Below are 144,179 nucleotides of genomic sequence, written 5' to 3'. Positions count from 1 at the left end.
GAGAATGATGGGATTCCCTATAGAAAGCTTCAATCGTATCTGCTTCAATCATCATTTCAGGAATTGCATTCCAGATTCTAACTACTCACTGCTTGAAAGAAAGTTGCTTCATCTCACCAATCCTCATTTTGGCAACTGTCTTAAATCTGTGACCTTTGACTTTTGATCATTCTGTGAGTGAGGGCAGTTTCTCCCTGGTTACTCTGTCCAGACCTCTCACAAATTGAATAACTCCGTAAAATCCCCTCTTAACCTTCGCTTCTCCAAGAAGAACAGCCGCAACCTCTCTAAGCATTCTACATAAGACGTTTCTCATCCCTGCAACCAATCTCATGGATGAAGTCGGTAACTAGAGAATGAAGTTTGGTGTCGTGACCAAAAACAATGGCTTCAGTCTTCCCAATCTCTAATTGGAGGAAACTTCCACTTATTCTGCGCTGGATATTAGATAAGCTGTCTATTAATTTAGCAATAGGCTTAGATTTATTGTCACGTGTACCGAGATGCAGTGAAAAGTATTGTTCTGCGTGCAATCCAGGCAGATCGTTCCATGCATGACAAAACATTGGATGTTCGATAAATGCACAATGTAAATACATAGATATAGCCATTGGGTGAAGTATATGGTACAGAGTGCTACTCAGTAGAGATACAGCAGTAGAGAACAATAGCGGAGTAGTCGAGAAAGGTGGTGGTATGGTAGAGCTGGATGGCACCTAAAAACTAACATGATACTTTAGGATGATGTCAGCTGGTACAGGAATTGAATTCACACTGTTGCTGTCACTCTGCATCACGAACCAGCCATCCAGCCAACTGAACTAACCGAACCCCTTGTAGGTCATCGACCAAGAATGATAATTAATGTTGTAATTTGAAAGATAAAGAACTCTATATGTATCCAATGGCATAAATTTGTATACCCCAGATTTGGATTCAGGCATCATCCACTTACTATGAAATGTTAAAGAATGCATAAAGTATTGTTTAATCCCATAACAGTGTCATGATATGCAACCAATGAACACTCAGAATAGGACACAACCAATGGGCAGTCAGGACACTCAGAGTTGGCATTACCACAAGGGGACATGACATAAACACTATAAAAGGGATGAGGCACTCACACCCTGCCTCTTTCCACAGACAGACATCTGGAGAGTCAGACAGGGTTGATCAGCAGCATCACACCCCAGCACGTGGCTAAGAGCAAGCTGGTACAGTTAGACTGAGTTACTACAGTTAGAATAGCAGAGAGTCGAACTCATTTGAGACCTGTGTTAATAGTTCAATAAACACGTTGAACTCATTTCAGGGTCTGGAGCAATCTTTAGTTAAGACTGCATCAAGTAGCAGCCTGTGTTATCCGAAGCAGCATAACACAACAAACAGCACATCCATTTTTGAGTATTGGGTTGGAGTAATTTAATGTTGAAATTTTAATTCCGAAGTTTGTGGTCTTCAATTTTCCAAAACCTACATTTTTATCATGAGATAGTTTAAAAAATCAGTCAAAGATCCAAAAACCCTAAAACCATTTTTACACAGAGTACAATTTATAATTTCATGGCTGTCTTTTGAAGATAACATTTTCAAAGTCCCTCTCCACCCAGAATCAAATTCTTTATGGAGTCAATACTTCATGTATTATCTGAATTGCATTAAATCTGTTTCCCCCTTTTAAATCTCTCATCTTTGATATCAGTAATGCCTCCACTGTAGGACAGTATTATTACATCAATCATCTTTGGTACTCTCACAGGAGATGGTAATTTAGCGCAGAATAGTTTTGTTTCATTCTGATGAAATTTTAAACAGTCTGCCCTCTCAGGTGAATGAAAAAGATGCTACAACACTATTTTGAAGACGGCCAGGAGAGTTATCTCTCGTATCCTGGCCAATATATATCCCTCAGCCACCATCACAAAAACAGATTATCCAGTTCAAGGGGGTGGGGAGGGGGCGGTGGGGGAGAGAGTAAAACTGCCATGATTTCCCCACTTTCTACTTACTTGTAATTAGGAAGGACTTTTTTTATTCTGATTTGGCAGCACGGTGGCACAGTGGTTAGCATAGCTGTCTCACAGTGCTGGGGATCCGGGTTCAATTCCAACCTTGGGTGACTGTCCATGTAAATTTGCGCATTCTCCCCCTGTCTTCGTAGGTTTCCTCTGGGTGCTCCAGTTTCCTCCCACAGCCCAAAAATGTGCAGGTTAGGTCGATTGGCCATGCTAAATTGCCCTTAATGTCCAGGGATGTACGGGTTAGGTGGATTGGTCATGCAAAATTGCCCATTAGTGTCCAGTGATGTGCAGGCTATGTTACGTGGATAGGGTGGGGTGGGCTAGGGAGTGGACCTAGGTAGAGTCCTCTTTTGGAGGGTCAGTGTGGACTCGGTGGGCCGAATGGTCTTCTTCTGCACTGTATAGATTCTATGAATTCTGTGATTCCCCCTTTATAAATTGGGGTGTATTTTCCCCAAACCTTACATTTGGAATGTCCCAATTCTCGATTAATAACTTAACATAAGTTGCACTAAAAAGGTTTGGTTTATTTTTACTCACACACACACACATGTATGAAACGGATTTCGCAACATCCATCCATTTTTCCATCAGGAAAAACAAACAGAATTCCGGGCACAACCACAATAAAATACAAGTTGAAATTTTACATGTGCCCAAAATCCAGAATCAGAAGTGAACTGGAACGTTCCTTCCAAGGGAAGGTTGTCGACTGATCGGTCTTTCCAGAACAAGACTTCAACGACAGAAGAAGGCACGTAGAGGGAGTTAACTTGGAGGCACGAGTCCCAAGGTTCCAGCCGATGGCTGGTTTGATGAGGTCCAGAGTTCTTTCTGCTGCCACCGGCTTGATGATAGACAACACAGGCTGTTGGCTGGAGTTCTGTTCACGTTGGAAGTCAAACAGTAACTACTTAAGTTCTGTTTTTCCGGACAATATCACAGTGCACCTTGGGGGTGCTTCTGTGACATACCTCCTCAATGTTGGACAAAGGATGGCTGGGATCTTGAAGTGTTTAATTGGAGTCAGGATTCCCATTGTTCTTCGAGACTCTGGTTTGGGTTAACTAAACAAAGACCTCTTGTTGAATCCATTGTTTTAGAGCAATTACTGCCGAGGCCATTAGCACCAATATGGGACATGAAGGCCTGCAAAGGTTTGTCTTTGAAGTAGGCCCATCGTCTGTTGGCATCATTGTATTGGCTGGGTTGGAACGTATAGAACATAGAACAGTACAGCACAGAACAGGCCCTTCGGCCCTCGAAGTTGTGCCAAGCATTGTCCGAAACCAAGATCAAGCTATCCCACTACCGATCATTCTGGTGTGCTCCATGTGCCTATCCAATAACCTCTTGAAAGTTCCTAAAGTGTCCGGCTCCACTATCACAGCAGGCAGTCCATTCCACACCCTAACCACTCTCTGAGTAAGGAACCTACCTCGGACATCCCTCTTATATCTCCCACTCTGAATCTTATAGTTATGCCCCCTTGTAACAGCTACACCACCCGAGGAAACAGTCTCTGAACGTCCACTCTATCTATCTAACCTCCTCATAATCTTATAAATCTCTATTAAGTCACCTCTCATCCTCCTCCACTCCAAAGAGAAAAGCCCTAGCTCCCTCAACCTTTCCTAATAAGACCTATCCTACAAACCAGGCAGCATCCTGGTAAATCTCCTTTGCACCCTTTCCAATGCTTCCACATCCTTCCTATAATGAGGTGACCAGAACTGCACACAATACTCCAAATGTGGTCTCACCAGGGTTATATATAGTTGCAGCATAACCCCGCAGCTCTTAAACTCAAGCCCCCTTTTAATAAACGCTAACACACCAAAAGCCTTCTTCACGGCTCTACCCACTTGAGTGGCAACTTTCAGAGATCTGTGGACATGAACCCCAAGATCTCTCTGTTCCTCCACATTCCTCAGAACCATGCTGTTGACCCTGTAATCCACATTCAAATTTTTTCTACCAAAATGAATCACCTCGCACTTATCAGGGTTAAACTCCATCTGCCATTTTCGGCCCAGCTCTGCATCCTATCAATGTCTCTTTGCAGCCGACAACAGCCCTCCACCTCATCCACTACTCCACCAATCTTGGTGTCATCAGCAAATTTACTAAATTTGCACAGGGCTAAATAGCTGGCTTTTAAAGCAGACCAAGGCAGGTCAGCAGCATGGGTTCAATTCCCGCACCAGCCTCCCCGAACAGACGCCAGAATGTGGCGACTAGCGGCTTTTCACAGTAACTTCATTGAAGCCTACTCGTAACAATAAGTGATTTTCATTTCAATTGGCCAAATTTCCCTCTATCCCACACCTCCTTACTTTCTTTATGAGCCAACCATGGAGAACCTTATCAAACGCCTTACTAAAATCCATGTATACAACATCAACTGCTCTACCTTCATCTACACACTTAGTTAACTCCTCAAAGAATTCAATCAAATTTGTGAGGCAAGACTTACCCTTCACGGATCCGTGTTGACTATCCCGGATTCAGCTGCATCTTTCCAAATGGTCATGAATCCTATCCTTCAGGACCTTTTCCATTAACTTACCGACCAACGAAGTAAGACTAACTGGCCTATAATTACCAGGGTCATGGTATATGCTAGGCCAGGAGTGTTACATTACCAACGTTTGAAGTTAAATTTGAAACTGTTGGATGCCAGCATGTGATCAGCTGGAGACTTCTTTTCAGCTCAGCAATTATCCATTTTGAAAAGCAGACAAAAAATACTTTATAAAGTTGTGCAGCTGACAAATAGATACAAATATTGTTTTCTTTCACATCTCGACCGTGACAACGGTCACCATCACATTTGTTTGTGAGTGCTTGCTGTGCACAATTGGCAGCCGCATTGCGACAATGACTATACTTTAGAAATATTTTTAAAATTGGCTGTAAAGCTTTGGGATAACTAGTGATCAGGAATGGTGCAAAATAAATTGGAAATTATTTTTCGATTGGCAAAGGATCTAACTTCTCTAACAAATGGGGGGGTTAAACTGGATAACTCTGGTACCGTCCTGATGTAGCAATGCTGAATTATGAGATGTTGGTCATGTTATCCTGTCTGTCTGGGTCCTGATGCATAGAAATTGAAAGCCATGGGATCTTGATGGGCAGTAGCAGCAAAGCCGCTGACCTGCTCTGCAGCTGCAGGGTCAGTTGGATGAAATGACACAGAGAAATGACCACCTTCTGCATGAATCAACTGCCTGAGACATGTCTCTTGTCTGAGATAGGGAACTCATCCATGAATACTTCAGGTGATGTGATGTATGTGGGACATTTTTATACAGATTGTATTACATATATCTGTCACTGTAATGATATTAAAAGCCTGTGTTAAGGTAGATATATATCTGTTGCGGTAATACATCTTTAAAAATCCTGGTTCAACATACAGCCAGCATGTGTTCCTGCAAAAGGTACAATTAAGATGTCGTAAGAGTGAGATAATTATTCACGCCAGTCATGTGCTTGTTTACAAAGAAATGCCTAACGGAGCTCTGTTATGATCGTTGGAAATTCCCTGGAGGGTAAATAATTTGAGATATTGCGTCTAGACTTCAGAAAGCAGGTCATAGCATCTACGTGGGGCAGAAATTATGTTATTAATGGGAGGAGCTAAGTCTATAGTTTTGGCAGTTTGATACAGGTATGGGAGTTCGAAAGGAGGTTTTAAGTTGGGCAACAGTTTTGTCAACATCTGTTGCTTGAACAGTAGTCCGGCAGAGACAGAAGGATTGTCAGGCTGTCGCTGAAAGGATCTCTCTCTCTTTCTCCAAACAGTCTTTCAAAAAATTTCTCGACAAATGTTTGCCAACGTTATTTATAACTGGCTTTTGTTCTGTCATGGGCTTTGCTTAATTGGAAATAAAGAAGGTATAATGTAATTGTTATGGGCTTCCCTGCTTTGTTTGGAACTGTTCAACTGTTAATTGTAGAGCTATTTCTCTGTGATGTTATAGACATCACAGAGATGTCTATGTGCGCATACGTGCATTCACGCCGGTCGAAGCGCGCATGGGGAGACTCACGGCACCCATTTGATGCTGGTATCGGCAGCTGGAGCAGCGTGGGTCGCTCCAGTGCCGTGCTGGCATCCTGTAGGGCAGAGGATCGGTACACTTAGTGGTCCGATGATGCTGTCGTTAAGCTCTCCAGTTTTTACAACGGCATCAGCACTCTGCTGTCAGAAAGGAGATTCCCGCCCAGTATGTATGCAGTCAATTGTATCCTGCAATATGGGGGCACCTACAGTCCAGGCAAAATCGCATGCTTCCTTCTCTTACTTGTCTCTGGCAAGGAGAAATTAAATTAATGCATTTCTCTTTGGATAGACAGCCTCAATGACCTCCATTATTCAGCAGTGCACTGCAAGATGTAACTTATATCTCCAGCAGCAGCCTGAAAGGAGCCAGATATGTAGAAATTATCACAATCACCTTGACAGCTGAAGGCAGTGTTGCCTTTGCCCTGCTGTAGCAGCAACAGTTGGAAGATCTCGCTCAGAATCTCTTTTGTGGAGTGAGGGTTTCTCAAGCATTGATTCTCATTGAAGTTGAGGAATTGCTCCCTGAAGAGCCTTGACAGATATGATCTCCTGCTGAGAGCTCTCCCCGTCCACCCCTCCCCTCCCCCAGTCCTATTCGAGCTGCGTGTCCCACTTTATGTGACTTTCCTTCATCGTTTCAGTCATATTCAATTCTCCGAGGAATCCCCATGTCTGGATATCTTTTCACAACTAACTTTCAAATGAACAGAAATGTATTTCAACAGCAGCCAGATTGTGAGCAGCAAAGTATTCAAACTTTAGCCAGCAACAGGGAATCTCCAAAGATGTACAATCACACACGTAGCCTCAGAAAATAAACCAGCAACCAACCTGGAAGTATCTCATGACCCCCTAAATAGCGTTGGTGGGGGTTCCTTCATTCTGTTGAATGTTGTGTTCCGCTGTGTGAAGTGAAGAAAGAGCATTTGCTAGTGTGTGGAGCTACAAAATAGTAATGGTGGCTTTGAATCAGCATAACACACCTAACACAGCATTTTAATCTCACCACTCTGCGTTCTGCAAGTGCCCACAAGGCACATTCGTGCAAATACCATCCTAAAATGGTGCCCTGCGCACCTCCCTTCAGGTATGTGAGCGCACATCTCATATTCCATTTTCAGTTCTGTTTTGGTCATGTATCATGTAAAAGACTGGTGCTACATGAGCTAATTTTGTTCCCATTATTTTTAACTATTTATGTTAATATATAATGTTATGATTATGCATTTTCTCATTTAAATCCATTGCTAATGCCGTGACGGCAATAATTGTTGTGCCCTATGTATATAAGTATTTAACTGTCATTAGTTCTAATTCTATTCTGCTACTAGTATTTTGACGTTCAACTAGTTGTTCCCGTTTTTGAGTCCATACTGAATTTTTAACTTTCTTATTTTCATATATTAAAGAAGATGAACTTTCACCACAGCTTTTCGACCAGTTTTTTGTGGTCAAGTTACCGCCCTTGTGTTCAAATGTGACTTCACTATTTTCTCAAATAAATTGCTTCCAGTCTTCCAATTAATTTCCAGAAGCTTATGCATTGTATTGCAAGATTTAATAAAGGGCGGAATTTACCAAGCAACGCGCTGCATGTTTTTAGGCGGTGGAGGTGCCCCACCAGGGGGTTTTCTGGTCCCGCTATTGTCAACAGGAGTTCCCTTTGACTGTGCCATTCGACGCCAGAAAGCCCATGTGCTGTCGGTGGGAGCGGACTCTCCCTCCGGGGTGAACAGCCGGTATATTCTCCCCAAAATATAGGAGGCACTAAATTGGAAATTCCTCCAGTCAATTTTTGGGGGATAAAGTTGATAGTAATTAAACTGTGTTTTGTACTTCTGGCATCTTTTATTTTTTAGCTTTACGAATGATCTCAGCAAAGATAAAATAAATTTGAATTGTTATTACAATTAGAAGTTATTGCTCATTTAAGACCATTTAAGGGCAGCACGGTAGCATTGTGGATAGCACAATCGCTTCACAGCTCCAGGGTCCCAGGTTCGATTCCGGCTTGGGTCACTGTCTGTGCGGAGTCTGCACATCCTCCCCGTGTGTGCGTGGGTTTCCTCCGGATGCTCCGGTTTCCTCCCACAGTCCAAAGATGTGCAGGTTAGGTGGATTGGCCATGCTAAATTGCCCTGAGTGTCCAAAATTGCCCTTAGTGTTGGGTGGGGTTACTGGGTTATGGGGGTAGGGTGGAGGTGTTGACCTTGGGCAGGATGCTCTTTCCAAGAGCCGGTGCAGACTCGATGGGCCGAATGGCCTCCTTCTGCACTGTAAATTCTATATCTGTAAATTCTATATCCATAAGGGGGGTTTTGCACTTCCACATTCAGGGATTGGGATTTGGAAATCCCGTGGGAGTCTCAAAACGTGGCTTACGCCAGCAAGATTTCCCGCTCTGATTGTTTCCACCCCCTGTCAATGATATAATAGGAATCCTGACGTTGCACATCAGGATTCCCAATTTTAATACATTTCATTATATTTAACAGGCCTTTACATCTGATAGTTCTCCCACCCCACCCCGCTGCAATTATATTGGCCATTTGTACATTCGCCAATGTAATTCATGACTGGGCCCCCATGACGTGCACATGGCGAACAGACCCGTTGGAGGTGTGCAGGGCAGTATATACCCCAGAGGGGAGAGAATCAGACCCAGGCAGTAACCTGGCACTGCCCTGTCACTTCCCTGGCATTGCCCCCTTCCACCTGGAGGAGGATGTCCATCGGAAGGATCCTTCAGACATGGAGCATTTTCCCATGATAACTCTGAGGCAATCGGCCTTCCAGCACCAGCCCGCTGGCCTGTCCACCAATAGCGAGATTGCATGCTACCTCCCCACTCCCCTCCCCACCCTGTCCCACCGGCATCCCTAAGCTCCCTTCCCCGGAGCCCCTGGCACTTAGCAGTACTGTCGTTCCCGGGACTTAGTCTCAGGCATGGCACTGCAGTACATCTTCCGGCCACTGCAGCGCTGTGCCTGTATGGGCTGGAGTGTTGCTGATCAATCTGATTAGCCGACATCTCTCCAAGACGAGACTTCCGTTCAAGTGAGAATGGAAGTCCCACTTGCTGCCAATCAATGCTCATTTGAGTGGCAATGGGAATGTCAGAGTCTGGTTGAACGCTCAGTACCCTGAAAATTCAGGCCACGATGCATGATGTCAATTATTCAAGGACGCTAACGCATTGTCTGTTGATAACAGAAAACTGTTTGTTTTCATCTGTTGAGGGATAGGATTGACTAAATATAATGTGCTGAAATGGATAAAATCTTCTTACAATGCTTTAAGTGTGTTATGAATTGTAACAATTTCATTTTTTTAAAAATGTTTCTTTATTCGGTTTTTGAACAAAGTATATTTGCCGTTATGTACACAGGTTATGATATATATAAGAAGAGAAGGGCACACACACCCAAATCACAAACGGAAAGAAAAAAAACGAAAAATAAGGGATCAACAACAGGGAAATACAAAATCAATTATTTACACACATAAGTAGGCATAAGTTTGTGTGGGGGGGGGCAGATATACATTTGGGTGCCGGAGAGACAATTACGGAGGGCAATTCTCAAATGGGTCTGGTGCTGGTGTTGTCCCTTGCTTCTCCTGGACGGATTTGGCTACCGTTGTCGTCTCGTGCTCACTTCCACTTCAGCTGGCCCTCCCGTCTTCCGCCTGTATTCTCCCTTCTCTCTGTTCCTGTGGGTGCCAAGTTTGTTAACGTTTCCCTGCCTACCCCCCACCTCCCTGGCTCTCCTCTATTGTTCCCTATCTCTTCCCTTCCCTCTTCCCCCCTCTCCCCACGTGGTTCGCCTTTCCTTCCTCTTAGGTTTAGCTGTCCCCCCTCCCCTCCTCTCCCGGTCTATCTCTCCCTCTCATGCTTTGGCTACTTTCCCCTGGCTACCTGGCTATTCTTCTGCTTGTTTGTTGGCCACAAACAGGTCCCAGAACAATTGGATGAATGGCTCCCACGTTCTGCGGAAGCCATCGTCTGACCCTCGAATGGCGAATTTGATTTTCTCCATTTGGAGAGATTCCGAGAGGTCGGACAGCCAGTCTGCAACTTTGGGTGGTGCTGCTGACCGCCAGCTGAACAGGATTCTGTGGCGGGCGATCAGGGAGGCAAAGGCAAGGGCGTCTGCCCTCCTCCCCAGGAATAGATCTGGCTGGTCTGAAACCCTGAAGACCGTCACTTTTGGGCATGGCTCCACCCTCACCCCCACCACTTTGGACATTGTCTCGAAGAAGGCTGTCCAGTACTCCACAAGTCTGGGGCAAGACCAGAACATGTGGGCGTGGTTAGCCGGGCCTCCTTGGCACCGTTCACATCTATCCTCCACCTCCGGAAAGAAGCTACTGATATGGGTTCTTGTTAAGTGGGCTCTATGTGCCACTTTTAGTTGCGTCAGGCTGAACCTTGCGCACGAGTTGACCCTATGCAGTGCTTCGCTCCAGAGTTCCCACCTTATTTCGATCCCCAGGTCCTCCTCCCATTTCATTCTTGTTGCGTCCAGTACGGTGTCGACCCCTTCTACCAGTCGGTCAAAACAATTTCATTTTAGTATTGAACCCCCATAAATGAAGTGAAATTATCATTTAATATGACCATTGTGGAGATCTCACTGTCTCCCACAAAACATGAATTATTGTCTAAAATTATACAAATTGCAGAATATGTGACCATAATAGATCATAAGGAAACATCTAAAGTTATGATTCACTGCAGTTAAAAACAAAACACAGCTATTATTCTTTCACTGAAGTTTTAACATCGCATTTAAAATGTTCTTGTAACCATGGGGAGTAGGCACCTTAAAGGGGATTTACACATTGGGGGAGGGATATGAGAGTGGTACTAACTGAGTACTTTATATTTGTCTTTACAAAACAAGATTCTGTCCAAGTTATCTTGAAAGAGGAGGTGTGGTTCCAGGGATCAGCACCTTCAGCGATGTAGATATACTGGAGAAGCTCTGGCTGTTTTTCTTGAAGAAGAGAAGGGCAAAGAGAGATTTAATCGAGGTATTCTAAATCATGAATCTGGACAGAGTAGATAGGGAGAAATTGTTCCCATTGGTGGAATGATTAAGGGTAAGAGGAGACCAATCTAAAGTGATTGGCAAAAGAAGCAATTGGAACATGAGGAAAAACTTACATTATGCAGTGAGTGATTAGTATCTGGAATACACTACTTGAGAGTGTATATGCTTATGCTTATCCATATGCTTATCCAATAAACTTTTAAATGCCCTCAATGTTGGCGGGTTCACTACTGTTGCAGGTAGGGCATTCCACGGCCTCACCACTCTTTGCGTAAAAAACCTACCTCTGACCTCTGTCCTAGATCTATTACCCCTCAATTTAAGGCTATGTCCCCTCGTGCTAGCCACCTCCATCCGCGGGAGAAGGCTCTCACTGTCCACCCTATCTAACCCTCTGATCATTTTGTATGCCTCTATTAAGTCACCTCTTAACCTTCTTCTCTCTAACGAAAACAACCTCAAGTCCATCAGCCTTTCCTCATAAGATTTTCCCTCCATACCAGGCAACATCCTGGTAAATCTCCTCTGCACCCGTTCCAAAGCTTCCACGTCCTTCCTATAATGAGGCGACCAGAACTGTACGCAATACTCCAAATGCGGCCGTACCAGAGTTTTGTACAGCTGCAACATGACCTCATGGCTCCGGAACTCAATCCCTCTACCAATAAAGGCCAACACACCATAGGCCTTCTTCACAACCCTATCAACCTGGGTGGCAACTTTCAGGGATCTATGTACATGGACACCGAGATCCCTCTGCTCATCCACACTGCCAAGAATTTTACCATTAGCCAAATATTCCGCATTCCTGTTATTCTTTCCAAAGTGAATCACCTCACACTTCTCCACATTAAACTCCATTTGCCACCTCTCAGCCCAGCTCTGCAGCTTATCTATGTCCATCTGTAACCTGCAACATCCTTCCACACTGTCTACAACTCCACTGACTTTAGTGTCGTCTGCAAAATTACTCACCCAACCTTCTGTGCCCTCCTCTAGGTCATTTATAAAAATGACAAACAGCAACGGCCCCAGAACAGATCCTTGTGGTATGCCACTCGTAACTGAACTCCATTTTGAACATTTGCCATCAACCACCACCCTCTGTCTTCTTTCAACTAGCCAATTTCTGATCCACATCTCTAAATCACCCTCAATCCCCAGCCTCCGTATTTTCTGCAATAGCCGACCGTGGGGAACCTTATCAAACGCTTTACTGAAATCCATGTACACCACATCAACTGCTCTACCCTCGTCTACCTGTTCAGTCACCTTCTCAAAGAACTCGATAAGGTTTGTGAGGCATGACCTACCCTTCACAAAACCATGCTGACTATCCCTAATCATATTATTCCTATCTAGATGATTATAAATCGTATCTCTTATAATCCTCTCCAAGACTTTACCCACAACAGATGTGAGGCTCACCGGCCTATAGTTACCAGGGTTATCTCTACTCCCCTTCTTGAACAAAGGGACCACATTTGCTATCCTCCAGTCCTCTGGCACTATTCCTGTAGCCAATGATGACATAAAAATCAAAGCCAAAGGCTCAGCAATCTCTTCCCTGGCTTCCCAGAGAATCCTAGGATAAATCCCATCAGGCCCCAGGGACTTATCTATTTTCACCTTGTCCAGAATTGCCAACACTTCTTCCCTACGCACCTCAATGCCATCTATTCTAATAGCCTGGGTCTCAGCATTCTCCTCCACAACATTATCTTTTTCCTGAGTGAATACTGACGAAAAGTATTCATTTAGTATCTCGCTTATCTCCTCAGCCTCCACACACAACTTCCCACCACTGTCCTTGACTGGCCCTACTCTTACCCTAGTCATTCTTTTATTCCTGACATACCTATAGAAAGCTTTTGGGTTTTCCTTGATCCTACCTGCCAAAGACTTCTCATTTCCCCTCCTTGCTCGTCTTAGCTCTCTCTTTAGATCCTTCCTCGCTTCCTTGTAACTATCAGGCGCCCCAACTGAAACTTCACGCCTCATCTTCACATAGGCCTCCTTCTTCCTCTTAACAAGAGATTCCACTTCTTTGGTAAACCACGGTTCCCTCGCTCGACCCCTTCCTCCCTGCCTGACTGGTACGTACTTATCAAGAACATGCAATAGCTGTTCCTTGAACAAGCTCCACATATCCAGTGTGCCCAACCCTTGCAGCCTACTTCTCCAACCTACACATCCTAAGTCATGTCTAATGGCATCATAATTGCCCTTCCCCCAGCTATAACTCTTGCCCTGTGGGGTATACTTATCCCTTTCCATCACTAACGTAAAGGTCACCGAATTGTGGTCACTGTTTCCAAAGTGCTCACCTTGGACCATGATCTAAAGAGGAAAATTTGCAGGACTACGGGTAAAAGGTAGAAGAAGCATACTGGATGAGCTGTTCATGCAGAGTGCCAGCACAGATATGGCAGGCTAAATGATCTCCTTCTGTATTATAACGCTCTATGATAGTATACAGTAAAGATCTGAGCACCAATGGATCTTATAATAGCAAATTATTAGGGCAACAACTGTGAATTATCTGAAAATCTCTCAATTACATTTTAACCAGAAACATATGTGTTGGTCCATGTCAGTTATTGGCATTATTTTCCTTATGAAATGCAGGACCCGGGCGGCACAGTGGTGCAGTGGTTAGCACTGTTGCCTCACTGCGCCAAGGACCCGGGTTCGATCCTTGCCCCTGGTCACTGTCTGTGTGGAGTTTGCACAGTCTCCCCGTGATTGTGTGGGTCTCACCCCTACAACCCAAAGATGTGCAGGGTAGGTGGATTGGCCACACTAAATTGCCCCTTAATTGGAAAAAAAAGTAATTGGGCACTTTAAATTTTTTTTTTTTTAAATGAAATACAGGATCCATGAAAAAAATTAAAAGAACATGTTAGGTGACTGCTTTCAGCAAGAGCAAGTGACAAAGCTAGGGAGTGGTTAACAGGTTGTTCAGAATAACTCCAACATTGCAGATTTCCATTTCCAGATGAGGGAGGCACGGGCCTGCCTCCTTGCCCTGCACCATAATAAAACCACAACATAAGCTGTGGTTTGGTAACTCTCAAAAAAATCAAGGATGCTACCTGAAGAAAAACTGACCAGGTGACACCAATGTTGGGTTTAAAACATCGATTGATTGTCAGCATATTGAGGGTGGTATCATGGTCCACGGTTTTGAGGTCATGGCATTCTGAGGCAATATATTTGTAACAGCACAACAGTCTCATTGTAATCTTGCTTGACACTCCATTGTAACATTTGAGAATTGTGATGCCAGAGTTGCAGTCATTTTCCCTACTTGACCGTTTAGAAGGATGCTTCAGATCCCATGACCGTATTTGAAGAAGTAAAGTGAGTTATTTTAATGTCCTGATCAACAGTCCTCTCTAAAATAAAATTTAACTATGATTTCTTGGCTTCTTTATTCACCAATACGCAGACATCTCAGTTCAGGTAATCAGTATCTATAATTCTCCTCAAGATGCTGAGAATGTAAAATGGCACTTTATAAATTCAAACATTTATTTTAAGAAAGAGATCCTCTCTATTCATATATAATTTTTCAGTCATGGTTCTGAATATAAACCTTAACGAGACTGCTTGGTGTACATAAACATGATAAATTTAAGATGTTTAAATCTCAGCTGAAAACAGTGAATGTGATTTGATTTCAAGCTTTATTATACATAGAACATAGAACACTACAGCACAGAACAGGCCCTTCGGCCCTCGATGTTGTGCCGAGCAATGATCACCCTACTTAAACCCACATACCCGTAACCCAACAATGCCCCCCATTAACCTTACTCTACGGGCAATTTAGCATGGCCAATCCACCTAACCCGCACATCTTTGGACTGTGGGAGGAAACCGGAGCACCCGGAGGAAACCCACGCACACACAGGGAGGACGTGCAGACTCCACACAGACAGTGACCCAGCCGGGAATCGAACCTGGGACCCTGGAGCTGTGAAGCATTGATGCTAACCACCATGCTACCGTGAGGCCAGACATATAATGGAAAGTTTTTAATCAACTTTAATCAACCTTCTCGTTCCACCCAAGAAAAACAGCTTTATCCAGACGACAATTCTTTTTCCTGAATGCTCACCAGGGATTTGGTATATTAAGAGTAATCAGTCAGAGATCCAAACAGAATTGAAGTGGAATAATATCAAACTGGCAACTACAAGAATAGAGTAACATGGAATATGACAGCCTCCAGGTATGGTGAATGAGTTTTTATTGTTTTGGGTTCATAAACATAGTACAGGCAGTTTCATATCACAAGTGGTGAATACCGCACCAACAGTTGTGGCACTTTGCAAATGTAATTTTTTAGAGGATTGAGGATTTGGTACAGTGCAACACGTCTGTTATTGATATAACCATAGAATCCTGATTGGGTAAAAGAAGGCCATTCGGCCCATCGAGTCTGCACCGGCTCTTGGAAAGAGCACCCTACTTTTTTTTATATAAACATTTTATTGAGGTATTTATGGTTTTATAACAGTAACAGAAGAAACAGTGTACATACAATTATAAACATAGTGCAAAAAGCCATCTTGCTCTCTCACAGGTCCCACGTTTTCTAACCCCCTACTCTAAACTAAACTAACCCCACCGCCCCCCCACCCCCCAACTTCTGCTGAGGGCTAATTTTTCCGAAAGAAGTCGACGAACGACTGCCACTTCCGGGCGAACCCTAACATTGACCTTCTCAAGGCGAACTTGATTTTCTCCAGACAGAAAAAGCTAGCCATATCAGTTAGCCAGGTCTCCGACTTTGGGGGCTTTGAGTCTCTCCAAGCTAATGATATCTGTCTCCGGGCTACCAGAAAGGCAAGGGCCAGAACGTCTGCCTCTTTCTCCTCCTGGATTCCCGGATCTTCCGACACCCCGAAAATCACCATCTCTGGCGCCACCCTTGTTTTCAACACCATGGACATGACATCTACAAAACCCAGTCAGAATCCTCTAAGCTTCGGGCATGCCCAGAACATATGAACATGGTTCGCTAGTCTTCCCACACACCTTGCGCACCTGTCTTCTACCCCAAAGAACCTGCTCATCCAGGCCACTGTCATGTGAGACCTGTGAATAATCTTAAACTGTATCAGGATGAGACTGGCACAATGCATCCGCCCAGAGACCATCCTCTATCTCTCCTCCTAACTCCTCTTCACATTTGGCTTCAGCTCCTCGATCTGCTTTTCCTCTGACCCCATAAGTTCGTTATAAATGTCCGAAACCCTCCCTTCTCCCACCCACACGCTCGAAAAAACCTTGTCCCGTATTCGCCTTGGTGGCAGGAGCGGGAAGGTTGAGACCTGCCTGCGTAGGAAGTCCTGTGCCTGCAGGTACCTAAATTCATTCCCTCCCGTTAGTTCAAATTTCTCCTCCAGTTCCCTCAAGCTGGGAAAGCTCCCCTCTATAAACATATCTCCCATCCTCTCAATCCCTGCTCTCTGCCATCTCCGGAACCTTCCATCTAACCTCCCCGGGGCAAACCGCTGATTACTCCAAATTGGAGACCAGACCGATGCTCCCTCTGCTCCCACATGTCTCCTCAACTGCCCCCAGACTCTCAGGGTCGCGACCACCACAGGGCTGGTGGAGTAGCATGCCGGCCTTTACTCAATACATCCTCTACTCCCTCCCACACCGTCCCCTCCCCACCATCCACTTCCTAATCATGGCAATATTCGCCGCCCAGTAATCATTACTAAAGTTCGGGAGTGCCGGCCTGTCCTCCCCCTGGCTGTGCTCCAACATCCCCTTTTTAACTCGTGGGGTCTTACCCGCCCATACAAAGCCAGAGATCACCTTGTTGACCCGTTTAAAAAAGGACAGAGGAATAAAGATGGGGAGGCACTGAAACACAAACAGGAAATCTCGGGAGAACCGTCATTTTCACTGTCTGTACCGTCCCAGCCAGTGACAGCAGCAGCACGTCCCACCTTCAGAAATCTTCCTTCATTTGGTCTACTAGTCGGGCCAGATTTAGCTTGTGCAGCCGTTCTCATTCCCGCACCACCTGGATGCCTAGGTACTGAAAGCTTCCCCCTACCACTCTAAATGGCAGCTTCCTCAATCGCCTCACCGCCCCCTTGCCTGGATTGCGAACATCTCACTTTTCCCCATGTCCTATTAGTAACCCGAAAACCGGCCACAATCCCTTGAATCCCCATAATTTCTTCCATCCCTTCCAATGGGTCTGACACATATAAGAGCAGATCGTCCGCGTATAGCGTGACTCTGTGTTCCACCCCCCCCCCCCCCCCCCCCACTCCCCACCCCGCCCGCCCCCGGACCAGCATCTTCAAGCCCCTTGAGGCTCCCAACGCAATCGCCAGTGGTTCTATGGCCAGCACAAGCAGCAGTGGGGAGAGGTGGCATTCCTGCCTCGTCCTCTGGTGCAGCCTAAAATAGCCCAATGATAACCTGTTCATCCGTACTTTCGCCATGGGTGCCTGATACAGCAGCCTGACCCAGTCAATGAAGCCCCGCCCAAACCCAAACCGCCCCAGCACCACCCACAGATGCCTTCCCTGTGTCCATTGCAACCACTACCTCTACGTCCCTACCCTCTGGGGGCACCATAATTAATTTAACAGCCTTCTTACATTAGCAGCCAACTGCCTCCCCTTAACAAATCCTGTCTGGTCCTCCCCAATCATGTCCGGAACGCAATCTTCAATCCTTGAGGACAAGATCGTAGCCAACAGTTTGGCCTCTACATTTAGTAGGGAGATCGGTCTGTAGGACCCGCATAGCTCCAGGTCCTTATCCCGCTTCAGGATCAATGAGATAATGGCCTGTGACATCGTCGGGGGCAGCTCCCCTCTCTCCCTTGCCTCACTAAATGTCCTCATCAGCAGTGACCCCAGTATTCCAAAGAAGTTTTTGTAAAACTCCACGGGGTACCCATCCAGTCCCAGGGCTTTATCCGACTGCATGGCCTTCATCCCTCTGCTATCTCTTCCAACCCGATCAGGGCCCCCAGCCCTTCTACCAAGTCTTCAGCAACTTTCGGGAACTTCAGCACTCCCTATGAATTGCTTCATCCCCTCCGGCCCTGCTGGGGGTTCCGACTCATACAGCCTGCTGTAGAATTCCTCAATTGCCCTATTGACCCCCGCTGCATCTCCGACCAGGTTCCAATCTCTGTCCCTTACTTTCCCAATCTTCCTGGCCACCTTCCGCTTCCTAAGCTGCTGCGTAAGCATTCTACTGGCCTTCTCCCCATATTCATAGATTGCCCCCCTCACCTTTCTTAGCTGCTCCACCGCCTTCCCTGTAATTAACAAGCCAAACTCCACTTGTATCCTCCGTCATTCCCTTAGAAGCCCTGCCTCTGGGCTCTCCGCATACCTTGTCGACTTGTAGTATTTATTTTATCAGTCGGGCTGTCTCTGCTCTGTCTGCCTTCTCCCTGTGGGCCCGTATCGAGATCAGCTCCCCTCTAATAACCGCCTTCAACGCCTCCCAGTCCACTGCAGCCAAAACCTCCCCCATGCTGTTGACTTCCAGATAGCTCTGGATACATTTTGTCAGCCGCCCACGCACCTTCTCATCAGCTAAAAGTCCTACGTCCAGCCTCCAGTGCGGGCGCTGGCTACCCTCCTTGCTCACCTGTAGGTCAACCCAGTGCAGGGCATGATCCAAGATTGTGATGGCTGAATACTCAGTGTCCACTACCCACGTCAGTAAAGCCCTATTCAGGATAAAAAAGTCAATCCGGGAGTACACTTTATGCATGTGCGAGTAGAAGGAAAATTCCTTCATTCTCGGCCGCCCAAATCTCCATGGTTCCACTCCCTCCATCTGCTCCATATACCCCTTTAGCTCCTTCGCCACTGCCGGCACCCTGTCTGCCCTTGAGTTGACCAGTCTAGCCCTGGGTTAATGACTGTGTTGAAGCTTGCCCCCCAACATGACCGGCTTGTGCGAATCCAGGTCCGGGAACTTCCTCAGCATCCTCCTTATGAACTCCACATCATCCCAATTTGGCGCGTACATATTCGCGAGTACCACCGGCAGCCCCTCCAGCTTCCCACTGACCATAATGTACCGACCCTCCACATGTGTAACTATTCTTCCCGCCTCAAATGACACTCGCTGGTTAATCAGGATCGTGACCCCTTTAGTCTTAGAGCCCATCCCCGAGTGGAAAACCTGTCCGACCCATCCCTTCCTTATTCTGATCTGGTCAGTTACTCTAAGGTAAGTCTCCTGCAACATTGCCTTCAGTCCCCTCAAATGTGCGAACACGCGTGCCCTCTTAACCGGCCCATTTAGCCCGCTTATGTCCCATGTGATCAGCCTGGGGGGGCCACTCCCCCCCCCCCCCCCCCCCCCTACCCCCCCCCCCCCCCCCCCCCCCCCCCCCCCCCCCGGAGATCAGCCATCACCTCTCTTGGGCCAGTCTCCTCCAAGCATCCGAAGACAAGCCCCCCGGCAGCCTCTGTCCCCGACCTCCCTATTGCCCCGCAGCAAAAGTCCCTCCCCCATCAGCAGAACATTCCCCCCCCCCGTCCTTCCCCAGTAACAACACTGAACACACAGCCCCCTTCAACAGGCATAACATCTGCTCACCCCCGACTGTGTTTCCGTGAGCTAGCCTGTCCAGCTATCTTTCTGGCCCCCGCCCATGACGTCAGACATTTTCCCATCTATTGTTCCCTCCCCCTTCCCCCTCGCTCGGACCCACACACCTGCAAACGCAAACAATTCCAACCCAATTGCCCAAAAGAAATACAAAGAAAATCAAAAAGATCCAACATCTACCATTCACACCTCCATCCCCCATCAGTGCAAATGCAAATTTTAACTCACACAGCTCCTCCGCAGACCCCAAATCAATACAGAAGGCATTACATAATGTCCAAAAAACAAAAACTTTAAAAAAAAACATGAACTCTGCAGCAAAATTCAGTGCAAACTCCTCAGTCCAGTAACAACCCTTTCCTTCTCGCAAAGTCCATCATTTCCTCGGGTGACTCGAAGTAGAAATTCTGCTCTTCATGACTGACCCAAAGACGGACCGGATACAGCAGTCCAAACTTTACCTTCTTAAAAAGGGTCTGTTTGAACCCTGTTCTTCTCCTGTCCACGTCCATGCTCAGCTCCTGATATATACGCAGGACGCTGTTCTTCCATTTCCAGTTCCGTGTCTGCCTGGCCCACCATAGAATGCACTCCTTGTCCATGTACCTGTGGAATCTCACCACCATTGCTCTCGGGGGGTCACCTACTCCATGTTGCTTCCCATTTCAACTCATCGTCCTTCTCTCACGTCACACGTCCACACTTGGCCTGCTGTAATGTTCCAGTGAAGCCCGGCGCAAACTGGAGGAACCGCACCTCATCTTCCGATTCGGCATATTACAGCCTTCTGGACTTAACATTGAGTTCAGCATCTTTGGCCTGTGAACTCTCTCCTCCACCTTCACCACATTTTTATTTCTATCAATTTATTTTAATTTCTTCCATTGATATGTTTTTACCTCACCATTGTCTCATCTCTCGCCTGTCATAATATGCACCCATGCACATCATGAGGTAAAAGCAGGCAGTGACAGACACCCAGGTGAGTCAATCAATATACAGAACAGAACACGACCAGTCAGAAGACAGGACACCAGGGGGACTGACACATATAAAACACATGAGGCATCAGCACTCGGCCTCTTTCCACTGGTGATAGCTATAGTGATAGTCAGGGTGCACAAATCATTCAACACCTCCAACAAAGCCTCTGACTTTGATCTTTATGTCATCATTGTCTACAGGAATAGTGCCAGAAGACTGGAGGTTAGCAAATGTTGTCCCCTTGTTCAAGAAGGGGAGGAGAGACAACCCTGGTAACTATAGACCAGTGAGCCTTACGTCTGTTGTGGGCAAAGTCTTGGAAAGGTTTATAAGAAATAGGGGGCGAGATTCTCCGGACTCACGACGGGTCGGAGAATAGCGGGCGTCGGAAATTTTTACGGCGACGCTGTTCCGACGCCCTCCCGCTATTCTCCGAACCCCGCAAATTGTCGGAGTCGCGTTTCCCGACAAACGCCTCCTTCCCGCCCCTGACACGACCAGAATCGCCACTGAGAGCCCCCCCGCTATTCACCGGCCCGGATGGGCCGAAGTCCCGACGTCATGGCGCCCTGTTTGGACGTCGTGAAACACACCTGCTTTTTAAATTCGTCAACCAGTCGGCCTGGCTGACGACTGCTTGGAGGAGGTCAGGGCACCACTCTGCGCACCGCTCAGCGCACCGTTCAGCGCACCGCTCGAGTCTGGCCACAACGGGGAAGGCATCCCTGGGAACGGGAGGGGGTCCAGAGCGGGGGCAGTGGGGGGGAGACGGGGGAGGCAGTGGGGGAGACGGAGGGGGCAGTGGGGGAGACGGAGGGGGCAGTGGGGGAGACGGAGGTGGCAGTGGGGGAGACGGAGGGGGCAGTGGGGGAGACGGAGGGGGCAGTGGGGGAGACGGAGGGGGCAGTGGGGGAGACGGAGGTGGCAGTGGGGGAGACGGAGGGGGCAGTGGGGGAGACGGTGGTGGCAGTGGGGGAGACGGAGGGGGCAGTGGGGGAGACGGAGGGGGCAGTGGGGGAGACGGAGGGGGCAGTGAGGGAAGACGGGGGAGGCAGTGGGGGAGACGGAGGGGGCAGTGGGGGAGACGGAGGGGGCAGTGGGGGGCGACGGAGGGGGGGGTTAGGTAGAGGGTGAGCCGTCCAACCCCGTAACAAAATGTCTGCCACCATGCCATGGTGTGCAGGTGACGAGGACACGGCCGCTGGTTCCCCTGTGGCTTCCGGCCACAGGCCACTGACGCACCCGTGAGGAGGCCATAGTTTACTGGCCGTTGGATGCAGAAAGTGACCAGGGGTTAGGCTGACCGCGTGTCAGCAGCGCGACCAGGCCACCGGGACACACTGGTATCCCATGGCTGGCGGCTGCCGAGGTAACGACTAACGTCCGTCTAACATGTCCCGTTTCTCTGCCCCCCACCACCCTTCTGTAGGTTAGCACGATGCATGGGAACAGAACGGCTATGTTCTGCGCAGTGGTTGGGGCAGCTCTACTGGATTTGGAGATGCAGCAGCATCCACACCCACAACCCGCAGTGGCTGCAGGGCCAGCTGCAGCAGCAGAGGGAAGGGCCGAAGAGTTGCCAGTCGTCGAGCAGCATGGGGGGGGGGGAGGAGGAGGAGGAGGAGGAGGAGGAGGAAGAGGAAGAGGAGAGAGTGAGGGTGCAGCCACGGCGTCAGAGGCGACGACCAAAGCCGAGGGTGTACCGTGTCCGGGTCTCTTTCCTAACAATGCCGGACATCACCTGCAGGAGAAGACTCCGGCTGAGTAGGCAGACGGTGATACATATCTGCGAACTCCTGTCGCACCTCGCCCCACGTGGAACGGGGGGAGGACACGCGATCCCTGTAGCCATCAAGGTGACGGTCGCTCTGAACTTCTATGCTACCGGTTCCTTCCAGTCTCCGAGCGGGGACGTCTCTGGGATCTCCCAGTCATCGGTGCACAGGTGCATCCGGGATGTGACCGACGCCCTCTATGCCATCGCCGATCGCTACATCACCTTTCCCGAGGACCGAGCAAGTCAAGACTCACGAGTCCGTGGATTTGCCAGTGTGGCCGGGATACCGAGGGTTCAGGGGTCAATCGACTGCGTTCACGTCCCCATGCGCCCGCCTGCTGTGGACAGGGACGTGTTCACAAACAGGAGGGGGACATACTCCATTAATGTCCAGGTGGTATGCGACCCCCACATGAGGTTCATGAACGTCTGTGCAAGGTTCCCAGGGAGTGTGCATGACTCCTACATACTAGCGCAGTCGTTCATCCCTGCGATGTTTGAGGGACGTCCCCCCCGGCTGAGGGGCTGGTTGCTAGGTGACAGGGGTTATCCGCTGAGGTCTTGGCTGATGACGCCTATACGGAGGCCTCAGACCAATGCGGAAACACGATACAACGAGGCCCATGCAGCAACCAGGGGTGTGGTGGAGCGCTGCCTTGGCCTCCTGAAGATGAGATTCAGGTGCCTGGACCGCTCCGGAGGGGCCCTGCAGTACCAGGCCGACAGGGTCGCTCGCATTGTAGTGGTCTGCTGTGCGCTGCACAACATCGCGATGCAGAGGGAAGATGACCTGTTGCAGGAGGCGGAGGGAGAAGCTAGTGGCAGTGGTGCCAGCACAGAGGAGGAGGAGGAGGAGGAGGAGGAGGAGGAGGAGGAGGAGGAGGACGCTGGCGGAGTGGCGGGCGCAGCACGCAGACACGACCCAGGTGCTGGTGATGTCCAGGAGGCGGCACGACGGCCCCGCAAGGACGGCGGGCACGCGACGTCATGGTGGCAGCACGGTTCACGCATCGCATGTGACGTCCCCAATGAACACCAAACCACCACCTGCATCGCTAGTTATGCAGAGGGTCACCACACAACTGCCACCACCACAACCCCCCCTCTCAGTGTACACTGCTCCACTTCGACATGACGCTTATCACTGGGTCCAGACCGAATGGCACAGCATTGATGGCTGTGTCAGCGGGTGTGATCAGTGCCATGTGGAATGATGACAGCCCGCTCTGCGAAGAGCTGTGAGCTCAGAGTCGTTAGAGAGAGTCTGACCCATGGCAATAGCTGAACCATCCACCTTGGTGGCCGCTGAGTTCGTCACTGACACTCCATCACGTGCCCGCGTGGGCTAGCTCTGGGTGGGGGGTAGGGGCAGGGACTGCACACCCGGCACCGAGGTTTCACCACCCGTCACCCCCAGCGACACTCGGTCACCATCACGATTCCTGTGGCTGTGGAACAATCACACGGTATTACAAGTAAGGTGGAACAGTGCGTTTAATATTAACAATTATTTACAGGTGCCCTAGCCCCTACAACTAAACTGTGCCCTTCACCCGTGCCAACTTACTCAGTGTCTATGTTAGTTGCCTTACGGGCCCTACCACTACGTCTAAGTGAATCCCCAGATGATATAGCAGGAGTGGAGGAGGATTGCTGCGAATCGCCCCCCTCAACTCGTTTCTCCTTGGCCAAGCGTTTCCTGGGGCGACCCGGCCTTGATGGGCCAGGCTGCTCTGCGGGCGTCTCGGGTGACATTGTGCCACCCTGCTCTGCCTGCTGCCCACCCGATGCACCAGGGATGGGACGGGGGGAGGCCGAGAATTCCGGGACGTCCCGTGATGGAGTTAATGGGACGGGCCCCGAAACCTCCTCCTCCCTCGGGGAGCCCGGTGGCCCCCGGGCCTCACTTTGGGACAGAGGTGCGAGCGGGGAGGTTCCCCGCCGCACCACCGACACCTGGCGCTGCCAGTCGTGGAGGCCTGCAACGGTATCCACCAGGATCCGAAGGTTTGCAGAGACGGAGTCCAGGGAGTTAGACATTCCCGCCAGGGACTGTGCGATCTCAACCTGAGTGTGCACGACGCCATCCAGCACATGTGTCAGGCGGTTGATGCTCTCGGCGACTGACTGCTGCGACTGGCCAATGACCTGCTGAGACTCGGCCATGGCCCGCAGGGCGCCGGCAATGTCGGTTTGGCTCTGGCACATTGCTGCCTGTGAGAGGGCAACCCTGTCCAGGGCCGAGGATGACGCGTGCACATTAACCCCAACGTCTTGCATAACCTGACCCATTGCCTCCACCGCGGATGCCACCCGTGCGGTGTCGGACTGGGTCTCTGCCATGAGCGGCACCACTCCCTGCTCTTGGACGCGGTTCGACTCCTCTAACAGCGTCTGCAGAGTCTGGAAGGAAGCCCTCATCCCGTCATTGTTTCCCTGGGTTTCCTGAGGCATCGGCTGTGCGGGTGGGTTGAGAAACTCCAGGAACTCCGAAAACGTCTGGGAGCCAGCTGCATCCTGGGCCTGGTCTGGCCTCCGCGAGTCCGGGCCCTCTGTTGCTCCGACCTCCACCTGCTGTACCTGCTCATCTGTGATGTGCCAACCAGACTGTGCCCCAGGAGACTCATCACTAAATAGGCCCGCCGGGGTGTGTATCTCTGGGATGATGGATGTGGTGGGAGAAAGCAGTACCGCAAGCCCGACGCTCTCAATGGTTAGGTCCTCGTCCATGGTGTGGGGCTGCTCAGCGACAGGAGGGTTGTCCCTGGCCATTTCTGGTGGTGGTGGTGGACTTCGAACCCTTTGTGCGTCCTGGTCCGCAGATTGGGTTGGGGCGGATGGGGCTGCCCGCTGATCGGGCACCCTCTGTTGTGAGGCCCCGGGTGAGGTGGCGGCAGATTCCTGTCTCCGTCTGCAGCCAGACGGCCCTAGTCGTTCGGCATCACGTCCTAGGGAAGAGAATGAGACGGGTTATTTCGATTTGCTTGGCAGGCCGCTGGACGGTCCCAGTGGGCAGGGTGTGTGAAGGGACAGAGGATGGGGAGGTGTCCCAGTGGGCAGGGTGTGTGAAGGGACAGAGGATGGGGAGGTGTCCCAGTGGGCAGGGTGTGTGAAGGGACAGAGGATGGGGAGGTGTCCCAGTGGGCAGGGTGTGTGAAGGGACAGAGGATGGGGAGGTGTCCCAGTGGGCAGGGTGTGTGAAGGGACAGAGGATGGGGAGGTGTCCCAGTGGGCAGGGTGTGTGAAGGGACAGAGGATGGGGAGGTGTCCCAGTGGGCAGGGTGTGTGAAGGGACAGAGGATGGGGGGGGGGGGTGTTTGTCAGGGAGGGTTGTCTCACTTGCTGCAGTTCCGCCAACCTCGCATTGCGCGATATCGCGGGTGGCAGACCCCCCAACAAGGTCCAGTGCCCTCTATTCAAAGGTGCTGAGGGGGTGCATGTTGGGCGAACCCCCTCCAGTCTTGTGCCGCTCACGGTGGTTATGACCGGCATTGGCCTGTTGGGGGAGGGAACATAGGTAGATCATTACAAAACGGTAGGTATCAGAAGTCCGTTCTGATACTGGCACAGTTTGGGGGGGGGCAAGTTGTCATCAGATGATTGCATCTCTCCTCGGGGCCAGAGCGCTGGGTCTGTGACAACTTTGTGAACCACCCTCAAATAACTCTGCCCCAATCCCTCTCCCCCCCCCCCCGGGCAGTTAAGGGGGAGGGATGGTTGTGACTAGGGGGCACCCTCATGGCACTTACCCTGGCAGACCTGGTGAGGTCGTGTAGCTTCTTTCGGCACTGCTCTGCTGAGCGAGGGGTGTGCCCCACAGCACTGACGGCAGCAGCCACGTCACGCCAGGCCTGGCGTACCGTGCTGGCAGGTTGGCGATGCCCTCTCCGCGGGCGGATGATGCCCCTCCTCTGCTCCACGGCATCGAGGAGCTCCTCGACGTCTGCATCAATAAAGCGAGGAGCAGCTCGCCTAGGCTCCGACATCCTGCCCGACAGATTCTGTGGTCGCCCGCGCCTTTTTACGGCGTCGGGCGGCGTCACATGGGCGGGTTCGTGTCGTCGTCGCGTTCCGTCGTCATCACGCACGTAATTGACGCGGCCGCGCTGCTAGCCCATTTCCAGGAAGTGAATCGTTCGGGAAATGAAGCCTTCGCGACCGTCGTAAAACGGTCCCGATTTTTACGACCGTTTGCCGACTTTCCGCGGGTGCGGAGAATTTCGCCCAGGATTTATAATCATCTAGAAAGGAATAATTTGATTAGGGATAGTCAACACGGTTTTGTGAAGGGTAGGTCATGCCTCACAAACCTTATTGAGTTCTTTGAGAAGGTGACCAAACAGGTGGACGAGGGTAAAGCAGTTGATGTGGTGTATATGGATTTCAGTAAAGCATTTGATAAGTTTCCCCACGGTAGGCTATTGCAGAAAATACGGAGGCATGGGATTCAGGGTGATTCCGCAGTTTGGATCAGAAATTAGCTCGCTGTAAGAAGACAGAGGGTGGTGGTTGATGGGAAATGTTCAGCCTGGAGTTCAGTTACTAGTGGTGTACCACAAGGATCTGTTTTGGGGCCACTGCTGTTTGTCATTTTTATAAATGACCTGGAGGAGGGCATAGAAGGATGGGTGAGTAAATTTGCAGATGACACTAAAGTTGGTGCAGTTGTGGACAGTGCAGAAGGATGTTGCAGGTTACAGAGGGACATAGATAAACTGAAGAGCTGGGCTGAGAGGTGGCAAATGGAGGTTAATGCAGAAAAGTGTGAAGTGATTCATTTTGGAAGGAGTAACAGGAAGACAGAGTACTGGGCTAATGGTAAGATTCTTGGTAGTGTGGATGAGCAGAGGGATCTCGGTGTCCATGTACATAGATCCCTGAAAGTTGCCACCCAGGTTGATAGGGTTGTTAAGAAGGTGTATGGTGTGTTCACTTTTATTGGTAGAGGAATTGAGTTTCGGAGCCATGAGGTCAAGTTGCAGCTGTACAAAACTCTGGTGCGGCCGCATTTGGAGTATTGCATGCAGTTCTGGTCGCCGCATTATAGGAAGGCTATGGAAGCATTGGAAAAGGTGCAGAGGAGATTTACCAGGATGTTGCCTGGTATGGAGGGAAGATCTTATGAGGAAAGCCTGAGGGACTTAAGGCTTTTTTCGTTAGAGAGAAGAAGGTTAAGAGGTGACTTAATTGAGGCATACAAGATGATCAGAGGATTAAATAGGGTGGACAGTGAGAGCCTTTTTCCTCGGATGGTGATGGCTAGCATGAGGGGACATAGCTTTAAATTGAGGGGAGATAGATATAGGACAGATGTCAGAGGTAGGTTCTTTGCTCAGAGAGTAGTAATGGCGTGGAATGCCCTGCCTGCAACAGTAGTGGACTCGCCAACATTAAGGGCATTTAAATGATCATTGGATAAACATATGGATAAGGGAATAGTGTAGATGGGCTTTAGAGTGGTTTCACAGGTCCGCGCAACATCGAGGGCCGAAGGGCCTGTACTGTGCTGTAATGTTCTATGTTCTAACACGTGGATCAGAGCTAGCCTGGGCTAGATAATTAGCTTTAGTTTACTTTGGGTAGTAGAGAGTCAACCCACAGGCAGCTGTGTGTTCCGTTGCCAGAGTTCAATAATCTTATATTGAACCAACGTCTTCGTTTGGTGTATACTTGATCAGTTGGTTGCATCGTGTGCAATCTGTGTTAGCCCAGGGTGAACAACACAACACACTCCACCCCACTTGGGCCATCTGTTCCCACGTGTGCAGGGAGCACCACATGTCCAGGGAGCCGCCACACACCCTGAAAACTCGGCCGCCCATCAGGTCGAGGAGGAAGCCAGATGGGGACAGCAGCGGCGACCCAATGTGTACAGCGTCGTTGGTCTTTTGAGGAGATGATGGACAGCATGCACCATAAGAGACTCTGTATCAACAAAAAGACAGTGTAGCACCAGTGTCATGCCCTCGTGGGCTAGGCACCCCATGGAGGAGGACAACGCTTGCTCTGGGTGGCCATGAAGGTCACCACAGCTATTAACCTTTTTTTAAATTTAGTGTACCCAGTTCATTGTTTCCAATGAAGGGGAAATTTAGTGTGACCAATCCACCTACCCTGCACATCATTCGGTTGTGGGGGCGAAACCCACGCAAACAGGGGGAGAATGTGCAAACTTCACAGAGCCAGGATCGAACCTGAGACCTCGCCGCTGTGTGGCAGCAGTGCTAGCCACTGTGCCACCGAGCTGGCCAGCTCAAAACATTTATGCAACCGGTTCATTCCAGGGCTCGAGTGGAGACTTGTGCGGCATTGCACAAGCCACAGCCCATATGTGCATCCGTGAGGCCACAGACATCAGACAATATCGACTTTGAGCTGGACCAAGCCCACCGAGATGACCGGCTGCAGGAGTCTATGTCTTCGCCGGGATGCCCCAGGGGGTAATTGATGGCATGCATGTCGCCTTGCATGTACTGGAGGATCAGAGAGTGCCTTTATTAACAGGAAGGGGTTCCACTCCCTAAATGTTCAACTCATGTGCGAGCACCACCTTAGAATCACGTGCGTGTATGCTTCCCAGGGTGCGTGCATGACAGCTACTTCAGAGCTCTCTGCATCATCTGGCCCTGTCAGTCTAGGCACCTCCCTGTTGTCTGCACCATGATGTTGGTGCCCTCAGCAATGCTCCTCATTGACTGCGCCATGCTCTGCAGTGCCCCGGTAATGTCCACCTGCATCTGGGCATGTCCCGCAGCAACTGGGACATGTTCTGATGTGCCCGGGCAATATCCACCTGCATATGAGATATGTCCCTCAGTGACTGGGACAGTATATCAAGGCCATGGTCATCACAGACTGAACCATACCTTGGACACCACCACTCAAGATACTGACCTCGTGCTGCAGGTTTTCCAGTGTGCATGCAACACCAGCAGTATTTGCCTCAGTGCCACGCATTGGGGCTACTGCAATCAGCTATGCCCTCATTGGACTGTAACTGACATCCCCTCCTGAATCTCATGGCCGTGTCCTAGCACCTGCATCAGCTGCAGGATAACCTTCCGCAGAGGCTCGGCATCTGACTGGGTCTCAGTTGAGTCCTGAGATCTAGCAGACTTCTGACTGCTGACTCCCTTGGATGTTCCAGCCTCTAACTAAGGTGCATCAGCGACTGTATGGTGTTCACCAGATTATGCCTCAGAAGCTTGTCCACCAATGTCGCCCAATTAGATGTGTGTCTCTGTGGCCGGTGGAAGGTGCGGTGATAGCTGTGATGCCTCGATGGTGGTTTCCTTGGATCTCTCCTCTGAGATGGTCCCTTGGGTGAAGGGAGGGGAAGATTCTGGATGACCCGGTTCTATCAGATGGAGATCCTGCAAGAGAATGGACATATGGTCAGCGAGAGGGAAGGATCATTTTGTCTGACATGAATAACTCACTTGAGATAGGTCATCAGGGCAGTGGATTATTACCTCTGTGGTGACTACTCTCTCCTTGGTCAACCCCGTCATCTGCAGGGCCCATTCCTCATAGGGATGAGGACTCAGATCTTTGGTACTCTGGATCCCATCTTTGCCCTTTCCCGCTTATTATTGGCTATCTTCTCATGGGGGGAAAGATAGAGGGCTTTGTGAGATGGATCGGAGCATCTGTAGCACTTAGCATGTGTGGGCATCCTGACTGGACATGAAAGTGTTTTACTGGTGGGTGCCAGGGGGTGCTGAGGAACAAGCACGAAGATCGGATGTGGAAGGGTGCAAAGTGTCAGCCAGTGTTTTGGTTGGTGGAAGGGGGGGGGGGGGGGGGGGGGGTTATGAGGGGCATTGGGAATTTGAGGGGTGGCAGGTAGAACTGATGCCAGAGTGAGGTGGTAACATACCCTTGAAGCTCGGTGGAGGTCAGTGGTCTCCTTCCAACATTGGACGCTGATCCTCCTGGCCTTGCTGCCACTGCCTCCCAGGTGACATTGGTGACCCTGCTGCTGGTCTTCCGACCCCTCGGGGGAACAGGATGTCCCATCACGTACCCATGGCATTTATAAGGCAGGCCAGGCTGACATCCCAAAAATGAGGAGCAGGTCTGCGCGCTGCCATGCTTGTGTGTTGACAGGGAGTGAGTGGTGAGGGAGCGTTTAAAAGCAGCTCCCCCTTGTTAGCGGCGAGACACTGAGGCGCGAGTCTGCCGAATCAGGCGGCGAGGCAGCCAGTAATGGTGAGACGCTTGTGGGGCTCATTTTTGGCACGAAGTGCCACAATCTCATTGTGGGGCAGTCGAGAAACACTCCGCCAATCGCACCCAAAATGAAACTTGGAAATTTTTCCATCAAATCGCACGCGTCCTGCTATATATTTTTTAAATTAACTGCTTTTTGTCACAAAGTTTCAATCTCCTCATTACTGCTCTCTGCTTACAGCAATTGTGACTCTAAAATTTATCTCAAAATAGAAATGTCCTTTTAATATTAAACAAAATAAGCAATTATAATCTTAAGCGATTTCATTTGCAAATGGAATAGATTTTCAACTTATCACTATTTTGTTGCCTGTTTTAGTAACCACCTGATTTTTACTCTCATTGGCCTCAAGAAAGTGAAAATGGAGCAGTTTCAATCAAAATAGTAGATCCACAATTCAAATTTTGCACTTGGGTGCCAAGTTGCAAATTTGCTTCAATATTGTATGCACTTTGATCAGATAATTTACCATCTTCATACCCTAAGCTATGCCAATATATTTGGCATAGGGAGGATTTTAACTCCCAGGATGGGCAGGGGAACGGTAGGGGGAGTTGAAATTTCAAAAATTGGAAAGCCAGCAATGACTCAACTCCAACTTCCAGTTTTAATGGAGAAATAGGGACCAAGGATTAGACTTACACATTGAGGAAGAAGGCATAATTGTGGTACTAAATGTGTATTTTGCATCGATATAGACCGAGGAAGACGGTACTGGACAGTCACCGCAAAAGGGGCAGTGGTTGAGATACTGGATGACTAAAAATTGATGAAGGAGAGGCATTAGAAAAGCTGGGTGTACCTAAAGTCACTGAACTTAGATACATCCAAAGATACTGAGGGAAGTAAGGGTTCGAATTTCAGAAGTACTGACAGCTATCTTTCAATCTTTACATCTGGGAGCAGTTGCAGAGAACTGACAAATTGCAAAAATAACACCCTCATTGAAAAAGTGTGTGAAGATAAGCCCAGGAGTGATAAGGTTGTCAGTTTTGCTGTGGTATGCCTTTAAAGGATAGCAGCATGACATCATGGAAAATAAGTGTTTCATATGATCCAGTCTTAGTTGCACTTTTACTCTTCAGCAGAGCAGACACACACAGTTCTGCTGCTGATGCCTTCAAATATTTTACCTTTGTATAAATGTCCTTGTGTGCCTTGCTTAAATGAATGAACCCATCATACATTTGCACAATTCCTCATCAGTGAGTGGTGACTATGTTATTCGAACAATACGACAAGTAAACTTAATTGGTGGGGAAGTTTTTAGAAATGATAATTTGGGACAAATTAGACAAATTCCATTCATTGAGGAAAGCAAGTATGGCTTTATAAAGGCAAATTATGTTTAATTAACTTCAAAATGAAATGAAAATGAAAAATGAAATTAAAATCGCTTATTGTCACAAGTAGGCTTCAAATGAAGTTACTGTGAAAAGCCCCTGGCCGCCACATTCCGGCGCCTGTTCGGGGAGGCTGGAATGGGAATTGAACCCATGCTGCTGGCCTGCCTTGGACTGCTTTGAAAGCCAGCTATTTAGCCCTGTGCTAAACCAATCCCTTACTTGTTTGGACATCTGAGATAATAGACAGTGTAAATAAGATACAGTCGATGCGCTGTACATGGACTTCCAAAAGGCATTTGAAGAAATGCTACCCAATAGACTTAGTGGCAAAGTTAGTGTTCATGGATTGAATGAGATACCAACAACATGGATACAAAATTAGCTGAGTGACATGAAACAGCGTGTCATGGAGACTGGTTGAGAAAGTGGTTAAAAAAGCATACCTGATTCTGGCTTCGTAAACTGAGGATAGAGTACAACAGCAAATAAACTATGATTAAGCTTTTGGATGAGTTTGGCCCGAACTGGAGTCGTTTGTGTCCACTTCTAGGCACCATATTTAAAGAAGGGTGTGGGTGCCTTCGAGAAATGCAGAAACTGTTTATTAGATTGTTTCTGGGGAAGAAGGACACCACTTATCTGGATACGTTGGAGAAGCTGTTCTTTTTAAGAGATGAGAAGTTGAGTGGAGATTTGAAAAAATTATCTTTAACATCAAGAAAGAGAGGACACAGATTAAAGGTGATTGACCAAAGATCCAAAGTTAACATAAGGATTTTTTTTAACACAGCAAGTGGTGAGGATCTGGAATGCAGTGCCTGAAAGACTGGTGGTAGCAGATTCAATTGGGGCTTTTGAAAGGAAATTCTTGAATTCCAATTGAGTTCTTGAAGGGGGAAGAAAACGGCAGGGCTATGGGGAAAGTTTTTTTTTATTTGTTCTTGGGTTGTGGACCTTGCTGACTGGGTCAGCATTTGTTGCCCATCCATAATTTCCTTTGAACTGAGTGGCTTGCGAGGCCATTTTAGTTGAGGGGCAGTTAATAGTCAACCGCATCACTGTGTGAGTCTGGAGTCGCATGAAGACCAGACCGGGTAAGGAGAACAAGTTTACTTCCCTGAAGGACATTAGTAAACCAGATGGGTTATTATGACAATCGGAAATGGTTTCATGATCACCATTAGACTTTTAATTCTAGGTTTGCATTGAATTCAAATTTCACTATCTGCCATGGTGAGATTACTCTGGGTTTCTGGATTACTAGTGACAATACTACTGCACCACAACCTCCCTAGAGCAGGACAACGGGACTGACTGGGCCACATGAACTCCATATGCCCAAAGATCTTCTTCCATACTGACCCAATTCTATTATTCTAATTCTAAAATACCTTTTCTAATTTTTAATTCTGCAAACATTTTTGATTTTTGTGCTTTTTTTAAATAACCTTATCGGACTGTGTTGCTACTTTTAGGGATTTTGTATCTCTACCCCCAAATTCCTTTGTTCCTCAAAGTCACTTATTTACTTCTTTTCCAAGAAGTGGCCTCCCTATTCTTCCAATAAATGGTAAACTATTGAATTTTCAAGAAAAGGGTCAGATGCCTTGACTGATCTAGAGTTATCCTGAAATATGCAGTCGAGAAAATCTTGTGATTTGCTGCATTCTCCACAGTGAAGCCAACTCTTTTCTGCCTTTTTGTATATACAGAAAAATAATTAATGTAATTAATCAGACCAGAGGTTTTAGCTCCCAATGTTTGCTTAGTTTATTATCTATCTCCCCGATGGGCAGCACAATGGCGCAGTGGTTAGCACTGCTGCCTCATGGCACCGAGGTCCCAGGTTCGATCCCTGGTCCTCATGGAGTTTGACCGTGTTGAGTTTGCACATTCTTCCCTTTCCTGCATGGGTCTCAACCCCACAACCCAAAGATGTGCGGGGTAGATGGGTTGGCCACACAAAATTGCCCCTTAATTAGAAAAATTGCTCCATTTCTGTTGTAAATGTATTTCTCTATTTTTTGATTTATTTTTTCAAAGTAACGTCCACCATGTTGGTGAATGTAATTACTTAATTGCAAAATAACGACTTCATATACCTGCCAGTATTTTCACTGTCGTAGCTTGTGAAGTTATTGTGTGCATTCTTTCATGGCCCTATCCCTCTTCTACCTTTTCTTTTGTTATTTGGATGTCTGTATAATGCTATTTGTTATATTCCTTGATAACTTAATTGTGTAATTTCTCTTTGCTTTTCTAATTGTTTCTTTTTAAACTTCTTTCCTCACCATTTTATACTTTCTTTTGTAATTTCCTCCTTTGGTGTCTATGTCCTGAGTGTGTGCCTTATCTTTTGATGTAAATTTTGCTCAATTTTTTCATCCATATTGTATCATTACACTGGTCCAAAGGATATATTTTTTTCCATCGCCATTGTATTCCATTGTCAGTATTTTTTGAAACATTTATTATCCCCCAGTTCCACCCCAAAAAATGATGTATTAACTAATTTATTACTTTGGCCCTTGTCATACCTATGTCCTTCCCAAGTTTTAGTTTAAAAATTAAAGGCTATAATTTCTAAGTTCCAGGGCAGATTATCTAGGGAGGGTACCCCCAGGTAAACCCTCCCCCTGGACTACCCGACCCACACCATGTCTCCATTACTGCCCTGCCCCTCCCCAAATCCTGCCCACTTTCCTTCTTTCTGGCTGCACTGGCTGGCCCATTAAACTTAAATGCTTTATGGCAGCTCATGCCTTAAAAAAGGGGACGAGGCCTACTTATCGTCAGCTGAGTTGCCCTCAACTTTAGGCCTCAGGAATCGGCCGAACCACCCAGACCTCACCAGGTCTGAGTATGAATGTTGGGCAAGATATGAGCGGCTGGATTTCAAGATAAGTAATTGTGAATGGAGTGGGAATCTGACTCAAATGCCTCTCCACCGGAAATTACAAACTGTAATGTTTGATAGCAAGGTGAGGTAGCAAAACACAGCAAGCAAAAATGGGGAGCAACGGTGAATGTCCACATTACCTAACAGCATGTCTTTCGGCATTTGTGGGAGGAAAACAGAGCACCCAGACGAAACCCACACAGACACGGGGACTCCGCACAGACTGTGACCCAAGCCGGGAATCAAACCTGCGACCCTGGCGCTGTGAAGCAACAGTGCCAACCACTGAGCTGCCATGCCGCCCACAGATATGAATTGTACCATCCTGCTTCATCTCAGGTACAAAAGGGTTGCCTAGTCACTAATAGTGACGGGTTTTAAGACTCCTGTTTCCACAATTCTCAGCAGTGCAGATTCTACTTTAGACATATAGTGGAGGGCATTGGTCATTGTGATGAATTTAGACATTGCAACAATATTGTATTTTAAGTATTTGGTGAAGTAGGGTTTAAAGCTTGAGTTAGAATGTGTTTAACTGTTGAAATCACGTTTAAAAGATTCTTTGATTGAAAGACAACAAAGCCTTTACGAGCTCGAGGTGCAATTAGACGTCGTAAAAAGCTTAGGAAAATGCAGTTTTGTTATGATTAAAGGTTTCCCTGGGGAGGTAATTTACTTTCAGCTTGGGGAGATGATGTCATTGCAGGGTGAGCTAAGGCATGAGCCTTTTTGAGAAAACATTTTCAGCCCAATTCTGTTCAGGATGAAGCTGGGACCGCAAGTCAGGATTTTGTTCTCTACAGTTCAGTTAAAAGAGATTAACAGTCTTTGAAGAGTTTCTGCATGGATCTGACAGAAGTCAGATCTTTCTGTCAAGCAGTGTCAAGTGATCTGTTTCTCAAAGAATAACTCTGTAAAACAAGAGGCTGGATTCTCCGAGCCTCCGCGCCAAAATCGTGATTGGAACGGGGGACAGGGAATGGGCATGAATGACAAAATCCGGTCTGGACGCCGCTCCCATGATTCTCCGGTCCCAGGAGAATTACCGCGAATCGCACATGCACGGTCTACGTGACACGGGTAGGGGGCCATTGACACAGACCCACCCCGCCCCCCCCCCCCCCCCCCCCCGCACGATTCTCCGAGAAAAAGTGCCCGAGTTCCTGACGGCGTGGTTCTAACCACGTTTTGCGTGTTGGAAACAGCCGGTGGGGGGCGGGGGGGAATTGTTCACATCGACGGCCAGGCAAGTGGTCGGGCGGCAGCGAACCGCGGGAGCGCGCAATTTCGTGGGGATCTACTTCTTACATCAGGGTCCGCGGTGTGAGTCCGCCATGTCGCACGGGCCGGAAGCCGCAGGCCGCCGCCGTGTGCATGCATGGACTCCCGACCGGAAGTGCAGGGCTCTGTATCGGCAGCCACAGCTGCAAGAAGCACTCTGGGACCCTGCTACCCCCTGCAGGTTGGAGAATCACTCTGAACTGAGACTATTTACATGTAATGGTAACTGGGAGCTATGGGGAACATATTCCATTTGTTGTGTTATGACTATAGAGTATGTGGGATTATACACAACACCCTATCACATGATGGATCATGATGGGTAGCGCTTTTAGATACATCCTTCAAGATAGATCACAACAGCGTCTTATTTTCTCAACTAAAGTTTTATGTTTAAAAATCAAAAATGATTAACATTATAATGAAAGAAAATGTATTTGTTTTTCAATATGCAATGACAAAAGTAATGAATTTATAAGCCTTGGAAGCATGCTGCCAGTTTCATTATACACACAGACTTGGTTACAGGGAACTTGGTTTGAGATCATTGCATGATCTCATAATGTTGGTTATTGTTGGGTTACTGCATTTTGATTGTGTCTTGGAACTGTGTTCAAGTAACAATAGTGTTACTAGGTGTTTCTGGCTGTTGTATTGGCATGATTTGACCTTTGTTTCGTTGCACTGCCATGCCACTTGGCTGACCAGGGTAAGTTGTTGTATTGACTCTCAACTGTAATGGATCCCAGGGACGGAATTTCTGAGCCATTGTGTGCAATACAATATGTGGTTGGGTGAATCATCACCCATATATTCCAGTGTATGAAGTGGAAGGGTGGTTGTACATGTACCAGTTATAATTTTTGTGTGGAATGTATGCCGTCCCTGCATCTCTAATCATATAACCTGGATGCTGACAAAGGCGTCCTATGGCACTGCTGTACAGTTTTGTTCTTTGTTGTTCGCAGTACAGAATTGTCTGCTCACTTTGTGTACTGATATTCTGATCGTCCTCATCATCTGACCATCAGGTCACAGACAAATTTGAAGGATATGACCTTTCCTTCTATTATGTGTTTGTCGCTCCCAGAAATGAAATGAAAAATGAAATGAAAATCGCTTATTGTCACGAGTAGGCTTCAATGAAGTTACTGTGAAAAGCCCCTAGTCTCCACATTCCGGCGCCTGTCTGGGGAGGCTGGTACGGGAATCGAACCGTGCTGCTGGCCTGCTTGGTCTGCTTTAAAAGCCAGCGATTTAGCCCAGTGAGCTAAACCTTTTAGACTCAAATTCTGGATCTTAATCAAATACATTTCTCAGATTATACCATGTGCTGCAGACTGATATAAGTTGAGAGGTACCCTGGCTATAGTACAGCAGGAATTATGTGGTGGTCTGTACGTATATGTATACCTGCGTACAACAAAATAGTTCTTCAATCATTTTGGAATAGTATGGCAATAGAACACCTTCATTGTTGAATCAAAATCCATGATTTCCCCATTGAACAATGTGGTGGGAGCACAATCAGAGCTGGAACTGCAGTGGTTTCGAGAGAAAGCCCACAACCACTCAACTGGGAATGGCAAATAATTGCCGTTTTTTGTAGAATTCTCCACACCCTCAAACAAATTTTACTGAATCATATTTCAATTTCAAGTTTGGATTATTAAATGGCATTTCTTTACAAAACGGAGATAGTGGTGAATGGAAGGCAACCATTCCAGTGTACCTTCAGATTAAAAACTGTTTGCAGTGATTTGTTTTTTCTTGACCCAGGTAGGACATTAAAGCATCTCAAAGTCTGAGGATTAACACAACTGTCATTACTTCATTTATCTTGCATTCAAATGTACAAGGTAATGATTTGCACAAGGAAAAAATACCCCTCCCCATAAATGACTCTAAAATTACATATTATCCAAAAATGTATAGGGAACCTAATGGTAATCAGGAGTCACTCATCATCTGGGCAAAAATGTAGGCCACTGCATTATGCATGTTAGCTTGTTTTCATCAGCTACCATATCTGAAATTTCCCCAGACACCTTGGGAAAAGACTTCATAGTGATGTTCTTTCTTCTGGTAGATCAGGTATTCTAAATTCTGCTGTCATCCACCGGTGGTAATTTACATTTAAATTCTTATCTACACGTTGCAGCCTTTTTTTCCCCAATCACAGATATACTTCTTTGTTATTAAAAATATATTAAAATGAAGGTGAAGACTTATGAAGTGCCCTCGTACTGCATAATATGAAAATGGAAACTGACCTCAGTTTGGAAATTTAGTAGTCAGTCTGAAGTGGTTTTAATCCATCAAATTTCGAACAAAACTGAACTATGATCTTTTCTTATTATTAAGAACAGAAAATGAAGGGGACATTCAGCAGGTCAGGCAGAAACTGGGGGAGAATCAGATTGAATGTTTCAAGTCAATGACCTTTCATCAGAAGGCGGTGACTACAGACATTGTTCAATGTGGCTTGCAGCAAGGGCTGCAAGTGCACATGCCTTCAGAGACCATTTCTCACCTGCAAAATGGGGACTGGGCGATTAAGGTTCCAGGATTCCCAATTCTCGTGAAAATGTTAAAAATCAAATGAAAAGGAACCAATGTAAAATGAACAGTAAAACAGTGTAATTAAGAGGGCATTAAAAAAAATTGGTTTATTTTTAAAAGAGAAAAGCACTTTCAGCGGCCAGCCTCGTGGCTCTGGGCTGCAAAGTTCGATAAGGTCCCTGAAAAAGTGCCTGGGAGTCATGATGCTTGATTAACATGCAGCAGTTCATTCTAACATAGGCAGGAAACAAATTTTGTGCTGCTGCTCATTTAAATGATCGTAGTGTGTAGTCAGCACTGATTGTATTGGAGAATGGCTGCACACTTTGAGCAGGGGTACAAAATCCTGATAGCTTGAGCCCATGACTATCTGCTCTAATTGGGCGGCATGGTGGCACAGTGGTTCGCACTGCTGCCCCACAGCGCCAGGGACCTGGGTTCAATTCCGGCCTCGGGTGACTGTGCGAAGTCTACGTTCTCCACGTGTCTGTGTGGGTTTTCGCCTGGTGTTCGGGTTTCCTCCCACAGTCGAAAAATGTGCAGATTAGGTGGATTGGCCAAGCTAAATTGCCGTTTGGTGTCCTACAAATTGGGTGGGGTTGTGGGGGAGTGGACTGAGGTAGGGTGCTCTTTCGGAGGGTCGATGCAGACTTGATGGATAAATGGCTTCTTTCTGCACTGTAGGAATTCTAATTAAAACCAAGAAACGTCTTTGGGGGGGGCGGGGGGGGGTGCAATGTGCAAATTGTGTGAGTGCGTTCCCTCACTCCCCTCACTATAATCCTGCCCTTATGGGTTTCTTTTCCAGATACCCAGGAACTATGGCCTGACTGGGCAGTGGTGTATGAGAAAAAGGAGACTGAAGAAAATAAGTATTGTCACTTGCTGTTACACGCACAGCTAACAACTCATATATTTACACTGTAGCTTTGAGGGGAGCTTTGAGTTGAGATCTACAGGTGGTGAGGCACTAGGCATGAGCCATCTGCAGCCAGGGAAGGAGGTAATTATGCTAGCTTTCCAGAGGGCAAGATCAGATGTGAGTTCTGCTTCAGAGGACATACCCAGGTCGACCCGCAATAAGTGGAAGATTTCAGCGAGCACATCCTTGATGTGTTATAGATGTTGGATTAACATAAGAACATAAGAACTAGGAGCAGGAGTAGGCCATCTGGCCCCTCGAGCCTGCTCCGCCATTCAATTAGATCATGGCTGATCTTTTGTGGACTCAGCTCCACTTTCCGATCCGAACACCATAACCCTTAATCCCTTTATTCTTCAAAAAACTATCTATCTTTACCTTAAAAACATGTAATGAAGGAGCCTCAACTGCTTCACTGGGCAAGGAATTCCATAGATTCACAACCCTTTGGGTGAAGAAGTTCCTCCTAAACTCAGTCCTAAATCTACTTCCCCTTATTTTGAGGCTATGTCCCCTAGTTCTGCTGTCACCCGCCAGTGGAAACAACCTGCCCGCATCTATCCTATCTATTCCCTTCATAATTTTTTATGTTTCTATAAGATCCCCCCTCATCCTTCTAAATTCCAACGAGTACAGTCCCAGTCTACTCAACCTCTCCTCATAATCCAACCCCTTCAGCTCTGGGATTAACCTAGTGAATCTCCTCTGCACCCCCTCCAGCGCCAGTACGTCCTTTCTCAAGTAAGGAGACCAAAACTGAACACAATACTCCAGGTGTGGCCGCACTAACACCTTATACAATTGCAACATAACCTCCCTAGTCTTAAACTCCATCCCTCTAGCAATGAAGGACAAAATTCCATTTGCCTTCTTAATCACCTGTTGCACTTGTAAACCAACCTTCTGTGACTCATGCACTAGCACACCCAAGTCTCTCTGAACAGTGGCATACTTTAATATTTTATCGACTGCAACATAGACATAGACTGCAACTCGATGCAGTATCACTTGAAAACAGGCTTCCAACGCTGTAGATGTTTCAACACTGCTTTATTGAACTTGCCGAGTAATGTACACAGTTCGCTGTGGGTCAACACTCTATTAGTCTAAGCTTGCTAACCATGGTCTGTCTTGCCCAGACTTGCTCTGTGCCATGTGTAGTAGGTGCTGACTGTACATTGCACCCCGACTTGCGACAGCTATCACCAGTACGAAGAGGCCGAGCTTTCCTGCCTTGTGTGTTTTATACTGGTAATGTACCCTGTCATGTCCTGCCTGGTGATTGGTTGTTCTGTATTCTGTGTGGTGATTGGTTCCTGTGTGTGTCCATCACTGCCTGTTTGTATCTCAATATGAACATGAGTGCATATTATGACAATCCTTAGTGAAAGAAAGACAGGAGGCACACTTCTTCATTGAGGTTGTGATAGGAAAACTGTTCGCTGAAGGTGTCGGCTGGATGCAGCTTCCTGCTGAGAATGCTTCTTCCTCTTCTCCTCCTCCCTCACACATTGTGGACACCATCTTGGACCTGAGACATGTACATATACTGAAAGTGTGGGCACTACGCAGTCATATGTTGTGGTCAGTGAGTTTTTTTAGTGAGCTTCTGAACAGGTTTCATGCTATTCTCCTGAGTCAGCTGAATGAAGGAAGGATACCTACCCATCAAAGTATTGCAGTCACCTCAACACCCATGGGTTGGGGAGTGGAAAATTATCCAGGGTTTCCATCCTGATTGTTCCGTTTCCATGTGTGGATATAAGGTAAAATGAAGACTGAAATTGGGCTCTGTTTCAGTGGAATATGTTGAGGTTTACACATACATGGGTTATTTGATTGTGTTACTCGAGAGGGATCCATTGCAATGGAATGGTACCTCAGCAAGGAATATACAACTTCAGAAGAAGAAAGGGAATGAAACTATTGAGAACAATAAATGATTTTAATGTTGTTCTTTCTTCTCCAATTTCAAGTATATTTGCAATTTAGGGTTTACTCTTGACATTTTCTTTAAGGATTCCTCTGAGTGGCCTTCTTTGTTCAGTAGGAGATTGGCAGACACCCTATTCACAAATCCATTTGGATTCCTACCAAAGCTGTACAGCTTTTAATATTTTCAGCTGAGGATCTGTTTACTACATTAAGACTTGCTTTGAGAAGCAAAATGCACTGAAATGGATGCTGAGATACTTTCAGTTCAATTCTCTTGTCACTACTCAAGTGACTTTATTAATTGGTAGACTGTATCATACTTAAAAGCATTAGTGCGGAATTAAAGCTAATTGTCTTGAACATAAGTCACATTAAACAAGTCCGCTATTTTGTAAAATCAAGGAATAGATAAGGCACTAAAACTGTATTGATTATACCAAAGAAGTATTCATTCTCTCATGAATTTCAATGGTCAGAACATGTGAGAAAATCATCAAAAATGTTATAGAATATAGAGACACAAAGCCACAAGGCTGGAATACAGGTCTTCAGGGCTTACAATGACGGATTCCAATGCACTAACAAGACTCCACAGACCATAAATTTCCATTAGAGTCAGTGGGAGGAACATGAAACAGGCTAATTATCAGTGTAAATGGGTTGAGTAATGAGGAAGGATGGAGAGACTGTGGTCCTATCGTCTAAAAATAGGACATAGAACATACAGTGCAGAAAGAGGCCATTCGGCCCATCGAGTCTGCACCGACCCATTTAAGCCCTCACTTCCACCCTATCCCCATAACCCAATAACCCCTCCTATCGTTTTTGGTCACAAAGGGCAATTTATCATGGCCAATCCACCTAACCTGCACGTCTTTGGACTATGGGAGGAAACCCACGCAGACATGGGAAGAACGTGCAGACTCCACACAGAGAGTGACCAAGTTGAAAATCGAACCTGGGACCCTGGAGCTGTGAAGCGACTGTGCTAACCACTGTACTACCGTGATGTCCTGATTTTTGAATCATTTTTCTCCGGGGCCGACACAGCACAAACAGTGACCCAGCGGGATATCAAACCTGGGACGCTGGCGCTGTGAAGCCACAGTGCTAGTCACTTGTGCTACCGTGCTGCCCTGTTTAGAGAGGCCGGTACAGGAATTGAACCCGCGCTGCTGGTCTTGTTCTACATTCCAAGCCGGCTTTTTAGCCCACTGTGCTGAATCAGCCCCTTCAATGACGCTAGTTATTGGGTGTTATTACAACGATAAAACAGCATAAACAATGTAAACCCAAAATATCCTTTTTTAAGTGAGCAGGAAGGATGACATGGATGGCTCATGCAAGGTCACAGAGTTGAAATGTTAATTCTGTTTTTCTCCCCACCAATTCTGCTGGAGCACTTCCAACATTTTCCATTTTAATTTCACATTTCCAAAATGTTGCATTTGTGTTACGATGAGATCAATTTAATTTGGGAAGTAGTGACGGAGACTCCTCCTCTCTTTGCAGGAACACTACCTTATTTATTTTAGGATAGTCTCATCAATGTGTCTCTGCTTCTAAATGCTGTACACAGTATTTTCCCTAATTTCATGTGTTGTTTTTTTTAAAAGTCAGCACAATATACCAAATGGTAAACCTTACTGGAATCAAACAAAATCGCAGCATGTCAGGCAGCATGTGTGGAGAAGGAGCATCAACCAATTTACACATTAGAATTGGAGGAGGTTAGAGAGATGTAACTGGTTTTAAGCACTTGCAGATGGAGGGAAAGGGGGAAGGAGAAAATCAGAAAGGAGAATCTGTGATGGGGTGGGAGGCAGGAGAGATTAAATGACAAATGGGGTCATGGCGCTTTTGCAGAATACCTCTGTTCAGTCTATAAACATTGAGCCTAAGCTTCCAGTCAGCTGTCTTTTTAATTCTGAGCCCCATTCCCACACTCTGACCTCTCTACTTTTGGCCACTACAGTGTGCTCATTGTGTCAATGGAAATTAAATATATACAGATGGAGGGTATTGACTGGACGGTTGCTTCAGCAAATGCAAAGAGACACTTACTGACATAAGACTTGAGTGGAGTCAGCAGACATACACCTGTAATGTTACACTTTGTGAATAAATCTAACCCAAGTAAAGACTGTCTTTGACTACCTCCAGGAGTAGAACAGAGTAGCAGAGGGCAGTTGCTTAAACATGAAGGTTTAAAACGAAGGGAAAAAATAGCTTTCAAACAGAATATTTAAATCATAGAATCCCTATAGTGCAGAAGGAGGCCATTCAGCCCATCGAGTCCCCACTGACCCTCCAAAAGAGCATCCTATCTTGGCCCACTCACTTACCCTATTCCCTTGGCCTCACTGAACCTACACATCTTTGCACTGTGAGAGGAACCGGGAGCACCCAGAGGAAACCCACACAGGTAATGTTCACAGGCACTAAGGCTCGAATGGCCCTGGTGTTGTGAGGCAGCAGTGCTAACCACTGTGCCACTGTGCTGCCCTCGTGACATTTTGTGAAAAATGACAGAAAGCATGTGTAAATTGTCAGGGTATAATTACTCTGTGCTGTTTTCAGAGTCTGCACCAAATGACCATTGAAGAATGAAGTGGATATGTGGACACGGGCTACATCCTTACAAAGGAAAGCATAAGGTAGTGCCTTGGCATTATTACTACCTAATAAATGTAAAGGCAGAAGCAAAGGATTTTGTCAGATAGAAACTAATGAATATTCAGATCTATTCCGGTTCATGGATTAAATTTACAAGATTGATGACTTCTTGGATGGCTACGAAGCAATGTCAGGCTTTGATAGATTTTGTAAGAAATAGGGTCATTTCATGGAAAACTATATCATAGACTTTATCAGACTGTGTAAAAGATTGAGAAAATGTATTGTTGAGATCCCTAGTTCAGTATTAGCGTTCAAATTGTTGGATTGTCCTAAGGTGTCACATATGGACAGGCTCCTGGTTCCAAATGGAGTTTGGTTCTTAGAGAGAGACAATCAAATGTATGCTGCCTCTGAAAAATCAGGGGGAGTCATTTCTGGCAGCCTTGGTGGAACAAATGGCACATTCGGTAGCGTGAAAAAGAATAGCGGACTAAATGGTAGCTGCATTTTGAGATAACCCAGATAAAGGACTGAATTTTCTGCTGTTGGGATTCTCCATTTTGCCAGCAGCCCGGGGGTTTCCCAACGGCGTGGGGCTGCCCCACAGTGGGAAACTCCATTGACTAGTCGGCGAAACAGAAAATCATGATGGCTTCTGGTGCGGCAGGAGGGAGAAACCCGCCCAAAGTGCCACAAAGAGTTACAATCAGCAAGAATGAGATGTTGCAGTGGGCAGCACGGTGGTGAGTGGTTAGCACTGCTGCCTCACAACACCGAGGGCCAGGTTCGGTCCCAGCTCTGGGTCACTGTCCGTGTGGAGTTTGCACATTCTCCCCGTGTTTGCATGGGTTTAGCCCTCACAACCCAAAGATGTGCGGGTTAGGTGGATTGGCCACGCTAAATTGCCTCTTGATTGGAAAAAATTAATTGGGTACTCTAAATTTTTTTTTAAAGAATGCGATGTTGCAGATAGAAATGTTTACAAGGTTATTATATTTTAGGACTTTCTATTTAATTTATGGTGAAAGGCATGAATGTAGGGGATCAAATCCCTAGAGTGAATAATACCTGGCAGAAAACCTAGGTGTTAAAGGTTGTTAAACGTTTCCAGCTTGTTATAAAACAAGGAAGGTGCAAGGTATTCACGCCTGCTGACAATGGCCAGAGCATCTGTGCTGACATCAGGTAGACTGTTTGTCCCCAAGTTTCACATGAAGGCATTCGGAATGTCATGCTTTATAAATGGTCATACTTTAAACTGTCAATGCAATTTTAAGATAGAATGGAGTTGGACATCTGAAAGATAGGTAATTAGCATTTATACATGGATATGAGGCTCATGTGGCTCACATTGCTATTGGGATGGGCTTTAGGAGCAAATTGTCCCAAGGAAGCCATTGTATGATAGGGTTGAAAGCTTTTGGAAGACATCCCTGAACCTCACAAATTTTCTGGCACTCTTGCACCAAACACATAAGTATATGGGCACTGCCCTCCCATTCCCCAGCATGCAAATATCTGGGCACTGTCCTCCCAACCCCTCCAACATGCAAGTATCAGGGCACTTCCCCACACCTCTCCTACCTTACAGGCATCAGGGCATGCACCCCCCACACTAAACACATAAAGGGAACCCCCCCATGGGGCTTCCCAGAGGCCCACCCCTGGAAGTGTCAGGTTGACGCTGCCAGGTTGGCAGTTCCTGGAGGCAGTGCTAAGGCTGTTCTCAGCCATATCCCTCTTCACCTTGTGTCTATACTTACCTGTGCACCCCGGCATGGTCATAACAACTGTTCATGTATGAAAACCGGTACTGATTCTCGCTGACAGGCTATAAAAATTGTGAGGGACAATATGGAGGAGGCAATAAAAGTGGCGTTAAGCCCTATAATTACATGCAAATGTATAGAACTATGCTCATGAGGCTTCCTGGACGTGAACCTGGTCGCATCATCTGAGGGGAGTGGGAAAGTTTACAAACCAAAATCTCTCCAGTGCAAATCCCATTTTGGGCCTCTCGCGCAATTTTGCAGCCATTACAGGATCTGCACCCTGGTGCACCATCAATTGGACATGAGAGGAAGATGTGATCCAAACAAAAGGCTTTAATGCACAAGATGTGTGCCAGGCAGCAGACGTACAGAAGAATGGCCGACTGCCGGGAAGCATGGGTTCTTATATCCCGCCTTGTAGGCGGAGCTACCTACCTCTCAATCGGCTGAGAGGCACATGACTTACCCGGGCCAATAGGCAGCGGGTCCTCTGCACCAATAGCAGCTCACTTCTAAGGTACCGTAATACCTCTAGTTATACTACCACACACCCCTGGCTAACGTGTCCAGTAGACCGCAGCCATATAGCATGGAGAAATAGAGAAAGACTGGACTTGGGACACCAGCTGAGCTCCTGACCAATAATGGTGGGGAATTTTCTCTTAACAAGTTTGGAGATATGTCTGAAAGCATAAATATCATGGTTATGAATGCTGTAGCTGAAAGTCCTTTAAGCAATGTTCTCTGAACGGAATCACAAGGTGACCAATGAATTGCTGCAAAACCTTAGCAGATCAATCAGACTGCATATTGACGACTGCATTGAAATGATTGGTTCATGTAACTAATTACCTTCCGATGATAGGAGAGTATATTCCCTATCAATTTGTTTATTGGAAAAATCCCACTATGTCTTCTGTATGGGGTGGTAGTCCCCCTATTCCAGGTTGCATTGTAATTAATTCCACTTTTTTCTTCATATTTGAATGCTCTACATGAACGAAGAAGTATCAAAAGAATTTGGGAAGCTCGAAGGCATTGTCAAGACCATGCTGCCACATGAAGTAGTTGAGGCCGAAACATTGTACATGTTCAAGAAGGAGTTAGATTTAGCTCTTGGGGCGAAAGGGATCGAAAGATATGGGGATGGAGGTGGGAACAGGCTATTGAATTTGATGATCAGGCATGATCTTAATGAATGGCAGGGCAGGATCGAAGGGGTGAATGGCCTACTCATGTTACTACTTTTTATGTTTCGATGTCTATGTTTCTGAACAAGGTAAAGTTCAACTCAGAAGATTTGGTTCATTAGAAATGGAGGGCTTAATGAATGAAAAGTTCATGATGGCATTCAGTGGTTCTCCAACATGGTGACCAAACTGTTAACACTAATTTTTCATAGTTAAGACGGATTAATTACAAAATCTCAGAATCTGAGAAGATAATAGAAGGAATCCTCTGTCTCACAAACTCATGTTTTGTTTTCACCAAAGTGCTGAGGAACAGAATACACTAGATAATCCACAAGCCATCTGCTTCAAGTAGGAACTGGAGTGACACAGATTGCAGAGGGGTCTAGAGAATGGAGGTGTGATAGAGTGGCTCCTTTGTGGGGCGATACTTTGCGGGCCTCGAGCCTATGGAGACACAGTGCGCAAACATAAGCTTACCAGGAGTTGATGAGTGATTTTGGTCATTGCAAGTAATGTAAAAATAGACACCAAGAGTTTCTTTAAATATATAAAAAGAAAGAGAAAAGCCAATGTCAACATAGACCCCTCAGAGATTGGGAACCAGGAAATAGTAAGGAGTTAAACAAATACTTTGTGTCAGCCTTTATCATGGAAGACACAAATAATATTCCAAAAATAATCAAGCGGCAGAAGGGGTGGGCGGGGGGGGGGGGGGGGGGGGGGGGGGGATAAAAACAATAACTATCACTAGGGACAATATACAAGGGAAGCTCGGGGCCAAAGGCCGATAAGCCCCCTGATTCTGATGGGTTTCATCCCAGGATAGAAAAGGAAATAGCTACAGAGATGGTGGATGCACTGGTAGTGATCAAGACCCAGAGGATTGGGAAACTGCCAATGTTACACTTTTATTCAAAAAAGGAGGTAGTCAAAAACAAGTTAGTACAGGGAAGTTAGCTTAACTTCTGTCATTGGGAATTATAGAACCCTACAGTGCAGAAGGAGGCCATTCGGCCCATTGAGTCTGCGCCCTTAATAACAGCACCCTCTACTTAAGCCCACGCCTCCAACCTATTTGTAAAACCCAGTAACCCTCCCTAACCTTTTGCATACTTTAGCATGGCCAAGCCACCTAACCTGCACATCTTTGGACTGTGAGAGGAAACTGGAGCACCAGGGGGAAATCCACGCAGACACGGGGAGAAAGTGAAAATTCTGCACAGTCACCTGAGGCTGGAATTGAGCTTAGGTCCCTGGAGCTGTGAGGCAGAAATGCGACTGTGCTTCCCGAAAATATTAGAGTTCATTATAAAAGATGTAATAGCAGAGCATTTAGAAATGCATAATATAATGAAGCAAAGTCAGTTTGATTTCATGAAGGGGAAATAAGATGGGAACGAGCAGGATAGATGACGGGAACCAGTAGATATAATATACTTGGATTTCCAAAAATAACCATTTGATAAGGGACCAGACAAATGGCTGCTTAATAAAGTAACAGTCCATGGTGTAAGGGCAGCATATTAGCATGGATAGAGGATTGCCTAACTGATAGAAAACAGAGAGCTGGGGTAAGCGGAGCATTTTCAGGATGGAGACCTGTAACTAGTGGAATGCCACAGGGATCAGTGCTGGGGCCACAATTATTCATAATGCATATTAATGATTTGGACGAGTGAATGAATGCACTGTTGCAAATTTTGCGGGTGACACAAAAATGGATGGGAAGGCAAGTGGTTAGGATGGTACAAAGAGTCTATAGAGGGATATAATGTAATGCATTTTTGAAGGTCTAATGCAGGTAGGGAATATACAGTGAATGGTAGAACCCTCAAGAGTATTGAAAGTCAGAGAGATCTAGATGTACAGGTCCACAGGTCACTGTAAGGAGCAACACAGGTGGAGAAGGTAGTCAAGAAGGCATACAGCATGCTTGCCTTCATTAGCCGGGGCATTGAGTATAAGAATTGGCAATTCATGTTGCAGCTGTATAGAACCTTATTTAGGCCACACTTGGAGTATAGTGTTCAATTCTGGTCGCCACACTACCAGAAGGATGTGAAGGCTTTAGACAGGGCGCAGAAGAGATTTACCAGGACGTTGCCTGGTATGGAGGGCATTAGCTATGAGGAGCGGTTAAATAAACTCGGTTTGTTCTTACTGGAACGATGGAGGTTGAGGGGCGACCTGATAGAGGTCCACAAACGTATGAGGGGCATAGACAGAGTAGATAGTCAGAGGCTTTTCCCCAGGGTAGAGGGGTCAATTACTAGGGGGCATAGGTTCAAGGTGCGAGGGGCAAGGTTTAGAGGAGATGTACAAGGCAAGTTCTTTACACAGAGGGTAGTGGGTGCCTGGAACTCACTGCTGGAGGAGGTGGTGGAAGTAGGGGCGATAGTGACATTTAAGGGGCATCTTGACAAATACATGAATAGGATGGGAATAGAGGAATACGGACCCAGGAAGTGTAGAAGATTTTAGTTTAGTCGGGCAGCATGGTTGGCACGGGCTTGGAGGGCCGAAGGGCCTGTTCCTGTGCTGTACTTTTCTTTGTTCTTTGTTCTTTCTTTGTATAAACAGATTAGGTGAGCAGCCAAATGGAGGAAAATGTGAAGTTATGCACTTTGGTAGGAATAATAATGGAGCTAAATATTATTTAAATGGAGAAAGACTGCAAAGAATTTTGAGGTCCTCGTGCATAAATCACACAAAGCTAGCATGCAAATTCAGCAGTTAATTGGGAAGGCAAATGGACTGTTGGCCTGTATTTCAAAGGGAATGGAATGTAAGAGTAGGGAAGTCCTGCTAAAAATGTACAAGGCATGAGTTAGACCACATCTGGATTACTGTGAACAGTTTTGGTCCCCTCATCTGAGGAATAATATACTGGCATCGGAGACAGTGCCAAGAATGTTCACTAGGTGGATCGTGGCTACGGTGGGATTTTCTTATGAGGAAAAGTTGTGCAGATTCAACCTGTACTCACAGGAGTTTAGAAGAATGAGATGTGAATTTATTGAGATGTGTAGAATTCTCAGGGGGCTTGGCAGGGCAGATGTTGTTTCTTTGAATTTGTTTCTTGTGGGAGAGCCTAGGACTAGAGGACATAATCAAAGAGTAAGGGGTTGACCATTTTAGACAGAGATATGGAGGAATTTCTTCTCTGAGCGGGTAGTGAATCTGAGGAATTATTTACCGCAGAGTGCTGTGGAGGATGGGTTGTTAAGTACGTTCAAGGGACGACTTCCGGGCGGCGAGCGAGGAGGTCGCAGGGAGAGGGGCTCCCGCAAGCGGCAGACAAGAAGAGCAACCCCCCCCCTACCCCCGACAGGCCGGACGGCGGAAGAGGAGCGCCGGCAGAGGAGCCGGAGCGGGAGCGGAGGAGCCGGAGCGGAGGAGCCGGAGCGGGAGCGAAGGAGCCGGAGCGGAGGAGCCGAGGAGCCGGAGCGGGAGCGGAGGAGCCGGAGCGGAGGAGCCGAGGAGCCGGAGCGGGAGCGGAGGAGCCGGAGCGGAGGAGCCGGAGCGGCAGCGGAGCGGCGACAGGGGGCCCAACAGCAGCAGGTCCATCCCCTCTCCCTCCCCCCCCCCCACACGGGCCAGGAGCGGTGCGGCGGCGGCGGCGGCCCCTCTTCTCTCCCCCCCCACGCGGGCCAGGAGCGGTGCGGCGGCGGCGGCCCCTCTTCTCTCCCCCCCCCCCCCAGCCAGCAGCGGGGACACCCACCCCCCCAGCCAGCAGCGGGGACACCCCCCCCCCCAGCCAGCAGCGGGGACACCCCCCCCCCCAGCCAGCAGCGGGGACACCCCCCCCCCAGCCAGCAGCGGGGACACCCCCCCCCCCCCAGCCAGCAGCGGGGACACCCCCCCCCCAGCCAGCAGCGGGGACACCCACCCCCCCCCCCCAGCCAGCAGCGGGGACACCCCCCCCCCCAGCCAGCAGCGGGGACACCCCCCCCCCCAGCCAGCAGCGGGGACACCCCCCCCCCAGCCAGCAGCGGGGACACCCCCCCCCCCAGCCAGCAGCGGGGACACCCCCCACCCCCCCCCCCCAGCCAGCAGCGGGGACCCCCACCCCCCCCAGCCAGCAGCGGGGACACCCCCCCCCCCCCAGCCAGCAGCGGGGACACCCCCCCCCCCAGCCAGCAGCGGGGACACCCCCCCCCCCCAGCCAGCAGCGGGGACCCCCCTCCCCCAGCCAGCAGCGGGGACACCCCCCCCAGCCAGCAGCGGGGACACCCCCCCCCCCCCCCCCAACCGGCAGCGACCACCGACCCACTCGCCCCCCCCCCCCCCCCCCCGCCCCTCCCCCCCCCCCCCCCCAACTGCTGTGACCACCACGTGGCAAAGACAAAGGGACTCTCTCTCCTGGTTGAGTGGGAAAGAAGACAAAAGAAAAAAGAGACTTGTATTTCTGTTCTTCCCAAAAGAAAACTGGTAAAGAGAAAAGGGGTAGGGGAAATAAATTTAAAAAAAAAATATATATATATATATATACATATATAGATATATAATAATAAATAAAATAAAAATAGGGTGCGGAAAAGGGGGAAAAAGAAGAACAAGGAGAGAAGAAAAGATGAAGGGGAAGGGGGAGAAAAAAGTGCCGGAAGGGAGCCAAGAGAAAGGGGGCACCGGAAGTAGACTGGGCAAAGGGAAAGCCAGCTCGGGCGAACGAGTCAACACGCGAAGCGGCGGGAAGGATGCTTCGCCGCATCCAGAAGAGCTGGACGGGCGGGCAACCTCTCCCCTGGGGTTAGAGGGGGGCGTGAATTGGAAGGAAGCCTTTGCCGAGGTGGTGAGGGAGCAGCTGCAGGCAATCAAGGCAGAGTTAAAAGCAGACGCAGAGGCCGCAGCACAGGCAGCAGTGACCAGGGCCATGTCAGGGGTGCAGCAGGTTCTGACCAGATTGGAGAAGAAAGTGGATGCCCAAGGGAAGATACTGGAAGCCCAAGGGAAGATACTGGAAGCCCAGGGGGCAACCATTAAAGAGCTGGAGAAGGCAGCGACTGACGCGAGCGACCGGGTCATATCCCTGGAGAGGGGAATGGTGAAACTGAGTGCAACACAGGGGAGCCTGAAGGGCAGGGTAGACGACCAGGAGATCAGCTCGAGAAGGCAAAATATTAAGATAGTGGGCCTGCCAGAAGGGATAGAGGGTAGAAATCCCACAACATTCGTGGCTGCGATGCTGGGCTCCTTAGTGGGGCGGGAAACTTTTCCCACCCCACCGGAAATGGACAGAGCTCATCGGTCACTGCGCCCGAAGCCCAAGGAAGGGGAAAAACCGAGAGCAGTTATAGCCAGACTGCACCGGTACCGGGATAGGGAGACAATCCTGCGCTGGGCCAAGGAGAATAGAGCCTGCAATTGGGACGGGCACGCCATCCGAATCTACGAGGATTTTGGAGCGGACATAGCTAAGAGACGGGCGGAGTTCAACAGAGCGAAAGCAGCTCTCTATAAGAACAAAGTACGTTTTGGTATGCTGTACCCAGCAAAACTCTGGGTCACATACCAACACAAGGAATATTTCTTTACAGCCCCTGCCGAGGCGAATAGATTCGTCGAGGAGCACGGGCTGGAAAAACGCCATGGGAAGTAGGGACGAGGGGCCCATGGCAAGGAGATACGTCATGCCGACGGGGGGTGGGGAGGGGCGAGGCAAAGCCAGCCCCCTCCCCCCTGGCAGGAACACCCAGAACGGAAAACAACCCAATGCCCAAGGGCCCGCTCCAGGTGGGAGGCCAGGCCCCGGCACGAGGGAACGGGAGTACTGGAGAGGGGAGAGGGGAAGCGGGACAGCAACCTCCGAGAGGGGAGCCACCGTGCTAGCAGGAAAGCTAGCGAAGGGGGCGCGCAACAGAGCAGGGCCGCAGCGCACCCCCAACAGGGGGGAAGGCGCCAGGCAGGGGAGGGGGGGGATCACCCATCAAAGGTGGGAGAGCAAATGGGGACAGGAATGGGGGAGAGAGGGGCAATGGAGGGGTACACAGGGGTATCCCCGAAAGGGATAGAGCGGGGGGGGGGGCACTCGGGGGGCGAGAGACCAGGAAGGGGAAACGCAGGGACGAAGGGACAAAAGAGGCCAGTAAGGGAATAGGGCCACAAAGTGCCACAGACAAGGGCTCGAAACAGGGAACTGCTGCAAGCACCCACCCAGTACGGTCTGTGGGTGAAGGGGCCCCCCGGAGTGCAGGGGACTACCCGCGTGGCGGACACAAAGTGGACGGCCATGGCGGGTGTCCCCGGGACAAGGGGGAACCCGGAGCGCAGGGACCCGACCGCATGGGGAGAGCAGTGATAGTGGACATCCTGGACGGCCCCCTAACAAAGGGAAACCCCAGAGGGCAGGGGCGCGTCCACCGGACAAATATGGTTAACCCCACAGGAGCAAGGGGGCAGAAGCCCCCCACCAGAATAGTCACCTGGAACGTAAGGGGACTTAACGGCCCAGTGAAGAGATCTAGAGTCCTCACCCACCTTAGAAACATGAGGGCCGACATAGTCTTCCTCCAAGAGACGCACTTGAGGGAGCAGGACCAACTGCGGGTAAGAAAGGGCTGGGTGGGACAAACCTATCATTCCTGTTATGGGGCAAGGGCCAGGGGGGTGGCGATCCTGATTGGCAAGAGGACAATGTTTAGGGCGACAAAGACGGTTACGGACCCAGGGGGACGGTATGTCATGGTCAGCGGGTCCATGGATGGGGTGCCGGTAGTTCTAGTTAACGTGTACGCGCCCAACTGGGACGACACGAGCTTCATCCAAAAGACCATGGCAGAAATCCCGGACATAGCGACGCACCGACTAATCATGGGGGGGGACTTCAACTGTGTACAGGACCCAACGACGGACAGATCAAACCCCAGAACGGGGAAAACCTCAAACATGGCAAGGGAACTCAGCCACTATATGGAGCAGATGGGAGCAGTAGACCCCTGGAGATTCGCCCACCCGGGGGAGAAAGAATTCTCTTTCTTCTCCCCAGTACACAACGTGTACACCAGAATTGACTTCTTTGTGGTGGGGAAAACGGTGCTTCCAGAGATAGACAAGGTGGAATACTCCGTAATTGTGATATCAGACCACGCTCCACACTACATGGATGTGCGGCTAGAGACGGGAAGGGCCCAGCGCCCCAAATGGAGGTTGGACGGTGCCTTACTAGCTGACAAGGCCTTCAGCGAAAGGATAGCGCAGGCCATAGCGGAGTACACTGAGATCAACCAAAACGGGGAGGTCTCACCCTCCACGTTCTGGGAAGCGCTTAAGGCCGTACTAAGAGGGGAAATCATAGCCTACAAAGCGCAAAGAGATAGGGAGGAAAGGGTGGCTAGGCAGAAGCTGGTCGACTCCATACTGGAGGTAGACCATAAATACTCCGAGGCCCCGACTGTAGAACTCCTGGCGGAGAGAAAAGAATTACAAAGGAACTTTGACCTGCTCTCCACCAGGAAAGCAGTACACCAACTCCGCCAGGCACGCGGGGCCCTATACGAACACGGAGACAAAGCCAGCCGCCTGTTGGCCCACCAGCTGAGAAAGCAGGCAGCCAGCAGAGAAATTGCGCAAATCAGAGATACCAGAGGCACGTTGGAAACAGAACCAGAGAGGATTAACAAAACCTTCAAGGCCTTCTACCAAGAGCTGTACACCTCAGAGCCCCCAACGGGGAAGGCTGGGATGAACCGGTTTCTTGACGGACTGAACATACCAGTTGTGGGAGAGGGCAGAAAACGGGATCTGGAAGCACCACTAGCATTGGGAGAGATCACGGAGAGCATTAGCTCCATGCAGGCGGGGAAGGCGCCGGGACCGGACGGATTCCCGGCGGACTTCTACAAAAAATTTGCGACAGCGCTGGCCCCGCACCTGCGGGAGATGTTCACAGACTCGCTAGCTAGGGGCACGTTGCCACCCACGTTAGCACAGGCCTCAATCTCGCTGATACCTAAGAAAGACAAAGACCCAACGGAATGTGGGTCATACAGACCCATATCTCTGCTGAATGCAGACGCCAAAATACTGGCCAAAATCCTAGCCAAAAGGCTAGAAGACTGTGTACCTGAGGTGGTCACAGAGGACCAGACGGGCTTTGTCAAAGGTAGACAGCTGACCGCGAACATCAGGCGCCTGCTGAACGTGATAATGACCCCCTCCGGGGAGAGAACACAAGAGGTGATCGTCTCCCTGGACGCAGAAAAGGCCTTCGACAGAGTCGAGTGGAAATACCTCATAGAGGTACTGGAGCGGTTCGGGCTTGGAACAGGGTTCACCGCTTGGGTAAAGCTCCTGTACAACGCTCCCATGGCGAGTGTACAGACCAACAATACCAACTCCCAATACTTCCAGCTGCACAGGGGCACCAGACAAGGATGCCCACTGTCCCCGCTGCTGTTCGCACTAGCAATTGAACCGCTAGCAATCGCGCTCAGGGCAGCAAAAAATTGGAGGGGGATCCGAAGGGGAGGTAGAGAGCACAGAGTCTCACTCTATGCGGATGATCTGCTCCTCTATATCTCGGACCCACAAAGCAGCATGGACGGAATCATCGCGCTCCTGAAAGAGTTTGGAGCCTTCTCGGGCTACAAACTCAACATGAGCAAAAGTGAGATCTTCCCATTACACCCGCAAGGGGGGGGGGGGGGGGGGGGGGGGGGGGGCAGCACTAAAGGGGCTGCCGTTTCAAACAAGCCCGACATAAATTCCGCTACCTGGGGATCCAAATAGCCCATGACTGGAAAGGGATCCACAAATGGAACCTCACCAGCCTGACGGAGGAAGTTAAAAAGGACCTGCAAAGATGGAACACACTCCCGCTCTCCCTCGCGGGGAGAGTTCAGACGATCAAAATGAACGTACTGCCCAGGTTCCTCTTCCTGTTTAGATCCATTCTGATCTACATCCCCAAGGCCTTTTTCAAAGCGCTGGACAAACTCATCATGGCGTTCGTATGGGGGGGTAAAAATGCTAGGATCCCAAAGAAGGTCTTACAAAAAACAAAAACCAGGGGAGGGTTAGCCCTCCCGAATCTACAATTCTACCACTGGGCAGCAACAGCCGAGCGAGTAAGGGGATGGATCCAGGAGCCAGAAGCTGAGTGGGTGCGTGCGGAGGAGGCCTCCTGCATGGGAACCTCCCTCCGGGCCCTCGCCACGGCAGCACTCCCATCCCCACCCAAAAAACACTCCAGCAGCCCAGTGGTGACAGCCACCCTCCAATCCTGGAACCAACTGCGGCAGCAACTTGGCCTGACCAAAATGTCGAACAGGGCTCCCATCTGCAACAACCATAGGTTCAAACCAGCACTGACCGACGCCACCTTCAAAAGGTGGAGGCAGGACGGGGGAACATTGACAGTCAGGGACCTATACACGGACGACAGGATCGCAACACTGGACGAACTGACAGAGAAATTTCAGCTAGCTGGGGGGAACGAGCTACGGTACCTGCAGCTCAAAAACTTCCTACGAAAGGAGACAAGGACGTACCCACAACCGCCACGACAGACACTACTGGAAGACCTACTGGACGCAAGTATCCTAGAGAAAAGGAACTGTAGTGACATGTATGACCGACTGGTAGATAGGGACGACACCGTACTGGACGCAACAAGGAGGAAATGGGAGGACGACCTGGGGATGGAGATAGGGTGGGGACTCTGGAGCGAAGCACTGCATAGGGTCAACTCCACCTCCACGTGCGCAAGGCTCAGCCTGACGCAACTAAAAGTGGTACATAGAGCCCACCTAACAAGAACCCGTATGAGTAGGTTCTTCCCGGAGGTGGAAGACAGATGTGAGCGGTGCCAAAGTGGCCCGGCCAACCACGCCCACATGTTCTGGTCTTGCCCCAGACTTGTGGAGTACTGGACAGCCTTCTTCGAGGCTATGTCCAAAGTGGTGGGGGTGAGGGTGGAGCCATGCCCGATAGTGGCGGTCTTCGGGGTTTCAGACCAGCCAGATCTATTCCTGGGGAGGAGGGCGGACGCCCTTGCCTTTGCCTCCCTGATCGCCCGCCGTAGAATCCTGTTTGGCTGGCGGTCAGCAGCACCGCCCAGAGCTGCGGACTGGCTGTCCGACCTCTCGGAATCTCTCCAAATGGAGAAAATCAAATTTGCCATCCGAGGGTCGGACGACGGCTTCCACAGAACGTGGGAGCCATTCATGCAACTGTTCCGGGACCTATTTGTGGCCAATGTACAAGAGGAAGAATAGTCGGGGGAAGGTAGCGGGAGGGGGGGGGGGGGGGGGCTACAGGTTCGGTACGGGGGTTCGATGGCTAGCTAAGGCCCAAAACCAAGCTAAATAAACATGTTGAGGGGGTGGGGGGGGGGGGGGGGGGCGCAGTTACTACTACGAAGATGCTTACCTGTAAATATGTATGTTAATTTTTGCGTGTTTGTTTTTGTTTGTTTTTTTTTTGTTTCTCTCTCCTAACAATTTGTAATTTGTTCAATATAAAATACGAAAACTGAATAAAAACATTTATATAAAAAAAAAGTACGTTCAAGGCTGAGATAGACAGAATTTTAATCAATAAGGGAATCAAGGGTTGAGGGATAAGGTGGGAAAGTGGAATTAATGATTATATCAGATCAGTCATGATCTCATTGAATGGCAGAGCAGACTTGATGGGCCAAGTTGCCATTTCTGCTCCTAGGTATTATGTTCTTGTGGTCCACCTTGGCCACCTATTTTGGAGCGGCACTGAACATATTGGGGATGACATTCATAACAATATCATAGCAGAATCAGTCAGCCAAGTTACCATTAATTGTTGTGGAGAGAAAGAGGCCAAGCCAAATGAAAAATGAAATGAAATGAAAATTGCTTATTGTCACGAGTAGGCTTCAATGAAGTTACTGTGAAAAGCCCCTAGTCGCCACATTCCGGCGCCTGTCCGGGGAGGCTGTCGGGAATCGAACCATGCTGCTGGCCTGCTTGGTCTGCTTTAAAAGCGAGCCATTTAGCCTAAACCAGCCCCCAAATGGGGCATGATTGGCTGAAGAAAGTCAAATTCAATTGGTTAGAAATATTCAGTGTCACTGATGGGGTTTTCCAGGAGCCTTTACAGAAATACCATGAGGTCTTCCACAGAAAGTTAGGATACTTCAAAGGTGTGAAGACAAAGATCTATTTGAGGCCAGAAGCAACACCAAAACGTTTTCGCACCAAACCAGTGCATTGTGTTCCACAGCAAAAAGTGGAGGTGGAGTTGAAACGTCTGAAGCTCCTGGGGATAATTACTCCAGTGTAATTTTCAAAATGGGCCATAGCCATCGTACTTGTACTGAAGCCAGACTGCACAGTCCGAATCTGTAATTATCAGATTATGGTGAACAAGGCAGCTATAGTTGATAAATATCCTATACCGAGGATCAAACGTTTTTATGCTAAATTGTCTGGAGGTCCTAAATACACCAAGTTAGATTTAACATAGAACATAGAACATATAGTGCAGAAGAAGACCATTCGACCCATCGGGTCTGCACCAACCCCCTTAAGCCCTCACTTCCGCCCTCACTTCCACCATATCCCCGTAACCCAATAACCCCAACTAACCTTTTTGGACACTAAGGGCGATTTAGCATGGCCAATCCACCTAACCTGCACATCTTTGGACAGTGGGAGGAAACCGGAGCACCCGGAGGAATCGCACGCAGACACGGGGACAACGTGCAGACTCCGCACAGACAGTGACCCAGCGGGGAATCAAACCTGGGACCCTGGCGGTGTGAAGCTGCAGTGCTAGCCACTGTGCTACCATGCTGCCCACCAGCTATGTGCTTAAGCTATGTATACCAGCAGCTTGAGAAGGAAGAAGAGTCAAGAATGTTTGTCTGTATTGTATTGCGCTGAAAGTAGAAATTGTTATGTGTTATATATTATATCTGGAGGGATGGAGTTTAAGACTAGGGAGGTTATGCTGCAACTGTATAAGGTGTTAGTGAGGCCACAGCTGGACTATTGTGTTCCATTTTGGTCGCCTTACCTGAGAAAGGACGTACTGACAGTGAAGGGTGTGCAGAGGAGATTCACCAGGTTAATCCCAGAGCTGAGGGGGTTGGATTATGAGGAGAGGTTGAGTAGACTGAGACTGTACTTGTTGGAATTTAGAAGGATGCGGGGGGGATCTCATAGAAACATTTAAAATTATGAAGGGACTAGATGCGGGGAGGTGAAACCAGAAGTATGGGGCATAGTCTCAAAATAAGGGGAAGTAGTTTTAGGACTGAGTTTAGGAGGAATGTCTTCACCCAAACGGTTATGAATCTACGGAATTCCTTGCTCAGTGAAGCAGTTGAGGCTCCTTCATTAAATATTTTCAAAATAAAAATAGAGGCAGGGATTCTCCAAAATCCGGCCAAGTGTTGACGCCAGCGTCAACACCGGAGTGTTTCACACAGCCGTCAACGAACCTCTTGGCCCAACGATTCAGGGGGCCAACACGGTGCCGGAGTGCTGCCCGCTGCTCCGGCGCCGATACTTGGCCCTGCACTGCCGGCGTGGGTCCACGCATGCGCGTGGTGGCCGTTTCTACTCCGGCGCCACACAACATGGCTTAGCGACACAGCGGGCCTGTGCGGAAGAATGTAGGCGCCTCCGCCTCGCCGGCAGCCCCTGATCGCAGGCCTGGCCATCGTGCAGGCCCCTCCAGAGTATGATCCCCCCGCCACCACACCAGCATGGCCACCGCGGCCGCGGATCCGAACTCCCGCCGGGTGGTACCAGGTTGGAACCATTGGAACCACGCCAGCAGAACACGGCGGGAATTCGGCTTGTCGACTGCGGAAAATCGCCGGGGGGCGCCATTTTCAACAGCTCCCAACCAGCGCCGTGTCGACCGCCCGCGCATGACAGGCGCTGATTCTCCAGCCACGGGAGAATTGTGTTCCGGCATTGGAGTGGGGCGGCGGGAATTTCCGGCGTCACCGCCAATTCTCCAACCCAGCGTGGGCTCGGAGAATCCTGGCCAGATAGTTTTTTGAAGAATAAAGGAATAAAGCAGCATGGTGTTCAGGCGGGAAAGTGAAGCTGAGTCCACAAAAGATCAACCATGATCTCATTGCTTGGCGGAGCAGGCTTGAAGGGCCAGATGGCCTACTCCTGCTCCTAGTTCTTATGTTCTTATGTTCATTCACTGGCCTCCCCAGCGAGTGCTCACGCTGGAACCGATTAGTACCCCTTTTGAAAAATGTGAACCTGGTGTAAGGGCTTCTGTGTGGAGCTGAGGAGGTGAGTAGCCATCGTTGCTCAGAGGCAAAGAGACTGGGAGTGTTGGGTTTGCCACCTCAGTGCTCGGCGGGGAGTGGGAGTCCCTCGGCTGGGAGTCGGGACTCTCCATGGGTTGGGGTACTCCCTGGTTTGGGGGGGGGGTGTGCATTGGTGTGGTGGGGGAGTGTCTACTCACTTGTGCTGTTCAGCGTAGGTAGAACATAGAACAGTACAGCACAGAACAGGCCCTTCGGCCCTCAATGTTGTGCCGAGCCATGATCACCCCACTCAAACCCACGTATCCACCCTATACCCGTAACCCAACAACCCCCCCCTTAACCTTACTTTTATTAGGACACTACGGGCAATTTAGCATGGCCAATCCACCTAACCCGCACATCTTTGGACTGTGGGAGGAAACCGGAGCACCCGGAGGAAACCCACGCACACAGGGGGAGGACGTGCAGACTCCACACAGACAGTGACCCAGCCGGGAATCGAACCTGGGACCCTGGAGCTGTGAAGCATTTATGCTAACCACCATGCTACCCTGCTGCCCCTAAGGTAAAAGAACAGAAAGTAAGAAAATGCAGTGTGAGTTCTAATAATGGATCTAAGCGTAGCTCCCGTATTAGAAAACATTCATGTACTGGAGAAAGAATCAGCAACCATACAAGAGTCAGGTCCTGCAGTAGTAATCCCAAAGGGTAACAACATGGAAGCAGAGACTGCAGCTTGATTGGATTACACAATAAGATGGGGCCTATAGAACAGCCTTGAGTTAGAACGAGAAACAAAAGCCCTCATGACTGTTAGGTTTTGATAGCTGGCAATAAACTTGGAGATAAATTAACGAGAGGAAAAATAAAAGGAAATAGATAGCTAAACGAAATTTGGAGTTTATTCTGAGGTATCAGATTCGAAACAACCAACCTTGTCACATAAACGGATTTGTACTGAAAAAGTCCTGACAGTTGGGGCTTAGAAGACTAAAACAAGGCTAATTGTTTGGGATTTTGAAGAGAGTCCGGGTGATACAGATGTTAAAGTGGTCTCTCTCACAGTGGGATCTGACAATCGTTTTGGATCTTTTGGCTATGCTTTCATGGGAGTGCAGATCAATAACATACAAGCCATACTTCTACAGGGTGTTAACTTTCAGAGAGAAGTGTTTCTCAAACTGTCTAAAGAGGAAAGCAATGCAGAAATTAAACTAAATAAATGCCTCTCAGGCCTGAAGATGAATGATGTTTTGAGGGGGCGTTGCTTTTCAGTGAGATATGTTTTGCTCAGAATAGGCTATGTTCAATGAAAAGCAGATTGTCATTTGGTAGTACAGATCTGTGTGAGTATTGTTGGAAAAGGAAACATTGTTAAAGCTGTATGCCTTGCGCACGTCAGGACAGATACGCAAGAATTATAATTTTAAAGAGAACAAAAATTATTACTATATGAAAAGAGGGTGTTGATTGGTGGCAATTGGACTCTGGAAGAGCTGTTATCATGGAGAATGCACCTGAAAACAGTTTGTTACCAATTTAAATTGAGAAAGGTTAACTCTGATTAGCCAAGCCATGGGAATGGTAGCCCCAAAGATTTTGTTTAGTTGTAAAAGGTGCAATGCGTGGACATGAAAAGGACAGGGGGGGTTTGAATCCAAACAAAAGCTTGGCAGTTAACTGTTCTCTGGTGCATTCTCTAAGTGAACACCTCTATCAACCAGAGTCCACTTGCCAACCAACTCTCTACTCATGCAGTATAAAATTGTAATTCCTTTTAAAATTTGTATTTTGTGTCCTGGAGAGTGCAAGACAAAAATCTTCACAAACCTACCTCTTGTTGCAGCATTAAGGGAAGGTTCCACAATGTTTTATCAGTATCATGCAGGGAAACATTTAAGTATCTTTATGGTGCATGTTGATGATTTCTTATGGGGCAGTACTGCGGAATATAAGAACTGTGTTATTAGTATGATTCAAGAGAAATTTCAGATTGAATGTTAGGCTTGTGGGTTATTTAATTTATTGATTTATTGATATTGAGTAGAGTAGGCCTTGAATAACTTTAAACCAGCAATACAATTTAAGAAAATATTATATTCCAATTAATCATGCTACATTATCATAGAAAGGCAGCAGTTATGGAGCTTGCTTATTCAGTTGAATTGGTTATGTACTCAAACAAGACCAGAGTTTTGATGTATTGGAATTAAGTGCTACCCTTAGGTCGAGAATGTTTTAAGGGCAAATAAAACTTTAAATTAAATATTGAGAAACGTGTAGTTAAATTTGCATCCTTCAGTGCCCCAAGGAAAATGAAATAGGTTATTTTTAATGATGCTTCACATGTTAATTTTCCATGATGGGTATTCAAATGCAATTAGTTTTATAATATTGTTGCTTGTTGAAAATGGGAAATTACCCTTTAGCTTGGGAAGATCAGCAATTCAAAGTATTTTTCTGTAGAAACACTTGCTCTTGTGGAAGTAGTGGATATGGAATTTGACCTGTAGGGGAAGTTCTATACATCAAGATTATGGGTTAACCTTAGTGGATTGAAACAAATGTTGGAGAGAAAGGAACTTTCCAGCAATGTATTGGGTTGATCCAATTAGCTAATTGCTTCATAAAAATAATTGCCTAGGCAAGGAAATTTTTGGGGTCAGAAAGTCATAAAGTCAAATATGTTTACAGCATGGGAACAGGCCCAGCTTGTCCATGCCGCCCAGTTTCTATCACTAAGCTAGTCCCACTTGCCTGCATTTGGCCCATATCCCTCTATAGCTACCCTTCCCATTTAACTTTCTAATGGCTTTTTAAAGTACAAAATTGTCCCCGCCGCTACCACTCTCTCTGGCAGCCCGTTCTAGATGCTCACCACCCTCTGTGAGCATGCTTTGTACAGAATATTTATTTCCTTGATTTGTTTTGAAATCTTTTTTGTGCACATTAACTGTGAACTGAGAAAGAAACTAACTTGTTAATTGTGCCAATTGAAATGTGGAGGGCAATGACTCGAAGGTTACTTGAGCACATTTAAAGTGACATTTATGAACACAAGAGTTGGGCAGAGTTAGGAGATACACACTTGTCATCTTTCACTCTGTGAATAAATCTATCTCATGTAAAGATTGACTTTGGATTCTTCCTTCATCTGGATGTCAGGAGTATAACATACTGTTCCAATGAAGCTCATCCTAAGCTCAAGGAACAGTACATATTTTTTCAATTGAGCACTTTACAACCTTCTAGCATCAAAACTGAGTTCAACAATATCAGCTCATAACAATTTGTCCCCATTGTTTGGACAGTCATTCATGCCAATGATTTTACTATTCCTATTTACACCTCCTCCACAAACATTTTTATTTCTTTCCCTTGAAATATCATCTATTTGTAATTCAATCTTCCCTGACTTCCATCCTATCATAGACCCATTCTAATGTTATTTTCCCCTCTCCTTTCTTTCCAGACTCCTGCATTACCAGTCCTGTACCACCACAGGACAAACTCACCAGAGGCAGCAGTACAGTATTGTACATTCAGGAGGGAGTTGCCCTGGGAGTCCTAGACACTGGCTGCATGACCCCATGAAGTCCTGTGACATCAGGTGAAACATGAGCAAGGAAACCTCCTATTGATTACCACTTCCCACCCTCCCTCAGTTGATGAAGCAGGACACTACAGTGCTAAACATCACTTGGAAGAAGGACTGAGGGTAGCAACAGCACAGGATATACTTTGGCTGGGAAACTCTAATGTCCTTCACCAATAATGGCTCATTGCACCATTACAGACCAAGCTGACCAAGTCCTGGAAGGTGTCTTTACTAGACTAACCCTGTATCAGGTAATGGGAGAACCAAAAAGAGGGAAAAAAAAATCTCGATTTCACCTTTACCAATCTACTTGTGCCGATGCATCTCCATGGCAATATCAGTGCTGGCCTGTGCATAGTCTTGTGGAGATGTTCCACTATTACAGTGAGTATGCCCTCTATAATATTGTGTGGAACTAGAAAAGGGATAGATTCAGAATTGGCAGCTCCGAATTGGGCACCACCAGGTAATTTAGATGATCATCAGGGACAATATGCAAGACAGATCAAGAGTTCTAAAGATTAAAGAGATCAAGGGATATGGGGACAGTGTGGGAAAATAGTGTTGAGGTAGAAAATCAACCATGATGTAGTCGAATGCTGAAACAAGTAAAAGAGCTGAATGGCCTACTCCTGTATCATATGTACCAATGTCATTCAGGTTTGGGTTGAGAAGTGGCAAAAAACATTCACACCATACAAGTGTCAGGCAATGGCCATCTCTGACAAGAGTCTAACTATCTCCCATTGATATTTAATAGCAATATCATCGCTGAATCCTTCTGCATCACAGGGATTCTATGTACCTTTGACAAGAACCTTATTTGGACCAGCTGTGCAAATGCTGTGATTACTACATTAGACAGAGCCTGTGAATTCTAAAGCTGCTAACTCACTTCCTGGCTTCCCAAAGCCTGTCTAACGTTTACAAGACACAAGTCAAACGTGTGATGGAATACTTGCCTGAAAGCGTACAGCTCCAGCAACTTTCAAGAGGCATGACCATCCAAGACTAAGTAGTTTCTTTGATTAGCAACCCATCCACCATGTTCAACATTCACCCCCTCCAGCAGTGAGGCATACTCAAAACAATGTGCACCATTTACAACATGTACTGCAGCCATTCACCAGTACTCCTTTGACAACATCTTCCAAACTTGTGACCTCTACCACTTAGAAGCACAAGGGCAGCAGGTGCATGGGAACGCAATCACCGACAAGTTCCCTTTGAAGCGACACTTGGAACTATTTTGCAATTCCCGCATTGTCGCTGGGTCAAAATCTTCAAACTTCCTGACAGCAAGGTGAGTATACCTACACTATAGGGGCTTCAGCGGTTTAAGAAGATGGCTCACCATCACTTTCTCAATAGAAATTCAGAACGTGTAATTAATACTGGCCGAGCCTGCGACGTCTACTTCCCGTAAATGTATAAATTAAGAAAAATCTACCAAAAGTCTCTGGATTCTGGTGAAGGCAAAATAAAAAACAACGCGTTGGATTCTCCGCCGGTGGGATATTCCATTTTGCCGGCAGCCATGGGGTTTCCCGACGACATGCGACTGCCCCACAATGGGAAACCCCATTGACCAGCAGGCGTAACAGAGCATCCTGCCGGCGGGGTGAAACAGAAATGTGGCTCGGCAGGGCGGAGAATCCAGCCCGACAACTTTTAAACAAACTACATCACCATTACTTCACTGTTGCTGAACAGGAGATGAATTGCAGCAGTTCAGAAAGGCAGCTCACAACAACCATCTCGAGCAATTTGTGACTAAAAAATAAAGTTCAGACTTTTCAGTAATGGATAAAGCAAAGCCAACAAGAAGACTTGGGAATTGGAGATAATAAACTTGTGGACTGAATTGAGACTGCAGTTTGCACACTGCCTCCTTCTATGTTCCTTCATTTTGACATATATCCACAAAGTGCACATAAGGATCTAAAGGTTAAATGTATAATGGCTCTTGTTGTAGTTAGTTGTCATGCAAGATAAAGGTGTGGCTTTGTTCAAAGTAAAATATTGCAGTGCTGTCCACACTATTATATTTTCGTAAGCCTACTGAATGTCATGTGACCTCTGCTTGGTCCATTCCTAATCTCAGCCCTCGCCACCATCTCCCTCACACCACAGACAAGTACCGACCTGAAGGCTGCTGCTGGAAGGCAGTCAGTCCAAATTAATCACCCTGGAGCCTCTGTGCACATTCAGAGATGCTGGACAGCTTATTGCAGCTTCTGCAGCCCCCTCCAAGATCAGGAGTGTTTTCCTCCAACTTACAGTCAAGGTGAGCAACTTTCAACACTTTGTCAGTCTTTGGCCTCCTCAGCGCTGGAAAAGAGTGACTGCAGGAAAGGCCGGAATGTTGATGCTGAGGTGGGGCGTGGAACTGCCACCTTCCATGGGTAAGGGCTTTGGGAGTGGGTCAGGGTGAAGGTCCATGCCAGCAGCACTGCATCTTTACTGAGTCGTCAGTGTGGGAGGCGGGACAGACATGGCACTGCCATTCTCACACTTCACAGGGATCAAGTACAGAGTGTGCATGGAGATTTGCAGTGCACGGTGCCATGAAATGACAGGATGGAGAATCTGCAGGTGAACAAAGTGATGTTTAACACAAGAGGTATATTACAATGGTGACCCATCTCGACTAGTGCCGAGATAAACCCATGCCCACTAGGTGCTGATAGTTTCAAACTCTTCCTCACCCTCCCACTATGTCTAGGTGTATCCACAGCTGAGTTTGAGGCAGTCATCTGCTTTCCACACCCTGTTGCCTGAGGTGACATTGGCGGGTGTCCCCTGGGGAGCTTGGACCTTGAGGGTCCGGGCCTACTTTTAGGCTGCATAGGCGTTGCAGTGCTTCCGTCCTCTGTGTACAGGACTGGAAGTGTGTCGCTCACAGGCAGGTGGGTGTCCGATGGGCTGGACAACTCCAGGGTCTGCTGGGTTAAGGGCTCGGCGCAGCGCTCTATCTCCCTTTGGGTATGCAGAGACTCCTGTGCTCCTTCATGGGATAGAAGGGCAGCTAGAATAAGATCCAAAAGCCCAGCCATGCCCTGGCATTGAAACCTGTCCCACCAGTGCCTGCACTATGCAGTTGAAGCCCTGCAGCACAGAGCTCATGTCCTTAGTCATAAATGTCATGAACTGAATCATGGAATGGACATACCCACCATGGAGTGCATCTCCTACAGAAACGTCTTCACTGCAGACGCCATCCTTGCAATGTTGCCCTCACTGCATTGGCGTGACGGCACCATCTCCTCTGGCAGAAGATAACGGGACTCCTCCAATTGGCCTTGCAGTCCAAGGAGGGATGCTGTCATCCCTTCCTGATACCCGACAGTCTGCTGTAATGATATGGATATAGTCAGGTTAGTGAACAGTTAATTATTACATTTCTGTGTAAATCAAACACTAGAAATCGCTACCACTTCTCTGTATTTAAGGGAGACAATGAGGGAATTCTGGGAGTAGCATAAGGAGAAAGCATGGCGATATCATCAGAAGAGGATTATATTAGACAGAGTTAACACACGGTTAGATCATAGTGTAGTAAGTAACTATTTAGATTATTGAATACTGCTAGACGGATTCAAAATTATTAAATTATTATCTGTAGCTCAGTAGAGTGTGCGAACTTTATTCAATGAATAGTGTTATAATAAATTCGTTTTGTTTCAATCTTTTGATTGGTGGATTCTTTGTCAGCAACACATTGATCATTCTGGAAGAAAAGACAAAGAACACAACATATTACCAAGAACGGTAATATAATATCTGTCTTTACAGTTCTAGCAGCTCTAGGATGACCGGCCCCCGGGGTGCATCGTTGGTCAGGTGCTCAGCAGAGTCTTGGGCTCCACTATCCCTCCAAGTGCCAGTTCCCTGGGACTTTCCTGCCTCCGCCTACTGTGAATCTTCAGTTGTGAGGTGCTGATCAGTATACGTGACCCAGAAGCCTGCCTACTAGTTAATCTCACCGAGGTGTGGGTACCTTCGCTGATGGAGGGTGCGGGTGACTGAGGTGCTGCCTGTTTTATGCTGGTCTCCAAGAAATCCTTATAGCTGCTCAAGTCTGTGGTGCCCAGAGATTGTGGGGATGGGAAGGGATATGACATTAGTGTATCACGGGAGATAACTGATGGGAGAAAGGTTACTCACATGAGGTTTGAACCATGACTGAGTACCTTGAAGGTCCTCACTTTTGTCTGCTGCCCCTACTTTGCTCTCTGTGCATGTACAGTCTTGCTCCTCGCCAGCCAACTCAAGGGCTCTTTCCTCAAAGTGAATGAGGCACTTGAGCTCGGGCATGATTCCGGCTGGCTGTGCCGCTCACATTGGTTATGCTCAAGTTTATCCTACTAAGAGGCAGATGGCTAGAATATAGTCAGGAATCCTGCCAGTTCAGATGGTAATGAAGTCTGGCATGCATGAGACTTGAGTGGGAGTGGGATTGAGGAGCAGATTATCTACTGGGGAAACATGGGGAGTGGGGGGGGGGGGAGGGGGGGGCGCGGTGGTGGTGCAGAGAGGGGCGCATGATAGGTGTTGGGAATCTGCGAGGTGTGGGTGAGAGATCACTGTGGAGGTGTGAAGGGGTGCAGCGGGAGACATGAGTAGTCAAACTTACCCTGACTGCGTGAAGAAGGTCATTCATCTTCTTGCGGCAGTGTTACTTATATTAAACAATATGTTACTCCTTCATTTTCTGTAAAGAGCTGGCACTCACTAACATTGCCACTGCTTTCCAGGCGGGGGTGGCAGCCTTGGTGGCTGGACGTCTGCGGGAATGTGGGTACAGGACATCCTGGAGTTTGGACAGGACTCCCTTGCAGAATCTTGGTGCTGGCTTCCTGGCAGCTATCCCCTCGACTAGATTCTTTAAAAATAAATGTATTCGGGATGTGGGCATTACAAGTTGTGCGAGCATTTATTGCCCATCCTTAATTGCCTTGAAGAGGCAGTTAAGAGTCAACCATATTGCTGTGGGTCTGGAGTCACATGTGAGCCAGACCAGGTAAGGACGGCAGATTTCCTTCCCAAAAGGGCATTAGTGGACCAGATGGGTTTTTGACAATCCACAATGGTTTCATGGTCATCATGAGACTTTTAATTCCAGATTTTTATCTAATTCACCTGCAGTGGCGCGATTTGAACCTGGGCCCCCTGACCATTACTCTGGGTATTTGGTTTACTATTCGAGTGACAATACCACTACACCACCGCCTCCAAAGTGTTGGGCAGGCATTTATAAGGAGCGCCCCACTGATTGCAGTGATTAAGTCATCCCTGAGCGTGTAAATTATCAGCAGGCTGCCATGAGCAGGGTGTGATTCTCATGGTTAAAAGAAATTTTGTTAAAGAGTTTAAATATTCCGTGAAATTTCCCTTCGCCAGTCCCAGGGGGAGTCAATGTTGTTTGCTCACCTGAACTGACACTTGAAACAATTTGGTAAGATTCTGCCCTATATCTGTGGATGTAGCTGGGTACGTGCCTAGTACGTGTTTAGCAAACATCACCCTCTCCGTGGAGTCAGTTCCAATAGCAAACAGTTTACAATTGCTCCCGTGGGCTGCTTCGTTTTTTATAATATTCCCAGCTAGGTCATTTCTAACCTCAGAACCGCTGTGAGAGTTATGCTGTAGATTTTTCCTCTAGCTCCCCGCTAGATGAATCTTCCAACCTCCTTTGTCACCTCACAAACTCAGTCTCCAATCTAAGCACAGGTCCACACCCACGTTATGTGTATTGAACGATAGGGGCAGCGTTCTCTGCGCTTAAGGTGCAGACCTGACTGATTCTATTGCTTATTCTATACTTCTCAGTTGGCTGAAGACAATGAAAGACCATACTGCAATAGTTCTCTGTTTGTGATATGCCAGGGTTCAGAGGAAAGCCTGTAACCCAATCTTCCTCCATTCTTCCCCATGGCAAAGATAAATGCATTAGTTTTACATCTGGAGAGAAATACTAATTAGTTAAATCTGATCCTAATTCTCTTTCTTCTCAGAAGCAAAGGGACAGTATAATGTTTTACAATATAATAGCCTCTGTGACTTTGGGAGACTTGGGGTCTATTCATGTTATATTGTCTCCAAGCCACAAATACCATCTGAATAAAACTCAGTTTTCCTCAGATACCTACCAATTAAACCATCCAGGCTGACTGTCGGGCAGGTGCCCCCGTATCAGGTTACATGACCCCTTTCTGGTATCCTATATTTGAAGCTACAGTTCCAAAATATAAAAGGAAAATACTGCAGGTAAAGTAAATCTGAAATAAAACAGAAATGCTGGAAAAACTCAGCAGGTAGCATCTACGGAAAGAGAAAGAGAGTCTGGAAGTCTCCCCAAAACATTTGGGACCCTGGCGGGAAACGAGGTGTGATTCCCGATGCATGATTGGGTATGACCCAGATAGCAATCCACCCACACTTCGAATTTTGTTTGTCGGGGGGGGGGGGGGGCAAGTTTTGCATCAGCACTGAGAGGAGCGGAACCTAAACATGCCCGCAAGCCCGACTTCACAGATGCAGCATTTTTAAAGGGTGCCCTGATCTGAAAGAGTAGTTAAAATCCGCCCCACACATCGCCGGCATCGGGGCTTCAGTGACCCCCCCCCATCATCCTCGTCTGCATCAACCGTCCCCCCCACCACGCCCCAGGTATTGCTGGCGGCAGACATCACAACCTTTCCAGTGGGTCTCCCTTAAAGTCCTACCCCCATTTTCGCTGGCATCAAACCCCTCCACCCCAGTTGCCAGTATCAGCCCTCCTTCCTTAGGTGAGTGACACCCTGCTATGAAATGAAATGAAAATCGCTTATTGTCACAAGTAGGCTTCAAATGAAGTTACTGTGAAAAACCCCGAGTCGCCACATTCCGGATCCTGTTCGGCGAGGCTGGTACGGGAATTGAACCCGCGCTGCTGGCCTTGTTCTGCTTTACAAGCCATAATGCTCCCCCTTCATGCTCTGACCCCCTTCATGCAATCCTGAGTTCAGATTTGAGTCATAAATCACCAAATCCTGAGTTCTAAATTGGCACAGATGTAAAAAATGCTAATCTGGGCGCATAAAAAAATCTGTCAGCTGCAGCAAGCTGGAAGCGTCTCGTATACTGTTCAGCGCTCTGTGCGAACACCGTTTAGGAGCTCTCCCGCTCTTCTCATGAAATAGTGGGAAGTATGCCAGGCAGAACGTGGCAGGAGAACTGCCCCACCAGAGTTAACGTTTCGAGTTCAATATGACCCTTCTTCAGAACACCGTTTCTCTCTCCACAGATGTTGCCAGGCCGGCCAGGCTCGAGGCCTTTACTTACCTTCCGGGAGCAGAGAGGAGCAGACCAGCGGGGGACACTGTGTTGCAGGTAGGACAGCTGCAAAATTGAAACAAAACACAGTAAAGTGACAACACAGGAGACTGTGACCTGATTGGCTGAAAGGCAGACTGGGCTAAATTTGAATATTTGTGTAGTTACTAGTTTTAATTTGATTCAAATTACTACTTGTAAGTTGATTTGAATTACTATTTCTTAAATCTCACTTAAATAACTATTTTGGGTTGATTTAAATTACTATTTTTATGTTGATTTAAATAACTTTTTAAAATTTTAATTAAATAACTTTTTAAATTTCAATTAAATAACTATTTAATTTGTTGTAAGATCAAGCAAGATAAATACTTAGGGATAAAGCTAATTAAATAGTACACGGGGATTGGATTTAATCTGATACAAAAACATCTTAAGTTTAATTTTAAAGGTTTAATTTAAAGTAAAAATTCATGGCAGGACAGCTCCAAGGCGTGGTCTGCTCCTCTTGCTCCATGTGGCAGGCTGGGGACAGTTCCAGTCCCCAGGGTGAGCATGTGTGCAGAAAGTGTCACCAGTTACAGCTCCTGGAAGCTCGAGTTTCAGAGCTGGAGCGGCGGCTGGAGACACTGTGGAGCATCCGCAAGTCGGAGAGCATCGTGGATAGCATGTATAAAGAGGCGATCACACCACAGGCTCAAGCTCCACAGGCAGGAAGCGAATGGGTCACCACCAGACAGAGCAAGAGAGCGAGGCAGGTAGTGCAGGAATCTCCTGTGGCCATTCCCTTGCAGAACAGATATACCACTTTGGATACTATTGAGGGGAATGGCCTCTCGGGGAAAACAGCAACAGCCAAACTTGCGGCACCACGGTTGATTCTGCCGCAGAGGGGAGGGGTGATAAGTGTGACAGTGCAATAGTTCTAGGGGATTCAATTGTAAGGGGTTTCTGTGGCCGCAAATGAGATTCCAGGATGGTATGTTGCCTCCCTGGTGGTGGGATCAAAGATGTCTCGGAGCGGGTACAGGATATTCGGGAGAGGGAGGGTGAACAGCCAGTGTCTGTGGTACACATCGGTACAAACGACAGAGGTTAAAAAAGTAATGAGGTCCGAAACGCAGAATACAGGGAGCTAGAAAAGAAGTTAAGAAATCAGACCTCGAAGGTAGTGATCTCAGGATTACTACCGGTGCCACGTGCTAGTCAGAGTAGAAATGACAGGATATATAGGATGAATACTTGGCTGAAGGGATGGTGTCAGGGGGAGAGTTTCAGATTCTTGGCGCATTGGGAACGGTTCTCGGGGAGGTGGGACCTGTACAAACTGGACGGTTTACACCTGGGCAGGACTGGTACTGATATCCGAGGGGGGCTATTTGCTAGAGCGGTTGGGGAGTGTTTAAATGAATGTGGCAGGGGGATGGGAAACGATGCAGGAAGTCAGAAGGTAGTAAAACAAGGGCAGAAACAAAAGGCAGTAAGGGGGAAAGTGTAAGGCAGAGAAGCCATAGTCAAAAATCAAAAAGGGTGACACTACAAGGTACAGTGACTGAGGGGAGCTCAGTGAATAGGCCAAGTAATACTAAAAGGAATAAAAAGGGAAGTAAAAACATAAATGGAAAGCAACACGGCAGGTTGTTACATGAAGATATGGGTTCAACGACAAGGAACATTAGGAGAAACGTTAAGAGGAAAAATAACTCAGGAGAGGTTACTGATCAAGGTGTTAAGATTCAAAACAGAGGTAAAAAAGCCGACATAAGTGTACTTTACCTGACTGCTCGTAGTATTCGGAATAAGGTAAATGAGTTGATGGCGCAGATCATCGTGAATGACTATGATTTAGTGGCCATTACTGAAACATGGTTAAAGGATGGTCATGACTGGGACTTAAATGTCCAAGGGTATCAAACTATTCGGAAGGACAGAGTGGATGGTAAGGGAGGTGGTGTTGCTCTGTTATTTGAGAATGACATCCGGGCAATAGTAAGGGATGACATCGGTGCTATGGAGGATAAGGTTGAATTCATTTGGGTGGAAGTCTGGAATAGTAAGGCGATAAAGTCACTGATAGGAGTAGTCTCTTGGCCACCAAATAGTAACATTATGGTGGGGCAGGCAATAAACAAAGACATAACTGATGCATGTAGAAATGGTACAGCAGTTATCATGGGGGATTTTAATCTACACGTTGATTGGTTTAACCAGGTCAGTGAAGGCAGCCTGGAGGAGGAGTTTACAGAATGTATCCATGATAGTTTCCGAGAACAGTACATAATGGAACCTACGAGGGAACAAGCAGTCCTAGATCTGGTCCTGTGTAACGAGACAGGATTGATTAATGATCTCATAGTTCGGGATCCTCTCGGAAGGAACGATCATAATATGGTGGAATTTAAAGTACAGATGCAGGATGAGAAGGTAACATTAAACACTAGTGTTTTGTGCTTAAACAAAGGAGATTACAATGGGATGAGAGAAGAGCTAGCTAAGGTAGACTGTTTATGGTGAAACAGTTGAGGAACAGTTGAGAACCTTCCAAGCAATTTTTCACAGTGCTCAGCAAAGGTTTATACCAACAGAAAGGAAGGATGGTAGGAAGAGGGAAAATCGACCATGGACATCTACGGAAATAAGGGAGAGTAGCAAATTGAAAGAAAACGCAGACATAGTGGCAAAGTTTAGTGGGCGACTAGAGGACTGGGAAATCTTTAGGGGCAACAGAAAGCTACTAAAAAAGCTATGAAGAAGAGTAAGATAGATTATGAGAGTAAACATGCTCAGAATATAAAAACAAACAGTAGAAGTTTCTACGAATAAATAAAACAAAAAAGAGTGGGTGGCAAAAATAAATATTGGTCCTTTGGAGGATGAGAAGGGAGATTTAATAATGGGAGATGAGGAAATGGCTGAGGAACTGAACAGGTTTTTTGGGTCAGTCTTCACAGTGGAAGACACAAATAACATGCCAGTGACTGATGGAAAAGAGGCTTTGACAGCTGAGGACCTTGAGATGATTGTTATCACTAAGAAAGTAGTGATGGGTAAGCTAATAGGGCTAAAGGTAAACAAGTCTCCTGGCCCTGATGGAATGCATCCCAGAGTGCTAAAAGAGATGGCTAGGGAAATTGTAAATGCACTAGTGATAATTTACCAAATTTCACTAGACTCTGCGGTGGTCCCGGCGGATTGGAAATTAGCAAAAGTGACACCACTGTTTAAAAACGGAGGTAGGCAGAAAGCGGGTAATTATAGGCCAGTTAGCTTAACTTCGGTAACAGGGAAGATGCTGGAATCTATCATCAAGTAAGAAATAGTGAGGCACCTGGACGGAAATTGTCCATTGGGCAGGTGCAGCATGGGTTCATAAAGGGCAGGTCGTGCCTAACTAATTTAGTGGAATTTTTTGAGGGCATTACCAGTGCGATAGATAACGGGGAGCCAATGGATGTGGTATATCTGGATTTCCAGAAAGCTTTTCACAAGGTGCCACACAAAAGATTGCTGCATAAGATAAAGATGCATAGCATTAAGGGTAAAGTCGTAGCATGGATAGAGGATTGATTAATTAATAGAAAGCAAAGAGTGGGGATTAATGGGTGTTTCTCTGGTTGGCAATCAGTAGCTAGTAGTGTCCCTCAGGGATCCGTGTTGGGCCCACAATTGTTCACAATTTATGTGGATGATTTGGAGTTGGCGACCAAATGCAATGTGTCCAAGTTTGCAGACAACACTAAGATGAGTGGTAAAGCGAAAAGTGCAGAGGATACCAGAAGTCTGCAGAGGGATTTGGATAGGTTAAGTGAATGGGCTCGGGTCTGGCAGATGGAATACAATGTTGACAAATGTGAGGTTATCCATTTTGGTAGGAATAATAGCAAAAAGGATTATTATTTAAATGATAAAATATTAAAACATGCTGCTGTGCCGAGAGACCTGGGTGTGCTCGTGCATGAGTCGCAAAAGTTGGTTTACAGGTGCAACAGGTGATTAAGAAGGCAAATGGAATTTTGTCCTTCATTGCTAGAGGGATCGAGTTTAAGACTAGGGAGGTTATGCTGCAATTGTATGAGGTGTTAGTGAGGCCACACCTGGTGTATTGTGTTCAGTTTTGGTCTCCTTACCTGAGAAAGGATGTACTGGCACTGGAGGGTGTGCAGAGGAGATTCACTAGGATAATTCCAGAGCTGAAGGGGTTGGATTGCAAGGACAGGTTGAGTAGACTGGGACTGTACTCGTTGGAATTTAGAAGAATGCGGCGGGGGATCTTATAGAAACGTATAAAATTATGAAGGGAATAGATAGGATAGTTGCGGGCAGGTTGTTTCCACTGGCGGGTGAAAGCAGAACTAGGGGGCATAGCCTCAAAATAAGGGGAAGTAGATTTAGGACTGAGTTCAGGAGGAACTTCTTCACCCAAAGGGTTGTGAATCTATGGAATTCCTTGCCCAGTGAAGCAGTTGAGGCTCCTTCATTACATGTTTTTAAGGTAAAGATAGATAGTTTTTTGAAGAATAAAGGGATTAAGGGTTATGGTGTTCGGGCTGGAAAGTGGAGCTGAGTCCACAAAAGATCAGCCACGATCTCATTGAATGGCGGAGCAGGCTCGAGGGGCCAGATGGCCTACTCCTGCTCTGAGATCTTATGTTCTTATGTTCTGCTGAGTTTTTCCAGCACTTTCTGTTTTTAGACCCAAAATATAGTCATCTTACGAACCAAAAGTTACAATTTGAAAACATATTAGAGTCATAAACCTCACAGCTGCAAAACTGAGTGAAAACTCAAATTTAGTCACGCATTTCTACTCTGTCACACACAGATGACAGATTTTGTTGCAGTGCGCTTAATAATAGCTGCTACATGTATTTTGCTGTCTAAATTCCTTCCTCCTTTTCCATGATTAGCCACTAACATGGGTTTAACAAGAACAAATTGCCTTTTTGTTTTGAATGTTGACTAATAGAATGGATAGGCGGGCATTCCTCCAACCCTCAATCTGAATGTTTTACGCCATTTCAAATCTTCTTGCCTCTCTAAAAAATCCCTAACATTGGCAGCAACGGTGTGGTAGACACCTACAGGCAATAAACCCCCTGTTGTTTCTGGTTTGAAGCCCTATCAGCAATACTAATTCTCTTGTTTTTTTTCCGACAGACTTATCTACTCATTGTAAGTCTTTAGGACTTTGCATGGATTCAATTTCTATGTTACTCCTGAGTGAACTACATTGTATGAGCCAGCTGGTATCATTCTAGATGATTGTATGGTTTACCCACACAGCACTGTCATTCGTTGCAGTGTTACTCACCACTTAGAGCAAATTATTTTGAATTCCTTTTCCAGATTTGTGCATCGCTCTATTTTTTAAAAATTGAGCAGCACGTCAGTTGGTCATATCATTCAGCAATTTAAAGCTTTTCCTTAGGCCGCTACAGTTTGAAGACAGCTTGGCCTGTTAAATGGATGATTACTGACAAACTGAAACATCATGACCCTTTCAGCAAAAAAAATACGTAAATCAAATCTGGCCTGAAATTGGCCTGAGTACAATTTAGAGTCATAAATCACCAAATCCTGTGTTCCAAATTGGCACTGATGTCAATAATGATGCTAATTTGGACACATAAATAATCTGTCAGCATATACCAGTGGCAGGATTCACAAACCTCAATTGCAGGCACATTCCTCCTGTGGCAATCTTATAAATACTCCCAAATATATTTTGAAAGGGCAGCACGGTAGCATGGTGGTTAGCACAATTGCTTCACAGCTCCAGGGTTCTTGGGTTCGATTCCCGGCTTGGTTCACTGTGCGGAGTCTGCACGTTCTCCCCGTGTGTGCGTGAGTTTCCTCCGGGTGCTCCAGTTTCCTCCCACAGTCCAAAGATGTGCAGGTTAGGTGGATTGGCCATGCTAAATTGCTCTTAGTATTCAAATATTCCTTTAGTGTTGGGTGGGGTTACTGGGTTATGGGGATAGGGTGGAGATGTGGGCTTGGGTAGGGTGCTCTTTCAAACGAGCCGGTGCAGACTCAATGGGCTGAATGGCCTCCTTCTGCACTGTGAATTCTATGAAAGGGAGTTAAAAGCAACATTTGGGATTTACTGACGATGTTGATGCTGCAAAATCTGGCAGGGTCTATTTCATGAACATCCGCTCGACAATATGGGCTTTAATATAGCTATAATTTCAGATTGCGAGTTCAAAATAATATTACAGCTCACTCAGCTCTCAGGCTAACATCCACTGATATAAAATCCTCACAACCAATGGAAGTTATTGATTCTTGCAACGTCTTCTTCTGAAATTTGATCACGGCTCACAGCTTTTAGAGTTTCACAATGACGTGTCAGAGTTGAGTCTCCCGCATTGTGCCCGGTAAACTCTTGTTCTCTAAGTGCAAAACATAGGGCAAAAAGACTAAGTTGTGGTGCCAGATGCTGCACTTTTTTTACCCTGGGATTTAAAGGCTTTTCCTCGGACACCAATTGCCTCTCTTCACAACAGGTGCATATCCTAAGCTACCAGAGTAATAAGGTAGAAGGGGCATTCTTGACCCTGCTACTTTCATTTTTTCCCTCAGAATCCGAAAGATGACGAAATATGTTTCTCTGATAAAATAACTCTATTTCACTCCCCACGGGTGCTGACAGGCCTGCTGAGAATTTACAGCATTTTTCAGGGACAATGTCTACCCAATGCTTCTCCAAACAGAGATGAACAGCAGCAAAGGCAACAGAACCCAAAATACGTTTCTGGTGATAGATTTAAAACATAACACAATAATTATCAGAAATTAATTTGTCACCTAAGCCTTGGAACATTTCTTATAATATTTCCTCACCCTTCATTGTCAAAAGAGATCCTTCCAAAGAATCTCACAGTTTCCTCAGCAACTATTGGAGAAAAGTTGCTGTTCTTCATGTTTGGATCACTAAAATGCTTTGGGCCAGAGATTCCTCAAGCCTGTGAGAGCCCAGCTGCTGATGGCTGCATCTTGGCAGTAACTAGGGCCCAGCAGACTGTGGCGGGTACTGTCGAGTATGGTATTTACTTGAACATATGCTACTAGTAACTAAAAGTAAAGTCACCATAGTCCCAGATGACCATAGACCGGTTTGCCCCTTTGAGGGGAGAGCTGACTGGCAGTGATTTAACCTGAGTATCACTACACTTCATGTGAAGGACAAGATTGAGAACGTGGGCCTTCATGAATTACCTCAGCCAGTAAGAGAATTGAACTTGTGCTTCACAAGCCAGCTATCCAGTCAACTGAGCTTAACCAGCCCTCATAAACTGCTATATATTTGCTTGTCCGTGTGTCTGGTAAAGTTGTTTGCATGATCAATATGGAAAGGAGGAGGCTGGATGTTGCTAAACTCTCCTCCTTTTCAAAGATGAGAGACACAATGCAGAGGTACGGAAATGATTCAATAATCAAAGCAACTGGTAATAAATTTTGCAAAAGCAAAATACTTCAGATATCATTAAACCTAACACAGAAGCAGAAGATGCTCAGAAGATTCAGCAGGTCAGGCAGCTTCTACAGAAAGATAGGAACAAAGTTCATGTTTCAGGTCAATGATATTTCATCAAAATAGGGAAGAGTTAGAGGTGCAACAGGTTCTTAGCCAATTTTGGTTTTGTTATCCAAGCAAGCATTGCTGCGATAGACAACATTTATTGGCCATTTCTAATTCCCCTGAAGCAGGTGGTTGTGAGCTGCATTTTGAACTGCTGCAGGGTGTGGTAAACCATTGTTACACCTGTATTAGGTGATGTAAGGTAACACTTGTACTGCAGGTTCACCGGTAGCCCCTGCCTGCTGGCTCAGCCCAGTAGGAAGAGCGTGTCCTCGATTCAGCAGCCATTTCGCCAGCTGCTGTGGGAGGCCACACATCTTACTGCAATAAAGCCACAGTTGTATCCAACCTTAGTCTTTGTACAATTGATCATGCATCAATTTATTGCAGTAAGATTTTCTAAAAGATGGACCTCCGAATCAAACCACATCGCCTGCAGCTGGATCCGCAATCAAGCAACGCCAAAAAGGACTTTAATCAATGGCTAGCTTGCTTCGAGACCAATATCAACTCAGCGAGCACCCCTCCGATGGAGGCTCAGAAGATACATATCCTGTACTCAAGGTTGAGCTCCAACATGTTTCCGCTTATCCAGGACGCCCCGAATTACGCAGATGCCATGGCGCTCCTCAAAAGAAAACTACGCACAGAAAACGAACACACTCTTCGCTAGACACGCACTCGCCACTCACTCTCAACTCCCTGGTGAGTCTATAGAAGACTTCTAGCATACCCTAATCCCACTCGTCTGAGACTGTGACTGTCAGGCCGTTACGGCCACGGAACACTCCAACCTCCTTATGCGTGATGCGTTTGTAATGGGGATTGGGTCGGACCTCATACGCCAAAGACTGCGAGAAGGGGCCACGCTCGACCTAGCTGAGACTAAAAAGCTAGCACTCTCCATGACGGTCGCCTCACGTAATGCTCAGGCCTACCCCTCCGGCTGCGCATCCCACCCCTCCTATCCCTTGTGGACCCCACAGACGGTCACCCAGCCGAGGCTTCACCCAGCCAGTATGCCTGCGCCAAATGCCACCCGCGAACCCCGGGGGTCCCCGATGTTACTTCTGCGGCCAGCAGAAGCACCCCGCCAATGCTGCCCGGCCCGCACTGCCATTTGCAAGACTTGCAGCAAAAAGGGGCACTTCGCCGTGGTGTGCCAGGCCCGCGCAGTCGTCGCTATCGCCCCCTCCCCCTGACCTACACACAAATCATCGTCCCAGAACATAAGCGGCCAGTGGACGCCGCCATCTTCACCTCCCGGGGCCGCAAGCGGCCAGTGAGCGCCGCCATCTTCCCCCCTCAGTCCACGTGCAGCCTATGGGCGCCCCCATCTTGTCCAGCCCCGCAACGTGCGGCCCATGGGCGCCGCCATCTTGTCCAGCTCCCTCAACGTGCGGCCCATGGGTGCCGCCATTTTGTCCCCCACAGGATCTTCAGGCGCCGCCATCCTGTCTTCCCCACGGGGCATGGACGCCGACAGCATTGCACGGCCTGGACCCCCCACGCTCTCCATCTTCTGACGCCAGCGACGACCAACCGCAGCTTGCCTCAGTGACCATCGACCAGTCTCGTCCGCACAACCAAGCCACCGCTTCGACCAGTGTGAGAATCAACGGTCACGTGACCTCTTGCCTGCTGGACACCGGGAGCATCAAAAGCTTCATCCACCTGGATACGATAAGACGCTGCTCCCTCGCGGTCCACCCCGCCAATCAAAGAATCTCCCGGGGCTCTGGATCCCATTCCGCCGTGATCCGGAGGTTCTGCACGGTCACTCTCACGGTCCAGGGCGTAGAATTCAGCGGCTTCTGCCTCTACGTCCTTCCTAATCTCTGCGCTGCACTACTAGTGCAATCTCCAGAGCTTTACCATCAAATTCTACCACCCCTCACTGTGTACTGCCTCACGACCCTGAAGGTCGACCCACCCTCCCTCTTTGCCAATCTAACTCCGGATTGCAAACCCATTGGCACCAGGAGCAGATGGTACAGCACCCAGGACAAGACCTTCATCAGGTCCGAGGTCCAGCGGTTGCTTCGGGAAGGCATCATTGAGGCCAGCAACATCCCCCAGAGAGCCCAAGTGGCAGTCGTTAAAACTTGGGAGAAACACAGAATGGTAGTGGACTGCAGCCAGACCATCAATCGGTACACGCAGCTCAACACGGACCCCATCCCAAGCATATCTGATATGGTCAATCAGATTGCGCAGTACCGGGACTTCTCAACGATAGACCTCAAATCCGCTTACCACCAGCTCCCCATTTGTAAATCAGACCATCCATACACTGCTTTCGTGGTGGATGGTCGTTCTCCATCACTTGCTCAGGGTTCCCTTTGGCGTCACTAACAGGGTCTTGATCTTCCAAAGGGAGATGGACCGAATCGTCAACCGATATGGTTTGTGGGCCATCTTCCCATAATAGACAACGTCACCATCTGCGGCCACGATCAGCAGGACCACGATACCAACCTTGCCAAATTCCTCCACACCGCCACTCTCCTCAACCTCACCTACAACAAGGAGAAGTGCGTGTTCAGCACAACCCGCTGAGCCATCCTCTGGACCTAGTGGTCCAGAACTGAGTTCTGGGGCCAAATCCTGTCCGCATGCGCCCCCTCATGGAGTTTCCCCTCCCCCACTGCCCCAATGCCCTCTAACGCTGCCTGGGGTTTCTCTCCTATTTATGCCCAGTGGGTCCCAAACTACATGGACAAGGCCCGCCCACTCATTCAGTCCATCCATTTTCCCCTTGCGGCCGAGGCACAACAGGCCTTCGCCCGTATCAGGGCTGATATAGCCAAGGCCGAGATGCACGCAGTAGACGAGACACTGCCCTTCCAAGTAGAAAGCGATGCATCTACCACCTCATGCTGTTACATGGTGCTGTTAGGAAGGGAGTTTCAGGATTTTGATCAGTGACAGTGAAGGCATGGCAATATCGTTAGGTTAATTATTCAATATCGATAATGCTGAGATTGTTAGAATCTTGCTTGTTGGAGACGTTACTTGCAACTTGTCAACCCAAGGCTGAACGTCATCCAGCTCTTTCTGCATGTGGGCATGGTCTGCTTTATTTTCTGACGCATTATGAGTAAGTGGTACTGAACACTGCAATCAGCAAAGCCCCAAATCCCCATTTCTGACATTATATTGGAGAGAAAGTCATTGATGAAGCCGTGCAAGATGATTGGGCTATTTGACATTTGTGTGGCTGAAGACAGTTGCAAATGCTTCCGCCTTGCCCTTTGTATTGATATGCTGGGATTCCCCCCATCATTGAGGATGAGGATGTCTGGAGAGCCTCCTGCTCCTTTTAATTGTTTGCTGATGTAGCAGGTTTTCAGGGATGATGTAGCTCTGCCTGTCTGCTGCATCCACTGTTAACCATGCATGAAGTCCTGTATTGTAGCTTTACAAAATTGGCACCTCATTTTTAGGTATGCTTGGAGCTGCTTCTTGCATACTCTCCTGCGCAACTCATTGAACCTGCGTTGATCATTTGTCTTGATGTTAACGGTAGAGTGAGGGATATGCCAAACCATGACTGTGATTGAATATAATTCTGCTGCTGTTGATGGCCCTCAGTAGTTTCATGAATGCCCACTTTTGAACTGCTAGACATGATCAGAATCTGTCTCATTTAGCATAGTGCTGGTGCCACAGTGCATGAGGGAGCATCTATTCAGTGTGACTATGGGCCTTTGCCTCCACAAGTGTGCTGGTCACTCCGTGGTTGTGGTCAGGCACATCTGCAACAGATAGATTGGCAAGTAGCTGAAGCAGATTAGCACGGTGGCTTAGATGGTTAAAGTGCCTGTCTAGTAAACAGGAGATCCTGAGTTTGAATCTGAGCAATGCCTTCATATCTTTAGGCCAAAGCAAGTAACTTGAGAAGAAATGCTCCCAATTTCATGGTAAATGCAGAAAATGTTGCAGGCGGCACAGTAGCTCGGTGGTTAGCATTGTTGCTTCACAGCGCCATGGTCCCAGGTTCGATTCCCGCTTGGGTCACTGTCTGTGCGGAGTCTGCATGTTCTCCCCGTGTCTGCGTGGGTTTCCTCTGGGTGTTCTGGTTTAAGAACATAAGAACATAATAACTAGGAGCAGGGGTAGGCCATCTGGCCCCTCGAGCCTGCTCCGCCATTCAATGAGATCATGGCTGATCTTTTGTGGACTCAGCTCCACTTTCCGGCCCGAACACCATAACCCTTAATCCCTTTATTCTTCAAAAAACTATCTATCTTTACCTTAAAAACATTTAATGAAGGAGCCTCAACTGCTTCACTGGACAAGGAATTCCATAGATTCACAACCCTTTGGGTGAAGAAGTTCCTCCTAAACTCAGTCCTAAATCTACTTCCCCTTATTTTGAGGCTATGTCCCCTAGTTCTGCTTTCACCCGCCAGTGGAAACAACCTGCCCGCATCTATCCTATCTATTCCCTTCATAATTTTAAATGTTTCTATAAGATCCCCCCTCATCCTTCTAAATTCCAACGAGTACAGTCCCTACTCAACCTCTCCTCGTAATCCAACCCCTTCAGCTCTGGGATTAACCTAGTGAATCTCCTCTGCACACCCTCCAGTGCCAGTATGTCCTTTCTCAAGTAAGGAGACCAAAACTGAACACAATACTCCAGGTGTGGCCTCACTAACACCTTATACAATTGCAACATAACCTCCCTAGTCTTAAACTCCATCCCTCTAGCAATGAAGGACAAAATTCCATTTGCCTTCTTACTCCCACAAGTCCCAAAAGACATGCTTGTTAGGCGAAATGGACACTCTAAATTCTCCCTCTGTGTACCCAAACAGACACCAAAATGTGACGAATAGGGGATTTTTGCAGTAACTTAATTGCAGTGTTAATGTAAGCCTACTTGTGACAATAATAAAGATTATTCTAAAGATTATTATAAGAATTATGATGTTATTGACATGGACTATTTCAATGAAAACATCTGCATTGCACCAGGAAATGTGTTATCCTTTGCCTATCGTGGGGAACTATTAGAGGTTTTAAACTTGGATAATTAGTGGTTTGATGTTATTAATCATTGTCCAATTTAAGGTTCGTGTGTGATGAAATGGTAATTTTTAGACTGTTATCTGTCAGGAAAATGAAAGAGAAAATATTTTTCAGCTATTGTGCATCTCATCTCCGCTGTCCACAATATGCTCATTAATTAAATGGAAATACAATGGCTATTGCCAGCATCATGATCAATCTGGATGAGTGCCCAGATCATTGCCTTCAAATATGTGATCAGTTATCCCCTTGTTGGTGTGAATTAAGGGATCAGTGCAAAGAATCTGATCACTGAAACGTAGGCTATATGTTCTGTGCTACGAAGCGATGCTTTGCTTCAACATGCCAAACTGTGTCAGACAGTGAACCTGCTGAACAGCTGCATTTAAATCCCATCTGAATTTCAGCGAAATATTAAAACTAACCCCCAAATAATTTGCCAGCCAATTCAGCATGTATGGATGGTCGACTGAAGGTACCTCAGTGTTTATATTCCATATTTTAACATTGGGGGGGAGGGAGGATATCTGAATTGACAAACTATTAAATTAACATTTTAATGTCCCAATTAAAAAAACACACATATCCCACAAGATTTACATGCACAGACAGGTATTCATTCCAACCATTTTCATGTGTGAAATGGGTGAACGATGTGCTAAGCAGCGAGAAAGTCAGCATTGGTCCCACTGCTAAAGTGGTAGGGTTCAATTTACATGTGCCCTAGCCCGATGATTGAAACAAGTGCCTGAACCCTTGGGCATATGAAATTATCCATTCTTGTTCTTGTTCACAACACTTGTTTTGGGGTCCCTTCCTGAACTTGGGATGGCCTGAATCCAGGGAACAGCACAGCTGCATCAGGATCATCAAAACAGATGAGAGATCCTTAATGAAGATGCAGGAAGTCATTGTCAAAAAGTTAAACGTCTTAAAACAGACATTCTCCTCCTTGTTCTACAGCGGGCCTGGTTACAATTGCCAGCACACTATTGCCCCCATCCTCAGCCGACTCTGCTTTTCACAAGGCCACAAAGGAGTGCACAAGTAGTTCAAACAAACTTAGTTTATTTACATTAACTATTGGATATATCACATGGTAGATCCTACCTGCGATCTTGACTTTCAGGTGTCAAACTGGCCGACTTTATATATCATGCAACTGGACATTGTTCAGAGATCCCCTGCCCCTTGAACAGGGGAGTGTGTATTCTGCAAGGTTCACGGAGAAGTTAGTTGTTCCCATCCTGTAAGATACTTGTGGGTTATAACACCGCTCCCCTGCTATCGTCATCCTTGGCCTGCGGCCAGTTAGGTAATCTCATTCAGGATGATAGTAGACATGCTGGACCTTCACCTTCTCAGGCTTGAAGTAAAATTGTCCTCGTCCAGTTTTTGTTCACTTTTCAGTGACAATGTGTTCCATAGAAACCCCACAGTGCAGAAGGAGGCCAATCAGCACATTGAGCCTGCAATGACCCTTTGAAAGTGCATTCTACTTAGGTCCATTCCATCGCCCTATCCCTGGAACACCGAAACCCCACCCAACCTAAGGGGAAATTTAGCATGGTAAATCTACTTAACCTGCATATCTTTGGACTGTGGGAGAAAATCAAAGCACCCAGAGGACACCCACGCAGACACGGGGAGATTATGCACACTCCACACAGTCACCCAAGGCCAGAATTGACCCCAGGTTCCTGGCACTGAGAGGCAGCTGTACTAACCATTGTGCCACTGTGCTGCTCGTAGAGCTGACTGGTAGTTATTTAACCTGAGGGTCACCATATCTTAGGCGAAGGGCGAGGTTGAACAGGCGGGGCCTTCATAACAATAATCTTTATTGTCCCAAGTAGGCTTACATTAACACTGCAATAAGTTACTGTGAACAGTCCCCAGTCGCCACGTTCTGGCACTTGTTCGGGTACACAGAGGGGGAATTCAGAATGTCCAATTCACCTAACAGCACCTCTTTCAGGACTTCTGGGAGGAAACTGGAGCACAGGGAGGAAACCAACGCAGACACAGGGAGAACGTGCAGACTCCACACAGACAGTGACCCAAGCCGGGAATCAAACCTGGGACCCTGGCGCTGTGAAGCAAATGAATAACCATAATGTTCAAGTGCATTACTCTTCCACTTTGCAGCCTACATTTTAACAATATTCTGAAAATCTGATCCGATCTTCATGTATAAGAAAAGCCACTTGGAGAAAATACTATTAATAAGCCAGAGTTAGCAGAAAGTTATCCTGACAATGAGTTATTACCTTCAGGACAGAAGCAGTAGGAAGAGACAAAAGGAACAGTCGTTGTTTGAAACTGAACTCAGGGACCATAAATCCTTGTCCCTTTCAGCACATTCCTGCCATAACTTCAATAGGGATACAATGCAAACGTCACAAAATAGTAAGCTCCTGGATCTGTCAGGGCGTAACAAGGGACAGAGACACAAAGGAAGTGAAGCCAGAGGTAGAGTCTCCATGACCTCAAAGGTCCAATCCATTGAGAAGGACTGTACGTAATGTTTCACAGCAGAAATGGAACAAACCTCAGTTGTGGCCTAGATCTTTGAAGACGATTAATGTTTTCCCAAGTAATTGGCCTCATCCTTACCTGGACCATGGCCTGTCGATTTTCAGGGGACCAGACTGTAACAGCAATGAGGGTCCAATAAGTACCAATCAGTTTTTTTTATTATAAATTTAGAGTACCCAATTTTTTTTTCCAATTAAGGGGCAATTTAGTGTGGCCAATCCACCTCCCCCGCACATCTTTGGATTGTGGGGGTGAAACCCATGCACACAAGAAGAGTATGTGCAAACACCACATGGACAGTGACCCAGGGCGGGGATTCGAACGCAGGTCCTCAACCCCGTATGCTGCAGTGCTAACCACTGTGCCACGTGCCATCAAATAAATACCAATCCTTGATTATTGTATTTTAATAATATAAAATCAGTTAGCTACAGATTATTTTTTACAGATTTAACACTACAATATTATATTTAAGTACTCATCTCCTTGAACTGGTTGGGGAAAAGTCGAGGAGTAGAATTTAACTTTCACCTCTGGAATCAATAGCTCCTATTACATATTCTGTCCAATTTTCCTTTCCACTAACTTCGATATTTTCATATAAATTAGATTCTATTCCTGCCTGTTTCAAATATTCATCACAGACTATCTCTGTCCTGTTTCTTTTTTCCTCAGGCAGCTTGGGTATGATTGAGTGCTGACTAAGTGCTGGTGCCAGTGGGAAAACCGGAGTGACTCCCACTGCCGCTTGGAGCACTGAAAAGGTGAGATTCAGTTCATACAAATAGGCAATCACTCTGCCCACATGAATTTTGCCGGATTCCAGATTCTCCAGGAGAGTTATTTGCTAGGAATGGGAATCACCTGTACTCCATGACGAGCTGCAGCAGCTTCTAAATGCCCCCCTCAACACCGACTTTCAATCCAGCCAGGAAGATGGCTGCAAGAAGACCAGCAGCAAGAACCCTGATGCGGACATCGATAGGATGGTGGACGTTGTGGAGGAGAGGAGGGACATCCAGTCCGGTCCAGGTGACCCCTTCCCCCTCGGGAATGGTGAGCGTCATGTTCTGGTGACAGTCGACACCCCTGGGTGGCCCCATTGCTGCGAGCCTTCAACTGCCTCTTCCTCTGAGCCATGTTTGGATATTGAACCAAATGGGTGGGGAGCATGGAAATCTACATGAACAAGAGACCTCCCAGCTCCTCAATGAAACTGACAGTATTCAACAGTATGACCGGTCTGGTACCTGAAAGTAACATCTAAGGAGTGAGATCCTGGTCTCACACAGCACCATTAGGAGGCTCAGACACGGCATCCCCATTCCGATGGGGAGCACCCCGCACCCCAAGTATAAGCCCTTGCCACCTATTTGAGACCCACTACCCCCAGGTCACCTGACAAACCCCCTCTGCAAACCAGAATACATTCTGAACTGCATTCCCTCCTTACTCCTCCTTCAGAGTCCATGGTGCCAGGAACCCATTTGCACCAAATCATGCCCACGTGACTATCAGCTGGGAGAAGCTGGAGCATCACCAACAGCAGTTGAATTGGGCTTCCAAACTGATAATAGCATTCAATTGAATGCTGGTGAGCGCTTTGCATGTACCCACCAGAGCAGGGTGAGAAACCCGCCATGGTTAGCAGAGCGGGCCCGGAAACTCACAACGGGTCTGACACCATTCACGAGCCCTGATTTTGCCCAAAGCCTGATTCAGTAGGCCATCGCGAATCCTACCACTCGCAGGCAGCTCCAGAGAATCCCAGCCCCAGTCTCTAATGATCAAACCAATGGACATATATGAAAGGATTTGAATGTGAATGATAGTGAAAGTTCTTGTGACAACCAGATTTTAAAAATGGTTTTATGCTGATGATGAACCTGCGATTCAAAGTCAGTTCAAGATTTTTGGTGACCTCTACACCTCTTTAACTAATTAGAGGAATTCTTCAGACGACGTGGACAGCCATTGATGTTTTGTTCCGTACAAAGATAACATTCTCTGCAACATTTATAAGAAAGATGTGAGATTGGTCTTTCATAATTATTTATATGCGGCTTTTAGAGGAAGACAATCTCATCGAACACCCGTCAACAATAATTTGCATCCATTTCAAAAGTGCTCATATTAGCAACACTGATTCAGGACCTTTGCTTCCTAGTTATTGCTGCTTACATCAAACCCCATCCTTTCATGCTGATTTCAAGTGTAATGTCAAACCTTGGGAAGTAAAACAACTGTTAAAGCAAATTAAGATGAAGTGTTTAACTTGGCAGGACAGTCGGGAGAGTTGGATTGTGTTCCTGTGTGACACACTTTTGACCTTGCCAGATAAATTTCGCAAATATTGGTAAAAAATCTGTTGTTGACTGTCCAGATTATTTACTAAATTGGCTAAATATTAATAATTCCTCAGTTGCAGTACACATCATTGAGATTTCTTCATCAGCCTCTACAATTCTCATCCCTGGTGATTTCAACCCCCATCTCAACTCTCCATGGTATTTCTCTTCTGAATTCACTCTTATCATCCCTAAATTACTCCCTCCAGAATATCAGAGCACATAGGATAATTTAACTAGCTAAACTACTTTGTTGAACTGCAGGCAACAGTAGAGTTATATTTCTATAGTTGAAAATTAGGTGATGTGTTGCAACTGTAGCACGTGGGAGCTGATGGATACCAGTGTGAATCACAACAAACACATCTGCTACTTTGACTACAAATTGATGTGTTGGAGTCTGAGATTCAGACACGGTGATGCATTAGAGAGGTGGAGGCTATCTGAACATTTTGCTTCAGGAGGCAGTCACACACCTTAGGCTAGGTCCTTCAGACCTGGTTCATGGTTAGGGACTGGAGCATGTGACAAGTGAGCAGGGCCTGGGAGAGAGGATGCAGCCAATACAAAACATCAGGACCCGGGGACTAGGGGAGCCCGAGCTCAGTGTTGAGCTCATCCAGACAGATAAATTAGAGCTGCAGATCTGGAAGAACAGAACTGTGAACCTGATATTTGAGATACTTTTAAAGCCAGGCTTTCAGGTCAGTTTCACTGAGTTGCTACTTCTAACCTTGGGGCAGCTTCCTAGTTCCGAGTTTATCATCTACACTGAATGACTTGTGATAACATATCCCGGGAGGCAGAGAATGGAATAATAGCTGGGATCTTCCACCAGTAACACGGCCGGAGCTGGCTTGGAAGAAGCTCAGACTCTTTCCAGCTGTCATCCATGTCCGCAGCTTGAGCCACTCCCAGGGATCTGGAACTTTGCTTTCAGTAATACTGAGTGTTCTTGAGCCAAGTGAAAGAGTGCTCTGTCCAGTGTATCCAAATAGGAGCAAGCAAGGACAACCGCAAATTAAAGAACCATTCTCTCCTCTCTCCCTCCCTCCATCCCTCCCTCCCCCTTTCCTTTCTACAAATCTTCAACATTGGAGGGGTGAAGAGGCTCAGATCAACAGTGGATGTGGGAGGGTCAGCCATCGGGGTTGGGTTGATCGAGGCTAATTGAGGAGGGCCAGGGAGCTGAGGTCCGGCTGGAACCAAAGAAAAAATGCTGGAAAATCTCGGCACGTCTGACAGCATCTGTAGGGAGAGAAAAGAGCCAACATTTCAAGTCCAGATGACCCTTTGTCAAGACCCTTTGTCGACAGTTAATCCTGGCATTAGGTGAAAGAGTAGTTGAATGGATGCATGGGATCAGCGATTGAATCAGCATGGAGTACGTCAAAGATACCCCCCATTATGGCCTTGACTGGGTGAGTGATCATAGACCTCACCCTCACGCCTTGCACCGGGTTACACATCAGTGTAACGTATGAACATTAGAGTTCAATTTCTAGGACCAACGCTTCCAACTAATTTTGTGCAAATTTAATAACAAGGAAACTAAATCAAACAAACTGAGGGCCAAATTAAAGGAACAGCTCCTTAAACAAGACCAAATCACAAATGAAACTTATAACATCAAACCAAAATGTGATTAGGGGTCGAGAAGGCGCCCTGGTCCCCGTAGTGCACGCCAAGCACAGAAGGCCTCAATGGTGCAAGTGTTCACAGTGCGCTCCCTCTGCAGGGTCACCCAGCCGCAAATGTAGCAGAGGTCAAGGTGTTGCTGCACCTCTGCACTCTAAACGTGGATGCCACTGGGGTGCAAAATGGCTCGAGGTGGGTCGAGGCTTCGGTGGTTCCATCTGAAGCCCGTCCCATGGAGCCCTGCTCAGGGAGCGGCGACAGCACATGACACCCAGGTGTCAATGGACCTGAATTTACCCGATGAAGCGACGCCAGAGGAAGACAATTTTTTTTCTCCTGAGCCTGTGGTTAGAGATGTCTGGGTTTCAGTGGTTAGAGGTTCGGGGGTTTTCCCCGCTTCATCTTCGTCAACACCTTGCAGATGCATGGAGGCTGTCCCCACAGCGCCTCGGCAGCAAATATGTTGGATGGAGCCAGCATGATCGCCACTTCGGTGGGGGGAGCAGTTGGAGTGTTGTTGAGGGGAGCAGCGGTGGGGCCAGCCACGGCCTCATGGGTGTTTTCTTCAGCTCTGGAGGTGGGGCAGTTCTTGCGGACAAATCTCTGAGCTACCTCTGAAGAAGAGTCATACGGACCAGAAACGTAAACTGCTTTTCTCTGCACAGATGCTGCCAGACGTGCTGAGTTTTTCCAGCACTTTATTTCTGTTTCAGATTTTCAGCATCCACAGTATTTAGGTTTTACACAGGAACTGATGTGACAATTCTGTCAGATAAGGAACTGTAGCTAGTAAAACAATGTCTGAAGCCATCTAAAACAGTTATTTGGACCAGGAGACATCAAGTTCCGGGTGAAAGGTACATTGCAAGCATTGTTTCAATATAAAAGCAAACAAATACAGGAGGCATTATCAGTGCTCCACAAGAGTTTGCTCCCCTGTGCCAGAATGTCTGTGTCAACCTCAACCTCATCCAAAAGATTGACGAGATTAACCAGCAAGGGTCCAGTTTCAATTTGACATTTCACTGGGCTGAAGACCATATGGAATAACATTGGGAAATGATACCAAACCTGTGTCCTTATTTACACCACAGCCACTTATGAAGCAAGTACAACAGCAACTTGATGAGATGACCAGGATGGACGTCATTACCCCCCGTCACTCAGCTGAGAGAATGGGGTGGTCTCCGTTCCAAAGCCAAATGGGTGTTTTTGAATCAGTGTCAACCTGACACAACTCAAGATAGCAGTGGCAAAGGAAACCCACCCAACGTCCTCAGAGGACTACAGCTTGACCAAACTCTCCAAAAGCACAATGTTCCCGAAAGCGGTTCCCAGCAGATTCAGGTGGACGAGAATTCTAAGTTGTTGACAACTTTTATCATCCCATCTGGCAGATTCAGCTTCAATCGTTTGCCCTTTGGCATTACCTAAGCACTTGAGATTTTTCGGTGCATGATGTCAGTCATCTTACAAAGCCTAAAAGGACTCATCTGTCATATGGACAATGTTCTTGTCCACACTACGACATGTTGACAAACATGACAGTAGTCTCATAGATGTTTTGAAACACTGGCAAGAAGCAGGATTGACTCTGAAAGACGTGTGAGTTCTCTTCGACCTTCATTCGATTCTTATGTTGTATTGCAAACAGCAAAAGGCATCATGGTGGACCCACACAAAACTAGGCAATGCGTGACTTTACAACCCTATCATCCATTCCAGGTCTCTAAAGTTTCCTGGGCATGGTGAACCCGTTGGAGCAGGTCACAGAGCCGCTGCAACACCTTCTTAAAAAGTCTCAAGCATGGTGTTAAAGTAGACACCAAGAGCAAGCATTCCATTAGACACAAGATACTGGCCGGGATTCTCCCCTATCCGGCGGTCTCCGCACCTTTAGGGGCCAAGCCCTCACATTGAGGGGCTAGGCCCGCGCTGGAGTGGCTCCCGCTCTGCCGGCTGGTGTGAACGGCCTTTGGCGCCACGCCAGCTGGGGCAGAAAGGATTTCACAGGCCGGCGTAAGTCCGTGCATGCGCCGGAGCGTCAGTGGCTGCTGACGTCATCCCGGCACATGCGCAGGGGAGGGGGTCTCTTTCGCCTCCGCCATCGGTGGGCCCCGATCGCGGGCCAGGCCACCGAGGGGGCACCCCCCGGGGTCAGATCGGCCCGTGCCCCCCCCCAGGACCCCGGCGCCCGCCCGCGCCGCCAATCCCGCCGGTCAGGTAGGTGTTTTGATTCCCACCGGCGGGAGAGGCTTGTCAGCGGTGGGACTTCGGCCCATCGTGGGGGGCCCGCTGTCCGGCGCAGCGCGATTCACGCCCCCGCAGAATCTCGGGTGGCGGAGAATTCGGGACACGGCGGGGGGCGGGATTGACGCTGGCCCCGGGCGATTCTCCGACCCGGTGGGGGGTCGGAGAATCCCGCCCACTGTTCTCATCATGTATCCTGGCTCACTACAACTAGTCCCTGGCAATTACAATTGTAGCGTATTCCTCATTCCAAGATTAGGGAGATTCTGTCCCAAAAGCATTTTATAAATGACTTGGATGAGGAAGTGGAAGGGTGGGTTAGAAAGTTTGCCGATGACACGAAGGTTGGTGGAGTTATAGACAACGTTGAGTGCTGTTTCCGGTTACAACTGGACATTGACAGGATGCAGAGCTGGGCTGAGAAGTAGCAGATGGAGTTCAACCCAGATAAATGTGAAGTGATTCATTTTGGAAGGTCGAATTTGAATGCTGAATACAGGGTTAAAGGCAAGATTCTTGGAAGTGCAGAGGAACAGAGGGATCTTGTGGTCCACGTACATAGTTCCCTCAAAGTTGCCACCCAGGTTGACAGGGTTGTTAAGAAGGCATATGGTGTGTTGGCTTTCATTAACAGGGGGATTGAGTTCAAGAGCCGTAAGGTTTTGCTGCAGCTTTATAAAACCCTGATTAGACCACACTTGGAATATTGTGTCCAGTTGTGGTCGCCTCATTATAGGAAGGATGTGGATGCTTTGGAGAGGATGCAAAGGAGATTTACCAGGATACTGCCTGGACTGGAGGGCATGTCTTATGAAGAAAGGTTGAGGGAGCTAGGGCTTTACTCACTGGAGCAAAGAAGGAAGAGAGATGACATGATAGCGGTGTACAAGGTAATGAGAGGCATGGATAGAGTGGACAGCCAGAGACTTTTCCCCAGGGTGGAAATGGCTGTCACAAGGGGACATAATCTTAAGGTGATTGGAGGAAGATATAGGGGAGATGTCAGAGGTAGGTTCTTTACACAGAGAGTGGTGGGTGCATGAATGTACTGCCAGCAGAGGCGGTGGAGTCAGAGTCATAAGGGACATTTCAGCGACTCTTGGACAGGCACGTGGACAGCAATGAATTGAAGGGGTGGAGGTTAGGTTGATCTTAGATTAGGATAAATGGTAGGCACAACATCATTGGCCAAAGGGTCTGTACAGTGCTGTACTGTTCTACGTTCTATGTTCTAAAAACAGCTGAATGGATGACGCCAACCAATATATTATGCATGTAGGGGCTGTCAGTTACAGCGATGCGGTGTGCAGTTATTGAAAAAGAGGCCCGTGGGAGACGGGAGTTGTGATAAATTCTCCAACTATATTGTTGGGCTGAAAGCCATCATTGAGGCAGATAACAAACCATTGGTCTCACCCTTGGATGAGAAATACTCATCAGGATGTCCCCCAGAATTAAAAGATTCCACTTGTGTCTCATGTGCTTTGCAAATGAGACAGTGCACATCCAGGAGACGTAACAAATGACTGCGGACACACTGTCCAGGGCCAGAGTCAACCATCTTGTGACACACAATGTCAATTTGGTTCACGAGCTTGAGTCACATTTCCAATTTATGAAACCATAAGGGCACAACTGAGAATATATCTATTCACATATAATAGCGAGTCCTTCCTCCTTGTTGTTGAAACCGTCTCTCAGTGGATCAAAGTAAAGCATTTCGACTGACCAGTTTGGCCATCAGGTCGTTAAAATACATTTTTGTGATCAATGGCATCTGGAACAGGTGGAGGGCGATTCACCGAGCCCTGCACCAGACAGGAGAATCACCGCAACCGTGCCACGATGCTCCGCGCCGGCGTGCGATTCTCCAGCGCATTTGGCGCGGCGCCGGCCGTGGGTCACTGGAATCCACCGATTCTCCGGCCCGGATGGCCGAGCGGTCGCGCCGATACGACAGAATCCCGCCGGCACCATTCACCCCTGGTCGCTGCCGGCGGGAACTCTGCCAAACGGTCGGGGGAGGCCTGTGGGGGGGGGGGGGGTGCTCCTTCACCGTGGGGGGCCTCCGATGGGGTCTGGCCCACGATCAGGGCCCACCGATCGGCGGGCCGGCCTCTCTCCCCCCACCGGGCCTACTTTCTGGCGTGGCCGACCCCTTACACCGACGCCATGTTGAGTCGGAGCCGGCGCACTAAATAAGTCCCCAGAACATGCGCAGGTTAGCACGGTCCAACTGCGCATGCGCGGGTTGGCACGGCACCCATTTGGCGCCGCAAAAGGAGTCTGGAGCGGCGTGAACTGCTCCAGCGCCATGCTGGCCCCCTATGGGGGCCAGAATCGGTCGTACCAGTGCCCGGTTCGCGCCTTCGTGAAACACGACACCGTCCACGAAGGCGCGAACACTTGGGCTCCATATTGGAGAATCGCACCCATGGTGTCTGACAATGGCTGCAATTCACTGATGAATACTTCCCCATTTTGCCAGGAATTACAGAGTTCAACACCTCACCAGATCCCCAATTAGGTATCCACAATCTAATAGTCGGGTGGAAAAGGACTCTGCACTATTAACACCCTCTTGAAGGAATATAATGACATTCCAACAGCATTTTTGATGTGTAGACCTATCCTGCTTCATAATGGATAAGCCCCTTTGAGCCGCTGATGGGAGAAAACTTCACACCCAACTTCCCATGATGCCGAAGAAATTAATCCCAGGGCTGGCAGTCAAGACTATCAAGAAGGTTTAGGCCAGAGAACAGCTCTGCAGAGAATGACAAGCTTCCATTTATAATAGGAGATATCATACTAGAAACCTACCCAGGCTAAACAGAGGTGAGAAGGTATGGATCAGCAACCTTGACAGAGAATATTTAATTGTCCTGAGGGATGAAGATCAATGACGGTCTTACATGATACATAAGGCACATGATACATAAGGCACAATCAGATAGATCAAGAGAAATCTTCTCCTCAATCCTCCTGAAAACCTTCTGTCATACATTTGAGTGAACCAAATGTTGACACCTGAGTACTTGCAACACCAAGTAACACAACTTCAACTCTGATGAGCCATCAATTGCACGAGAGACAAGTTGCTTTACAAAAGCTTTAATAAGCTAGAACTTAGCCCTGCGGTTGTCTACAATAAAATGGACAACCGCCGGGCGTTTCGACTATTTATACCTCGGTAAGGAGGCGTGGTTAACTCAGCCTCTCGACCAATCGGAGAGCTGTCGCATGACTGGTCTCAACCAATCGGTCGAGAGGCACCTGACCGACCAGGGCCAATGGTAAGCCGGTGTTCTGCCCCAGTGGCAGACAGCTATGCAAATCATATCACCACAAACTCCAGATGAACAAAGTTAACCCAAAGCAGTTGAGACTGCCACTCCTCCAAACTTGAAAAGAATGAGATCTGGGGGAGTCTTAAAGCCTCCAGGTTGTCTGACCTAAACAGTCTGAGATTTGGGATAGAAAGGGCAGTGAATATTATTGTTAATATTTTTGAGTAAAGATTTGGGGGTGGCGGTGGAGGTGTATCATTTGGGTGCTTAAGACTGTAAGGGTTAATGTGGGACTACAGAACCATTACCACCCGCATTATGATCAGAGGGTGACATGGGAGCAGTATAGTGTAGGAACCAGTGTGATAGAAGTTGGCATGACAGTACCTCATCAGGACTGTTTCATGTATTGTTTTATTCATTCATTGGATGTTGGTGTAGCTGGCTGGGCCTGCATTTATTGCCCTTCCCTTGAACTGAGTGATTTGATAGGCCATTTTAGAGGATATTTACGAGTCAACCACATTGCTGTGGATCTGGTGTCAAATAGAGGCCAGACCAGGTAAGGATGGCAGATTTCCTTCCCCAAAGGACCTTCGTGAACAGGTGGATTTTATGACAGTCGGCAATGGTTTCATGATCATCGGACTTTTACTGAATTCGAATTTCATCATCTGTCATGGTGGGATTCTAACCCACATCCCCAGAGCATTACCCTGGGTCACTGGATTACTAAGTCAGTGACGATACCATTACGCCAACACATCTCCAAGATATAATATATCATTACATGTTATTTCTTCATGAAACAACATACAATATGAGAAAAGGTATCTTTAGCTAGGCCAGCATTTATTGCCCATCCCTAACTGAGCTTGGAATGGTAGTGGTGTGCCACATTCTTGAACTTGGTGCAGACCATGTGGTGTAGGAACTGGCACTGTTCAGCAAGGACTTTCAGGTTTTCGCCCAGCGACAGCGTAGGAACGGCCATATATTTCCACATCAGGATAATGTGCGCCATGTGAAGGAACTGCAGGCAGTGATGTTCCCATACAGCTGCTACCCTTGCCCTTCTAGGTGGTAGAGGTCACGGGTTGGAAGATGCTGTTGAAGGAGACTTGATGAGTTTATGAAGTGCATCTTGTTGACTTAACTCACTACTGCCACTGTGCATCAGTGGCAGAGGGAGTGAATGTTTAAGGTGGTCAGTGGATGGAGTTTTAAACAAATGAACTGCTTGGTCCTGGATGGTGTTGAGCTTCTTGAGTGTTGTTGGAGCTGCACTCAGTCAGTCAAGTGGGGAGCATTCCATCACAATCCTGCCTTGGGCTTTGTAGATGGTGAACAGGCTTTGGGGAATCAGGAGGTGGGACATTGCTGCAGAATTCCTTGTATTTATTAGTATTTAGATGGCTGGTCCAGTTCAGTTTCAGGTGAAGGGTAACATCTAGGGTGTAGATAGATGGGTATTTGGTGATGTAAATGCTGTTGAAGATCAAGGGAAGGTGGTTAGATTCTCTCTTGTGGGAGATGGTCATTGCCTGGCACTTGCGTGTCACAAATGTTACTTGTCATTTGTCAGCCAAAGCCTGAACGTTGCCCAGGTCTTGCTGCTTAAGAATACACGCTACGTCAGTATCTGTGGAGTCACAAACGGTGCTGAACATAGTGCAATCTTCAGCGAACATCCCTGGTTCTGACCTTATGATGGAGGAAATGTCATTAAGCAGCTGAAGATGGTTGGGCCTAGGATACTACCCTGAGTAACTTCTGCATTGATGTCATGGAACTATTGCCCTCCAACAACCATCTTCCTCTGTGCTAGATATGACCCCATCCAGTGAAGAGTTTTCCGCGATTCTCATTGACTCCAGTTTTGCTCGAGCTCCTTGATGCCATACTCGGTCAAATGCTGCCTTGATGTCAAATGCAGTCACTCTCAGCCTTCTTTGTCTAATCCTTTGGTCAGCCGTTCTAATATCTCATTCCTTAGCTAGATCTAATATTGAATATTTCTCTGTGAAGCACCTCGGCAAGGTTTTATTTCAGCATTATCAGCCGTGACTCAATAGGTAACATTTTTATCCCTGAGTCAGGAGGCTGTGGTTAATATTCATGACTGGAACATAAAAGTCTTAAGGTGATATTGAAGAACTGGTCGAGCTGCCATCTTTTGGATGGCAGGTTAAGCTGAGGCCTTCTCTTCTCTCTTAGGCACACTTGAAAAGATTACATGGCACTATTTTGACTGGGGCCACAGGAGTTATTCCTGAGTGCTAGTAAATACCTATCCCTCAATCTACATCATGAAGAAAAAGATTATTTGATGTTGCTGTTTGTGAGAGCTTGCTGTGTGCAAAATTGCTGTTGCATTTTCTACATCACAGCAGCGACTGCATATCACAAGTATTGCATTGACTGTGAAGTGTTTTGGAATGTCCTGAGACTGTGCAAACACCAGATAACTGCACTGACTGCAATATAAATGTAAGTTGTTATTATCTGAGCAGTGGAAGATTATTTTCTTTAGTTTTAGACACATAGGAAAGTGTCAATGACTATATTCCTCAGTCCGTCACAAATTGTAATCAGAGTTTTCACACCATCAGCTCTTCTTCCATCTTAGAGTTTATCCCACATTGCCATGGAGGCGATTTGGCATTATTCCTTCTGCAATGCTAGACAGCAACATGGTTTTACCACAAGGTAGATCACAGCAATTATCCTTAGAGCAGTAATGTGTAGTAGTTTAGAATGAAAAAATTATATTTTATATGAAAGTCTATATGTGGCAAGGTATTTTTTATACATAAGCTTAAGAGGGTGGAATTTTAAGGAGGTAGTGAATGTCTCAGCCACTGGCTGGAGAGTCGGTGAGAGTTCCTTGTTGCCTTTTTGCATAAGGCCCACCAGATCTTGTTCCACTTAGACACTTGACAGGCAAGCGTTGGGCCGTCTCCCAAGATCAATGACTCTGAAGCAGAAACACCAGTTGCTGAGAGCTGCCAGACAATCAGAGGCTGGCATTTCTATTAAATGGCAGGGCCACGGTAGCTGTTATTGGTCCAACACTAACCCAAGGCCCAGGATCGCTGCTGGATCCCAAACCAGAGCTGAATGATGGCAGGAGTTGTGGTGGGGGGGGGGGGGGGGGGGGGGTTTCCAAAGTGTGGTTGTGGTGGAGAATTGTTGACAGCAAGGGCAGGGGATGGCCCATAGCAACCCACTCCCCCTCACCTTTCAGATGCCACGTCCCGCACTCAGGTACAGAGTGCTCTGAATGAGGGATTCCCTCTCTCTGGAACCCAAAAGAAGCCCCATATGAATTTTCTCATCATATTTTGCACATGAAGAGCCCCACCCACTGCTGTTGGGTTCATAATAGTGTCAGCAGGATGAGGCTCTTAAGTAGGCCTTAATTAGCCATTTAAGAGCCTCAAGTGGCAGCAAAGTAGGACGAAAATCCGTGGGTCTTCCCATTCCAGGTTTAATCCAGGTGGAGGTGGGAGCGTGGCAAGATCAGCACCCTCTACCCTCCCGGCTGATTAAATGACCTCACCAAACTCACCTTGGGGGAAGACCACATGATTCTGCTTCATCTAATCCCAATTGATTTGTGTATATCACATTCAAATTATGTTTTTTTCCAAACCTGACTCAGGCAGAAGCTGTATGATGCATACCAACTAGTGTTTTGATAAGATAATATATTCTTCTCATTCATGAAATGACTCATTATTTCTCATAGCTCTCTATTTCAATAAAGGGTTTAATTATGGAAAGCTTATCAATGCTTCACAAGCTCCACTGCCATAGATCATTTGCTGAAAGTTTTCATTTAAATGAAGCTATTATCGGTAATTACTGGGATGCATTTCAAAGAAAGCCAATCAAAATTGATTTGAACCGCATATTCATCAATATTCACAAATTCATCAATCACTGCAGTGCAGTGCCATGTTTAATATTCAGCATCCCTATTTTCAAAGGGGGATCGATATATTGGGAAAGGCTCAGAGATTGCTAAATTGTATTGTTTGGGAACCCAGGATTCATTCCACATTTTTCTGTTCCAGGTTCATATCAGTTCAAAATTGTTTTTGGGAGGGGTGGGGGGTGCCAGGTGAAGCAATATTTCCTGCTGAATTTTACAAGGTCGCTCTTCCACACTCGAAACAATACTAAGTTTGCACTTATATTCTGGGCATTCAAAACCAACCCACTTGTTATTAAAGAAGTAGTCAAAACCCCATGACATTTCACTTAGTAACCCAAAGCAAGGTCAGATCCTGGTGTTCAGCAAGGCTAGAAGCTAAGATAATTGGACCAGGGATAGTGTGGAGAATTAATTAATTTCCAATATAATTGTGATACATTCTAACCATATTTCATATTGCACTTTAATTTGATGTCATTCATTTTAGCATTATTCAAAATGAAACAACAAAACTTGTGACAATTTGGGAAGCAACTTGTAGTTGCCTGGCATGCTTAAGCTTCCCTGCAATACAGGCTGAGGAGCTGACACCTGCAAAACTGGATGACACTACACTGCCACTGGTGGTAGAAAAATGTAATACCAGATGTCCTGCCCTCCAGTGATAGATTTGAACAGACAATCTGTGGTGCAAATTGTTGACATAAGTGTAACAAAATCTACCAAAAACTCAAATTAAGGCTTTGTATGCAAGAAACACATGGAGATATAACATGTTGTAGAGCTAAAGGGTGTTAATGAATCTCCCATCAATGATTGCTGCTTTCAGTCGAGGGAGAGATTGTTATTGCTACAGGATACCGTTCTTAGCAATTGGCCAGGAGATATCCTTTTATCAGAAAGGCTGTCACCAAATAATTTATTGATCTAGTGAGTACAAGTATTGCCATCACCAGCCAGGGCTGTCCACATTGCATAGATCCAAAAAGCCTTTTTTTTTGTCAACAATTATCCTTGGAGTTCACATTTTATGCCGCAAAATAACCAGGGAAAACAGTTACAAAGTACTTCAGTGAGAGCACAGGCCCTGAAAACACTGTTCTGGTAAATACTTACCTGTTGACAACTTGTGAAACCGGTCTTTAAAAAGTTAACAGCAGAGTTTTACCATGTAACAATCAATCGCAATAATGTCAATGCAAGTTGAGGCTCTCCTAAGATGATGATTGGTGCAGGTAAATTCTTCAAAAGCAAGAAATGTGTAATCAAGGTTAAAAAGAAGAGTTAGTGAGGTGAAAGAGGCACAAACAAAATATATAGCAGTGAGAAAAATAGGGAAAATAATCCACGGTGTTGGTTACAAGGAGAAAGGATTAACATGTACATATTCCAAGAAGCAGACAGATAATTTTGGATAACTAATCGCAATAATGCTATTCAAAATATGACCGCTACTTTTCTCAAAATTTAGTACCTCAAAGGTTATGTCTGTGTTTCAACTTCATCGGATTATGAAACCTCTGGAAAGAAATAGGGGCAAAGCATTATTTATTGAAAAAAGGGTACTCCACTATGAGAAAGGAAACATTTAGCAAGGAGCAATATTTGGAGCGCGTTTCCGTGAGTTGAGCTGATAAATATAAAGGGCTCAGCTGAAATGTTGGGTTGCCCTTTTCAAACCACTTAATTGATTGAAAGTTATTGAATCAGCCTTTGAAATGTGTGCACGATTAATAAGGAATAACCATGGCGGAGAGAAGCTCGGAGATTGTCTCCAGTGGAGGCCTTAAATACATTCATTAAGTAAGTACATAATGAGCCCTGCAAAGAAAGATCCAGAACTCAACTTGAGTTTTAGGGAATTAATCAGAACAAGTCAGCAACATTCACCTGGAGGGAAAATGATGGATCCACAAACATAACATAATGAATTTTAGTATTAATCCTGAGATAGAAAGACGAGTTAAAAATGATGGTAATTGATTGAAGAGCTAATTAAATGATGGGGCAGCTTGCGAGAATTAGCTCCAGGCTTTGCAAGTAGCTCCACATTGCTTTCAGAGGTTTGTCACCGGCAAGTCCCTACTGACCAGACCAGCAGTAAGGTGGGGGTGACTTTTATTTGGCTGCAGATCTAGAGCTACACTGGAGAAGGGGGACAGTAAGCCTCAGGCCGGAGAAGGGGCTCTTGGGCGAGGCCTGCACTGGGGGTTACGAGAGGGGAAGGTTGCACTCAATTACCTGTCTGGGGAAGGGTGTGTTTGTGTCTGGAGTGGAGGGGTGGGGGGGGGGGGGGGGGGGGGGGTGGCGATGGTCTATGTTGAACAGTGTATTTGGCCGCAAGGTGGGGATGGGTGTAGTCCACTCAGGCCACAGGTACATTCACTTCAAAATGTTCAGGGACTAATAACAGAAGCACAACGGGATCAAGGAATATAGGGGGTGGATGGAGAGATCTGTGAGGCCAAATAGTGTTTTGCTGATGTTGGGTTTTTGAATATTTTGGGGGCAGAAGGGAATGAGATCTCCTCGGCAATCTCAAGACAATCTTGACGTGGGAGTAATTACCACTTGGTGTAAGAAGTAAAGCAGTAATCTGGTCTTCTGCGAAAAACAAAAGGTCATCTGGACTCGAAACGTCAGCTCTTTTCTCTCCCTACAGATGCTGCCAGACCTGCTGAGATTTTCCAGCATTTTCTCTTTGGATTCATGGGCGGGATTCTCCGACCCTCCACCAGGTCGGAGAATCGCCGGGGGTCGGTATGAATCGCGCCGCCCGCCTCGGACAATGGCGGGGACCGGCGCGACTCAATGGGCCCCAGGTCTGCCCGAATTCTCCGGCCCGCAATGGGCCGAAGTACCTCCCATTTTTTTCTAATCCCGCCGGCGTAGATCAAACTATGTCCCTTACCGGCGGGAACTGGTTTCATGGGTGGGCTCCGATGTCCTTTGGGGGGGGGGATCTAGCCCCTGGCCCCAGGGGATGCCCCCGCGGTGGCCTGGCCTGCAATCGGGGCCACCAATCTGCGGGCGGGCCTGTGCAATAGGGGCACTCTTTTCCTACACGTCAGCCGTGTCAGCCTCCGCTATGGCTGACGTGTAGGTGGACACCCCCCACTTGCGCATGCGCGGGGATGATGTCAGCAGTCACTGATGCTCACACACATGCGCGGACTCGTGCTGGCTGGTGAAGTCCCTTCGGCCCCGGCTGGCGTGGCGCCAAAGGCCTTCCACGCCGGCCGGCAGGGCGCAAACCACTCTGGCGCCGGCCTAGCCCCTGAAGGTGCGTAGAACTGCACCTTTGGGGCGGACCGACGCCGGAGTGGTTCATGCCACTCCGTCCCACCGGGACCCCCCAGAGAATCCCGCCCCAGATTCCAGCATCTGCAGTAATTTGCTTTTATCTGGTCTTCTGTGGTGGCACGAGGCAACAATGAGAAGGCTCCTTGTATAACAAAAGGGTTTATTGAGGACAGCAAAAATTTCAACTATATACAGGCACAGACGTCTCTTAAATGAGTCTTTATGACTCCTGGGCCCCTGCTCCCATTGGTCACTGTGCTTCCTCACCGTCTACCTTGCAAGTCCACCAGATATGAAAATGGACCAGATTTTGTCACAATTTTGCCAGTATCCACAGTAGGCAAGATGAGTGGGCGTCAACTAGTATCCAAAACATTCTATCTAGGAACGAGTAGAATTCTACCCAAAATCAATATGTCATCTTGTGCACAGTCGGCCAGGCCATTCCCATGGTTGCAGGTGGATGGCAGATGGTAAAGCTTGCTGTGCCTGACAGAAGTCATGCTCGTGAACCAGATTCTCGATATCCTTGACAATGCCAGGCCACCATATGTAGTGCCTCAACTTTCTGGTGCATAGCACAAGGGATGGGCCTCGTATTGTGGCACCTCGGTGAAAATTCAGGGCTCACGTAAATTTTGGCCTTTATAATAATAATAATCTTTATTAGCGTCACAAGTAGGCTGACAGTAACACTGTAATGAAGTTACTGCGAAAAGCCCTTAGTTGCCACACTCCAGCGCCTGTTGGGGTACACAGAGGGAGAATTCAGAGCACGTTCTGAAACACCTCATTTAACATTGCACATGACTTCCTGACAAACGCCATCTGATATCCTGAAAATTTCCCCTTGAGGCTTGGTCTTTGTCCTTCCACAGCAATCATGGGGAACTGGGCAGCTTGTCGCTAATATGACACTGGCATTGTTGTTGTATCCAAAAGCTTCAAGGTTTCCCCGGTATACATCGCCAACTTTGTGGTTGTGTTACTTTGGCTCAAAGGCTGAACTTCTCCTCAAAAATATTTGAAGGTTTTTTCACCCACCACAGTGCCAATGTCCTTGTGTCGACCTCCATGCTTACTGATCACCCGTTGAACATAAGGGCCGGGATTCTTCCCTACCCAACGGGGCGGAATTCTCCGTACTTTTGGGGGCTAGGCCCGCGCCAGAGTGGCTCCCGCTCCGCCGACTGGCGCCAATAGCCTTTGGCACCACGCTGCCCGGCGTCGGGGCTGGCCGAAAGGCTTTCGCCGGTTTCGCGCATGCGTCAGTGCATCAGCGACCGCTGATGTCACCACCGGTGCATGCGCGGTAGGGGGTTTCTCTTCCGCTTCCGCCATGGTGGAGGCCGTGGCGGCGGCAGAAGAAAAAGAGTGCCCCCACGGCACAGGCCCGCCTGCCGATCGGTGGGCCCCGATCGTGGGCCATGCCACCATGGGGGCACCCCTCCCCCCGGGGTCCGATCAGCCCGCGACCCCCCAGGACCCCGGGGGCCCGCTCAGGTGGTTGAAACCACATCGGCGGGTTTGGCTTCTCAGCGGCGGGACTTCGGCCTATCGCGGGCCGGAGAATCGCCGCGGGTAACCCGCCGATCAGCGCGGTGCAATTGCCAACCACGCCAATGCCCGGGTGGCGGAGAATTTTGACCACGGCGGGGGCGGGATGTACGCCGGCCCCGGGCAATTCTCTGACCCTGCGGGGGGGGGTCGGAGAATTCCGCCCAAGGACTATTTCTATTGAAGCTGTTTTTCTTATTTTTACCATTTCCAGCCTGCACATTTTTGATTCCTATCCGGACTTCTCCTCTGTTTTTCTGGCAACACTGTGTGTTTTGTTTTTAAACTGGGTGTGCCCTGTCTGTCGTGGCAATGTACTTGGATGTGGCCCTTCCTGTTGCACCTAAAACTAATGAAATATTGATGGTGGCAGATATCTTGGGGGTGATCACCCCTGCATTTATAACATTCGTCATAATCCCTGGGCGTCAGGAGTGTTTTTCTTCCATCCCTCTGACCACAATCCTGATCCTGGGATTTCTGTTAAGCTTCCTCTGTGCCTGCCGGTCTCGGTGCTTGCCTTACAGTCATTCCACTCCACAGTGGCGTGATTCCCACCCCCGCCGAATCTCTGGTGGCGGAGAGTTCAAGACATGGCGGGGCGGGATTGACGCCGGCCCCCGGCGATTTCTCCGGCCCGCGTGGGTACCATTTACGTCACACACATGCCAGGAAATGTCCATACGCAGCCAGAGAAACCTAACCATCTCCCTTTGACATTTAACAACACGCCTGTGATCTGGCGTGTTTCCCATGCATACATAATTGAGGAGACGGGAAGCGGACAAAAAGGTGCAAAAACCCACCATTACGGCCAGCGGGAAAAGCCTTGTATTTTTTTACATCCGCTCCCGTACTCAGTGCAATGTGGGGAAAATCCTGCCCACAGCATCAGTTTTCACAGGTACAGATACCCACTTTAACTTTCCACGTCCTCTCTCAACCCTTCCACTGTCTCCAAATTATTGGACCTCTTTTCCGACACCGAGGACTGGCTGAGCAGAAGTTTCCTCCAAATAAATATTGGGACGACTGAAGCTGTTGTCTTTGGGCTCACCAATAAACCTTGCCCTGTGAAGCCACTCGTACCATCCCTCTCCCTGACAACGCTGAGGCTGAACAAAACTATTCCTAACATTGGTAACCATTTCTGACGCCAAGATGAACTTCTGGCAACATAACCATACTACCTCCAAGAAAGCCTGTTTCCAGCTCTATAACATCACCTGACTCTGCCTTGTATTAGCTCATATGCTGCTGAAAACTTCATCCACAACTCTAGCATTGACGATTCAGGTATGGTCTTGATTGGCCTCCCGCAGTCTCCCCTCTGTAAATTGAGGTTTTCCGAAACTCTGATGCCTGAGCTCTAACTCATGTCAAATTCCAGTCATCCATCATTTTATGCTCACTACCTGGAATATGCCCCAGTCAAGCGATGCCTCAATTTTTAAATTCTCATCCTTTCTTTGAATTCCTTAGTGGCCCTTTCCCTATGTCTGTAATCTCCTCCAGTCCTACAACCCACCGAGCTGCACTCATCTCATTCTGGCCCCTTGATCATTCCCAATTTTAATTTCTCCACCAATGGTGGCTGTGCCTTCAGCTGCATTCAGCCTTAATGTCTGGAATTGCCTCTCTGCTTCTCTCTCTCTCTCTCTCTCTCTATCTCTTCCCTCCTTTAGAAACTCTTGAAAACCAAACTCATTAACCAAACATTTGACTACCTGGCCTTCCAGATTCTTATGTGGCTTGGTATTGTTTTATAACACACTTGCAAAGCGCCTTGGGACATTTTATTATGTTTAAGACAGAAAATCACAAGTAAAAAGAATTGTCTTCCTTGGGGAAGATCTATTAATATCTTGCTTAATATTTCGAGTTATTACTTCAGTCAATGACATTTGGGTGCTTCTGATCTAGGTTTTTGATTCTGTGGAAGGGTGATTTAGATATTTCTGTCAGCAGTAAATGTGAGGGGCATTTTAAATTAAAACTTGAAAATAATAGCAGTAATGAGGAAAAAAATTGAATGCTGGACATGGTAATGACATTTGTATCAAGCTAATTGTAATCCAAAGAGGAAATGCTTTTGCATTTCTATCACTTTTATATAACAATTTGTTAAACTGCTTTCTTTAATATCAGCTTTGGTCTATGTTGATTTTGTGCAATTAATTTGGTTGATCAAATCAACCTTGTTTCACCAACATAAAAAAAAAATCAGGTGTTTTATGACAGAAAGGTAGATGTAACATTTGCCTTATTCAGACTATCTGATCATTGAAGGACATTAGATTGACCTTTTGAATTATTAGACCTATGTATAGTTGTGCAGCATAAATTATACGCTCAGCATCGTTTTATTCATTTCCACACAAAAGCCTGTTGCATAAGGCTAGAAATTGGATAGCCCTGATTTTGAGGGGGGTGATTGGGGTGTGGGGGAAGGGAGAGCTGGGAGGTCGGGGCGGGGTCACAATTTGCGAACTGCCGCTTCAGAACAAAATAGGCAGCATGGAAGTTGTTGCAGGTACCTCATTTCCATGATTGTATCCTAGCCCCGAGCGGACGCCAGACTGCACTGTTCTCTATAGCACTTCCAGCAGCCTCTGCACACTGTCCAGGGAAGATTAGTATCAGCAAACCCTTGCTCCAGGCAGTTTTCTGTTTTAACAGGTGCAGTCCCCAACATGCTGACTGGTGACTTGAGACATTCAGGCTCAAGGGGATGTCCTCCCTGCAGGAGTGTTTCCAAGGACTGAGTATTGAGCTATCATTTAAGTGAGGTTCCTCCCTCTTAGTTACAACTCAGCTGAACACACAGAACTGCGGACACATCAACTTTGGTTAAGATGGTTTTATTTTTCCAAGCTTGGCCCAGTTACATGGGAGAGAGGTCTGGATAAATGCTAAATTCACTCTGGCTGACACTGGTACAGATATCCCAATTATACAGTTTTCCAAAAATCAATAGCCCACCCCAATTGGACTTGATCCAATCCTTGGAGCTGTCAATTTTATATTGACCAGTGAAATTTATTTCAAGCACCCTGACAACTGTGATCAGCTTACGATTTAACCCCATCCTGCCACTTGTTGTTTAACAGGATACTGTGTCCATTGTAAAGATTTTTTTCTGCCATTCCCATGCTATTTATCACAGCTAGTTCCTGCCCACCTCATTGTTCATCTTGGGTCAGGATGTAAAGTTGGTTTCTCTTTACACCATGATTTGTCTGAGACAGGATATTGGGAGCACTGATAAGATCTGTTTCCTGAGCTGACTGTGTTATTGCTGACCACATTATTTCTGTCTAATCTTGGTTGTCTCGAAAACATGGGCAAGTTAGCTAGCCTAAATCCCATCATGTATTGTGGCCACTGCTTGTAGCAAGAGTTTGAATGCTTATTACTGCTATGTTGTAAAATTACATGTTTAATGGTTTATAATGAGTACTGAGTATGCTTTCCATGATTAATCTCAATATTTATATACTAATTTATGCAGAACTATTCTAGTGTTATCCTAGCTATCTGGTTTTATGGGGTCTCATCTCAGGACACCCCTTCACTTCCCACACCTGGGAAAGTCCTCCCTACTTCTGTGATGTCACTGTGTAAACATTGGCCAAAGAACTCAAGGAAGCAAGATAAATCATGGGTGGCGTTCTCCGGTCCCCCAGCCGTGTGTTACTCGGTGGCGCATTGTTCGCTGGCAGTGGGATTGTCTACTCCTGCCGCTTGTCAATGGGATTTCTTATCAAAGCCGTTCCACACCACTGGGGAACCAATACTCGATGGGGTGGGGGGAGGGGAGAATGCGCTGCCAGCAGGAAAAGAGAATCCCAACGGCCGGAGAAATCTTGCCCATGTTTCAGCAAAGTGTAACTGGAAACTAACGACAGACCTCAGAATAGAATAGGAGCATATAGAAAGAGAGGCCAGGTACTGCCCCAAGAACTCCGAAGAGGGTGAAGCTGTGAATACATTCTGCTGCGAGGAACTCAGATGAGGACTACAATGCAACAAGCGGCAGGAAAATGTTGATGATGATGCAAATTGAGATGCATAGAATATGGAGGACTCTAGCTCCAATGTGACAAAGGCCCTTGGGCAGAGTTTGGGGCCAATCCTTTCCAATTGGATCCATGATGGAAGACCAGCTGACCACTGTCTCAGTTTGTGCTGTAGTGCAAGAGAAGGCTTCCCAACATTTCATTTGTGCAGAAGAAGCTCAGATAGAGCTAAGGAGATACACGGCTGATGGTACACAGTGTCAGACTGTTGCTGTCGTCTGAACAGATTTCAGGCATGTGAGCGCTTACTTTAGTCCGGCAATCTGTTCCCCAGCAGCCCATAAGAACTGTTGAGAGGCTGCTCCATTGGACTGACAGTGGTTCTATAGATGGAAAACCTGCTCTCCTCTCTGAGGACGCCAACACTGCTAGCGACCATGCTGTTGTCACTCAGCCAGCCAACACAGGCTGCTGCTGCCCATGCCAAGGTGGCACTGTCCAAAGTTGGGCTCTCACGGCACAGAGCTGCTCATACACATCATGCAAGTCTCTCCGCAGTCTCACCTTGTGAAAGTCAGCAGCTTCTTTCAAGCGACAGTTGATTAGGATTCAGGGAAGTCACATTCCTGAGAGAATGAAGGATAAGTATGGGACGTTTAGGGAGCCTTGGATAACGAGGGATATTGTGAACCTCTTCAAAAAAAAAGTGAATTTGTACAGTCTAGAAGGCTGGGAACAATCAAAACCATTGAGGAGTATAAAGAAAGCAGGAAGGTACTGAAGCGAGAAATTAGGAGAGCTAGTATGGGTCATGAAAGTCCTTGGCAAGTAGGATTTAGGCGAATCCCAAAGTGTTTTATTCATATGTGAAAAGCAAGAGGGTGGCCAGGGAAAGGATTGGACCACTTAAGGAGAGTGGGTGGAATCTATGTGTTGAGCCAGAGGAAATGGGAAAGGTACTAAATTAATACTTTGCATCAATGTTCATTAAAGAAAGGGACTTTATGGAAGATGATTCGTGGGCAGGGTGTGTGGACAGTCTTGGTCATGTTCACCTCGAAAAGGAGGAGGTATTGGATCTTTTAAAATATATTAACGTAGATAAGTCTCCTGGGCCATTTGGGAATTTATCCCAGTGTACTGAGGGAAGCAATTGAGGAAATTGTTGGGGCCTTGACTGACATCTTTGTATCCTCATTGGTTACAGGTGAGATCCCAGAGGACTGGAGAATAGCTGAAGTAGTACTGCTGTTTAAGAAAGGTAGCAGGAATAATCCTGGAAACTATAGGCCAGTGAGCCTCTCGTCGGTAGTAGGTAAATTATTGGAGAAAATTCTCAGGGACAGGATTTATACACATTTGGAAATAAATGGTCTCATAAGCGATTGACAGCATGTCTTTGTGAAGGGGAGGTCATGCCTCACTAACTTGATCGAGTTTTTGAGGAGGTATCAAAGATGATTGATGAGGGTAGGGTGGTAGATGTTGTTTACATGGACTTCAGTAAAGCCTTTGACAAGGTGCCTCATGGCAGACTGGTATAAAAGGTGAAGTCACACGGGATCAGAGGTGAGGTGGTAAGATTGATACAGAACTGGTTTGGTCACAGAAGGCAAAGGGTAGCAGTAGAGGGGTGTTTTTCTGAATGGAAGGTAGTGACTAGTTGTGTTCCACAAGGATCTCTACTTGGGCCTCTGTTGTTTGTGGTGTACACAAAAGATTTGGAGGAAAATGTAGCTGGTTTGATTAGTTAGTTCCCGGATGACACCAAGGTTGGTGGGGTGGCAGATAGTGTTGAGGATTGTCAGAAGGTACAGCAGGACAGAGATAGGTTCGAGATTTGGGCAGGCAAATGGAGTTTAATCCAGACAAATGTGAGATAATGCATTTGGTAGGTCTAACAAAGAGGGGAAATATACTGTAAATGGTAAAACTCTTAGGAATATAGAAGATCAGAGAGATCTGGGTGTGCAGGTCCACAGATCTTTGAAGGTGGCAACACAAGTGGACAAGGTAGTCAAGAAAGCATACGGAATGCTTGCCTTTATTGGATGGGACAATGAGTATAAAAACTGGCAAGTCATCCTACGTTGTATAGAACCTTGGTAAGGCCATAATTGGAATATTGCGCACAATTCTGGTTGCCACACTACCAGAAGGATGTGGAGGCTTTGCAGAGGGTGCAGAGGAGATTTACCAGGATGCTGCCTGGTCTGGAGGGTGTTAGCTATGTAGAGAGGCTGAATTGACTCGGACTGTTTTGTTAGAAAGACGGAAATTGAGGGGTGACCTGATAGAGGTCTACAAGTTTATGAGGGGCATAGATAGAGTCGGAAAACACTCTTTCCCAGGGTGGAGGCGTCAGTCACCAGGGGGCATAAGTTTAAGATCCGTGGAGAAAAGTTTAGAGGAGATGTGCGAGGCAGGTTTTTTGTGCAGAGGGTGGTGAGTGCCTGGAATGCATTGCCAGGGAAGGTGTGGAAACAGACACGTTAATGGCATTCAAAAGGCACCTTGGCAAACACATGAATAGGATGGGTATAGAGGGATACGGCACAAGGAAGTGCTGAGAGTTTTAGCAAAGTTTGGTATCATCGTCGACGGAGGCTTGGAGGGCCAAAGTGCCTGTTCCTGTGCTGTATTGTTATTTGTTATTTGTTCTACCAGGCATGCTACAGCACCTGGAATACCTGCACAAGGGCATGAGAATAGGTAAAGTCATCCATAAGACAAACACTGAGGAACTATAAAAGGATGATTAGTTCCTTTGTTATTATTGTTACATATTATTGATGTTCTGTTGGATAAAGTTATTGAAGGAAGGCATTTGCTGATGGTCTTTTGTGATATTGGCTGAGGAGGCCTTTTTATCATAGAATTTACAGTGCAGAAGGAGGCCATTCAGCTCATCGAGTCTGCACCGGCTCCTGGAACGAGCACCCTACCCAAGGTTAACACCTCCACCCTATCCCCATAACCCAGTAGCCCCACCCAACACTAAGGGCAATTTTGGACACTAAGGGCAATTTATCATGTCCAATCCACCTAACTTGCACATCTTTGGACTGTGGGAAGAAACCGGAGAACCCAGAGGAAACCCACACTCACACGGGGAGGATGTGCAGACTCCGCACAGACAGTGACCCAAACCGGAATCGAACCTAGGACCCTGGAGCTGTGAAGCGATTGTGCTATCCACAATGCTACCGTGCTGCCTTGTGATGGGGAGTCGGATTCGAATAATCTCTTGGGGATGATGGGTCCATGTTCCGGCCATGAAGTACCTATTAACTGAAGTGAAGCTTTATGGTACAGCTCCCTTTGCTCTGTCCAAATGCATGTATTTGGTGTTACTCCCTCCCTACATTCTCCTCCTCTTTCTCCACATTCTGATGTATATGTTAGGTTGGAGAGAACATGGCATACTACCATGAAAATGGAGAATGTCTTGGGCACACACAGCAGATCAAGATCTCCTCGAAAAACCAAAGCAGTGAAATATTTGCCACAGGAGACCAAAGGCTTATATCATTGTGTTGCAAGTCACTCTGTGGCTTTTGCTGAAGGTCCTTTTACCTGGTTTGTTGACATTGCAGAAGAGCGTCATGTGCCCTGTGTGATGTGTCTTTAAGGCAATTGGTATACCACACTAACACAGGATGAAAGTAACATGGGTTCACAAAGATGTACTTATTGGTGTGGGCATCCTCCCTGTTGATATGGTGACCTGCAAGGGCAGGTGTGTGCAGTGAATGGCATCAATGGGGAAGACTGCAAATTCAAATGTACTTTCCTGCAGTTGTGTCTAAAGGATGAATTTTCCTTTCCTTCTATCCAGTCCCTCTGTGATGCGTCCAAGTAAGGCGAATTGGGAAATGTGACTGACGATCTCTTTTGTGAATAGTAACTCTCCTGGTACTGCTTTTGACTCTTGGAATAAATTGGACTAGTGCTTCTGGAAGGCCCTTTTTTAATAAGGCCTTCTCTGGAGTACCTGGCTTCTGCTCACTCCTCACTTAGCTTGCCCTCTCCATGTTCTGATCATGTTGTGGAGCAAGAGACATTGCAATTGCTACTTGCCTATTTAAGGGGCATTTTCCTTGCCTTACTATCTGCAATAAATATTTCCATTGCTCCAGCAAGTCGAAACGGTGCTTCCACAAGCTAGCCTGAGCAAAAGTAAGTCAAAAACAGTTCACCTGCAATGCACTGAGTGGCCATTAAATGGTCCCAGAATAGGCCCCAACTTGCTTCCATAAGGCTTGTGTTTCAGGGGTGAAAAGGTCGCCTGCCAATGCATTGACCAAATTAAGCATCCAGCATTACATGCGCCCACTCAGGCCACAGATGCATTAAAATCCATTCAAGATCCTTGGGTGCACGTAGAAGGCCATATGCCATTTCCATTTAGTAATGTGCTGCATAGGAAGAGGCCAATGGTGAATTCCTTGCAGGTAAAAGTACGGTTGACCTCTTTGAGCCATTAAATATGGCACTACACTACCTGATTTCATGCCCACAATGTGTGCTGTGTCCAGATTTATTTTTCTGAAGGAAAGTGAATATTGATTTGTAGAAATTGTTATTCTGAACACTCGAAGGGATTTTCATCAGCATTCTGTTCAATTCAGAGTTCAAGAAGAAAAGAAGCTACCGGCAGGCAAAATGCAAACCTCGCAAAGCTAACTGGTTGAAGAGCAGATTAACCAGAAAATATGGATTGTCCTTTTGATAATTACCGGGGGATTGTTTCAAAGGCAACTGACTGGAATTTTACCTGCAGAAGACTTTTTCTTCACTTAAAGAACATGAAAAACAGGAGCAGGAGTAGACCATTCAACCCCTTGAGCCTGCTTTGCATTCAGTTTGAACTTCTACCTCAGTTACACCTTCCCAGACTATTCAATATCCCTTGATTCTCTTAGAGTCTAAAAGTCTCTAGTTATTGTGGGCCTTGTTCATCAAAAATGGCTATCCTCTTTTAAACAATTTGTTTGCTGAATATATTGAAGGTGAGTATGGTTTCGCCTATTCATTTTGAATAGTCAAGTAATTTCAATGAGAGGAAGGTTATGATTGAGTTTCACTGGTTCTATCCCAAGTATTGAGTCTTCAGGCTCGAAGGGCCAGATAGCCTACTCCTGCTCCTAGTTCTAATGTTCAGTGTTCATTGGAACAGATATGTGTGCCACCCCTACATTCAACCCCTCCAGGCATGCCTTGCTTTCTAAGAATATTCTAAATATCAACATTTTCCTTTGAATCCAGGGATCATAATGCTTTAATTATTTAAGAATTTACATATTGAGATTGGATCACAAATTTGCTGTTTAATCAGAATACTTGGATTTACTCATTTTGAGGAACAATTTCAAAACAGTTTCATTGCTTCTTCACAGCACAGACATGAAACATGACCGAGCTACTTGTCTAAAATGCTGGATCTTAATTTAAATACAGCTTGAGACAATAAAATGCACTCAATGCTGTGCAACTAAATTTCTATAGCTTTCCCCTCAGCAAATTCTTCCTTCAGAGTCAGTCTTGAAACTAAATAGGGATAAAGTTTCGTCCCAAGAATTTGCCTGGTTGTGTTTATCCACCAGACTGCCCTCAAATTCTTATGTTAAAATCAACAATCTAATAGGTGAGGAAAAGCTTTGACAAAGAGTCATCGGACTCGAAACGTTAGCTCTTTTCTCTCCCTACAGATGCTGCCAGACTTGCTGAGATTTTCCAGCATTTTCCCTTTCGTTTCAGATTCCAGCATCCGCAGTAATTTTCTTTTATGAGGAAGAAATTGAGTTTTTAAAAGAATGTACTGACTTTTGTAAAAGGTTAATAGCAACCATGACATAATCTTCATTGTCCACAATTATAAAAGGTCCCGTTAAAATGCATGGAAACTCAAGTTCTTAGTTCACACAATTGTCCAATTGTACAAGTTTACCAGAATGAAGTCACGTCCTATTTATCATTTTCAACAGATTGATGGGTAGGACAATCATTCTCTGACTTTATGATAATCATGTTAGTTCAAGGGATTTGCAAGGGTTTTACTCTGTGATTGAAGACAAACTGCAAAGGATCATGTATAATGTAGGATGCTATTACTACTTAGTAGGCAGTGCATGGAAGCCCTCTGGGAATTTCTATCTAGGTTACCTTTTAGCTCTATTTTGCATCAACTGGTCTGGTATATTTCCTGAAGTTTCTTCAAAGTTATCCGAGAGCGTTTTGTGTGTGCTCTTCAATTGGCAAACCTGTGTTGTTCCAGTTAACAGGCTGTGTTGTCAAGATCTAGATTTAAGCAAATTAAGTAGGAATAAATTCTTTCTTTGTCACAATGCTTGAGAATAATATACAGTATTTGCAAGGCATGTGGAAGGATAAAAAATCATTATGTCAGGAAGCCTGCAGCTGGCTTTTCAAACAAATTTGTTTCAGCACTGCATTCTAAATGTGTTGTTGACACATTAATCCTGCAATGAAATCGAGCCGGTGATGAGTACAAGCTGTGGAAATCCATGTGATATTTAGGTACAAATCAGACTTCTTGTTGTGGTGAAATATGTAAAAGTAGACTTTCCATTTTGGATAAAGTGGGGAGATTAGGTGCAAATTGTGCTTGAAATTGCATTAATTAGGTCAGTTTTTTTCAAACTTGTTTTCCCGAGACCCACTTTTGCCAATTAGTCGACCTTTGGGACCCACGTCGGCTGAGCTTTGGGACAACGCCACGTTTGCTAACCCAGTCTATCCTGATTCAACGTGGTGTTTGAGACACTAAAGTTTCCTTGCCAAGTGAGTGTAAATGAATCATCTGGTTTTCCTGTTCTTATTCGCTATCCAGGAGCCTCTGGTTCATTTAATTTATGTCAACATTGAGGAAGGCCAGGACCATATATACCTGTGATGTCTTCGCATCTATAAGAGTTCACTGCCCAGGGCCACACATGAAGGATAGTTACTCATGAGAAGTACTGGAGCTGCCAACAATTGTGAACCTGCATTCATCGTGGGACATTACCATGAGGAAACAAAGAAGTAAAGGAAGAAGACTAAGGTGAGGAGATCAAAGAGCAGCTACCAGTGTGAGAGAGCCGTATGAGGTTCTTGTAAATTAAATAGCCACAAACCTGAAGATAGTGATATTAAAATCATGATTTATAATTGGCTTAAATGCAATTCAATTATTTGATGCAAATTTATTCAACTTCAACATACACTATTGGAAACAAGTTCACCAATATTGATGAATGCTGACAACACTGTAACTGGCCCACAGACAACTGACAAACGAACTGTTCTAGTTGTCTTTCATCAAAAATTATGGACATTAAAAAAGGTTTTCTTAAATATTCATTATTTTCTCAGATATTCAATTGTGGCATTGTGATATGCTCTTGTCTCCCCAACCAGACAACATGCCGTTGCAGTCACTTTGTGAAGACTGTTGTCTCCAATAATGTAGCTCTTGCTGCAGTGATAACCAATTCCCTCCACTGAATGTGCCTCCATGCCACCGCTGACACACAAACTTCTGGCCCCTCAGCAGCAACCAATCTGCAAGAAGATCTACAGACGATTTTCAAGCTATTTGTCTGCACGGAGACATTAGAGACACAGGCAGACACCAGGGGCGCCCTGCTCAGGCTTGTGCTCACTCACCGAGGCCTCTGAAATACTCTGACTCACAGATCTCCTGAGCTTGGCGGTGAGTTCTCTGATGGTCTCTTTCTGTTTCATGGCAGTCTCTCAGGTTGTAGAATAGTCTCCAAGAAAGGTGTGTGGTTCCCTTGATGTTGTCCACCAGACCACCTTTCTGCATTGGGGCAGAACACATGGGGTCCATGTCCAGAGGGCTGGAGGTGCAGATAGACCACATCTGGGTGAACACTTGGGTGCAGCTTTGGCCAGGAGAGGTCGAGGACCCCGCAAAGCATTTCACGGCATATGATTTTTGAAGCGAGCCGCCGCCGGGAAGGAGTCGGTGGTGGTGGGTTGGGGGGAACCGCGAGGCTAACAGGAAATCCATTAAATAACCGCTCCCTCTCAGACAACTGAATCGTCATTTTAGGCAGGATTTTCCCCGCAGGCCTCTGAATGCTGGCATTGGGAATCACTGAGCCAGATTTTTCGTTCCTGAGACTAAGTGTTGCCTGCCCAGGCCCGAAGCCTGCACATCCCCGCCCTCCTCCGCATCCTTCTTGTCAGACGAGGACTGACCTTTATCCTCCTCCTCCAGCAAGTCGCCCCTCTGCTGCGCGATGTTGTGGAGGGTGCAACAGGCCGCCAAAATGTGGGAGACTCTCTTGTGCTCGACTGGAGGGTCCCTCCAGCACGGCCCAGGCACCTGAACTGCATCTTCAGGGTGCCAAAGCACAGCACGATGCCGCCCTTGGTCGTGCATGGGAGTCGTTATAGTGGGTCTCTGCGTCGGTCTGTGGACTCTGGACGAGAGTCATCAGCCATGACCACAGTGGATTGCCCGTGTTGCCCAGGAGCCAACCCCTCAGCCGGGGGGTGGGGGTCTGGGTGGCAAGGCACCTCAAACTGTAAGAAACCATTGAATGTCCAAGAACGAAGGTGTCATGCACATTGCCCAGGTATCGAGCGCATACACCAGCTGCATGCTCATCAAATAGAATACCTTTCGGTTTGTGAAGACCGGCCTGTCATCCACAGGTGCTCGTCGGGCAACATGCATCCTGTTCATGACCCCCTGGACCTGGGGCATCTTGGCGATAAAGTTGAACCCTGCTGTTTGGGCATGCTGGTGGGCTCGGTCCACATTGAAATTGATGTGTTGTGTCGACTGGACCTATAGGGCCTCCATGATGGTGCGGATGCACCTGCGCACCAAGGTCTGTGAGATCCAGACAGCTCCCCGCTCGGCCCCTGGAAGAACACCGTGGCGTAAACGTTCAAGGAGACCATCACCTTGATGGCCACCGGGAGCAGTGTCCTCCCCTATTTCCAGATATGTTGTACTGTCTCTTTGCTCAGCCAGTCTTCAACGGCATGCCGATCCGGCAGGTCCTCGAATGAGAGGCAGTGCCGATGCACAAGAGCCTCATGCGGCGCCTCCTTGGCATCTGATGCCAGGGGTACCGTTGGCTGGCACTGCTCTCACCAGTGGCTCCTGTGGGTGTTGCCCTGTGTGGGTGGGCAGCCAGTGGGTGGTGGCCGGGTGGGGGGTGGTTGTGGAGGGGTGGTGTGGTGGGGGAGTGGCATGATGGGGAGGGGGGCATGGGGGTATGGGGGCACCCATACGGCCGGTGACACACTGCAGAACCAGGGGCCAAGGTGGGTGGCCAGTGGGTGCGCAGCAAAATGGCCAGCATAATGGCGGTCCATGCCTGTACACTGCCCCAGTCTCGTGAGAGGTCACCCTGGCAACTTGGCCTGTTCCCCCTGTCTCCCCCCTCCCCCAGCCAACAGGGCCAGTGTCTGGGCCGGAAACCCGCATTCACTGCTCTCCAGGTCCTACCTCCTCTCTCTCCTTCAGCAGCCACTTTGGGATGTGAAAATGGTCTTCATTTAACCTACCCCTGGTTGGCTCGCTCCTGACTGCCCTCAGTGTTTGGTCCAGTGGAGGTTGTAAGATTTTCGGGTTTCAAGGTATGAATCCCGTCTAATTAAAATCTCTCAGTTCCAAATTCTTAATTTCTAACACTCAGTTGTGCCTGACCGAATGAGCATGAATAACTAGTATGTATGAATCAAGCAGAATTTAATGAGCAGATTATACATATACTTAACATAAAACAGTGAGAACAACATGGAAATCCTCATCCCTCACAATCCTAGGAGTCCTTGAGTGTTGCCAGCGTCGTCTTTCTCTCCTTTGCCATTGAAGAGAAGAATCATACCCCAGAAGCCATGCCAACACGGTGGCAACAACGGTTATGATATTCCAACTTTTATCTGCACCTCCCATTATTCTAGGATACCTTATTGGTATATAGTCTTCCATTGGGGCAGGCTGTAAATCATCTCATGTCACCTAGCCTCTGTAACTAGAGCCATATGGAAAAAAGACAAATGTTCATCCCTTGTTTCCTTGGGTCCCCAGTATTTGCATTCTGTTGTAAACAAATGATACATTTATATTAGAGCAGAACACAAAGTCACATCCTCTTATTAATAGTATGTGACTCTAGTAATTGTTGAGGATAGTAGTGTCAGAAGTTTGAACAGTTTTTCTAATAGCGGAGTGAGTCATAGCCATTAATAGTACACTTATCATCAGTATTCACGTGAACATATTCCCACAAATGCTAAAACCATCAAGAAGAAATGGCATATCTGACTCCGTCAACAGCTTTTTCTAGATGGCTTCATTATTAACTCCACAAACTAAGCGATTTCTCAGCATATCGTTCAGGGCAGCCCCAAAGTTGCAGTGCTCTGTGATTTGCCTTAGCTTCATAATGCAGTTTGCAATAGTCTCTCCTGGAGCTTGTCCTACAGAATTAAATGCCAGGATGGCACTTCCAGGATGCCAGGTGCAGTGCCCAGATTCCATGTTGACACTTCTAGTGTGCCAGGTTGACAGAGCCAGGAAATAGAGATGAGGAGTAGCCATACCCATGAACGGGCCGATGAAGGGCATTATGAAGGGTTGCGGGGTGAAGGGGTGTATGAATAATATATCATGAAGGTTGGGGGGGCTGAAGGGAGGGGGTGCTGAAAGGAGGGATCCTGAAAAGTGAAGGGCTGAAAGGGGAGGGGGGGGGGCTAAAAGTGGACGGAACAGCAGCAATCCCATAGCGGTGTTTTATCACTTATGGGGGCGGGGGGGGGGGGGGGGGGGGGGGGGGGGGGGTTGGTGGCGATGTTGATTCCCCGATGTGTACAAGATGGATGAGTAGCATTGAATCACCCTCATGCCTGGATGGTGGGGGGGCTCACGCTAAGATTTATTAACAGGGCGGCGGGGAGTGTTGCTTTTCAGAGGTCAAGGATTGGGCGTGGTGCCCACATCTACGGGGGGTCTACGGGGGGTAACATTGTCTGTGGGTGGTGGGGGTTCAGGCGCCGCCCAAATTCACTTTGAGATCAGGTCACCCTTTCAAAATGGCTTCCCAGTCTCTGAGGAGCCTATCTGGCCAGCGGTTTCGTTCCCCACATAGAAAACAATTCTAATTGTGGGACTCACCGGTGATAAGCTCCCCAAGGCCCCAAAAAATGACGAAGTGTAGGTGAATCCAGGTCTGAATCTCACCCAAATGGCTGATAGGAAACACCTTGCCAAACCTGCCAAAAATGCACCCCAGTCATTTTTTGGGAGAATCGCGTCTTTAGCCATTTTTTGGGGTGAATTGTGCCTCACAAATCCCATCATTAGTTATTTGTTGAGGACAGTGGTGTCAGAAGATTGAACAGTTTTTCTAATAGCGGAGTGAATCACAGCCATTCACCAGTCTCTCTCTTCCTTCAATTGTTCACTGGCAATTGATGTTCAGGAAATCAAGGATGAGCTGAGTTCTGCTGTTGGCTGTTTTAGAGATACCGACCAAGGTTTTCTTCTGGAAGGCTTCAGCATTTTACAAGAAATATTAACATTTTAGTTCCTCAGGGCTGGAAAATGAACGAGTGCAATTGAGGAAAATGGTAACGACACTGTTGAGAAATTGAGCAGGCCAAGGAGGTATAATGCCTCACAAAAATAACCAGAACCCTTATATTTATAGAGTTCCCTGAACGTAATAAAAATAATTTCATGGCCTGGCAGAAAGCCACATAAAAAAAAAATTGCTGTCAGCATTCCAATCAAAAAAACTAGGCCAATGTATTTTGGAGTTTGGGATGAGAACTAGCACTTGGTTTTGGTCCGGTGGAGAAATCAGGAGGATGTCCCTGCATAGACCAGGACTTATAATTGCAGTCTGTTCCCAAATATGTGACCTGGGCCCTAACTTCATCTTTAAAGAAGGCCGTGGCAACTTTAGTGGGGGTTGGACTTGGTGCAATTTCCTGCCGAGCAGGGTTTGTTTTTAAATACAAAAAGCCACCCTCTCCCCCATCCTGCCCGCAATAAAGCCTGATAAGGCCAGATGAGAAATCAGGTTACATGAGTTTGTATTTGAGTCTCGCTCTTTAATCATGAAATACCTACAGTGCAGAAGTAGGCCATTCGGCCTATCGAGTCTGCGCCGACCAACAGAAAAAGCAATCTACCTAGGCCCACCCATATCTCCGCAAAACGATCTAATCTTCTTGGACACTTGGGGACAATTTTAGCACAGCCAATCCACCTAACCTGCATTACCTTGAGCTGTGAGAGGAAAGTGGAGCACCGGGATGAAACCCACACAGACACAGAGAGAAAGTGCAAACTCCACACAGACAATTACCCAAGATCGGAATCAAACCCAGGTCCCTGGTACTGTGAGGAAGCAATGCTAACCACTCTGCCACCGTGCCACCCAAATTTCACTAACAGTTACCTGGCTTTCACATTTAAGCACTTAAGATTTTAAAAGGTTCCTACATTGCTTGCTTTGTTTGATTTCTGGCACTGAAAGAGTTTTCTTCGTTTTTAGTAAAATAATACAACACAGGAAATCCTTGTTGCTGTTGCACAGAGCATTGGTGAGACTGCACCGGGATTAATGTGTCTGGTTTGAAGGACAATTTTCTGGCTGCGTTGTGTCCGGCACAAATTCCGCTATGTTGGGAAAATGTCGCTTGAGGCCAAAAACGGGATTTGCGCCTGGTGGAAAACATTTTGAGCCCGTGACATGAGGGCACACAGGGAGTACCCTCCTGAGGTCTTCCTGCTGGTGTGAACTGAACCTTACCCAGAAAGGAAGAGAAGCTGATTAGCATGCATTTGAATACATTTTCATATGATTAGCAAGTTCAGCCCAACTTCCAGCCTCCCAGAATGCTGCCCCCCGCTTCCCACCCAGAAGGAAGTCACCTTGGGTGCAAATTACTACTGGTCCACAAAAGCAGGTACCAGACCCCATGGACTCTGAGGGGGAGCAAGGAGATATGTACCGCTCAGTACCTACCTCCTGGGTGCACAAGGGCAAATCAGTCGCTGCCAAGGTAAAGAGAGTGGCAGGTGGAGGGAGGTCCTTCAAGGGTGCTGCTACTTGCTGGGGGTGGGGGGTGGAGTGGGCTAGGGCTGGCCTGGAGGGCTTCAGGTCAGTGGTCTCACCCAGGTTGGGGCAGGCATGCGGAAAAACCTTTGACTTAAAATTATTTGAGGTCCATTTCAAAGCCCAGTCAAGCTACAATGGCTTTCCTTGTTGACATTCCATGTCATGCCCCATGAACTTTGACAAGTCTCGGAGCTTTTCTGATATTAATACAGCAGTTCTTTTTAATTCGTTCATGGGGTGTGGGCGATGCAGGCTGTACCAGCATTTATTGCCCATCCCTAATTGCCCTTCAAGGGGCAGATAAGAGTCAACCACATTGCTGTGGGTCTGGAGACACATGTAGGCCAGACCAGGTAAGAATGGCAGATTTCCTTCCTTAAAGGACATTAGTGAACCAAATGGGTTTATCCGACAATCAACAATGGTTTCATGGTCATCATTAGACTTTTCAATACCAGATATTTTATTGAATTCAAATTCCATCACCCGCCATGGTGGGATTCGAACCCAGGTCCCCAAATCATTACCCAAGGTCTCTGGATTACCAGTCGAGTGACAATACCACTATGGCACTGCCTCCCCACATACTTCACACTTGATTAACTCTGAAGTGCTTCCCAGAATGTGCATCTGTTCTGTCTGAGTTTCTTTGTCTTAAATGAGATCTATTCAGACGTATCTTTAATATCTGAACTGCATATCCCTGGGATAAAGACCCCCCAATCCTTAGCATTCACATCTCCTTCACCTTCATCCACTCCCTCTGTACCCTCATGTCCCCATACCATGCCCTGTCCTACTGCCCACATCTCTATGTCCCCCTAATGCTGCCTAAGCTAATATCTGCCTTCCACCCACCTCCTAGATTCCCATAAACCCCAATGCCAAATTCTATCCTTCCTCCTACCTGCTATGTCCCCTCATGCCTCCTCTGCCAAGCTCTTCCCTCCACTAATGTGTCACGGGAAGTATGAAGGAAGCATTATCAAAGGCCCCTCCCACCCGGCTTACTCACTCTTCCAACTTCTTCCATCGGGCAGGAGATTCAGAAGTCTGAGAACACGCACAAACAGAATCAAAAACAGCTTCTTCCCCGCTGTTACCAGACTCCAAAATGGCCCTCTTATTGAGTGGCCTCATTAACACTACACTCCTGTATGCTTCACCCGATGCCAGTGCTTATGTAGTTACATTGTGTACCTTCTGTTGCCCTATTATGTATTTTCTTTTATTTCCTTTTCATTGAATGTATTTAATGATCTGTTGAGCTTCTTGCAGAAAAATACTTTTCACTATAGTTTGGTACACGTGACAATAAACACATCCAATCCAATCCAATCCAAATGGTGGAAGGGCAGAGTTTGGCACAGGGGGCATGAGGCGCATAAAGGGTGGAGGGAAGTGCAGAGCTTGGCATAGCAAACATGAAGGGCATGGGAAATGGGTGGAGGATATGCAACTTGGCATTGGGGGCATGAGGAGCTTGCCTTTTAGAAGGTCCCCACATGCACTCGATGGTTCACGGCTCCACTCAGGGACTGTGAACCATGACTCTTTAAAAACCTGTCCCGATTCCATGAAAATTGAGGCGGAGTAGAACACACAATGGAGCTGGCCTGGTTGGGCATGCCAGATATGGGCTTTTCCCTTTAGAGGCACTTCCAAATATTAAACAGCCCTGGAATGGGGTATAATTAGACAGCCCTGGAATGGGGTATAATTAGACAGCCCTGGAATGGGGTATAATTAGACAGCCCTGGAATATGCCTGTCATTTTCAAAAGACTCTTGAGCCAACCTGCCTCTATGGAAACCAAGCTAATGCCTCCTGCGTAATTCATACCCCTCACCCCCAGCTCTGTCACTTCATCCCCTATTTCCCTGGCTAGCTTTGAGTTCACAAACCAACTTTGGCAGTTGGAAGATAGTTTTAAAAGTCTGGAATAAGTGGTTGGTACAATAAAAGTAACCAGAAAACTGTCAAATTCTCATAAAAGCCAGGCTAATGGCAGCCTGCTTTGAAATTTTCCGTATTTTCTTCACTGTTGATTTCCGAGTAGGATCTACTGTTGCCTGCATCCCCAGTTAAAAGACCAGGTGCACATCATTCTGTTCATACTTATTCATTAATTAAATGGAAGAAAGCAAATCTGACAAGCTTTGATTTCCTTATTTTGTAAGCAAGAATTTCTCAGTTAATCATCCCTATTAACAAATCCCTAGACAGATTTTGTAGCACATAATTTGGGTTTACAATAGGAGTGTTCAGATTCAGCTTTCTGGTCGTGTTCATTCAACCGTATAATCATTAAAAATATAGAGAGCCGACTCATCATGTTGTTTGAGGCAGCATCCTTGATATTCCTTCTTCAAATTTTTATCTGTCACCATCCAAGGCTGCCCAGGATTAAATGTCCACAGGAGAGCTTCAAAGGTAAGTAGGAACAACACTGCTGATCAATAAACTCTGAACAGCTTTGATGTCCAACCCTTTCTTCAGAAAGAATAAAATAGGGCTAACAGAAATATTGAAAATACTTGAATTGGAATACACACAAAAATTGTTGGGAATACATAACAAGTACAGCGGGGGCGATTCTCCGAGCCCCGCGCCGTGCCAGAGAATCGCCGCAACCGCGCCCCGACGCCGGCGTGCGATTCTCCGAGGTGCGGAGAATCGGCGCCATTTGTGCCGGCACATTTGATACGACAGAGTCCCGCTGGCGCCGTTCACCCCTGGTCGCTGCCGGCGGGAACTCTTCGCGAATGGTCAGGGGCGGCCTGTGGGGGTGGGGGGGCTCCTTCACCGGGCCCACCAGTCGGCGGGCCGGCCTCTCACCCCCCAGGCCTACTTTCTGGCGAAGCTGGCACCTGAACACTGACGCCATGTTGTTCGGGGCCGACGCACTAAAGAAGTCCCCTGCCCATGCACAGGTTGGCGCGGTCCAACTGCGCATGTGTGGCTTGGCACGGTGCCCATTTGGCGCCGCGAAAGGAGGCTGGAGCGAACACTCGGGCTCCATATCAGAGAATCGCCACCAGTGTGTTGTGTTTGGTCCCTTGTACTTGATGAATTAACTCACCAAATACACAAAATATCCAAACCAGGACCCTTTTATTGTGTCTCATGTGGTAAGATGGCAATCGGATACAGAGCACGTTATCATGGAGTGTTGCTACTCCTCTGAAATTTACACCGCGCGCTGACCAATTACATGCACGTCTTATCCTCTCAATCCTCTTCTGAAGATGGCTGGATGTGACTCCCTTTATATCTGGGTCCCAGGTCACACCACCTTGGTTCCGCCACCTGCTGGCTGGAGGTCGCACATCATCCAACTATGATATAGCCCAGAGTTATATCACCACATAATGCACTCCTGGAAGAAGAAAAGGTAAATTTAATAGATCTAACTAGATCTAAGCTTTCAGAAATGTTTAAAAGACAAATCTGCAGGACTCAGGTGCACAGATGAGAATGAATTACATAATGACAAAAGGAAGACCAAGTGGATCACAGGAACTGTGGATATTGTAATTAAAATATAATTTAAAAAACAAGTAAACAAAGCAGATTAGCTTCACTCACCCAGGACCTGGCAATGATGGAAAGTTGCACCTGGTAACTTAAAAGGGTATCACAAAATGATACTACAGTCTGAGGAGTTTTAATAATTGGTGGTGCTATGGAGAAGTCACATTCAAACACCACTTGGGAGAGAGCCGTCTCAGTGAATTGAAATGAAAAAAAAACAGTGAAATTCAGACGGATCGAGGATTTGTTTGCTTTGCGATGCTTAAAAATGAAAAATCTGGGTGCAATAGAATAGTGAAGATATTTTTGATGCAAAAATATTTTTGAATCACTTGTATCCCCAGTGAAATAAGTTTATAACTTAACAAGGGATCAAAATGAGGATATTACCAAAGATTGTCCGATATTGGATCAATGTAGCATCACTGGCTAATTAAATTGTTGGAGAGTCTCAAGAGTGAATCACCAATGAATTGGATTTCGAGAAGGGTATTACTGGGCTGCACGGTAGCACAGTGGCTAGCACAGTTTCTTCACAGCTCCAGGGTCTCAGGTTCAATTCCCGGCTTGGGTCACTGTCTGTGCGGAGTCTGCACCTTCGCCCCGTGTCTGCCTGGGTTTCCTCCGGGTGCTCCGGTTTCCTCCCGCAAGTTCTGAAAGAGATGCTGTTAGGCAATTTGGACATTCTGAATTCTCCCTCCATGTACCCGAACAGGCGCCGGAATGTGGCAACTTCACGGTAACCTCATTGCCGTGTTAATGTAAGGCTACTTGTGACAATAAAGATTATTACTAGGGACAGGATTGTTGCCATGTGTCAAGGTTTCTGCCTCTGCCACCATTGGGAAAAATATCTTATAATCATAGCTGGATTTAAAATTGATACTCTGAAATATGGACCCTCTGCTCATTATTTGAGAATGGGCATTTATTCCCTCTTCATGGACGAATGGCTCTTCAGCTCCCAAATCCTTATTCTCACTAATATTGCTATACCCATTCTCTTTCTACCTAAATTAATGTCTCTGCAGTGATACTTTTACAGATAAAGACACGAATGATTGAATGGCCTTCCTCTGAACGGTACAACTCTCAGACATCCCGGAAAACCTGCATTGAGACAATAAATGTACTGGATTTTAAAAAGGTGTTTAAGATAGAGATGAAAGGTCACAGTCTAAAGTTGTAGAACTCAGTGTTGTGTCCTGAGAGCTGTAATATGACAAATCAAAAGATGAGATGCTGCTCCTCTAGTTTGCGCCGGGTTTCACTGGAGTATTGCAGCAGGCCAAGGATGGACATGTGGGCATACGGGCAAGGTGCTGAGTTAAAATGGCATACAACCGGGAAGGTTGGGGTCATGCTTGTGGACTGAGTGAAGGTGTTCCACAAGGTGGTCATCCAGTCTGTGTTTAGTCAGCCCAATGTAGAGGAGACCCCAGTGGCAGCAATGAATATGGCAGACAAAATTGAAGGACATTTCAGGATGGGAATGGCCAGTTTGAGGGTCTATCCAGTGTGGAAGTGACCAGTATGAGGGCTTATCCAGTATGAGAGCGACCAGTATGAGGGCCTATCCAGTGTGGAAGTGACCAGTATGAGGGCTTATCCAGTATGAGAGCGACCAGTATGAGGGCCTATCCAGTGTGGAAGTGTCCAGTATGAGGGCTTATCCAGTATGAGAGCGACCAGTATGAGGGCCTATCCAGTGTGGAAGTGACAAGCAGAGGGTCCATCCAGTATGGGAGTGACCAGTGAGAGGGTCTGTCCAGTGTGGGAGTGACCAGTGTGAGGAACTATCCAGTATGGGAGAGACCAATTTGAGGGTCAATCCAGTATGGGAGTGACTAGTGTCAGCGTCTATTCAGTATGGCAGTGAGAAGCAGGGTAGTCTATCCAATATGGGAGTTAACAGTGTGAGGGCTTATCGAGTATCGAGTGACCAGTTTAAGGATCTATCCAGTATGAGAATGATCAGTTTAAGGGTCTATCCAGTGTGGGAATGACCAGTTTGAGGGTCTGACCAGTGTTGGTGTGGCCTGCAGGAGGGCCTATCCAATATGGGAAGTGACTAGCATGAGCGTCTATGCAGTATAGGAGTAATTATCATGAGAATCTATGCAATATTGGAGTGACCTGCATGAGAATCTATACATTATGGCAGTGATCAGCATGAGGATCGATACATTATTGGAGTGACCAGCATTAAGGTCTTTGCTATATGGCAGTGGGGGTCTATCCACAATGGGCATGACCAGTGTGAGGCTCTATCCAGTATGGGAATGACCAGTGTGAGGGTCTATCCATATGGGAATGACCAGTGTGAGAATCTATCCAGTGTGGAAGTGACGAGCAGAAGGGTCTATCCAGTATGGGAATGACCAGTGTGTGAATCTATCCAGTATGGGAATGACCAGTAGAAGGGTCTATCCAGTATGGGAGTGACCAGCAGGAGGTTCTATCCAGTATGGGAGTGCCCAGTGTGAGTGTCTACCCAGTATGGGAATGGCCACCATGAGAATCTATCCAGTATGTGAGTGACTAGCATGAGTGTCAATCCAACATGGCAGTGACCAGCAGGAGGGTCTATCCAGTATGGGAGTGACCAGTGCGAGAGTGTATCCAGTATCAGGGTGACCAGCAGGAGGGTCTATCCAGTATGGAAATGACCAGTGCGAGAGTGTACCAGTATCAGCGTGACCAGCAGGAGGGTCTATCCGGTATGGGAGTGACCAGTGTCAGGGTCTATCCAATATGGAAGTGACTAGCATGAGATTGTACCCAGTACGGGAGTGACCAGTGTGAGGGTCTTAGCAAGGGAGTGACCAGTGTGAAGGTTTATCCAATATGCAATGACCAGCATGCTGCCGCATTCACACAAGCAAAATTTAAAATTGACTGCAATGATCGAGATGCAATAATCCCAGATTAATTGCAAATACCTATAATGTAATTGTTCAAGCGGAATATTTCATTGAAAACAAGTTTATTACATTTTTTGGATCCAATACTGTCTAAATTTACATTTAAAGTGTAAATTAAATGCCTCGTTAATAAGGAGAATTGCATTTACTGCTACATTTATGATCCACAATTCATCCACGTCTCAGACTAATATTCACCACCATCTTAACTCCTGCTGCTTATATAGATGTTTCAACATAGTCCAGGAGAGGTAACTCTACCATTAATAAGAGAATTCGTTATTCTATCTCGCAGTTCACCAATAACAACCTCATAATTGTACATTCAAAATCAGATTGATTCGATTCAAGATTGCTGAAACACTGAAATGTAACCAACTTTGAATTAGTACAATGGGATAAAAGGCCAAATGAGTGATCAAAACGTTTGTCTGCTAAGCATAATAAATGGCATTGACTAAATGAGACAAAGATAGTGCAGGGATGTCAGCTGTCACGAGGCATCTTTGGGCAAAAAAAGCTAATCTAGGTATTTGTGGCTGATGGATATTTGTCACCACTCTCTTACTTAACTCGTAATGTTCTACTGAAAATACAAAGGATACTTTTCAATGTCAGCATGGTATTTCCATATCTTTTGTCTCAAAGGTCAGTGTTTCCAGTGTTCTTAACATTGATCGAAATGAAATGATGCAATCAGCATTACATTGATTATGTGTCATTTTCCATGTCTCCTATCACAAATTTATCGTTGTATTTTGTGGAATAGAAGATAATACAGAGAAGTGGCAGTTACAGTATGTTTATAATGTGGCATGTGTCACGCAGAGTATTAGAAATAGTTACACAATGTTCGCAAACTGCATCAGCCTTTAATTTCTTCAGCTCCTAACATCAAAGTATATTTGACAAACTAAAAACTTCATCAACTTTCTAATGAGTGAGAGGAGAAATTACTATAATATTGTTGCAATGTTTAAAGAGCTTCTATGAATTCCACCTCCATTTTATTTTGTCGAGGTTTATCAGCTTGCCCTCACCAGAACGTTTGATATTCTTTGGAAATGTCCTGATGAGTGCAAGATGAAAAGCCTTGATGATTGGATTGGATTGGATTGGATTTGTTTATTGTCACGTGTACCGAGGTACAGTGAAAAGTATTTTTCTGCAAGCAGCTCAACAGATCATTCAGTACATGAAAGAAAAGGGAATTAAACAATTCAAGAAAATACATGAAAATACATAATAGGGCAACACAAGATATGCAATGTAACTACATAAGCATTGGCATCGGTTGAAGCACACAGGATGTAGTGTTAATGAGGTCAGTCAATAAGAGGGTCATTTAGGAGTCTGGTGACAGTGGGGAAGAAGCTGTTTTTGAGTCTGTCGTGCGTGTTCTCAGACTTCTGAATCTCCTGCCCAATGGAAGAAGTTGGAAAAGTGAGTAAGCCGGGTGGGAGGGATCCTTGATTATGCTGCCCGCTTTCCCCCGGCAACGGGAGGTGTAGATGGAATCAATGGATGGGAGGCAGGTTCGTGTGATGGACTGGGCGGTATTCACAACTCTCTGAAGTTCCTTGCGGTCCTGGGCCGAGCAGTTGCCATACCAGGCTGTGATGCAGCCCGAGAGGATGCTTTCTATAGTGCATCTGCAAAAGTTGGTAAGGGTTAATGTGGACATGCCGAATTTCCTTAGTTTCCTGAGGAAGTACAGGCGCTGTTGTGCTTTCTTGGTGATAGCGTCGACGTGAATGGACCAGGATAGATTTTTGGTGATGTGCACCCCTAGGAATTTGAAACTGCTCACCATCTCCACCTCGGCTCCGTTGATGCTGACAGGGGTGTGTACAGTACTTTGCTTCCTGAAGTCGATGACCAGCTCTTTAGTTTTGCTGGCATTGAGGGAGAAATTGTTGTCATTACACCACTCCACTAGGTTCTCTATCTCCCTCCTGTATTCGGACTCGTCGTTATTCGAGATCCGGCCCACTATGGTCGTATCGTCAGCAAACTTGTAGATGGAGTTGGAACCAAGTTTCAAGAAACCAAGAAAAATGTATATTTTGCAGAAATACACTCAAGTTCATGAAGATGTCAGTTAGTAAAAGGAAAAATGTGCTATAAGTCATTACGTACCATGCAGTGATATTATTCTGTAGGCTACAAATTTGACAAGGCCCATAAACAGATGCAGGATCATAATGCCTGATTAGTCTGCATCAAATTGAAGTGATGCAGGCAGCATGCAAGCCTTGTGTTGTCTGCTCATTTCTATGATCATGACATGCAACCAATGTTAAACACACTGCTGAGTGGTTGTATGTCAGCAGGGCTCCCAGGTTTGTGCCAGGCTAGCACTAATTATAGCTAGCCAGTGCTGGCCTGCATCAGCTATGTTACAATCCCAGACCAGACCCCAGCAGTGGCTAGGATACTGGATCAAAACTTTCATATTTTGGATTATTTGTAAGATTGTGCAGAAAGAATGATTCTTTCTTCAGGAATGATTGCGTGAAGATGGTTAGTTATTTTTAAAACAAAACTTTATTATGACTACAATATTAAACTATGTTCACTTCACACCCAAAAAGAACAGATTAAAATGTATAGTTGTAATACGACTACTCAATTTCCCATCAAACGAGACAAGAGACATACAGATCTCAATCTGTCTTACTGTGGGAGGATTGTGGACTCAGAATCAGTCAGATCAGAATTCAACTCCTCTCTCCAAACTCTCTCCAACCATTTCTCTCCACAGCTTTTTCCAAAAACTGCCCCTCTCCACAGCTATCTCCAAAATCTTCTTCTTCTCTCCACAGCTTATCAAAATATCTCTGCCTTCCTGGGTTCCACACTGCAGTGACCTCATCTCCTGAAGCTGAAAAATCAATGATCTCTCCAAGCTGCAAAGCACATTACGTCCCCAGCGGCTTATCCAGTCAAACCACAGTCCATTAGCCCATACTAAAAAATACATTCCTTTGTCAATTTCACTTTATTGCAGCTAAAAACACCCAGGCCCTGCAAAACTGCAAAATGGATTTATTTTTAAAAAGAAACGTGACCATTGCAGTCAAACACATGCTAACCCCAGTCTTTTACCCCTTAAATTTAGATGTAACAGTGGCACTTGCACAACAGTGGCCTATTCAATGATGCTCAGTTTGGGTTCTGCCAGGGTCATTTAACTCCAGCCTTGGTACCAATATGGACAAAAAGACTGAATTCAAGAGGAGAGGTGAGAATGACTGGGCAGGATTCTCCGACCACCCGCCGGGTGTGAGAGAATCCTCGAGGGGCGGCGCAAATCCAGCCCCGCCTCCCCGACATCGGCTGCCGTATTCTCCGGCGCTGGTTTTCGGGCACGGGCGCGGATCATGTCACGCCAGTTGGGGGCTGTTGACAGCCCACCCCCCCCCCCACCCCCCCCCACCGGTCTCCGGGCCCTGATGGGCCGAGCGGCCGTCTGTTTCTGGCCAGTCCCACCAGCGTGGATTAGACATGGTCTCACACGGCGGGACCTGGCAGGTAAGTCAGCTGGTTACGGTCCTCGGCAGGAGGGGGGGGGGGGGGCGCGCGGGGGGATCCGACCCCAGGCGGGGGCCCCCACGTTGGCCTGACCCACGATCGGGGCCCACCGATCTGCGGGCGGGCCTGTGTCACGGGGGCACTCCTTCCTTCCGTGCCGGCCCCTGTCGGGCTCCACCATGGCCGGCGCGGAGAAGACAACCCCCTGAGCATGCGCCAGAATACGCCGGCCTGTTTGCGCATGCGAGGAACCACGCCGGCGGTTATGAGCATGCGCAAGATCACGCTGCCACTCTCCACTTTCGCGGGCTGTTGACGTCGGAGTGGTTCGCACCGGTTTTCCCACCGGCGTGTGGATTTGGTCCCCGAACAGGAGAATCCCGCCTACTGCCTTTGATATCAAGGCCTCAAGAAACCTGAGCAAATGGATGTCAAACGTAGTCAGAGGGTAGGTGTGCTGTGTTTGGAGTCATAACTAGTACAAAGGAAGATGGCCGCGCTTGTTTGAGACCAAACATTTCAACCCCAAGACACCACTACAGGAGTTCATCAGAGTAGTGGCCTCGGCCCATCGATCTGCAGCTTCTTCATCAATAACCTTCCCTCCATCATAAGTTCAGAAGTAGGGATGTTTGCGGTATTAACTATCATTTATGACTTCCCAGATAACGAAGCAGTCCCTGTCCAAGACTTCGGCATCATTCAGGCTTGAGATGATAAATGAGAAGTAACATTTATGAAGCAATGATCATCCCCACCAAGAGAGAATCTAACCATCTCCCCATGAGATTCAGTTGTAATACTATCACTGGATCCACCACGATCACGATCTTGGGGTTACCATTGGCTAGAAGCTTAACAGGACCAGCCATATAAAGACTGTGGCTACAAGAGCAGGTCAGATGCTGGGGATCTGTGGCAAGTAACTCACTTCCTGACTTCCCAAAGTCTGTCCTCCATCTGCAAGGTGTGTAATAAAATACACTAAATGATAAAATACACTGCCTAGATGAGTACAGTTCATACAACATTCAAGAACCATCGAGGATTTAGTAGCTTGCTTGATCAGCACCCTGTTCATCACCTTAAATATTCACTTCCCCTACCACTGGTACACAGTGGCAGCAGTGTGCAAAAATACAAGATGCACTGCCAAAAATCATAAGGCTCCTTCGGCAGCTCTTTTCAAAATTCCAACCTTTTAAAAAATTCATTCAAGGGCTGTGGGCTTTGCTGGCTAGGCCAGCATTCATTGTTCATCCCTAATTGCCCCTGAGAAGGTGGTGATCTTCTTCAACTACTGAGGTCAATGTGGCATAGGTATATCCACAGTGCTGTTAAGGAGGAAATTCCACTATATTGAACAAGTAACAGTGAAGGAACAACAAAATATTTTGAAGTTAGAATGGTGGGTAACTTGGAGGGGGACTTCTGGACGGTGGTGTTCCCATGTATCTGATGTCCTTGATCTTCTGGATAGAAATGGTTGTGGGTTTGGAATAATCTGTCTGAGGAGTCTTGGTGAGTTCTTTCTTGTAGTGCATCTTGTAGATGGTTCACATGGCTGCGACTGTGCGTCAGTGGTGGAGGGAGTAAATGTTTGTGGAAGGGATGCCAATTAAGTGGGCTATTTTGTGTTGGATGGTGTCAGTTTTCCTGAGTGTTATTGGAGGTGCACTCATCCAAGCAAGTGGTGAGTATTTCATCACACTCCTGACTTGTGCCTTGTAAATTGTGGAAAGGTTTTGTGGAGTCAGGAGGTGAGTTACTGACGGTAAAATTTCTAGCATCTGACCTACCCTTGTCATCATGGTAGTTGAATAACTAGTCCAGTTCAGTTTCTGGACAATGGTAACTCTCAGGAAGTTGATAGTGGGGGATTCAGCTATGGTAGTGCCATTGAATGTCAATGGGTAATGGTTAGATTCTCTCTTCTTGGAGATGGTCATTGCCTGGCACTTGTATGGTATGAATGTTTCTTGCCACTTTTCAGCCCAAGAATAGATATTGTCCAGGTCTTGTTGCATTTGGACATAGACTGCTTCAGAATCTGATAAGTCATGAATGGCGCTGACCATTATGCAACTACCAGCAAACACCCCAATTCCTGACCCTATGATGAATGGAAGGTGTAATGATGCATGCTCACTGACTTCATTAGAAACTCAAAATGTTTATTATCAAGAAAAACAGTTCAGAGGTGAGAAGCCACATGGCTGCCCTAGAGTAGTGTCCCAGTCCCAATATGTCTCCTCCATGTATTTTAGATGTCTTCTGCCTAAGGGGCTCTCCACCTCCTGGGATGAGTGCACACTCTCATTCCCAACTGATCCCCCAAGCCAGGAGACCCTCTTCTGCTGTGTTGTCCTTAAAGATATAATCACCACAAAGCATCCACAGAAGGTCATTGATGGAGCAGTTGAAGATGGTTGGGCCTGGGACACTCCCCTGAGGAACTCCTGCAATTATTTCCTGGAGTTGAGATGCCTGACCTCCAATAACAACAGCCAATCAGCAGAAAGTTTCCCCCCTGATTCCCTTTCACTCCAGTTTTGCTCAGGCTCCTTGATGCCATACTCGGTCAAATGCAGACTTGGAATCAATGACAGTCACTCTCACCCCATCGCTGTAGATCAGTTCTTTTGCCCATGTTAGAACCAAGTTTGTAATCAGGCCGGGAGCTGAATGGCCCTGGCAGAACCCAAACTGAGAGTCAGTGAGCAGGTTATTCCTAAACAATGGCCAAATAGAAGGACAAGAATGGCAGACACATGGGGAAACCACCACCTGCAAGTTTTCCTCCGAGCCACCCACCGTCCTGACTTGGAACTATAATCACTATTCTTTCACTGACGCTAGGTCAAAAGCCTGGAACTCCCTTCCTAACAGCAGCACTGCAGATATACCTGTATCACATGGACTACAACAGTCATGAAGGTGGTTCACCACCACCTTCTCAATGTAATTAGGGATAGACAACAAATGTTGGCCTTGCGAGAAACATTCACATCTATCAAAGAATGGAAAAAATATGCAGCGGGATTCTCTGTCCTGCCAGCTCCATTTACCGGCACGGTGTGCCCTCACAGGCAGCGGGATTCCCGGTTCCCACAGCCGGCCAATGGGGTTTCCCATTGTGGCCACCAATGCCACCAGGAAACTCACGGGCATGGGTGCGCTGCCTGCGAAGCGGAGGACCCCGCTGACAGAGATGGCCACTGATGATTTTTAAAGTGAAAACAGAACATGTTGAAAACACTAGCAGGTCTGGCAGCATCTGTGGAGAGAGAAACAGAGTTAACGTTTTGAGTCCAATATGCCTTTATCGGAACTGGAGAGAGGCAGAAATGTGATGGGTTTCCTGCTGTTGAGAAAGGTGGGAGCAGTGGCGGTGGGAGGTAGGTGGAAACAAATGGAAGGTCATAGATTTGTTAAAGGCTAGGAGATACTAAATGACAACGAGGTGAAGGAACGCAAGACAAAGGGAGTGGTAATGATAGTATTAAAGAGTAAAGCAGGTATGAATAGCAGAATAAAGATCAGCACTGTCTGAAAGCTAAAAAACATGAGATGCAAACTGGTACTTTGGAGGGGTGGGAATCAAAATCCACTGGTGAAATGACAGATAACTCATTGAAATTACCTTCCTGGACAATCCAATTCCCTTCTTAAATAAACTGAACCTGTTCAGTCACAGCAGTGAGAAGACAAAGAAACATTTAAACAGAAATAGTAGATCAATTCAAGCATAGCCACACAAAACCTGAGATGTTTCAAAAGTTAATTCAAATCCTCAGTCAAGGTCCTCTTTCAGAAAGCAGGATATTTTGCTGCTAAGCTCTGTAAATATTAACTTGATGTGAAGCTTATTGTATTATGACCTTGAATAATCTGGAATAAATTCGACAATAAAGTCTGGTCTCCATACCATAAAAAGGTTGACCAGAACTATACTCACTCGAAGAGATGACTTCGAGGAAAACTGATAGTGGTCTTTTTTTTTTTAATTTAGAGTATCCAATTCATTTTTTCCAATTAAGGGGCAATTTAGCATGGCCAATCCACCTAGATTACACATTTTTCGGTTGTGGGGGCGAAACCCATGCAAACACGGGGAGAATGTGCAAACTCCACACGGACAGTGACCCAGAGCCGGGATCGAACCTGGGACCTCGGCACCGTGCGGCTGCAGTGCTAACTACTGCGCCACCGTGTTGTCCTCTGATAGTGGTCTTTAAAAGAAATGAACAGGTATGGGCCGAGAGAATGTTTCTACTTGTTGGAGAAATCAAACTTCGGAGTCATAAACACAATTGGGCAAATTTTATGGTCTCTGCCAGTGTGTTGAAGGCAGGGTGCCATAAAACAAAATAGATCCGCTGCCGTACCAGCCACCCACAACCTGTCCCCAGTATTACAGTGGGCAGATCAGATGTAAGGCAGCCATCTTATCCTTGAGCCTACTGAGGCACTTAAGTGGCTAATTAATAATCCAAATCAAAGCTGTGTGGACAAGCAGTTGGGTCTACAATGAGAGAATTATTTCTTGGTGTGAGGGGAAACCTACTGTTGGTGGTTTGAGAAGGTCCTGACTAAGGCCAGGCTTGGGTTGGATTAGAACTCCTGCAGTAGCTGCCTGTTGCAATTACCCTCCAGATGTGAGAGGGAGACAAGGGGGTTTCAACCTTGCTCAGGACCAGGAGCCAGGAGAGGTGAGTTAGTCAAAGGGCACCTGTTATGATGCGCATCATTGAGCTGACTTATACATCGATAATTTTGTGTGGGCAGATTGGTGCCATACTGCAGCGCAGTATTCTTCAGTTGAGTACTTGATAGCAAGAGCAGAGGTCCAAGAGTCTTGGCCTGTGGCCCCCGTGAGGTATCGGCCAGTTTGCTGAGGATCTTACTGCAGTGTTAATTTTTCTTTTGTACGTGAGTGTTCCGTCAAGGTTGACACCTAGTAAACAGAATGGGGATCGTGCCTTGGTCTCTGGCCATCCAGGGTGATGTTCAGTTCCCTCCGAGTGCTGGCAGCATGAAGGGAGAATGTGCTACAGACTATTTAACTGGTGCATGCTTTCAGTCACCATGTCTTGCAGTAGTCAGCCAATTTTGCAAATTCATTGTTTATCTTCCGGCTCAGGGAAATTCTGGATGCACCGAAGGTGCTCTGCAAAGCGATCACCCAGTTTGCATTTCGTCTCTCCAATGTAGAGTAAACTGCACTGGGAGCAGTGACTCCAATAGACCAGATTGAAGGAGATGCACGCGAAGCGCTGCCTCACTTGAAAAGAGTGTTTCGGGCCTGGGTTGGTGAGCAGGGAGGATGTAAAGAGGCAGGTGCCGTGGGAAGAAGGCGAGGTGTTGGGGTGATGGAGGAGTGGACCAGGGTATACCAGATGGAATGGTCCCTGCGAATGCTGACAGGGAGAGTGAGGGGAAGATGTGTTTAGTGGTGGAATCATGCTGGAGATGATGGAAATGACGGTGGATGATTCTTTGAATGCGGAGGATGGTGGGGTGAAAAGCGAGGACTAGGGGGACGCTATCTTGCTTCTCGGAGGGCAGAGAGGCGGTGAGGGCAGAGCTACGCAAAATGGGTCAGACACGGTTGAGAACCCTGTCAACCACAACGGGTGGGAAACCACGATTAAGGAAGAATGAAGACATATCAGCAGCACCTTTTTGGAAAGTGGCATCCCCAGGACAGATGCGACAGAGGCGAAAGAACTGAGAGAATGGGATGGAGTCCTTAAAGGATGTGGGATGTGAAGAGATGTAGGCGAGGTAGCTGTGAGAGTGGGTGGGTTTGTAATGGATATTAATGGGCATTCTATTCCCAGAAATTTAAATAGAAAGGTCAAGGAAGGGAAGGGAAGTGTTGAAAATGGACCATGTGGAGTAAATAGAGGGGTGGAAATTGGAAGCGAAATTAATAAATGTTTCCAGGTCCAGACGAGAACATGAAGTGAAACAGTCATTGATATACTGATAAAAGGGTTGTGGAATGGGGTTAGAATAGGGCTGGAACAAGGAATGTTCCATATAACCCATAAAGAGAGGCAAACCTGGAATCCATGTGGGTACCCATAGCCACACCTTTGGTTTGGAGAAAATGAGACATGTTAAAGGAGAAATTGTTGAGTGAGAGGACAGGTTCAGCTAGACAGAGGAGAATGTTGGTGGATGGGGATTGTTATGGCCTCTGTTCAAGAAGAAGCAGAGAGCCCTCAGAACATCCTGGTGAGAATGGAGGTATAGAGGGATTGGACATCCATGGTAAAGAGGACCCGGTTAGGGCCGAGGAACAGAAAGTTGTTGATATGATGTAGGACATCGGAGGAATCACGAATGTAGGCTGGAAGGGACTGGACAAGAGGTGAGTATGGAGTCAATATAGGAAAAAATTAGTTTGGTGGGGCAGGAACAAGCTGACATGATGGGCATATCCCGGGACAACCCTGTTTGTGGATTTTGGGGAGGAGATAGAAATGGGCTGTCCGGTTTATGGGGGGATTATGAGGTTGGACGCTGTGGAGGGAAGATCTCCAGAGGAGGAGAGGTCAGTGACAGTTTTGGAAACAGTGACTTGATGCTCGGTGGTGAGGTAGGAGGAAGTGTCTGAGAGTTGGCGTTCAGCCTCTGTGAGGTAGAGGTCAGTATGCCAGGCAACAACAGCCCCACACTTATCAGCGGGTTTGATGACAAAGACAAGTTGGACCTGAGAGAACGGAGTACAGCCAGTTCAGAAGGCGACAGATTAGAATGGGTGAGAGGAGCAGAGAAATTGAGACGGTCGATGTCACGCCGACAGTTCTGAATGAAACATCAAGAGCAGGTAAGTGGCTAAAGGGAGGGGTCCAGGTGGAGGGAGAACGCTGGAGGCGGGTAAAGGGAATTGTTGAATGGGGAGAGGACTCCTGCCCGAAGAAATGAGCATGGAGACAAAGTTTGCGGAAGAAAAGTTCAGCATCGTGTCAAGCCCAAAATTCATTGAGGTGGTGATACTTTATGATCATCAAGCGTAAAGGATGTGCATACAACATATGCAACTGTGATAGCAAAGTATCATTCCTGAAATTTGCTGAGAGCTATGTGCATCCAGTCAACTTATCCAGATCAGGTGTATCATGTACTGTCCCTCCTGAGTTACCTGATGAATATATCAGAAGATTGTGGGTCCAGAGACCTGAGCATAAACATTGAGACTGACACTTCAGTGCTCTAGTAAGGGAGTGTTGTGCCGCTAGAGGTGTCACTTTTTGAATTAAACTTTTCTCATATATTCTCTCAGGTAGACTTGTAAGACACCGATGGCACTCCTCCAAAGAAAAACAGGAGAGATATCTCCGGTGTCCTGGAAAATATTTATCCTTCGACCAATATCACTAAAAAAGTGTTATCTGCTCATTATCAAGTTGCCATTTGTGTAAGCATGGTATGTGTAAATTAGCTTTCACATTTCCTACATCACCATAACAACTACACTTCAAAGGTATTTCATTTGCTGTAAATTGCTTTGGAACATCCTGAGGTTGTGAAAAATATTATAGATGTGCAAGCCTTTCTTTTTTAATGGGCCTGTTCAACAACAGATGATTTTCCAACACAAAGCTTGGACTTATTGCCAAACACATGACAGCGAAAGCAGATTAATTTGTGTGGTATTTTTAAAGGACCACGAATATGAAAACAAACAAGAGCTTTATCGGAAAGGTGTTTTCTTACAGACGTCGGAATAGACTAACCCGCCCAAACTGACGAAGGTGACATTAGTGTGTCGCATGTTCGAACTCTTAAAGTGACCTTCTTCCAACCAGGAACAAACATGAAGAAAGAACATTATCCACCCCTTTTACATCAGAGGTTTGCAATGAAACACAGCATAACAATAACCATCAACATTTACAATATGAACAATTAATAAACATAACAGTTAATTAGTTAGACATTTTGGAAGACGTTGTTTTCTATGTGGTTGTCAGTGACCCTCAACTGGAGTACTGTCTTCCACAGTTGTTTCTGGTATTGTTAGGTTCTCAGGTGTGTACATGTCTTCAATTGGCATAGCTTGTTGCAGACATTTGGTTGACTCTGTCTCGGGCCACCTTGGGCTGGATTCCCCGGTTCCCAAGCCACGTGTTTCTTGGCGGTGCGCCACTCACTGGTGGTGAGATTCTCTGTTCCCACCACCTGTCAATGGGATTTACTATTGCAGCCACTCCACACCGCCAGGAAACCCATGGGCGGGGGTGTGGTGCCGGCAGGGACAGAGAATCCCGGCAGTGGAGAATTCCGGTCCTTGTTCTAGCTGCTAAAAGTTGGTCAGTATATATTTTCCACACAACATCATCCCAGGTTTGTACGTTGTAGGAGACCAGTCCTGTCTGTGCTACTACTTTGGCAAATATCCACTTCTCATTGGTGGCATAGTTCCTTGTCAATACTTCTGAACCTTTATGGAAAATATATGGGTGGGATTCTCCATCCAGTGACATCGGGATTGCGAAAAGCGATTGGGCGGAGAATATCATGCGAGGTGAAAATCATGACCGGCGCCAGGCGCCCAATAGAATGCCATGCTGCAGTGCCTCGTCAGCATTCTACCCCACACATACAGGAAACACCTTTGGCATACGATTAGCAGGCCTGACCCGGTATTTTCCGCAGCCTCCGCGATGCTCCGCCTCCACCAGGAAGAATTACTGACAGCGAGTATCACTTGTGGTTTTAAAAATTGAGAAACAGGCATCGTGGGTGATGAGGGAGGGAGAGGATATCGGACATGCAGAAGTGCAGCCACTGGCTGTCGGGCGGGGTGGGGGGGGAGTGGTGTGGGGGCATCTGCCGTGGCCAGGAGGGAACAGCAGGGGTGACAGGGGGCACCAGGAATAGACCTTGGCGTCAGAGTGAACCCCGGGATTGCCGTGTCCAGGTATGGACTGCCGTTGCCCACGGCCTGCAAGGCAACCATCTTGCTGTGCGCCCCACTGACCGCCCACTGTGGCTTGTACCTGCGCATGTGGGTTCCCACACCCCACCGCCCATGCACCCTGCTCCCCACCCGGCACCCTACCACCCTCACAACGCGTCCCATCACACCTCCTCTGCCCCACCAACTGTGCCTCCCCAAATGGGGCACCATCCACTGGCAGGGTATTGCACAGCCCACCCAAGGACAAAGCCCACAGTAGCCCCTACAGGAGGGCACTGGATGGGGCCACAGAACATAGCACAGGCATGGGTGGGGCCAGCCACCGGTACGCCTACCAGCAGGGACAAGTGCCTGTTACCAGGGACGAATGCCGGGACCAGGGGTGTGGTGCAGAGGGCAGAGGCTCGGAGTGCAGCCCTTAGGATCCAGTTGGGCATGGGAATGCGCACCATGCTAAAATACCTTCCTTTCACCCCCTGCAGGCAATGGCTATCGGAATCCAAACAGGAATGGTGGCCTTCATCTTGCCCTGGGGGATGCACTGAGGCTGTACGACAGGAACTGCTTGAGGGAGACCCTACAGCGGCGGAGCCCACCCCAGAAGAACAGGAGCCACCAGTGAGGATGGAGAGCCAGCCACCAAACAGGCCAAGGAGGAGCTAGGAAGGAGGCACAGAAGGAGGCCTCTTGGATACCAGCAGCGTCTGTCCTTCAGGGGTCTGTACTACATATCTGCAGGGTAATGGCGCACCTAGCACCACAGGGGACTGGGAGAGGACACCGGCTCCCGGTGGTCGTCAAGGTGACGGTTGCCTGAACTTATAATCCACAGGGTCCTTCCAGACGCCAAGTGGGGGCCTGTCCGGTATCTCGTGGACCTCGTTGTACAAGTGCCTCCATGGTGCAAAGGAGACCGAGACCACCAGGATGCCTGGGCAGCGGGGTTGACCAACATCACCAGGATGCCCCATGTCCAGGGGGTGATCGACGGGATTCATGTCCCCCTAAGTGCACCGGCCCATGACAGGTCAGTCTCAACAAATGGAAAGGGGTTCCACTCGATGAATTTGCAGCTGGTACGTGATCATGAAATGCAGATCATGCACATCTTCACCCGATACACAGGCAGTGTGCATAAGGCCTTCATCTTGCCACACTCGATGGTTCCTTCGAGGCACAACTGGGGTGAGAGGTTGGCTCCTGGGCAACAGGAATTATCCACTGTGGTTGTGACTGATGACAACTATCCAGAGGGCGCAGTCCGACACGGAGACCTACAATGATGCCCATGCCTTGACCAGGGACATTATAGAGCAGTGCTTCAGCATCCTGAAGATGCAGTCCAACTGCCTTGACCACTCCGGATAGGCCCTTCAGTGTAGCGCTAGGAGAGTCTCCCACATTGTGGTGGCCTGCTGTAGGGTGGTGGTGGTAGAGGGGGCGTGTGGAGGTGGTGGGGGTGGTGGAGGGGGTTTGATGGTGGTAGTGGTGGAGTGGGGTGAGGGGGTGGTGGTGGTGCGGTGGTGGTGGAGAGGGGTTGTGTGGTTGCTGGTGTGGAGGGAGCATTGCGGTGGTGGTGGAGTGGTGGGAGGGGTGTGTGGGGTTGGCGACAGATGTGCCATGGGGAACTGCAGCTCAACGTGGTCTCATTTGCTTGGCTGATGCCAAACTCCGTCTTGGTGACTGCCCTCTCTCCGGGCCGACCGACCAGGTCCAGTACCCGTTTCAGCTGTGGTGAGGGGCCACAGGTCCAGCGGGCCCCCTCTGTTTTCATTCCCTCTCCGGGTGGTTGTGGGCCACCTTCTTCTGGAGTGAGGTGGCAAGGCGGGGGGTGGGGGGATGGGAGAAAATGGATACACAGTGTTAGACAGTCGGACGCATGCAGCACAGGTGTGGGTAGCTGGTGGTCTCCATGGCCAGGGCACCCTGAGAGGGTTGTGCAGTTTTTTATGGCACTGCTGGCCGGTCCTGGTGGTGTTGCCCATGGCGCTCATGCCTCTTCCACCTGGCCCCAGGCCCGGCGCACAGCAGAGGGTGGCAACCTCCTACCCGCCCCGGGATACAGGGTGGCCTGTCTCTCCTCCACTGCGTCCAACAGGGTCTCCAATTCAGCATTGGAGAAATGGGGTGCCGCTCTTCTTTCTGCCATCTTGTTGACTGAGACGAGTGTGTGTGTGGGTGGAGTGCTTATATGTGGCTGCAGCTTGTCAGCCTCTCAAGTGTCAATCCCGACTCCCGTGAATTGGACACCGTTTTTTATTGGAATCGATCGGGTTCCTCGTGGCGCCGGTGCGAGCCCATTAACGGTTGATGGCTCTGGGAACGCCACCAATTTTGCTCTCGTAGAACTCCAACGATTCAGTCCCAGTGTCAACACTGAGGGCTGAATTTACCAATTTGGAGGCTAAGTGCCGACGCCAGCGAGGGAACTGTAGCATTTTATGTCACTAAATTCAGTGCCGAAACCTCACCAATCCTGCGACCGGTGAGGGGCTAGCATCCGCTCCGCCTAAAACTCCCGACTCCCACAAAAAGCACAGCTGGATAATGGCCAGGTCTGTGGCAGTGCATGCGCACGGCGATGACCTGCAGCGGCAGTGACCTATGGGGCACAGGGGCAGACGGGTCAGATGACCCCCTCAAATAGGTCACTATTTATGCCAAGTTTGGCCAGGAGCAGGAGAAGGTTCACGAGGAGGTTCTTGTGAACCTTCTTGTGGAAATGATACAAATTCATCAAGAATGAGCCTCAGATACAAGTTGTGGCCCAACTGCATCTCATGCCATCCATCAGCTGGAGGAGCAGACACCCAATACTGTTACTCCCAGTCCTCAAGAATACTTAGGGTACACACACAAGACACACACAGATGTTCAGAATTTACAGGATTGCTGAAAATCACATTAGCATGCTCACCACATGCACTGAAACGCTGAATTGAATTAGCTCACTTGCAATATATCCTACAGTTTGTCATTCTTTTAATGCATATAAAAAGCTTGTTATCCAAATGTAAACCGGAACGAAATGTTCCTCGTTCTTAACAAAAACTAAATAGGTGCGGCAAGTAGCAGTTCCATCAATAATCATTTGACCACATCTCATTACTATGTGCTGCTACAGTGAAATCAAGCATCCTTCATTGTCAAGCTGACAAGATGTTAAATTGCTGTGTTGTCTGGAAAATTATATTTACTAAAAA

This window comes from Scyliorhinus canicula, chromosome 2, assembly GCF_902713615.1.
Source record: "Scyliorhinus canicula chromosome 2, sScyCan1.1, whole genome shotgun sequence".
In the NCBI taxonomy this organism is placed as follows: domain Eukaryota; kingdom Metazoa; phylum Chordata; class Chondrichthyes; order Carcharhiniformes; family Scyliorhinidae; genus Scyliorhinus; species Scyliorhinus canicula.
The sequence above is the reverse complement of the archived record's forward strand: the minus strand, read 5'-3'. Positions refer to the sequence as shown.